At 42.5% G+C, this 144,179-nt stretch overlaps 1 protein-coding gene across 1 annotated transcript; it reads right to left on the reverse strand.

Moving 5' to 3' along the window:
- Positions 1-609: 609 nt before the first annotated feature.
- Positions 610-105,578, reverse strand: LOC143982944 (bone morphogenetic protein 8B-like). Its single transcript, XM_077482097.1, has 8 exons — positions 105,290-105,578; positions 104,496-105,200; positions 44,686-44,878; positions 42,339-42,487; positions 36,529-36,717; positions 28,599-28,678; positions 19,592-19,702; positions 610-10,569 (listed from the first exon to the last, which is right to left on the reverse strand). Exons 2-8 carry the CDS (start codon positions 104,878-104,880, stop codon positions 10,420-10,422), a joined length of 1,257 nt encoding a protein of 418 aa, XP_077338223.1. The 5' UTR covers positions 104,881-105,200; positions 105,290-105,578; the 3' UTR covers positions 610-10,419.
- Between the last annotated feature and the right edge of the window lie 38,601 nt (positions 105,579-144,179).

The raw sequence follows: 144,179 nt of genomic DNA on the forward strand, positions 1-144,179 counted from the left end.
TTTTGTTTTCCGTTGCCATTCACTGATGCATAAATTGTTAAACCCATTGGATCAGCATGGAGTCAACTAACCTTTTTAAGGGGAATATAAAGTGCAGCGATAATCCATATTATGTTTTTTTTTATATATATATATTCAAAAATTGTACAAGTATGCAAACGATAAGTATAACACATTGGCATGTAAAGTAAAATAAAGTGCTAGGTGCAAGCGGCAATAAATGAATATAAATACAATTCATTGAAATCACTAGAAAGTCCCTATATGTGAAATTGCATTATGAATAAATAACCCATGAAGGTGAAATGTAATCATAAGTGTTTAGGTAGAAATCAATGATGATATATTCAACCTCTGAAGGATAGGCCACCATCCAGTAAGAAATCACCATAGATTGTGAATCCACCACAGATGGAAAAAATCAGATACTCATACCGGACTTGGTGGACCCAATGCCAGCAGTGCAGCATCAAACAGACATGGAACTGGGAACATGATTACTTGATCACATGATCAGGAAACAACATGTGAGGTCAGCTTTTTTTCTACCTTGTCACTGGACCCAATCATGCACTCCACCATTTATAAAAAAAAAAAAAGGCCACTACATAGTGTAAAACCATCTACTATGGGTTTTATTGTAAAAGGTAGAACACTTACATCAATGATATAAACAGGTGAGATAAGGTACGTGATCACAAATACATGTAAGAAGTGCAGAAACGTGGAGCTAATTCAGTCTACCCGACTGGTTTCGTTCAATAGAACATCATCTCGGGCACTGTTGTCACTGTCAGATGTCACCATAAGAAGATTTCACCTCCCCTCTTGTTCTAATAAAAAAACCTCTAACATTTTGGCTATTCTAATATTTTCTCTTCTAGTGACAATACATCAGGGCATGTACTTCATCCAAAAAATGACCCAGATGTAACGTGTTTCAGGCGTTGTCAGAATTCTCAGGGTTTCTTTTTGTTTCCTGTTGCCATTCACTGATGCATAAAGCATTGAGCCCATTGGATCAGCATGGAGTCAACTAACCTTTTTTAAGGAATGATCATCCTACATGTTCCCTTAGTAAAGATTTATTTGATATCACTGACCCAGAACGTTTAGGAAAGTCAGAAATTCTTATCCATGTACTTTCTTGGTTGCTAGCTCAAAGTATTGAAGCTGGATGGTTAGTGGGATAGCAATGCGACTAGAATTTGCAGAATGAAAAGTCTGTAAAGGCAGCCCCCATGTTTCTTTTATGAATGGTTCTCTTTAAGCATTCCAGTAATTGAGATGCCTCTGCTTTCCTTTTAGGTTTATGTATACAGAAGTTATAGAGGTGATGTTTGGTTAGTGTATCGTATTTCAGGTAGTACAGTACTTCAATGCTTGTGCAGTGTAGAAACTCGAGCACAGTGTGTGTGTGTGTGTGTGTGTTTATGCTGCTTTGCATCTTTTTGTTACCATTTTCATGGCTAACAGGCTGTGTTCTGTATCGATTTCACCTCATGCTTCATGGGTGTTTACCCAGCGCCTGCATGAATGGCTGTTCTCAGCGGCTGAACAAGGTGACCTGCTGAACCAAGTACTTCTAAATGAGAGCATACAGTAACAGGTAGAAAAAAAAACAAGGCGTTTAAATTTCCACTTGGCAGGGCATTAAGGACGGGCCTTGTTATTCTAGCCCACTTAAACTGCAAACCTTTATAGACTCAGATCACAAACCAGAAAAAACACTGGGCCAGGTCTTCAGGATGTGAAAGCCAGCTGATGGTTGAGGAGGAATGACCCGATGACTTGTGGAAAGGAAAACATGAGGCTTGAAACAAAAAAAAATGTAAATATACACTGAAAGATAAAGAAAGCCATGTGTTTATTTTCTTCCACTTTAAACAGTAATGCTCAAACAACTATCCTGTTTATTGCTTCAAAACAGTAACAAATGGCATTGGCTATAATAAACTACAGTGTGAGACTGTGCTGCCCTAATGTTAACATGGGTGGTGTACAGTTAAATATGTGCTTACTTGACAGCTGTGGCTGAAAAAGCTGCATATGTTTTATGTTAGTGTCATAAAAGGTACACTTAGAAGTTCAGAGATCTCTGAAATAATTCACTGTTTTATGTTAAAACTCATATAATCCAAAGGTATACTTTTAAGTGGTAGCTACCTTGGTGGCCTATGTAAATACCACCCAAAATGATGCCTCGAAGTTGGACTGGAAGATGAGACTACTGCCCACTCATAATATAGAACAACGTAGACATGTGCAAAATTGGCCAGGCCCAGACTGGGTAAAAACTTCTGGTGTTGGCCTTTATATCAGGGAAAAAGTATACTGATAGAATAGAAAATCTATCAAGGCCACACTGTACGTCCACTGAAGTTTGTCTGGTGTCCTTAATTTCAGGGGTTATCCGCAGACATACAGTTTTTTTTTAAATCTTAGTGTTATTGGCTAGATCAGTTGACCATCTTCCTATGCCTATGGGTGACATAAAGCTGGATATACTCAAGCAGATCTTTTGCCAAGAATGGTAGCCAAGTGGTATGCAGTCATTCTACACTATAACTTTAATTTAGCTGAAATTCTTTTGTGGTATAGATATGGTGAAAGACTTGTTCTCCACATTATAGGGCTCTGATGCTCAACCTGCAGCCTTCGGGGCCCCTGTAGACACTAATTTTCCTATTATCCGTTATATAGTAGTGATTTCAAGCAGTCTTCTGTAATATGTCTCCAGTCTTTATGACTGTCACCTAAAGCATGTCCTTAGTCTCCAAAAACTCTTATATCATGACCGTTGTCTATGATCATCTCTTGTATTATGTCTGCAGTATCGGACCATCTCCTGAATCATATCTGCAGTATAGGACCATCTCTTGTATCATGTCTGCAGTATCGGACCATCTCTTGTATCATGTCTGCAGTCTCTTACCATCTCCTCTACCGTGTCTGCAATCTCTGATCTTGTATTATATCCACAGTATTTTTTGATCATCTCTGGTTTAATGTCCACAGTCCCTGACCATCTCCTGTATTATGTCCAGTTTCTGACCATCTCTTGTATTATGTCTACAGTCTCTAACCATTTCTTATGTGATGTCCTCAGTCTCTGGCCATCTTTTGTATCCTGTCTTCAGTCTCTGGCCATCTCGTGTATCATGTCTGCAGTCTCTGGTTATTTCTTGTATCATGTCCACAGTCTCTTATATCTTTTATCCTGTCTACAGTCTCTGGCCATGTCTTATATCCTGTCTGCAGTCTCTGATCATCTCTTGTGTCCTGTCTGCAGTCTCTGACCATCTCTTGCATGCTGTCTACAGTCTGACCATCTCTAGTATCCTGTTTCCAGTCTCTGGCCACCTCTTGTATCATGTCCGCAGTCCCCTAATATTTCTTGTATCCTGTCTGCAGTCTCTTTCCATCTCTTGTATCCCGTCTGTAGTCTCTTGCCATCTCTTATATCCTGTCTGCAGTCTCTGACCATCTCTTGTATCATGTCTGCAGTCTCTGACCATCTCTTGTATCATGTCTGCAGTGTCTGACTATATCTATTGTATCATGTCTGCAGTGTCTGACTATCTATTGTATCATGTCTGCAGTGTCTGACCATCTCTTGCATCCTGCCTGCAGTCTCTAGCCATCTTTTGCATCCTATCTGCAGTCTCTGACCATCTCTAATATCCTGGCTGCAGTCTCTGGCCACTTCTTATATCATGGCCGCAGTCTTTTAACATTTCTTGCATCCTATCTGCAGTCACTAGCCATCTCTTGTATCCTTTCTGCAGTCTCTGGCCATCTTCTGTGTCCTATCTGCAGTCTGTGATCATCTCTTGCATCCTGTATACACTCACTGACCATCTCTTGTATCCTGTCTGCAGTCCCTGATCATCTCTTGCATCCTGTCTGCAGTCTTTGGTCATCTCTTTTATCCTGTCTGCAGTCTCTGGCCATCTCTTGTATCCTGTCTGCAGTTTCTGACCATCTCTTGCATCCTATCTGCAGTCTCTGACCATCTCTAATATCCTGGCTGCAGTCTCTGGCCATCTCGAACATGCCCACAGTCTATTAACATTTCTTGTATGCTGTCTGCAGTCTCTGGCCATCTCTTGTATCCTGTCTGCAGTCTTTGGCCATCCCCTGTGTCCTGTCTGCAGTCTGTGATCATCTCTTGCATCCTGGCTACAGTCTCTGACCATCTTTTGCATCCAGTCTACAGTCTGTGACCATCTCTAGTATCCTGTCTGCAGTCTCTGGCCACCTCTTGTATCATGTCCGCAGTCCCCTAATATTTCTTGTATACTGTCTGCAGTCTCTGGTAATCTCTTGTTTCCTGTCTGCAGTCTCTGGCCATCTCTTGTTTCCTGTCTGCAGTCTCTGGCCATCTCTTGTTTCCTGTCTGCAGTCTCTTGCCATCTTTTGTATCCTGTTTGCAATCTCTGACCATCTCTTGCCTCCTGTCTGCAGTCCCTAGTCATCTCTTGTATCCTGTCTGCAGTCTCTGGCCAGCTCTTGCATGCTGTCTACAGTCTCTAACCATCTCTAGTATCCTGTCTACAGTCTCTGGCCACCTTTTGTATCATGTCTGCAGTCCCCTAATATTTATTGTATCCTGTCTGCAGTCTCTGGCCATCTCTTGTATCCTGTTTGCAGTCTCTGGCCAACTCTTTTATCCTGTTTGCAGTCTCTGATCATCTCTTGCATCCTGTCTGCAGTCCCTGACCATGTCTTGTAGTCTTTCTGCAGTCTCTGACCATATCTTGTATCCTGTCTTTGGTCTTTGACCTTCTCTTGCATTATGTTCACAGTTTCTGACCATCTCCTGTATCATGCCATTAGTCTTTGACTATATCTTGTTGTGCATCTACTGTCTCTGGCACTAAATATTCACTGAATTCTATGTGCTGCTGTTTGAAGTCAAGGGAAACACTTTAGGTCCCCTGTACCAAGAAAGATGGCCATTACTGCTATAGAGAAAACCACTAAATACTTGAATTTCCATATACAAATCTGTGTGCAAAGGAACACTTCAACCATTTTAAAGTGTTCATTATCGCATGGGTTGTAATCCTACACAGCCCAATTATCACAAGAGATCGGCAAGAGATGAGTACATCAGGTATGGATGTCTTCCTTCATCAAAATGAGAGGAAAGAACAATGAAACAAAAACATATATAAACAAATACATACCAACACTAAAAACTTGTCATATATTTATGTAGCAGTGAGTTTGCCAGATACAATGTATTTCTGAAAATAAATAATCTTATCTTACAATATACAATGTAATAAATACTTTAGTGCTAATGCCATGTAAAATACATGATATATTTGAATCTGTATCTTTTTCGATAAGAACTGGATCCAAGGACAAAATGTGTGTTAGTCCACACAATACTGATAGTTTTGGTTATTTATAGCTGTTGGTGGATTGAATTGCGCACTGACTTCTCTTATTATTTTGGCCTCTTTTTGTAGGATTGTTTATCTTGTAACAACAAGAGTATCAATAATGCAATGTTCACAATGTAATATGGCTTAAATAACCAACAGAGGAAAACCACTCCTCCCCTTTTCAATGAACATGGTATATCGGTGTAGCTGGGATATAGAGATCGCTCCACCAAAGTTTCCAGTACTCTATATGAAACCGGTGAATAATTCAACTCTCCAGCAAGTATTTTCTGATATCACTAATCATCACCAGAATTCTTTAATAATACAGAATGGTATTGTAAAGGATTTGTTCTCATTTTATTTAAAATGGGGCTAATTAATAAGTAAATCAGTACAATGTATTCAGTTAAATCCCCTTAAAGCTTAAAGTGTATTTTCACGTTTGCAGCCAAATTGGAATATCACCTACTGTACTTTTTTTATGTTGCATGCCCCTATTCATGTAGCAAATAAAAATATTAATAAATTCCAGCTCACCTTTTTAGATGATCTATTCTGGACCCTCCAGCAAAGAAAAAAATCCTAGATGGTTCTCTTTGTTTATAAGAGGCCATGAAAGCTATATTTACCATGTAATGGTTTTGCACAAAGCATCCCCGATCCTCTTATTTTTGGGTCCCCCACTGGCACCCCCCCCCCTAAATGCCCCCAACAGCAAGCCTTTACTATGAGGTCACTCAAGCAGGCTCACTCCCGAGCCACACTCCTATGAATGAACATTGTCCATTCACACACAGAGCTTGGCCCTGCCCCATCTCTCTCCTCATTGGCTCACTGGTGTGATTGACAGCAGCAGGAGCCAATGGCTCCAACTGCTGTGTGAGTCAATGAGGAAAGAGAGACTCGGGAGAGCTGCTGCTCTCAGGTACATAGCTGGGTCAAGATGGGGCTCAGGTAAGTATGGGGGGGGGCTGGGGGGAGCTGCACCCAGAAGGTATATTACCTTCATAGAATGCATGAAGGTATAAAATCTTTGGCCTTTAAAACCACTTTAACCATTTCAGCCCCGGAAGAATTTACCCCCTTCCTGACCAGAGCACTTTTTGCGATTCGGCACTGCGTCACTTTAACTGACAATTGCACGGTCGTGCATCGTGACTCCCAAACAAAATTGATGTCCTTTTTTCCCACAAATAGAGCTTTCTTTTTGGTATTTGATCACCTCTGCGGTTTTTATTTTTTGTGCTATAAACAAAAAAAGAGCGACAATTTTGAAAAAAACATATTTTTTTACACTTTGCTGTAATAAATATCCTACAAAAATATATATCAAAACATTTTTTTCCCTCAGTTTAGGCCGATACGTATTCTTCTACATGTTTTTGGTAAAAAAATCAAAATAATCGATTATTGATTGGTTTGCGCAAAAGTTATAGTGTTTACAAAATAGGGGATAGTTTTATGGCACTTTTATTAATATATATATATTTTTTTTAAATGGCTGCGATCAGTGATTTTTATCGTGATTTATCGTGATTTTTTATACAACATTATGGTGGACACATCAGACATTTTTGACACATTTTTGGGACCATTGTCATGTATACAGCAATCAGTGCTATACAAATGCACTGATTCCTGTGTAAATGACACTGGCAGTGAAGGGGTTAACCATTAGGTGGCAGTGTAGTCCCTGGGGAGTGTTTCTAACTGTGGGGAGGCATGGCTGTGTATGACACGTCACTGATCTCTGGGAGCAGAGATCAGTCACACTGTCACAAGGCAGAACAGGGAGATGCTTGTTTACATTAGCATCTCCCTGTTCTTCCTCCCCGTGAGACGATCGCAGGTATCTCCGCGGCAATCAAGTCCAAGGGACCCTCGACCCTACTCACGGAGCCTGCCGCGGGTGCACGCGTGCGCCTGCTGGCCACCTCTTAAAGGGCCACATACAGGTATGTGATTCTGCCTCTACGAGCCCTTCTGCCGATGTATATCAGCGTGAGGCAGTCGGCAAGCAGTTAACCTTTAGGTACGGTGTAGGCAGATCTTCATTATCAATTGTAACTAGATTTGAACATTGTCTGTACTACCAAAGGGTTGCAGGTGTAGAGGCTGTGCTTCTTGCATTGTAGGCTACTGAGGACAAACTGGGGACAGGCTCACTCTAACATTGTTCAAAAAAACTTGCAGTCAGCCATGACACCACCTGAAAAGCATCTAAAAGGTATGAAATATGTTTTTTTTAGGCATGCTTTGTTAATGGAAACACATAACAAAGATATTGTGGGGTTTTCCTAAATTTGATTGCAAAAGTGGAAATACAATTTAAAAACTCGCTGCTGGCTAGACTGGCTAGCAAATACACCAGAATGTTTTTTCGCCAATATCAATGTGAAAATCTTACACTGTACTCAACTACTACATTACTGACACATTCTGAACCAAAAAGAAAATGGATGCCTCTTCCCACACTTAGAATCCCCACTGATTACAAAGGAAGATATAAGGGGAGAGGAACAACTTTGTTCTCTTCAACTTGAATAAGGCAACATTGATATTGGCAAAGGAGATGGTGTGAGATGTCGTCTAGCCCAAGGCTCATTGTGCAAGCAAAATAAAACCTTAGTATATTTACTATGTTATTAACACACTACATTAAAGTTGATGCCAACTGCTTAATGCAGAGAAAAAAAAATGAGCCGTTGCGCAATTAACAAACCAGTTTTCCTTTCATACAGTGAAAAAGTGAAACAAAGAATCTGACTGCCTGTTGTGGTAACAAAGTATTTTTACTCTAGTCTATATCGATCAGCTCTTGGACATTTAGGGGTTTATTTACTAAAACTGAAGCGTGCAAAATCTGGTGCAGCTGTGCATGGTAGCCAATCAGTTTCTAGCTTCAGCTTGTTAAATTTAGCTTTGACCAAAAAAAACTGAAAGCAGATTGGTTTCTATGTAGAGCTGCAACAGATTTTTCACTTTCGAATTTTAGTAAATCAATCCCTTATGCCGCGTACACACAACCAGACTTTTCGACGGACTAGGTCCAACGTACTTTTGGCGGAGGTCCGACGAATTTCTGAACGAGCTGACTTGCGTACACACGAACTGACTTTTCGGCAGACTAGGTCTGACGGACTTCCCGACGGACTTTCAAAATGAACGGATTTTCCCTTCCGTTCATTTTGAATGTGACTCCAAGTACGACTCATGAATGTGACTCATAAGGGGCGGGGTCGCGGTGTGGCATCATCCGGTGACCCCGTCCCTTATGCCTATAAAAGTCGTTGCGTACAGTGTCCACGGCATTACAGTGGGAGAGAGCATCATGTCAACATCGGAAGAACACAAGGAGGAAGAAGAAGACGATGGCGACGATGAAGGAGAAAGCCGGGCCACCGCTAGCAAAAGAGCCGCAAAAGAGCAGAAGATAGCGGAAAGCGCTAGAAGAACCGGAAAGCGCGGAGAAGTCGGAAGAAGACCCCCCAAAGTCAGAAAAAGACCCCGGAGCTGCCTAATAAACTACTTTTGTAGTGTGTTTTTTTTATTGACACTTTTTCCCCCAGATGAATGAGTAGGAGTACGATTTACCCCATACTTATTCACATAGGGTGATGGGCTGGGACCAGATTATTAAAAGGGGCTCCCGGATTCCGATAAGACCCCCACCTGCAGACCCGACAACCAACGGCCAGGGTTGTCGAGAAGAGGCTCTTGTGCTAATCAACATGGGGACAAGGAGCTTTGGGGTGGGGGGGCCCGCAGGGCGCCCCCCTTCCCCAAAGCACCCACCCCCCATGTTGAGGGCATGTGGCCTGATATGGTTCGGGGCGGGCGCTCACTTTTCCCCACCCCCCTTTCCTGACCGGCCAGGCTGCGTGCTCGGATAAAGGTCTGGTATGGAATTTGGGGGGACCCATGCCATTTTTTCGGCATAGGGGGTTCCCCTTAAAATCCATACCAGACCTAAGGGCCTGGTGTACAGTACCCTGTAGCCGAGAACCAGCGTGATAGGATCGCGCTAGAAACCTTCTCGCTGTCAGGTGCTGTAGCTGCCCTTGCGTTGTATTTGGTCAGTCGGACCAGCATACAGACGAACGGGCTTCCCGATAGGAACTTGGTCCAGCGGACCAAGATTTAAAACATGTTCTATTTCTAGATCCGTCAAACATTTGGGAAGAAAAAGTCAGACGGAGCCCACATACGATCAAATTGTCCGACAGATTCTGGTCCGTCGGACCAAGTCTGGCGGAGAGTCCGATCATGTGTACGCAGTATTGGTGTTTAGGATAATAACCTTTTGTGGAAAGAGACCCTTTGGCTGTGTGCCCAAAGGGTTGTATTTTTTAACAATATGCAAAGTGAACAAGGCATAGTCAACTGAATGTGAGAATTGAGAAAATAGCACATTATGGCCACTGGATGGCATGGAGTATCGTAGGAAATAAGTATGCTCATCAGCGCCTTCTAGCGGCCATAATGTGGTATTTTTCCTATCCACGTACTCAATCTGCAGGCATTATAGCATGAGAACATTCGATTTTACCTGATTTGCATAGAACAAATTTACATGCAGTTTCAATAGAAGAACAGCAATGCTAATTTTAGTGTTTGCCAGTGGAGCAACAGAGATGACCTGAGGTCCCAAACTATGTCCACTATAGGCCTTATAGAAACCTAATCCTGCTGAGCTATAAGGTGTGTTGGGACAAATAATTGATACCAGAACACATTAGCTCTTTAAAATAATCATGACAATGCTACTACAGTAAATAAATGCAATTGTGCCAAGAAGGCACTGAGATTTTCTTAATTTATAGTGTAGACTTGATCATTTGTGGTTTACAAAACAAAGTTTCAGTGTTTTGTACAATCCAAGTATTTGATACGTTTAACCATTACCAACTGTAGCGTTTATAAAAAAAGATTGGCAATAATCCATCCAGTATTATGTAAGTAAATTGCATAAACCATGCTTTATCTTTCCTTAAGTGCAAATCCCCATCTTCCTTCTTGATCAGTGGCATCCGCAAGACTTAACCACCATGTTCCGATGCTTTTTTAGGATGACATTGTTGTTATTGTCATAATACAGCACTGAGGTGGCTGAGAGCTTTGTTGGAGCACAGCAAGCTTTAGGAACACTTTCTGGCTTCATAAGGTGAACCTGGCAAGAAAAATACAGGTTACTGCCAAATACTCCTTATATATTTACTATAGCTAAAATGAAACAAAGCATAAACAAATAAAGCAGATGTTGACATATTTAAGAAAAACAGACCAAATTAAACTACAAAAAAATAAATAAAATACGTATAAAAGAGTGGTTCTTCATAGCAAAGGGTTCAGTTCGGTAGTTAGAATATTTTCAGTTCATTCTTGAATGTTTTCTTTGGCAGGTTTCGTTGGTAGTTTACATTGGAGTCCTTATTACTTCTTCTTTCAAAGCATGCCTTGAGTGCTACTCTATTAAATGCCTAAGGGATGGCTGCATGTCTCTGGATCAGTGGCAGGGATGCATGCTGGCTCCTCTTTTGTTGGGTAATGACTTGATAATATGATTAGTTTACTAACTTGAGCACAGTGAGATCACCATTCTCTGTGATAAAGCTGAAATGATCTAGGATGACTTAAAATAATTACACCTATTTTCTGTAGTTATCTAATTCCCCTAACCAAAAAATTGGAAAAACGTTACTGTTGCAGCTGGTTTACTGCATTATTTTAACTCCTTTTCGTTATTGCATCTAAATGGTAACACTACTCTGTATCTAGGCAGCTGCTAAAAGTATTGCAGCGTACAGAATGTAACCAGATAAATATGAGATTAGGAGTTTTAGAGCTGTAACTACATAGGAAATTGATCCCAGGAGAATTAGGCAGGAAATTAGTATAATGCCAATGTCAGCAGCAGTAATTATCTGTTCTTGTAATAGGGTAGCTGTTGAGACAAACAAGGTCACATGAAAAAAAAGTTCACTGGACTAAAGTGGATATATTTATATCTGCAGGCATAGCTAACTGCCAACACCCCAGTGCAAATTTGCAGCATCTGAGCCTTACACCCCAGGAAAAACGTAATTTGTAGATCTAATATGAAATGTTTTAAAGCAGAACTACACCCTGAAGTGGGAAGTTCTGCTTTATTCCCATCCTCCCCCTCCTCTTCTTCTTTTGGACCTTTTTTAAGGAGGGAGGGAGTGGGTACCTGGTTTTGCTTGCTACCCACTCCTACTTCCAGTTGGATCACCTAGGCGATTCCAATGGAGGTTCTCCCTCCTGCCCACAACTTTCTGGGACATGTCACAGGTTCCAGAAGACTGCAGGACCAACCACAAAGCGCATTGTGGCTCTTGCATGTGCAGTGGTAAGCCAGTTGTGAAGCCACAGGCGCCTTCCCACAGTCAATATGCCGGTGCTCTGAAGACCAGCAAAGGACCGGTCCGGGTGAGGACAGCACTTGGATCCCTGGAGAGGTAAGTGTCCTTTTATTAAAAGTTAGCAGCTACAGTATTTTTATTTTTTTTTTCAAAGAGGGTGAAGAACCTCTTAAGTGAGTAGGCCAACATTTGCAACTAATAGTTTAGGGCAGCCTAGAATCAGTGGTCCTACTTGAAGACTCCTCTAGGGGGCTTTACTTTACACATGTTTTCAGTCTGCAGTATTGTTTGTTGACCAGAGTACTTTAAAGTACAACTACAGGCATGTTGGATAGAGCACGGGAGTGTTATAACCTGTCAGATATTTTTTGTTCACCATCTGTCCCATTGCAAAGATCTTGCCTCACTTCCTGTACCATAGCCAAACAGTAATTGGGAGGAAATCCCTGTAAATTAAGGAGATTTCTTGGAAACTCCTAGGTCACCAGAAATAGTGTCCCCATTGGAAGATTTGCCTCTATTACTTTTCTGGGGACAACCCAAAATTTGGGGTTTTCTTTTACTTTCACTTTCAATAATAATGGTAAACAGAACAAATAGAGAGGGTGAATCTCCCTAACGGGAGCACAGACAACAAAAAAAAAAATGGTAGGTGTTCTAATCCCAGTCTCCACTCTATCCAAAACTAAAAAAAATGTTTTGCCTTCCTTTAGTTATACTTTAAGGTTCTCTTTAGCTTTTGAACTTATAGCCCAACATTTTTTTTTCATTTAGAAAAGGGAATGGTTAAAACTTCATGTTTTGATTAGGAAGATTCTTATTATCTCCTGCCAAAATGTCACTGGAACAGGAAATGAGGGGAATCGCTTTAGTAGGGACAACATCAAACATTTGACGGTATCAACTCACTGGTCATGTCACAGAAGTGAAGAAAATCCTTCCCAACAGGAATAAAGATAGCAATAAAAACCTGAACTACTTTATTCTGAACCAAGCAGAAATCAACATGCAGTTGTTGTACGAGTGGGGGAAGCAATTATGCTTAGGTACCCCAGCCTCATGTGTCAGAAAAATGTTTTTCCCTTTGTAGATAGTCTGGCATTATACTATAACCTTTAAAATGTCTTTGATAGCTAGACCTAAGCTGTAATGGGTACACATTGCACTGCTTTAGAGTTTATGTGTAATTATATTTTTTTTATGTAGTGCTATCCTCTGCTTATAATGACCTTATGTTTAAAGTGGTTGTAAACGCATCATAAAATTTGAACTAAGCACATACTGTATATCTGTACTGAAGCTCTCCACCCCCTCCTCTGTACTCCTCACAGATGCAGAAGGATTTGATCACAATTGTGCTCTTTTAAATGGTTGTAGACAAGAGAAGACAGCAGATATACTTGTAAAACTTATGTAGGGAGATTTGTTTCATTTCTGTGTATCATCTGAGGCTACTGACTTCATAGGGTATATGTGAGGGTTCACATCCAATTTAATTGCTGTGGGATGAAGAGCAGAAAGAGGACCAGGGTTGTGCCAGACAAAAGACACATGAAAAAAGGTGTGTACAGTATCTCACAAAAGTGAGTACACCCCTCACATTTTAATAAATATTTTATTATATCTTTTCATGTGACAACACTGAAGAAATTAAACTTTGCTACAATGTAGTGAGTGCACAGCTTCTATAACAGTGTAAATTTGCTGTCCCCTCAAAATAACTCAACACACAGCCATTAATGTCTAAACTGCTGGCAATAAATGTGAGTACACCCCTAAGTGAAAATGGTGGCTAAGACCATACAGTTGTTTAACCGAACAGGTTCCACTGAGAACAGGCCTCGTCATGGTTGACCAAAGAAGTTAAGTGCACATGCTCAGCATCATATACAGAGGTTGTCTTTGTGAAATAGACATATGAGTGCTGCCAGCATTGCTGCAGAGGTTAAAGGGTTGTGGAGGGGATTGTCAGCGTGTCAGTGCTCAGACCATAAGCCGCACACTGCATCAAATTGGTCTGCATGGCTGTCATTCCAAAAATAAGCTGCTTCTAAAGATGATGCACAAGCAAGCCTGCAAACAGTTTGCTGAAGACAAGCAGATTAAGGACATGGATTACTGGAACCAAGATAAACTTATTTTGTTCCGATGGTGTCAAGCATGTGTGGCAGAAACCAGGTGAGGAGTACAAAGACAAGTGTGTCTTGTCTACAGTCAAGCATGGTGGTGGGGATGTCATAGTATGGGGCTGCATGAGTGCTGCCGACACTGGGGAGCTACAGTTCATTGAGGGAACCATGAATGACAACATGTACTGTGACATACTGAAGCAGAACATGATCCCCTCCCTTCAGAGACTGGGTCACAGGGCAGTATTCCAACATGATAATGACCACAAACACACCTCCAAGAGCACCACTGCCTTGCTAAAGAAGCTGAGGGTAAAGGTGATGGACTGGCCAAGCATGTCTCCAGACCTAAACCCTATTGAGCATCTGTGGGGCATCCTCAAATGGAAGGTGGAGGAGCAAAAGGTCTCTAACATCCACCAGCTCCGTGATGTCTTCATGGAGGAGTGGAAGAGGACTCCAATGGCAAACTGTGAAGCTCTGGTGAACTCAATGCCCGAGAGGATTAAGGCAGTGCTGAAAAAGAATGGTTGCCACACAAAATATTGACACTTTGGGCCCAATTTGGACATTTTCACTTTTGTTGCCAGCAGTTTAGACATTAATGGCTGTTTGTTGAAGAGACAGCAAATTTACACTGTTATACAAGCTGTACACTCACTACTTTACATTGTAGCAAAGTGTAATTTCTTCAGTGTTGTCACATGAAAAGATATAATAAAATATTTTAAAAAATGTGAGGGGTGTACTCACTTTTATGAGATACTGTATATGTAAATCTAAAAAGAGGGTAACTTAATAAACTATATATATATATATATATATATATATATATATATATATATATATATATATATATATATATATATATATATATTCAAAAAATATAATTTCCCATTAAATGCAATGGTCTACAAGAAGGGTTGGAAGAGGACTGTGATTCCACACCAAAAATTCCAGCTGTCATGTTTAGATTCCTGCCTTCTGAATAGACAAGGGCAAACTGTGAAAGGGAAACCAGGTTTTTCCTTGGTTGAAAAGGTGCAAATAATTTTATAGGGGGGTGAAGTGTGGAAAAACATTAAAGCTAGCAGCACTCTCGTTTGTATAGAAGTCTATCTCTGATACAAAATATCAGCTGTTCTATCTTTCACTTTCAGATTAACTCAGTGTAGTTTACCTTGTGAGTCTAGACAACCCTTTATAGCATTAGTAATACTTATACACCACTGGTGTGATCCTAATATAAAAGCGCCATTCATTACAGTTACAATCTTTTTTCCCAGGTACTTTGTTTTCACCTTGAAAAATGATAGCAATGATAGAAATTTGTATTTGTCTCTTCTGAATATGTGTGAGTTTCAAACTCCCTGACTGTTCTCTCTGAAATCAGTGCAGCCAGTTAAAAAAAGCTGTCATTTAGAGGCAGCTGTGTTCACAAACTACCAAGTAATACGCTATCCATGTTTACTATTGGCACCATGGAGAGAGTACCATGCTACCAGTAACCACTAGCAGTTACATTACAGGTGAATTTAAGGAAAGGAGGCTAAATAACTGAAAAAGGTGAACACATAAGTGGTAGCACGTGTGCCTGCTTGCAATAATAGGGACTGGCTACCAAGGAATAAATGCACATGCACTCCAAACCGCTGACAGGTTATTGTGTAGTCCTTTAGGGACTGGTCACCAAGAGGTTAATGCACATAAACTGCTGACTGGTCACTACGGATTAATCCATATACACTACCGACTGGTCACAGAGGGGTTAATGAACATATACTATACAGCAGTCACTAGAGGTTTAACACCCATACGCTGGATTTAGTTAACCAATGGATTTTGGTGTTGCATACCGATATCAATGACAAATGTTATAACAAAAACATTTTTATTCGAAAATATTAAAATCACCTAAAAAAAGAGGACATGATATTCATATCATTTCATACATTTAGGACATTATTACTGTTTTGTTATATTGCTAACGTCATAAATACTCTCAAATACCCTCTGTACACAAGTTTAAAGTGCCTTCACAATTAAAGTAGTAATCCGGTCAAGATCTAACTAAGCTTAAACCCTAATTCTAAGCCCTATACTAACTACCCTGTAAAGAAAAGATGCTTATACTAACCTAAGCTAAAGGCGCTCCAATCTGTTCACATGATTGGCTCCCAACACTGTTTCAGGGCAGAGGAGGGACAGCGGACAACAAATGCTGCATATTAAGTCTATGGGTGATGTCACCACCCAGGCATTTTCACCATTGTTCCTGCTGTCTCCTCTCCCCGGATGCCGGCTGCTGGGGAGATAACATGACCAGACTGGAATGCCCTTAGATTAGGTAAGTATTTACAGGGTAGTGGGTAAAGGGCTTAGGGTTGGGAGCAGGTTTAAGCTTAGGTAGGTTTTGTCTGGATTTCCACTTTAAGTAACACATTATTTTTATTGGTTGTTGTTGATTCCTGCAGTGGAATGAAGAAGATTGTTAGCACATTTCGCAGATCATAGAGCTGCTTCATCAGAAAATATAGGAAGTATTTATCAGAGAGTCCAGTCGGTCATGCTATAGACCAGAGGATAATCTCCATCATAGAAGAGACCGTAGGGGATATACAGAGGGTCCAGAAATACCAATAGTAAGCAATATAGTAAATGCCAACGCACTGCCAAACAGCCCCCAGTCAAAATAGGGACATCCTTCCATTGAATATTATAACCCATACATTGGATACCAAGTACACAGAACCAGGACACTAAGGGGTCCAAGTGCCTGTCACTAGAATAAAACATGAAAAAAGCCTTGCTATAAAAAAAGTTTAATACTTACCCATCCAGCTACCTCCACAAACATGCTCTTTGATGAACTACAACACCCAAGAAAATATTCAACATCTGATATCTCTGGTGTTAGATGCCTGATCCCCCCACATAGAAATGCAACTTATTTAAAACCCATATATCCCTACTTTACTATTGTCACCTGCCTGCCATAAATCACTATTGTGTTCTATATGACACATGAGCTGGCAGAAAGAAGCTTTGTGCATAAGTGTCAGATACTGAAGATATTTTGGGCCCAATAGCTCTTCAAGAGAGCAAAGATTGGTGACCGTTATGTATTAATCCTTTTATTTAAGCTTTTATTTTAATAACAGAGTAACTCTAAAGCTCATATTTTATACACAGGTTACTGTGGTTATTACAAACACTATGCAGACTGGTCACGAGCCATTAATGCCAATACACAGCCCTATACTGGGGGTGCCATCTCAAATGCGGCAAGGTTACTGGGAAGTGAGGTGCATTTTCTGGGGAGCAGGATACTGGAGAGAGAAATATAGTGCCTTGCGAATGTATTCGGCCCCCTTGAACTTTTCAACCTTTTGCCACATTTCAGTCTTCAAACATAAAGATATAACATTTTAATTTTTTGTGAAGAATCACCAACAAGTGGGACACAATTGTGAAGTGGAACGAAATCTATTGGATTTTTGAAACTTTTTTAACTAATAAAAAAATGAAAAGTGGGGCGTGCAAAATTATTCGGCCCCCTTGCATTAATACTTTGTAGAGCCACCTTTTGCAGCGATTACAGCTGCAAGTCGCTTGGGGTATGTCTCTATCAGTTTTGCACATCGAGAGACTGAAATTCTTGCCCATTCTTCCTTTCAAAACAGCTCGAGCTCAGTGAGGTTGGATGGAGAGCGTTTGTGAACAGCAGTTTTCAGTTCTTCCACAGATTCTCGATTGGATTCAGGTCTGGACTTTGACTTGGCCATTCTAACACCTGGATACGTTTATTTGTGAACCATTCCTTTGTAGATTTTGCTGTATGTTTGGGATCATTGTTGGAAGATAAATCTCCGTCCCAGTTTCAGGTCTTTTGCACACTCCAACAGGTTTTCATCCAGAATGGTCCTGTATTTGGCTGCATCCATCTTCCCCTCAATTTTAACCATCTTCCCTGTCCCTGCTGAAGAAAAGCAGGCCCAAACCATGATGCTGCCACCACCATGTTTGACAGTGGGGATGGTGTGTTGAGGGTGATGAGCTGTGTTGCTTTTACGCCAAACATATCGTTTTGCATTGTGGGCAAAAAGTTCGATTTTGGTTTCATCTGACCAGAGCACCTTCTTCCACATGTTTGGTGTGTCTCCCAGGTGGCTTTTGGCAAACTTTAGACGAGACTTTTTATGGATATCTTTGAGAAATGGCTTTCTTCTTGCCACTCTTCCATAAAGGCCAGATTTGTGCAGTGTACGACTGATTGTTGTCCCATGGACAGACTCTCCCACCTCAGTTGTAGTTCTCTGCAGTTCATCCAGAGTGATCATGGGCCTCTTGGCTGCATCTCTGATCAGTCTTCTTCTTGTCTGAGCTGAAAGTTTAGAGGGACGGCCAGGTCTTGGTAGATTTGCAGTGGTCTGATACTCCTTCCATTTCAAAATGATCGCTTGTACAGTGCTCCTTGGGATGTTTAAAGCTTGGGAAATCTTTTTGTATCCAAATCCGGCTTTAAACTTCTCCACAACAGTATTACGGACCTGCCTGGTGTGTTCCTTGGTCTTCATGATGCTCTCTGCGCTTTCAACAGAACCCTGAGACTATCACAGAGCAGGTGCATTTATACAGAGACTTGATTACACACAGGTGGATTCTATTTATCACCATCAGTCATTTAGGACAACATTGGATCATTCAGAGATCCTCGCTGAACTTCTGGAGTGAGTTTGCTGCACTGAAAGTAAAGGGGCCGAATAATTTTGCACGCACCACTTTTCAGTTTTTTATTTGCTAAAAAAGTTTCAATTATCCAATAGATTTCGTTCCACTTCACAATTGTGTCCCACTTGTTGGTGATTCTTCACAAAAAATTAAAATGTTATATCTTTATGTTTGAAGCCTGAAATGTGGCAAAAGGTTGAAAAGTTCAAGGGGGCCAAATACTTTCGCAAGGCACTGTATATGTGTAGTGGAGGTGAGAATATTAAAAGTCTTCTTCTAATGCCGCGTACACACGGTTGAACTGTTTGACGTACCTAGTCCGTTGAAACACATTTCAGCGGACAATCCGCTCGTGTGGGGGCTTCAGCGGACTTTTTCAGCGTGCAGTCCGGAGTGCTAAGAATTTCGGATTTTACCAAAAATCTGTCCGTCGTACTTTGGTTTCAGCGGACAATACGGTCGTCAGTATGCTAGTTCGACGGACTAAGAATGGCGCATGCCCAGAAAGGATTTACACGGCGGAAGGGTGCTTTGCTGTGTCTTGGACTTCCTATTTCTAGTCCCGTCGTACGTGCTGTACACGTCATCGCGCAAGCTTTCGACGGACTGTTTGTGTATCCGTGTGTGGTCAAGTCCGTTCAGTGGAAACTACGACGGATTGTCCGTCGGATTGTATGACGGACTAAGTACGCCATACAATCCGCTCGTGTGTACGCGGCATAATATTATATAGGTTAGGACAGACTATGTGGTGCTAAGACTATAATTAAAATACATCTGTGGCCCACAAACCTACTAAACCCGATTATACAATGTTTAAAAATGATGTCATAGATGGCTGCATCATTTGTGAGTATGCAACGTATGCAAATTTATATTTTGTACCTTAAAAATTGTATATAGCAAAGAATTTGGTCACACATGTATACTTCAGAATACTGTTTCTTACCAGAGACTGCAGGATGGCGTGATTGGTGGCATTCATACAAGAGTCAAGTGGAAATGAGCATTCTCCTTCACAATAAAATGCTGAGTACCCCTGTGGAGCAATCACCCAATCCTAGAAAACCAAAAGGTTTGACTTCATTACTCAATGTTGTTAGATACTGCTTGCTTATTTGACAGTAGAGCAGAAATCAAAGTGAATGGCTTGTAGAGATTAACATGAAATGACTGGTTCTCATAGAAGTATTTGAAAGACCCCTATTCCCTCTCTTCATACCTCCCTACTGGGCCAACCTAAGCCAACATCTAAAATTGTATCATACTAATTACATATCTCCCGCTCCAACAAGTTGGAATTATCTATATATACAGTGCTTCCGTTCTGTCCAGAATAGCTGCCTAATCTCAGTACTGCCAAAGTAAAACCCAGACAGACACGACTTTTCAATCTTCTTTTTTAGCTCTAAGCTATTTATGCTAGCGCCACCTGCCTGGCTATAGGTGCCATTCATAGAACAGTTATTACTTATACCAGCAATTTGGATGGATATTTTAGCTTTTGGTAGACTCCAGAGAACTAGCTTCTTTACAATTTCTTATGTTGGACATACATAGCGATATTAGGACATTTCTGTGCTTTAGTGCCTTAGCCTGGGCATGGCATACCTTTTATGAGTGGGTCCTAGTCCTACTTTGATGGCTTTTTTTTGTTCCATTGCTATTAAGCAGGTCCGATAAATTACAATGCAAAGTTACATGGATGAGCAACTTGCACATCATACAACTGAATTTAACAGCAGGCAATGACTCACAGAGAAATCTCTAGGATAGATGTTAGAGAGTCATCAACAGGACAGTAAGGAACAGGATGTATTTATGTACAGGTATGTATATCATCTTTGTCTGTAGGCAGCTGAGCTATAGGAAAAGAAAATGCCGCTCCAGGTGAGTGATGGAACCAAGTAGGCTGTGGAATGGACTCCTCCCAGTAGTGCTAGCCTTGGCTCACTGGCCATGCAATTTGGATAAAAGGAATGGATAACTGCACACCGAGGTAGTGATGAATCTCTTTATTGTAAAATCTGTAACATGAATAACACCACAGGACAGGCAAACAGGTGGTGACGTGGTGCAGAGTGTAGCAGGAGAAGCAGGAGGCAGCTCCCACGGCTCCAGCTTTCTGGCTGCTGGTGCAGAGTCGCTGGGCAGGGAGAAGGAGCAGGAAGATCCCCCCTCCCCTGGAGCCAAGGGAGGTGCCAGGTGGGTGCTTAGTCCTCTGCTCCATCGGATCCCAAAGGGGACTGGCAGGAGCAGCCTTTTACTTTGTCTGCAATACCCGGCGATCACCTGTAGAATAGATTCTCCCGTGGAGATTGAGATGGTGGGCGGGGCAGGCGTGTGGCTGACTCCCACAAACAATTGTGTCCTTTCTGGCTGAAAATGCACTGCACTGGACTGGGAGGAGGAGCTGAGATGGACAGCCCCAGGAATCTTCACCAGTAGCCATGAGGCGAGCAACTGAAGTTTTCCCCTGCAGGAGTTTGTTCTGTCTTTAATGCTGTAGCTCCCTAACCTGCACACAAACAGCAGGGAACTGCTCCCAGGCGTGCAACTTCATACTGCCACAGTACATATTTCCCCCAGTACATATTGTCCCCCAGTACATACTGCCCTGTCTCCAATACATACTGCCTGCCCCCAGTACATACTGCCCCCCAGTACATACTGCACTGCCCCCAGTACATACTCCACTGCCCCCAGTACATACTGCCCACAGCACATACTGTCCCCACCATATACTGCCTCACCACATACTGCCCCCAGCACATACTGCCCCTATCACATGCCCCCAGCACATACTGCCCCAGTACATCCTGCCCCCCCAGCACATACTGCTATCAGTGCATACTGCCCCATCACATGTCCCCAGCACATACTGCCCCCACCACATACTGCCATCAGCACATACTGCTCCCACTACATACTGCTATCACCACATACTGCCCTCACCACATACTACCCCCACTACATACTGCTATCAGCACATACTGCCCCCATTATTCAGCATAGTAGAATAAAGTAGAATGGCTAATGGACAGTGAAGGGGAGGGGGGGCTAGGGTGGCTATTGGGTTAGCCGGCCAGTCGGGGGAGGGGTGAGTTTTTCCGGCCAGCCGATATGGGAGAGACCTGTCATCCGCACTGCCCATCACCTTAATTCATAGTGTGCAACCCGGCTCAGTTCCGGAGCCACTGCATTGCTGAAAGGCAGCCAATGGCTGTGCAGCAATGCAGGTTTCTGAAATTCCAGCCAATGAGGCTGTAGCAATGTTTCTGCATGACCTTAGGCCTCCACTTCATGCAGTGATATGAGAAAGAGGAGAAAAATACAGAAGAGAATAAGTGAAATAATAAAAGAGGTAAGTGAGGACTCCTTATGTTATGCTACTTATGTTTTTTTCTTGCGCAGTTGCGTATAGTGTATATACTGTTTTTGTGCGTGTTTGCAAAATTAAAGTGGGCCGGTCTTGATGAATTTTTGTCCCAGTCCAGCCCTGCTAGAGCTGCAGGCAGAGACGTGGTAGCATCCATTACATATAGCAAAGTGTCATCTGCATTCAGAGAGCCCACTGATATCGCTTTCACCACCTCAGAGGAACGTAACAGTATGGCCAAGGGCTCAATGGCAAGGGCAAACAGCACCCTTCCTTCTCTGAAGCGCAAAGGTGGAGGATAGCATACCATTAGTCCATGCATGGGCTGTTGGGTTAGAATACAACAGCTGCACCCAGGATTTAAATCTGGGACCGAACCCAAACTTACTGAGGACCAGCCATAAGTACCACCACTCCACAGAGTCAAAGGCCTTCTCAATATTGAGAGAGGTCACTGCTGAGCTTGCTATAATAGTAAATAATTTGCATAAGTTTATATCTGCTTTTTCCAGGCATAAAGCTAGACTGGTCCAGATGAATCAGAGGAATAGCGTTTAAACGAGTAGTCAACACTTTAACAACACCGTGTACACACGGTTGGACATTCTGACCACAAAATCCGTCTGATTTTTTCCGACGGATTTTGTCCTAAACTGGTGTTGCATACACACGGTCGGACAAAGTTGTCGGAAATTCCGATCGTTCGGACCCTGATGACATTCGTTCATTACGACGGGACTACGTTGAGGCTAGTAGCCAATATCTTTGGTCTCGTAATTTGATTTGAGCATGCGTGGCACTTGGTCCAATCGGAATTCTCTACAATCGGAAAAAGTCTGATCTGATTTTTTTGTCGGAAAATTTGAGATCCTGCTCTCAAATTATTTCAGACGGAAAAAGTCTGATGGAGCCCACACATGGTCGGATTTTCCGACAATATAATCCGATCTGACCTTTTCCATCTGAATTTCTGACCGTGTGTACAGGGCATTAGAGTCAAATAGGTCTATATGAAGAATACAAGTCTGAATCCCTGCCCAGCTTAGGCACTACTGCAGTGATCTTGCCAGACATGGATGCAAGCTGGCAGCCTTCACACAGAGCAGTCTGCAACATTGCATGTAGTTGAGGAGCCAGGAGCCCAGATAGCAAGGATAACTTGCCACAAATTTGTTGCAGTGTCGAATTGTAAGTCTGTTAACTTGCTGCACATTTTCACTGGCAAGTTGTACACCCGTAGAGCACTTGAAGCACTAGTGCTAGAGGTGCTAGAATTTCTAGTTGACACTTTTGTAAATACTAGCTAATTTGTGTGGCAAGTCTCTAGCAAGAGCAAAGTTGCAGTGGTGAGTCTTCAGCAAGAGCAAAGTTGCAGTGGTGAGTCTTCAGCAAGAGCTCTGCAAGTCTACAGCATGATAATTAATCAAAAGTGACCCCTGTGGTGGGATCACTATTGCACAACATAACTTAACCAGACCTTGCAGCAGACTTGCAGAATGTTTGCAAAGAAAGTTGATCTGGAGTCATAATATGTGGACTAGCTGCAATTGTGAAACAAACCTTTGAAGCCTTGCAAGTCTAGCAATAGCTTAACAAGTAATTTTCTAACTTGCATCACAATTGCTTGCTATCTGGGAGGTCTCTATAGAATTTAAAAATGACAGTAGGAAGAAGACCGTCCACCCTGGGTGTTTTGCCAGATTGCGGAGAAGCTTTGGCATATTGAACCTCTTCCAAGGGTTACATTGAGCCTCCAGCTGCTGTCATGCATGAGAGGTGAGTGCTGGGAACGTGATAGAATCCAGATATGATTAAAGGCTATCTACAGTATATTGTACTTTAGAAGAATATACTGTACATTTTAATAGTGAAAAGCAAACCTTGCATTGATCAACCTAGGGTCTGTCAACAGCTGGCCCCTGACATATTTAATACCAGCAAGGAGGAGTATGTTCTTTAGAGAGCCAGGCCAGGAGTTTACCTGTTTTTTTCCCCTTGTTCAAAAACATGTTGGGTTTGATAGAGCATTAACTTTATAGAGGCTGCAACTCTGAAACATGATACCTCTCTGTTAGCCATTTTCATATCACATGGACAGTCTCCTGTATTGGGGTACTGAGATTCTAGAGCCCAAGCCTTTGCCTCCACCTCAAGTAAAGCAGAGTTAGATTTGTGGTGTACCTTACCAATATGAAGTTGATATTACCATAGACATATTCTTTAAATGCATCTCAAATACTTGGGAGGGGTTCCGTATTAGAATTAAGAAGCCAATATTCACTGATGGCTGAGGAAAGAAAGAGCTACACTCTTTTACCAGAGATCCAATAGCGAAAAAGATGCCAAATTTAATCTGAGGCAGCAGTGCCAGTACACAAGTGTGGCAACAAGGGAGCATGATCAAATATTCCCACTGAACTATGGATCTCTCCTGGCCCTTAGACAGCAAAGCAGTACTGGCATACATTAGATTAAATCAATACATGACACAGTAGCATAAGCAGTAGAATACCAGGTCAAGCTCTTAGTAGACATGTGCAGAGTAAAATATTTCATTTCAGAATTTTGTTTTCGTCCGAAAAATTATTTTATTTAGTTACTTCCGAAATTCGTTTTTATTTATTTTGTTTTTCGTTCAAAAATTGCATTCGTCCGAAAATCCACATGCATTACGGTCGAATCTGTCTTTGAAGGCTTATGGTGTCTGTCGAATGTATAAAGAAGATTCGACGGAGCTAGTATATAGCATACTTCGTGTGAACTTTAGAACCCTATTAAAGTCTATGGGACTCCAACGTTCAAAATCTAAAGTGCTAATTTTAAAGGCTAATATACAAGTTACTGTCCTAAAAAGTGTTTGGGGACCTGGGTCCTGCCCCAGGGGACATGTATCAATGCAAAAAAAAGTTTTAAAAACGGCTGTTTTTTCGGGAGCAGTGATTTTAATAATGATTAAAGTGAAACAATAAAAGTGTAATATTCCTTTAAATTTCGTAGGGGGGTGTCTATAGTATGACTGTGAAGGGGCGCATGTTTCTGGTGCTTAGAACTGTCCCTGCACAAAGTGTCATTTATGCAGGAAAAAAAGTCCTTTAAAATCATTTGCAGCTATTATGAATTGTCGGCTCCGTAATACAGAGAACACTCATTGAAAGGCATTGATAAAAAAATATTTTTTTTTTTAAAAGCGTGGGGGTCCCCCAAATTCAATTACCAGGCCCTTCAGGTCTGGTATGGATATTAAGTGGAACCCTGCGTCAAATAAAAAAAAAATTGACGGTATGGTTCTAAGCACCAGAAACATGCTCCCCTTCGCAGGCATACTATAGACACCAATCAACATCCGCCTGGAAGAAAATCACCTGGCTTTTAGGAAAAAACTCAAGACCTTCCTCTTTTAGCAGATGATCAAGGCTCGCCGCGGCGCCTAGAGGCGATTCAGTTCGCATTGTGCGCTATACAAGTATTTCATTCATTCATAGACACCCCCCAGGTACGAAATTTAAAGGAATATTACACTTTTATTGTTTCACTTTAATCATTATTAAAATCACTGCTCCCGAAAAAAACTGCCATTTTTAAAACTTTTTTTTGCATTGATACATGTCCCCTGGGGCAGGACCTGGGTCCCCAAACACTTTTTAGGACAGTAACTTGCAGAATCTTTTCTCTCTGTCAAATCTTTTTACTCTGTTGAATATTTTCTCTATATAATCTTGGACTAATAGAGGTAAGGTTAGGCACATTCGACCACAGGTTCTATAGACACAGATTGTTATTGTCAGAGTCACGTTGAATCTACTATTCTATATCGAACTGTTGTAAAAACGAAAATGAAAATAAAGCATTTATTTCTGTCGGATCTTTCGTTTTTCGGATTCTGTGCTTTCGTTATCATTTGTCAAAAATGAAAACGAAAATACCTGAAATTCGGACGAAAATGCATTCAGACAAAAACGAATGCACATGTCTAGCTCTTAGTATTGGGATGTTTCCATCACCAGACATCATGGAGATCAAATAAATCCACCCTTCAAGAAAGGGCTGAATCCTTTGTGAGGTCAGGGTTTAATTCCAAAAGTGTGAAGGACAGGGACTTATGGGCCGTACACATGATAAGATTTTCTGACAACAAATGTTGGATGTGAGCTTGTTGTCGGAAAGTCCAACCATGTGTATGCTCCATAGAACATTTGTTGTCAGAATTTCGGCCAACAAATGTTTGAGAGCAGGATCTCAAATTTTCCGACAACAAGACTTGTTTTCGGAATTTCCTAGCGTGTGTACACAATACCAACGCACAAAAGTCCACGCATGGCAGAATCAAGCAGAAGAGCCACAGTGGCTATTGAACTTAATTTTTTTCGGCTCGTCGTACGTGTTGTAAGTCACCGCATTCTTGACGTCTGGAATTTCCGACATTTGTGTGACGTGTGTATGCAAGACAGGTTTGAGCTGATATCCTTTGGAAAGAAATTCACGGATTTGTTGTCGGAAAATCCTATTGTGTGTATATAGCTTTATGAATCAGAACACTCACACCTCTGGTGTATGAGGATTGAATTTGCATGGTAGTAATGGCCCACCCAAGGTTTTTTTTTTTTGAGGTTGAGCACCTTACTACCCACAAGATGTGTTTCCTGGAAAATAAAGATATGGAGACAAATAAGTAAATACCGAGGACTGTTTGGTTTTAGCATTAAGTCCCCAGACATTCCAGGAAATAATCATTGAAGGGGACCATAGCGAAAGGTGTTAATGGGCCAACCAACTACATAGAACTAATGATATGTAGCTTGTGGCTATAGACATAAATGCCCTGCACAGCAGCAAACCATATTCAAGAGGATTGCAGGTTTAATTTTATGTATGGCATGAATGGCATTAAACTAATGATGTCAATCCAATGAATCTCAAGAATTCTTCTTGACATACAGTCAAGACATACAGACAGACATACAATTTTTTAAAGGGTAACACACCTCCCATGTGTGACCACCTTAGAGTGATAAAAAGAGAGAGTTATAAGGTGCATCCAACCGCAGCAGGATTTAAGGCACCCCCTGCCTAAGGGGAAAGTGCTATTGGACCTAGCTAACAGCAGGTCCACCTTGTGAGGTAAAAACATAGGAGAAATGGTGGTGGGAATCACGATTTTCTTTTATTGCACCAATATATAGAAGATTACACTGGAAGATTTTTTCACTGGATGAACACATAGCTAGTTTTTGCAAAATACTTCATTTTATTTCACATTAGCAGAGACTTTATTTACACTGTGGAGACATTTAGTTTTATATTGAATTGATTTTACGCATGATTTTGACTCTTATGCCATTTTTGCATGGAATGCACTTTAAATGTTTTGCACTAATTGTTGATTTATGAGGCTTGTTATTATACTATATAAGGATAATTACCTATCACTAAGAACACACAAGAATCATTTTATTTAAACCTGCACATTGTTGCTACCTTTTGAAGTAGTTGTTTGCTGCATGCAAGATGCACTTTATATGGGTAAAAAAATGATAGCTAAGGCCGCGTACACACGGGCGGATTGTCTGCCAAACTAAGTTCGTCAGACAATCCGACAGACAGTCCGTTCAACTTTTGAATGAACGGACTTGACCACACACGATGAACAGACAGTCCGCTGAAAACTTGCGCGATGACGTGTACAGCACGTACGACGGGACTAGAAAAACGACGTCCAATACACTGCAATGCAACCTTCGGCCGTGTAAACCCTTTCTGAGCATGCTCCATACTTAGTCCGTCCAACTTGCCTACACACGAGCGGACTGTCCGCTGAAACCAAGTTTGGACGGACAAAACCAAGTTTGGACGGACAAAATTACGGAAATTCCGAAAGACAAAGTCCGTCAGACTGTCCGCTGAAAAAGTCCGCTGAAGCCCACACACGAGCGGATTGTCCGCTGAAACACGGTTCAGCGGACTAAGTTGGGCAGACAATCCGCCTGTGTGTACGCGGCCTAAATCTAAATACAGGCTAAATACAAGTCTTATCCAGAGACTGCTAAAACAATTTGTTTTTGAAAGTATACCGTGTGCAGATTTGCGGGTTAGCACATCTTAATTGTGGCTGGAGTAGATGCTATGTAACCTTTTTTCATTTTTAATCTGACCAAATGATAAAAATCTTTCGGACTTTGTATCATCTAGCTTCGGGGGGCCCATACACTGCATCCTTTTTGCTAAAGATGCAATCTGTTTCAGCACTGGAAACAACTTTTGATTACTATATATGCTCATTTTGCAAAAATAAATGGTTACAGTATGTGCAGTTCTAGTTAAGTAGTACTGTTTCAGTTTATTAGAATGTCTTGCAACTGGATTTTAAATATATCTATTCAGTCCTTTCATTATGTAGATGCAAAAGTAATGTCATACGAGTTCATGTCAGCAGTGACAGGGTGGAGACAGAGGCGAAGGACTTAGGGAAAAGCATCTAAGCATCTAAGCGTCTGAAGCAGAGTCCTACACATATTAGAGTAAACCATCTATTTAAATGCATAGAGTGGGCCAGAGAAGTTTTCATAAGAGTGCAACTTACCAGCCAGCCTAAATCCCGAAAACTGACATATAGCTCATGTCGTTTGCATACTTGTCTGCCATCAGGAACATGTACATGGTCTGAAATGACATATTGTACAACATAAGGTATATTTCCAGTGGGTATGGTCATTTTAAATAATTATCTGCAGTGTCTATATTCAATGTTCACACGGAACCAACTAGCACATTCCCCCATCTCTCATTACTCCCCTGGTATTCAGCACCCTTGCCACTGAATCCTTCTCCTTGGATGTCAACGAGTCATCCACCAAACATTTGCCATTATACTCCTCTACACCAGCTTCACCTCTCTGCATTACCACCACATTCCTTGTCATCCAGGTCTCCTCAGCAATCATATACCCATAGCAGTCATCACTCCCCATGCTGCTGAATCTGTCCTGCAGCTCTAGTTACACCTTTGGCAACACCCTCCTTACAACTTTTCCACTTCATGCCCATGATGCAGCTTCTACTGCATCCTCAAGGGCCCTCCTCAAACATCTGATACTTTACTCCACCCTCTCTTTACACCCATGATACAGCTTCCTCTGTTATGGAGCCACCCTCATTTTAAGTTGTGACATCTTACTTCCAGAACCCCCAATCCCCCCCACTTGGGCTTAACACGCCTCAATGTCCCCCTCCCAGTAAACCTGCTTCTGCATCAAGGGCAATCAGAAGCAACTGTTGCTTCAATCTAACTTGGGAGTCAAACTCATGTAGCCCCCCGATGTTTAGGCAGGGTTGCTCTTAAATTTATCTGCCAAGTGATAGTTGCATTGGCCAATTGATAGGTCAATTGATTTAACCCTAATTCTGGAATTACTGCACTTCTCTCTTCTGTCGCTAGGTGGCCGGGTGACATTAGATAAGACAAGGGCATTGCAAGGACAGATTAGGAATGAATGGGGTGTCTCAGCCAATGGGCAGGGATTTTCTTTGGTCCCTTGGCCTGCTGGGAGAACCTATTTATTTGGGTGGAGACAGGTGATCAGGGTTCTGTGCCACCTGGACGGCTGTCTGGTGGACATGTGTCGTGTTGCCCCGGGCTGCTAAGCCACAGACCTGAGGCCTATCCCGGGGGCATCTGGCTGCTAGACTCTCTGAGGGCCTATCCAGAAGTAAAAGAGCAGCATAGGGTTGAGACTGCAGCTTGCAGTCCAACCAGAAGTGCCGGTTCTGCCGGTTGGAGAACCTGTCGTGGCCAGAGGTAGAGGGGAAGCTGTTGCCACTAAGGGACCATCCACCTTGTTACCAGGGAACACTGTGAGTAGCTGAAGCAAGTACCTGAGCAGTATTCTCACCAACCGGGGATGGTGAAGAATTGGGAAACTTCAGCAGATGTCAAGCCACGCTTGCAGAGCATAATTGTTTGCCGAGCTAGGGACTGAGCAGGCCAGTAGGGTGAAGCTTGAGGATTGTCTGTGAGGGCCAAGCTAGGGACCCTGCAGGGACGCAGGGGTGGTGCTTGAGGAAGATACTCAGTATGAAGTTTGGAAGAGGAGATCAGGGATCAAGAGATCCAGTGGCAGTGGATCAGTGGATCTAAATGACAGACTGGGAGCTCAGTTGAGTGAAGATCTAAAAAGGAGATTGTGGAGGAGCTGAATGAGTTCATTACAACTTTTGTTAGAAACTGTTCAACATTGTTGCCATAGGAGACAGCGTTTCTACAAATGCAGACATGGTGTCTGGCTGGGTGCCTTTCCCTGCATGGCTGTCTACGTATAGAAGTCCCAGAGTCTGCTAATTAACGTTGGAACTACTTAAGGGTGATTAGGCCCTGACTAGTTTCCTCATTGCTTTTGTCAGAGGAACGAAAGCAATGAGGAAACTAGTCAGGGCCTGATCACTCAGCAACCCATGCCATTGAATCAAGCTGTCGGCTCTAGCGGTGAAGAGGTACATCAGGAGGGAGCGACTTCACAAGTATAATTTTACTTATGCTTTTAACTTATGTTTTTATTGTAATCTATGAGGGTTATTAAATAAACATACCTTTTGGAAAATTGGATTACACTACGTGCACCCTTTTTTTCTTGCTTGTCATGGCCAACATACAAATGGAAAGATGCAGTGATCACTGATTTTAGCCACCTGACATCCACACACCTTCCCACTAATATTGGATGAAGATTCACAGAGGCTTGCTGATAACAACATACCCAGAGATATGTAATAAATCCAGTAATATCTGGTAAGTAAATTTCTTTTGCGGGATTGTCATTCAAGCATCATGGTGATGGTTAATCGTCTGGAGTAATTAATTATAATTTACCCTGAACATTTCTCTTTTGGAGTGGATTTTCCTTCATCTTTCTCACATTTTGTTTGCCTATTTTGTCAAAAGTGGACTGTGTATGAAATTTGAAAGACTTTCAGAATATATAAGCACTATTAGTGTTTAAATATTTATTTTGGACACAATTTTGTTACATTGTTTTTTTATTATAGTAGCGGCTTGGTTGATATTCTATCTTCACCGTGAGCGCTGCTGGAGAGATATAGTTGTTTGATTATTTCTCAATTTTTGTCAACTTCATGTACCTACAAATGTTAGTGTTGGACTTACTGATGGATCAATCATGGACTCTAATACCACGTACACAGGACTGTTTTACCCTGACATTTTTTTCCGAAGGAGCTGCGATGGAGTTCTGCTGAAATGGATTTGCCTACACACGATCACACCAAAGTCCGATCGTTTAGAATGCGGTGATGTACAATGCGTACAACAGGACTAGAAAAAGGAAGTTCAATAGCCAGCAGCCAATAGCTGCCCTTGCGTAATTTTTGGTTCGTCGGAACAGCATACAGATGAACGGTTTTCCCGATAGGAATTGATTCCGTCGGAAAGATTTAAAACATGTTCTATTTCTAGGTCCGTCAGAATAAAAAAAAAAAAAAAGTCAGCTGAAGTACACACACGATCTGAATATCAGATGAAATGATTCCATCTCACTTTTTCTGTCAGAAAGTTTGACCATATGTACACAGCATAAGGGTCTAGCAGTGCCATTTGTGGACTTTTACTTTACAATGATTGCTTTATGGACTTGCCTTCCAAGCTTGTATAGGAAATGATGTGTAGATGGGTATGGAACTGTTATTTGCAGAGACTACCACAGTAAAGGATCTTTATTTGTTCAATTATTTCTGTTGTTCAATGTATGAAAAGAACAGGGCTTAGGACAAAGCAGACTGAGTTAGAGAATATACAGTACATGGGTCTAACGTATGGAGTGCTATCCAGAGGAAGCTAATGTGCCAATGACTACAGTGTCTATGTCACATGCAAAGCAGCCAGTCAGCCAAGATACAGGAGACATGGCATAGGCGACAGTTATTCTGGTAATGAAGGGGGTTATGTGCTTGGCACCTTCACTAGTGGCCAGTGCCCCAGTTTTTGGGACTGGATTTGTGGCACAGAGTGCCTAGGGACCCAGCCTGAAGATGTAATGGTGCACCAGGAAGAGGAAACAAGAGGAAGCAAGCACAGGGAATGGAGAGAGTGTTTCCTGTATCCAGTAGCTACACTGGATTAGTCACTGGGAGAGAAGTGAGGGTATTGCTAGATTGGTGGAGACCTGTACAGGCTCTGCGGTACCAGTCCCTAAATACTGCACACCTAACATAGAGTGTGTCTGGAGTGTTTAAGCATTAAGAATGTAATAAATTCAGGCACGGATTACAAAGAGTTAACCGTGAGGGTTGTTGCCAGCTTCTACGTCTGGAGTTGTGCCTTAATGCTGATTTCACATGACCGCAAATTCCTGCCTAGAATTTAGGCACTAGGGAGTGCAGTTTATTCGTTTTCCCACTAGGGCGCCTCAAGTCCTGCCCACATGGGGGTTGGTGACATGAAAGTATTAGGGGCTACTGCACTAAAGGGGGTTGGGATATGTGGGTGCTGCGGAAATTACATAGAAATGTTGAAGGTCGTGACAGGGGCTTAGAATGTCAGGGGGGGGGTGGCATGTGCAATCTAAAACGGGAGATCAGTGATGGGAGAAATATGGGTGCACAGTGGCATGGGTTGGGGGGCATTTGGTAGGGGGAGGCATTATCAGAAGGGTGTTGAGAAAAGGTATGCAGGTGACATGGCAGTGGTGGGGATGGTAGGAAGGAATGTGGAGTGCAGACAGAAGCTGAGGGACATGGCAATAGCTTATCAGGGAGACTATGTGCAGGCTAAAACATGGGGAGCTCACTGGTGGGAGAAATGTGAATCAATATGGTGTGGCCGAATGGGGTATGAGGGTGTTGGGTACAGGCATCTGGATGACAGATGAGTTCAGGTACAGAGCAGGGTAACAAAGGTGTGGTCCTGAGCTAAGTAGCTGCTGTTAAGGAGTGCAGTATGTGGTGTTTGTGGTGACCTCCCCCTTTCTCAACAGATAGTGGGATTCATTGGTGTGGAAGGATGCAGTGACTTACAGGTGCTAGGAGTATGGAGTACCACATGGGTGCTGTGCACCAGCTCCATCTCCCTGCATTACCACCGCATCCCTTGTCATCCGGCTCTCCTCTATACCAACGTAAATCATCAGTCCCCATGCTGCTGCATCTCTTCTGGAGCTTCCATATACACCTTCTGCAACACCCCATTTTTAACACCCTCCTTCCAACTCTTCTGCTACCAGCTACCCTCCCTTACCGCTACATGCCCGTGATAGAGCTTCCCCTACATCCTCAGGGGCCCACCTCAAACACCTGATACTCCACTTCTCTCAGTACCACACCTCTTCTTGCACCCATGATATAGCTTCCCCTGTTATGGAGCTACCCCTATGTTAACTTGCGACATCTCACTTCCAGAACCCCCAATCCTTCACTTGTACTTGATGCGCCTATGTCCCCCTCCCAGTAAACCTACTGCTGCATCCAGGTCAATGACAAGCAACTGTTGCCTCAATCTAAACATACCAAACCTTCTTTTCTACAAAATCATCATTGTTTTACATTAAAGAAAAACATTTTAAAATGTATTAGGTGTGCGTATCTAAACTAAAAAGTGAAGTGAACTGAAAGTAGCATTCAAATATAGTATAAGTATACTTTAGCTACATAAAAGAAGTTTATACTGAAGTGATCGACAATAAATAAACACTGGAGTAAAAACAGTTTATCAAGTCACACACACCCAGATTGCATTGTAAAGATTTTTGTAAACGGGTTTATACTTGTAAGCAATTTTTGTATATTTATGTTACTTTTTGCTTGGATCTTGGATGTACAGTTATTTATATTGCTTTAGTTATCAAAACATGCCCCACAGTTCCTCACTCTAACTCAAGGCATGATTTATCAAGCCTCATTGAAAAATAAACACCACACATAAACAAAAATGATAATCTCTAATTTTTTGTATGTTGCAAAAGGGGTTTGTGTGGTATAAAAGAAAGTATTATGAATATATATTTTGAAGTACGTTTAAATATAATATTTTTTACATGGAATTAGATTAAATGACCAAGTCTATTCTGATATCAATGTCCTGTAGTCTCTTTTACAGCAGCACTTACCCAGGAAGAGGGGAGGGAGGGTTAGAAACCTGAGCCAGAAAGGAGAGTTCTGTTGCTTTGTATACTGCTCCCTATGAAGAGTTTGAACATAATTACAGAAGGGAGAGAGGTGGTCAGCTCAGTAGTCTGCTATGTTTTCTTCATCATCGTCATAGGTTGATGACTAATGCCCGGTACACACGACCAGACTTTCCAGCAGACTAGGTCCGCCGGGATCAGTCCGTAGGACAATCTGATCGTGTGTGGGCTAATCCGAACGTTTAAAATAAATAAATAAATCAGACGGACCTAGAAATAGCACAATAGACTCAATTCCGACACACTAAAAATCGGGGAAAACCGCTCGTCTGTATGCTAGTCCGATGGAGCAAATACAACGCAAGAGTAGCCATTGGCTACTGGCTATTGAACTTCCTTGTTTAGTCCCGTTTACGTCATCACGTTCAAAACGAACGGACTTTCAAACAGACTTAGTCCAATTGTTTGTGGCCAAGTCCGTTCTTTCGGAAAGTCCGTCGGAACTCCTTTGGGAAGACCGCCGGACCTAGTCTGCTGGAAAGTCCGGTCATGTGTATGCAGCAAAAGTGGTATTGTTTAACTCCGTTGGAGAAAACTGAGGTCACCGACCTGGCTATGCTGTATGGCAGGTTTCCAATTTCACAAGGCTGTGACTGTGATTTATGTTATGATGGAAGAATTACCTACACCCACTATAACTGGGGGTGGGTGTGGCCCTATCAGAAGGGGTGGGGCCTTTTTTATTACACTGACATTTTTACATTTAACAAAACAACAAGAGAAAGAACAACAAGGCACCCACAGTTCCTAATTTTCCTGAAGTTGGCAATACAATGTTACGTCATGATGGTTCAGTTCAACCTAGTTTCATAATATACTACTGAGAGTTCATCGTTGGACCAAACTTTGTGGAAAACAAGTGTAACAAAAAATAGAGTAATAGCAAATGGGGGTGAAATAGAAGTAAAAGGGGAATTGTACACTTTCAAATGTCTTTGTTGTTTTAACTAGGTATTGGTGTTACATATAGTTGCAACAACAAAAAGACAAAACAATACAGTATGATCCAGGGGAAAAAATATTTATTCCGGATCCCCAAAAAGGCAATACGATATTCCTTGGGTCAACTGGATGTCATTTTTATTCCCTGTACTGTTTGTTTGCCTTACCTTGTAAGGATGGGCTCACGTGTTGTGGCTGGAGTATCATGGCTGATTGTTTCCCCTAAGTCCATGTATTGCTTCAGCTAGCTTGTCCATATGCTCCACAGAAACAAAACAACTTCCTGTCCAAGGTCATACAGCATCTAATGCATGTTCCATCATTCCCTCTGTGTTGGCTTACAAATGTAGGTGTGCTAATGTGATGAAACGCATCCTCTCCAAACTGAAAGTGAGCTCTTTGTGTCTGTGAATGCTCTGTCTGTGTCTGTGTCAGATCTGATAATGATGCAGCTCTTACCTGCAGCTCTTACCTGTACCAGCACTAGACTGAGAAACCTAGGGATATGAAGTTTCTTTATAGGAAGTGTGAGGTCTTATACGATAGACACTGCATGCCTTATGTTTCAATACAAACTGCTGACACTGGAATGTGAAACTGTACTCTACTTCAGGCTGTACGTACAGTGCAACAAATGACACCATGAAATTACATTATAAATGCACATCCTATGAGAGTAAATACAGAAGGTGCAGGCAGGATTTTTTTACTGTCACTCAATTAACATGATACTAAAATCTGGTTTAAAAATCCTATTCAAATATGTCTTAACCGCAAAAATACAGTCTATTGCTCTCAGTCCCCTCCAAATCCCTTTTTATAAACGAATGTGATTCAACTACCTGTTAGAGGGTTCTTCATGGTTCCACTGTAAGTAGGAACATAATCACCCTCTCTTCGTCCCTCCTGAGATTGGTTGGAGATTTGTAGAGTGCATAGAACAGTGCACATTATTTCAGCTAACATGTACTGCTTATTTCAAACAAACAGAAGTGACACAGACATGGAGAGGTTCAAGAGCTAATGGAGGACGTTACAAGGAAACAGAAAAACACAGAAAGGAAACCGTTTCATAAAAAATAGATTACAGGTCTATTACGTCATTTTTTTTTTTTTTTGGATAATAAGGTTATCATTTAGTGTCACTTTAATTTTATGATTCTCCATGTACAGATCAAATGTACATGTATATGTAAAATTAAAAATAAGTCACATTCCACTTAGTTACTAATTTGCTTAATCTATTCGCTCATCATTAATTGTGTATTTTCACAGGTATGGCCCCTATGACTAATGTGCAATGTTTTTATACCAATTATGGTGGGGCTGTGATATGACACATGACATACTACCACTACCATTCCCTTCCCCTGTTCTTACCAAATACACCAGGAAGTTTATTGGGATGTGGTAAGTCACTGTGCTTCTTACGTTTCTTCAGCTGCTTAACTGCCCTTGTTGATCTGATCTGATTTTTGTTTGCCTGGAAAAATGTAACCATAAATGGTTGTTTGGAGCGTGGTGCACGTCTTCCCAAGATGCCTGCCAGACTTGGATCAATGCTCTGCCCTGTTATGTAAAAAAAAAAAAAAAAAAAAAAAACATCTTTATTACCAATATAATCCTAATTACTTTCAATTGATGCATTGTGAAAGAAATGACTAAGCATTGAAATAAGCTCCAGTGGCTGGAGTTTTCAGAACTGCTCTTCACAGCTTTGCCAACAGCTGATTTGTAGGAGTTCCATAAATGGAGATCACAGATATGCTATCTTACCAGACAATTGAAAGGGTTTACACTTCTTTTCTGAAATTGTAATATCCTTTCTGCGTATTGTTTAGTTTATTTGTTGGTTCTGTCTCTCTGCCATCACTACGATACATGTGTTGGAACACACTGAGAAGCCCATGTTAAGAAAAAGAAGTGAGACATGTGGGCACTCACTTATTACTATTAAAAAAAGTGTCCGCTGACCACACTACACTACTTTTTTTTCTTTCCATGCAGTAGCATTCCCCCACCAGCATCATACATGGTTGCTTTCCTTGTTCACCCTCTCAGTCTTCTGTTCTTCTGCACTTTGTTCTTTATATTTTGTGCACATACTCTTTTCACTTTTTTTCCACACTCACTTTGAAATTGTACTGTAGCGCTGTTTCTCTCTAAGTGCTTATGTCAATATATGGACTGTTTTGTATACTTTTTATTATTTAAGATTTACATATTAATTATTTATTCAATTCCACAGTTGCACTAATCGCATATATATTTGACACATTACACTTCAAGTAGACTTAAAGACATTAAAAAATTAAAATACTGTTCATCCTCCTCCCTTTCTCTGCATCTAAAAAAATTGCAGTTTTTTTTTTTTTCAGGTAGTGGGTACCCTATTTCACAGGTGCCCACTTCCACTTCCTCGAACCTCGCTTAAAGCGGAGTTCCACCCAAAAATAGAACTTTTGCTTTAAGTGATTCTCACATTCTCACACATTCTCACTGTGGTCGCCCAGCTGTGGCTTGACAGCCATATTTGGTATGTCATTTTTTGGGGGGGGGATACCCTCTTTTTAGAGGCATCCAGCTCCCATTTCCTTCCGGAGGTTCCACGAAAGTAGAATGAAGTTCACCTCTCCCCCCTCCCTCCCTGCAATCTTCTGACATGTCAGAGGTCCCAGAAGATTGCCTGGCCATTCACACATTTGCAGCGCGGCTTGCATGTGCGCAGTGTGTGCCCGGATGTGAAGCCACAGCCAGGTTGCCGACAGTAAGAATGCCGGCTCGTGGAGAGGAGGGGGAGAGGAGTGGGGCTCCACACGCCCACTGTGGGACAGGTGAGTGTCTGACTATTAAAAGTCAGCAGTTACACTTTTTGTAGCTGCTGACTTTTTAATTTTATTTTTATTTTTTTGGCGGAATTCTGTTTTAAGCGAAGTTATTATTGTTATACAGGATTTATATAGCGCCAACAGTTTGTCCAGCGCTTTACAATATAAAAGGAGACAATATAGCAACAATACAATTCAATACAAGATAGTTAGGCGGGCCCTACTCCTGCAAGCTTACAATCTAATAGGGAGGGGCTGGTGAAACAAAAGTTAGTAACTGTGAGGGATAAACTGATGAGGGAAGTAGAAGATTTGTTTGTTAGCTGAACACAATATAGACCTCCCTGAAGAGATGAGTTATCAGGGATCGTCTAAAAGTGGGCAGAAGGAGATAACTGGACAGATTGGAGTAGTGATTTCTAGAGGATGGGAGAGGCTCTTGAGAAGTCTTGGAGAGATGGGAGGTGGAGACGAGGGCGCTAGAGAGCAGGAGGTCTTTGGAGGAGCGGAGAAGGAGAGGATGGTTTGAGTGATATTTGGTGATAAGATTGGTGATGTAGCTCGAGGAAAACATGTAAATGGCTTTGTATGTTATTGTTAGTGTTTTAAACTTTATTTGTTGGGCAATGAGAAGCCAGTGGAGGGATTGGCAGAGAGGAGTGGTGGACACTGAATGGTTGATAAGATGGATGAGTCTGGCAGCAGAATTCATTCTAGACTAAAGAGGGGATAGCTTGCTGAGAGGTAGGCGAATGAGCAGAGAGTTACAATAGTCAAAGCGATAACAAGGGATTGGATTTGGGGATGAAAGGACAGGTCGGAGTCCAGGATTACACCTAGCATCCTGGCATGAGGGGAGGGACTGATGGTTGTATTATTGATCTTGATAGAGAAGTTTGGGGTGGGGGCACGGGCCCGAGGTTGACATGTCACATGTCCCAGGAGGCTACGGGACCAGTCTTACAGCACAGTTAGATCTCATACATGTGTAGGCAGGTTCATTCTTTTTTCTCACCAGCAGGTGGCACTCACCACAGCGGCACTGCTGTTGGAGAGGTAGTCAGGAGGAACAAGGTTCCTCTATGGTTTCCTCTGCCTGACCCAAGATGGCTGCTTGAGTCACATGGGGCAGTAGCATCCAATCAGATAGCTCCCCCATGTGACTCAAGCAGCCATCTTGGGTCAGGCAGAGGCTATATAAGGCAAGTAGACAGAGTACGGACAAATACCCTGCCAGTGAGGAACAGTAACAGCGCTAGGAAGAGGTTCCTGATGAGGAGGGTAAGCATAGGGTCACATATCTTCTGGACATTCTCCTGACTGGGACCTAACCAGGATGCATTCAGTACCTTCTCAAAAGAGGCTGTCATTCCAGCTGGAATCTGTTTCTGCCCCACTGCTGAACTGCAAGTGAGCCTGGCTGGGTGGCCTTCCCCCCCGGGTGTGTTCTGAACTGTTGCCTGTGTTAATTATTGTCCTTGCATCACGCTTTACCCCACCTACACTTCTGCAGTAGGGGGCCACCTGTAAGACATCAGGAAGTGGCAGCTGGTTTCCACATCTAAGATGGCGCTACAGGAAATTCTAAGACCAGTGAAGAATCAACTCAAATGAAAACAACACTGAACTCCTGTGCTAAAAAATAAAAGCCCATTAACACTATATGCAGTTTACTGCATTTTTCCTCATGGAAAAACATAGGGAACTGCAATGACATACAAAAAAAAAATGTTTTCTGTGCATCATGTTCAGACCAGAACAAAGGTGTTCTACTGCACTCCAGAGCTGTGTGATATTATGCAACATGTTTGCATAATATTGCACCACTCTGGATGGCTCCACGTGTCAATGCACCGCAAGCACAGTGCACTTGTGTCACTTTATAGGCTTCAAACAAAGTTCAGTCAAAATAAAAAAAAAGTGAGCTGTGTGGTGTGATAAAATGTACATCACACTGCCTCCTACGTCATGGCACTGATGCCCAAAATACTGTGCAGGCAGCAGCATTTTGGGCAGCTGGCTTGTGTGAATGGGCTCTAAGCCCTTGTACACACGGTCGGACATTTCGATGGAAAATGTCCGATCGGATCGCGTTGTCGGAGAAACCAACTGTGTGTGGGCTTCATCTGACTTTTTCCGTCGGAATGTCCGACCAACAAAGTTTCAGAGCTGGATATAAAAAATTTCCGGCAACATGATCCGATCGGACTTTGTCCGATCGTTTGTAGAGAATTCCGATCGGACAAAGTGCCACGCATGCTCAGATCAAATTTCTACACCAAAGCTATTGGCTACTAGCCTGAACGTAGTCCCGTCGTAACTAAATAACATCATCACGTTACGAACGATCGGATTTTCCGACAACTTTGTCTGCAACACCAGTTTCGTACAAAATCTGTCGGAAAAAATCCAACGGATTTTGTTATCAGAATGTCCGACCGTGTGTGCAAGGGCTAACTGTTTGCTCAAAATCAGCAACTGACATTTATTTTTTCAAAACAGGACTGAAGTACTTCTTTAACTTCTGTAGTTTGTTGTAGCATGCTAACATTTGTCTGGATTTACCCTGCTGGGTGAATGAATTTCCCTAATGAGGGTGTAGTACTCTCTAGGTTGCTAGAGGATGTCAATTGGGATTTTGGCAGAGTAGGTAAATTTAGGTAGTACTAGCTGATAGCTAGACCTGTTTGTTTTCATCTGGGGTGGAAGTGACTCAGGGTAGAGGTGGTGACTCACAGGCAGCATCACTGAGACTTCCCACTTCTTTCTAGAATATTCTAGTGGCTTCTAGAAAGGAAAGAAGAGAAGAGAGGTGGAGCTGTCTGGGGTGTTTTGGGGATTCCTGACCAATCCCCAACTTGGATTTGCAGGGGGCAGGCCTCCTTAAATAACTGGGGTCAGCCCAGCTGGAGGAGGAGTTGTTCGGGTGGAAGCTGGAAATGGAGTGATAGGCTGTTGGAGCTCCCCAGTCTGGGGGGGTGGGGGGGGTGACCTTGGGCCTGGGCTCAGGTGCTGATGGGACTCTCTTACAACATATGGAGGTGTCTTGATCTGGCGGGACAGGAGCAAGAAGAGGACAGTGGGAGAGAGCACTGTCAGGCAAGTCTCCAGGGAGGAACAACAGGTAGCAGCCAGGAGCCGACCCAACTGGTAATCGCTGCAGCACCCATTTTATGAGCCATACATACCAGGAACGTGTGTGATAGGAATATTGATCATTCTGTCTAAGCCCTTGTACACACGGTCGGAGATTCCAACGGAATGTGTCCTATTGGCCCGTTTTGTTGGATAATCTGACTGTGTGTGGTCTCCATCGGACTGTTTCCGTTGGCATATCCAACGGACCAAGTTTTCCAACTTGTCCGTAAAATTTTCCGACAAAATGCTCCGATCGGACATACTCCGATCATGTGTAGCCTACTCCGACGGACAAAGTGCCATGCATGCTCAGATCAAATTCCTAAACCAAAGCTATTGACTACTAGCCTGAAAGTAGTCCCGTCGTAACTAAATAATGCCATCACGTTATGTACAATCGGATTTTCCGACAACTTTGTCTGACCGTGTGTATGCAACAGTTTCGGACAAAATCCGTCAGACAAAATCCAACGGATTTGGTTGTCAGAATGTCCGACCGTGTGTACAAGGGCTAAGAGTGACTGGAAATCGTGTGTCTGGTTGGGCGGGGTGACAGGTGGACTACAATACTCAGCAGCCACCTAGTCACCCCTTGCCAACCCCTTCCCCGAATCTCCCCCTGCAGCTATTTAAAAAAAATCCCTACTTCATTTTAGCTGCCTTTTTGTCATTCTGTTGTCATGAGTTATTCCACTTGTTGTCTGCAGCATTCAGTGCATTGACACGTTTATCCTAAGTGGGTGTCATAGGGTCAGCTTAGGCTGAAGGGGCTAAATTCAACCCAGAAGTGGGTAAGTAAGCAGCAGATGGCAGCAATATAGTGTGATCAAGGTGAGTGGTGCAAAAAAAAAAAAATCTTTTTGAAAATTAGGGTGGTGGGGAAAATATATTTAAAAGTGCAGTTATTTCAGATGAGTTACAGGCGTTGCAGTAATAATGTATTATTACCTGCAATAATCTCTAGATTGATAGATATTTTTTAAGGAAAAAATGTGTACGGTAAGTCAATTGCCTTCCAGCTGTGCACGCCTACATTAAAAAATACTCAAATATTGTGTTGGGTTGAGATATACTAAGAAAATGATAAATCTTTCAAAGTATGGCAAATGCAAGAATGTCAAAAACAAAATAGATTGAGCCCACAGGATTGGTGCCCAGATGAACATGTGCTATGACAGCTTACATATCACAGGCCAAATAGCCATTGGTGTGGCTGTGTCTCACCCTCATTATTCTCCACATAAAGACGTAGTCCTGCATTATACTTGGCATTAAGCAACCAGTGATTACTAGCAGCTGTGACATCGAAAACCAACCAGCCTTCATCCCCGGCCTGTATGCTCTCATGGTCCAGTAAATTTAATTCAGGCTGCCTAGAGAAGAGAGTGACAAAATTATGGATTTTATGGATCACTCTTCATTAAATGTAACAAACAAAGACAATCCTAAAGTTCATGTATAGCTAAAAAGATAATATGTAGTTTTGAATATAGTAAGAAGGATTAGAAGTGAACATCTGTCAGGTTTTTAACTTCTTGACTCCGGGCGCACGTATATATCCGCATGGCACTCGGTGGCATACAGTGACTTGAAGAAGTATTCATACCCCTTGAAATTTTCCACATTTTGTTCATGTTACAGCCAAAAGTGTATATGTATTTCATTGGGATTTTATGTGATAGACCAACACAAAGTGGCATATAATTGTGAAATAGAAGGAAAATGATAACTGGTTTTCAAAGTTTTTTACAAATAAATATGTAAAAAATGTGGCGTGCATTTGTATTCAGCCCCCTGACTCAATATTTTGTAGAACCACCTTTTGCTTGTTGAAAGAATAAGAAGTCCTGTTTGCAGTTTGCAAGAGGCCATGTGGGGAACACAGCAAACATTTGGAAGAAGGTGTTCTGGTCAGATGAGACAAAAATGTAACATGTTGGCCTAAAAGCAAACCACTATGTGTGGTAGAAAACTAACACTGCATATCACCCTGAACACACCACCCCCACTTTTGGTTGTGACATGACAAAATGTGGAAAATTTCAATGGGGTATGAATACTTTTTCAAGGCACTGTATATGCGGCCCTGTGAAAACCACTTACCATGCATACTTGTGATCAGTAGCTTTCCAATCACATCTGTGAGAGCAACCACAGTGGTCACATGACCCCAATGCCCACCTCTGCCTCCTAGCTTTTAGAACGCTTAAAGGGCAGAGAGGCAGGAGGCATGAAGGAGTTAATGTTATCTACATTCCTGCTTGGTAGATTCTCCCTTTCTATTTGTCCTGGTGACCTACTCCAAAGCTTTACAGTTATTACCAAAATAAGAGGTGCAGATGAATCTTGCATCAAGGACACTGGTCACTGTTCCAGTGACAACTGTCTGAAAGGGGTCTTTCACTCACTTTGCAGAGTTTTTTTTTAACTTTTTTTACTTCCTGTTGCCTCTGGAACAGAAAGTGAAGAAAAATCTCCCCAACAGGGCCCAAAATAAGCTGAAAAGACTTTTAGCACTTTTCTGCTCTATTCAAGATAAAAAAAAAAATGTTTTGGCTATACACCATCAGCAATAACTTTATGACTGCCCACCTAATAATGAGTAAGTCCTTCTTTTCCTGCCAAAACAGCCTTGACCCGTTGAGGCATGGACGCCACTAGACCTTCAAACATATTCTGTGGTATCTGGCAGCAGTCGAAGATTCTTTAAGTCCTATAAGTTGTGAGGTGGGGCCTCCATGGATTGGACATATTTATCCAGCACAGTCCATAGATTCTCCAGTGGATTGAGATCTGTAGAATTTGGAGGCCAATCAACACCTTAAACTGGTTGGTATGTTCCTCAAACTATTCATTTTTGCAGTGTGGCAGGGTGCATTATCCTGCTGAAGAGACCACGTCTGTCAGCTGGGCATACCATTTCCATGAAGAGGTGAACTTGCTCAGGAACAATGCTTAGGTAGGTGGTATGTGCCAAGTAACATCCACATGAATGGCAGGACGCAAGGTTTCCTAGCAGAACATTTCCCAAAGCATCACACTGTCTGTGCCGGCTTGCCTTCTCATACTGGTGCCTTGTTTTTCCCTACTAAGCAACGCACATGCATCTAGCCGTCCACATGATGTAAAAGAATATGTGAAAAATCAGACCAGGCCACCTTCTTCCATTGCTATGTTGTCCAGTTCTTATGCTCATGTGTAGGTGCTTTTGGCTGTGGACACGGGTCAGCATGGACACCCTGATCGATCTGCAGCTACACATCTCTATACGCAACTAACTGTGATGACCATTATTTTCTGCTTTTAACACATTAACTTCAGGGGCAACATGTTTGCTTAATATATCCCACCTACTTATATATTTCATTGTAACAAGATAATCAGTGTTATTCACCTAACCAATCAGTGGTCATAAAGTTATGACAGATCTGTGTATATATGCTTTAACTCCTAAAACATTCCATCAAACACAGGTGTCATGCAACCTCACTATTTCCAAGCAGTTTCTAAATTGACAAATTTCTATGAGGACACTATCACAGTTAAGATCACTCATTAATAAATTGCATACCGATGTGCATGGTCTCGGTGAATCTCATAAACACTGATGTGAAGTGTTCTGTTGAAATGCCGTGAGAAGCTACGAGTCTTGAAAAGGCGAAACTCAGCTGCAGTAACAGTTTCTCCAGTAGGAACCTGTGTCATGTCAAACTTGAACTCTTTCCAGTATGGCTTTTGATGGAAGATATCTCTATCGTGTTCAACTGTAACAATATAAGAGTATGTAAGTATAAATCAATCTGTCTCAAATCTGTTCCCAAAAGCTGCTGCTATTGTAAAATTTCTCTCTACCAGGTAGGAGCACAGCTGCATAAATAAGTCTTTGCAAAAAACAACAATTATCTTACCAGTGAGGTAGAGCAATGATTCTCAACTGTAGCTTTCAAGTACCCTTGCAGGGTAAGTGTGTAGGATTTTCTTTTTGCGGAAACAGCTATAGTAATTTTTGATCCATTTATACAACTCAGAAAAAAATCTCAAAAGCATTGCTTGTTGTATTTACTTGCAGCACCCCCATTGTATATATAGCATGAATAGGTCATGTAAATTTAGTTAAGCTTCACTGCAGTCAGTGGAGCCAGGATTAATTGGGGTCATGTACAGTTCAGCTGGCAGGCTCTGAGGGCTAAGCCTCTGTCGCCTCCCCCTGGCTTCTGGAAGTCTCTAGAAAGTTCCAGAATTTAGTGGGCAGAGGGACAGAGATAGAAGCCTAAATATTTATGGAAGCTTTACAAATCCCTGGATGAGGACAGCCCTGAAGGGTGGAGAGTTGGCCCATATATGCTTAGGCGCATGGCCATGTGAAGACGGGAATCCAGGATCCAGAAGCCTGGAGGGCACCCCTGTTCTGCCTCCAGGCAGAAGGTGCCAGAGAGAGAGGGAGACAGTGTGCTGAGGGAAAGGGGGTAAGAAGCTGAGAGGAACCCTCACTCCCTTCAGTCTCATCTCGCCTGATCGAGACACCTTGGCAAGCAAGTGGGACCAGAAAAGCAGGAGGCCTGGGCAGAAGTCACCATCTATGCTGCAGGACATTAAAGTGGTTGTAAACCCTTACAACCAACTTTGACCTACAGGTAATCCTAGATTAAGGCTTACCTGTAGGTCCAAGAAATATCTCCTAAACGTACACGGTTTAGGAGATATTTTCCGAAAGACAGGCACCGCTGTCTATGGCGCATGCGCCGTAGACAGCGGCGCGCAGGCGCACTGAGCGTGCCATGGTCAACGGCGGTATGCCGCAAGTGGCGGCTCCCGTGCGCATGTGCGGGAGTGACGTCATCGCGGCTTCAGTGAATGACAGCGGCGGAGCAGCGAGACGCACAGAGAAGATGGATGCGCCGGACTACAGGGAACAGCGGTGACTTCGCTGGCTCCTGTGTCAGGTAAGTGACACATAATGGACTACTATGCGATGCATAGTAGTCCATTATGCTTTACCTTTGCAGGGAATGAAAGAGGAAGTAAACTCATCAGGGTTTACTTCCTCTTTAATGGACTGAGTGAGTAACCTCTGCCTGTTTCACCACTCAAAGCCTTCAGGAGAAAGGCAGCCAGGGACAATACCCAGCTAGCCATTTGGGAGGGACAGCTACTGCCAACCTTCAACCCCTGTTTGGGATAATCTTGTGCCAGTACTGGGATAAGTATTGGAAGTGCTTTGCAAGTCTGTTTCTCCTGGGAACACAGTCTGGAGTTTTATGTTAAGAAGTCAGTATAGCCACAGTTGTCCTCAAAGCTTTTCTACGCTTTTTAGTCCCCAAAGCCTTCAAGGAAGATTGCAGCCAAAAGCAATATTCAGCTAGCTTTCAGAGGTACGACATATTGTTATCTTCCACCCTTGCTTGGGGAATTCTCAGTTGAAAACAAGGTACACTGCCATTTTGCAGGCAAGATTAAAGTACCTAGATTCAAGTTGGGACTTGTGGCTAGCCAGGATGTACATTTATTCCAGAGGGAGTACAGTCTGGAATTTTTGCTAGAAATCTGTGATCATTCAAGTTGTCCTCAAAGTTCTACATTGACCAATTTCTGAGCATCCCATAACCATTCCAACCCCATCCAAGTTATTTACCCCAATAAATAGCAAAAACAAAGCCCTTGGACTAGTTTTCTTAATACAGGTGCCTGCTGAAAATGCATGTTGCCTGGCTGCGCAGGCAAAGGGGGACCCAAAATCCAGCGGCTCCTGACGAGGTAGCGCTTCATACTTAAAGAGACCCTGTCAGCTTTCACATTCTACATTCTACATTACACAAAATACCAGGTCTCTGAGCTTACAGGGAGTAAAGATGTCATCCCCTCTCCCCCTCTGTTATATGACCATACTAGACCTTGCAACTGGCCACTATACCCATACCCAGAAGCAGTGGGTAATTTGAGGAGATTGGGAATAAAGATGGAGAAGCACAGAAGCCCCATGAATATGACTATAAATAGATCGGGTGCATTTGACAGTCAGTGAAGAGGTGATATGTTGCCTCCTCACTGCCTGCTTTACCCTGTAAAATGTTGATCCAGCTTGCCACAACTGTGTGCATTGTTGCAGGGTGGTCGTGGCAAGGCCCATTCACAACATGTTCGGTGGCAGTACCATGCACCAAATGTGGTATAATGTTTAATTTTTTCTGCAGCATGTGTGCAGCCCTGAGTGGCTGCATTTCTGTGTTTAGGTGGACAGTCGAGGGCAGGAAAAACCATGACTCAATTGCCTGCTTTTATGCCCATTTGAACGAGCCCTTAGTCTCCCTTATAATAGCTTAAGCAGGTATGCAAACCTGGGAACACATGCAAAAAGATGTCACTACCAGCCTTCTCGAGAGGTATATCAAATCAGAAATAACATTCTTGGAAATGTGTGTAATCATATTAGTCTTAACATTTCAATGAAAGTAATTTGAATATTCTACCCAACATGGTGGAACACATTTCTAATGATGTGTTTTGTCATTTCAAGGCCTGGATCACATGAGAAGTTGATGTCACCATCTAGGTGAAGAAACTGGATGCCTAGCAGCCCTAGGGTTGCCAGTTCCAATCCCAACCTAGTGAGTGCTGCTGACACCTAACACATTCCCATATATATGTGGAACCTTTAAATAACAAATTATATCATATATACCTCATAAAGAGGAAACAAAGGAGATTATTTAAGTTGGAAACCCAAATCAAGGTATTGAAAGAGAGGATAGAACTACATAATGACACTGCAAAATTTGTAAAACTAACAGGTGAATTAAATAAAAGTATGCAGAAAAAGGATCAAGAGTATAAAAGCAATAAAAAGAAAAAGTACCAAAAAGTTATGGGAGATTATCAAAGAAAGCAAGTGTTCAGATAGCAAACAACATTGGAAAATAAAATGAATATAATGTACAGGATTATGCACATTATTCCAATAGGGAATATAGAGAAGAATATTACAGACCACCACAGGGCCAATTTAGGAGACCATCTTGCTTCTCCGATTATGGAAAATATAGACCGTAACAGCTATAAAATAGACAGTATCATAATGGAGGTTATCAGCAGGACAGGGCACCATGGAATAGAGGAAGCCCCAATAGAAATTACCAGCAAGGGACACAACAACAAGAGGGCACATATAACAACAGAGGACCCATGTAGGGAACACAATTTGGGGCAACATTTATATACCTCCAAGCCACAAAGACCAAAAACCACTGTTTAATGCTTATCATATTACAGTGCAAAATAGATATACACCAATAAAGGATGATACACAATACCCAGGGGAGGGGTATACTGACGTCACGACACTGGGAACTGGAAGGAGAGTATATCGACATACACAACAGAGCTATTGTGTTTCAGTGTCAAGGACACAGGCATCATTTTAACATTGCAGGAATGGTATGTTGCACTGTAAGCACCTAACTAATGTTAGTAGCTTGTATGATGATTTAATAAAACGCCTTTTATTTTAAAACGTTATAGGTACTATTGTGCTCCCTCTCTCCCTTTTTATTATGGATATGGCTGGCACTGGTATGCTGTGAGGAAACCTACACAGAGGCACTAAGGAGGAAGAAGGAGGACCTGAGAAATGCATCTTGGAAGGACTAAAAGCAATATTTGACCTAACTTAGTTGTGGGGTCACAAGCTATCAGGTCAGAGTACACCTGATAGTGGGGGAGCACGAGTGATTTGTATAACACCACCCAAAAGTGGAACTTCCGCTTTAAGGACTCCTGACCCCCTGACATGTCACATTTGGTATATAATTTTTTTTGGGGGGGGGGGAGCGGTTACCTAGTTTTGACAGGTACCCAGGTACCCATGTACCCATCTCCCACTTCTGCTGTCGAGTGGAAGTTCTCCTCTCCTCCTCCCTCCCTGCAATCTTCTGGGACACATCACAGGTCCTAGAAGATTGCCTGGCCATTCAGGACGCACTGAGTGACTCGCGCATGTGCAGTGTGCCCCCAACTGTGAAGCCGCAAGCTGTCACATCCGGGTGCCCGAACTAGTGAGGCCGGAACTGCTGAGAGTCGGGAGAGAGAGAACCGAGGCTTCAGAGGCGGCCACATCGCTGAATCGTGGGACAGGTTAGTGCGTATTTATTAAAAGCCAGCTGCTACACTTTTTGTAGCTGCTGACTTTTAATAAACACAGAAACGACTGGAACTCCGCTTTAAGGAAAAATATTGCAGGAGAAGAAGTCACTGCTTGAAAGACTATATTTGTTTTGTTTTGAAAGTTTGTGTATTTTTTTTTTGCACAATTGTATTTATGTTTGATCACACAATTGGATCACATGGTGATCATTGAGGACTGGATATTAATATTTCACTATTTTTCACTGGTATACAATTTATATTGTGATCAAGGTTACCTGGACACGGAATATTTTTCTTATATTAATTTAGCACACTTGAATTGAAAATTTGTTGATTTGAGTTTGCGGTTTCTCCTTGTACCTGTGTGGGATCCTCCCAAACTCCAAAGACATGTTGGTAGGTTAACTGTCCCCTGTCTAAATTGTCTCTAGTATGTGTATAAGGGCAGGAACTCATAAAAATGTACATAATACAGTATCAATAAAGTGCTGTGTAAATTGATGGTTCTATATATGTACCTGTAGAATCTAATTTTCTAACAGGGTATAGCCTTTTAAATAGGCATCTTTTTTATTCACCAAGATTTTTGATGGCATACGTCTACAACGTGCATTTTTTAGCTGCTGCCTTTTGAGAAACTCTGCTGGTATGATGTGGTGCCCTGCTCTAATACAGCACTTAGGAAGCAGAGGCAAGCAAGACACATAACAGAACATTCTTTGTATTGGAGAAATGAGCTTGTGTATTGAATCTCGGGCAGGAAACAAGAAAAGGATTTAGCCCAGCTTAACCTCTAAACTGAGGTATGTGCTCTTTTTTTTTCTCTCTGAAAATTTTATACATAGTATACAGTATATTTATTTATATGATTTATAAACCTATATGTCATATCTTCTATATGAATTCTCCAAATAACTGTAAAACAGTCAGTTGTTGAACATAAATCATTGGATCTGTTTTACTAAAATGTGAGGGGAGGCTGGGCCACCATTAGAACACATGGGGCCCCATAAAGCCTGCCAGTCCCTCTCTTTAAATACCTTATTGCGCTTGTACAGTAATCTAGGGCTGAAATGACTAATCGATGAATCGACCACTAATCGATTATGAAATTAATTGATTACTATTTTCATAATCGATTAATCGGCCAGTAACAAAATGGGGTTAAAGATAATGAGTCTGATGATATTTACTAGATTGACCCTTTAAAAGTATATCTCTACTGTAATAGTATATACACTATATCTCCTCTAATAGTTTATACTGTATATCCCCTCTAATAGTATATGCAGTATATATCTCCTCTAATAGTATATACATTATATCTCTCCTCTAATAGCATACAGTATATAGCCTCTAATAGTATATACAGTACATCGCTTCTAATAGTATATACAGTATATCTCTCCTCTAATAGTATATAGCCTCTAATAGTACCAGTATCAGGGGCGTACCTAGAGCATTTGGCACCCGGGGCGGATCCTATGCCTGGCACCCCCCCACCCACCTTAAAATGTAAAAACACCTCACTTTGCCCCCTGCATCCTTCAATATCTTTTTGTCACTACTTTGTACCCCAACTCTCCACAACTGCACCTCTGGACCCCTTTACATTACACAGCACCCTGCACCTCTGCATCCCTTTACATTACACAGCCCCTCACAGCTCTGGACCCCCTGCATGTTACACAGACCCCCTACAGTACAGACCCCCCATCTTCAGTGTAGACCCCACCAAATAAGAGGACTACATATCCCAGCATGCAAGGCTGCAATGCATTACAGAGGAGGGCTACAAGTCCCAGCATGCACTGTACTACAGAGGAGGGCCACAAATCCCAGCATGCAAGGCAGCACTGCACTATAGAGGACTACAAGTCCCAGCATGCAAGGCTGCACTGCATTACCAAGGAGGACCACAAGTCCCAGCATGCAAGGCTACTCTGCACTATAGAGGACGACAGGTCCCAGCATGCAAGGCTGCACTGCACTATAGATGACTACGTGTCCCAGAATGCAAGGCCTCCACTGGATTACAGAGGAGGACCACAGGTCCCAGCATGCAAGGCTACTCTGCACTATAGAGGGCCACAGGTTCCAGCATGCAAGGCTGCACTGCACTATAGAAGGGGACTACAAGTCCCAGTATGCAAGGCTGCACTGCATTACAGAGGAGTACTACAAGTCCCAGCATGCACTGTACTACTGAGGAGGACCACACCTCCCAGCATGTAAGGCTGCACTGCACTACAGAAGAGGACTACAAGTCCCAGCATGCAGAGCTGCACTGCGCTACAGAAGAGGACTACAAGTCCCAGCAAGCAAAGCTGCACTGCATTACAGAGGACTACAAGTCCCAGCATGCAAGGTTGCACTGTACTATAGAGGAGGCCTACAAGTCCCAGCAAGCAAAGCTGCACTGTACTACAGTGGAGGCCTACAAGTCCCAGCATGCAAGGCTGCACTGTACTACAGAGGAGGCCTACAAGTCCCAGCATGCAAGGCTGCACTATGGAGGACTACAAGTCCAAGCATACAAAGCTGCTATGCTCAGCAGAGGAGAACTGTAAGCCCACACAGCCCGGTATGTTGGGACTTGTAGTCCTCCTCAGATGCTGTGCATGGAGGAGGAGGGGGAGGCGGTTTCACTCTGCTCGGCTGTGAGTGACAGCCGCTGCCCGAGACTGATCAGAACGGCGCGACGCAACCGCAGAGAGAAGGGGATTATTGCGCCGGGTCCTGGATCACTGCCGGCAGATGTGACTCCACTCGGGTGCTGCTTGCACCTCCCCCTGCAATGCCGCCCGCAGCTCTCTCTCTGTGGTCAGTCTAACCCGCGGCGCTGTCTCCTCTTCAGTCAGAGGGGGAGGGCGCTGGCCTGGCACCCCCCCAGGGTGTGGCACCCAGGGCGGCCCGCACCCCCCGCCCCACACTTAGTACGCCACTGACCAGTATATACAGTAGCTCTCTCCTCTAATAGTATATAATATCTAATAGTATATACAGTATGTATCCCCTCTAATATATATATATTGTGGATTAGATATTTTGCTCCCTAACCATATAGTTGGTTATTTATATTTTCTACTGCATAGAGATATTTAAGAATAAATTGCCTTTTTTTTTAACTTTACATATTAACTAAATTATATACCACACTTTTTTTTTTTAAGGTTATTAAGCGATTATTAGATTGATTAATCAAAACAATAATCAGCCAACTAATCGATTATGAAAATAATCCTTAGTTGCAGCCCTACAGTAATCCCCCCCCCCCCCCAGCCGTGGCTCAAAGTAATAAAAAAAAAAAAAAAACTATAGAGAAGGGACTATTTACTAATTTTTGGGATCAGGTGGGGTAAGTCTCTGTGCTGCATTTCCCAACATTTAAGTTACAGTTTCGGCTTACTCCAGCAAATTGATATAGAAGAAGAGGCCAGAACTTTAATTTAATTCCCAAAAGCCATGGCATGGAGGAGTATTCGGCCTGTTCGCAAAAATTAGCAAATAGCCCTTTCTCTGTCCCCTGCTATTAAACTGGTGGAGCCCTGGGAACTTTTTTTTAAGTCTCTGGGAGCCATGGCCTATGAGATTACTGTGCATGCGTCCATGGGTATTTAAAAAGTTCCCTCTATGCCATTAGGCCCCCTGCTGAACTGAGACGCCCGAGCCACTCCCCCCCATACCTCCACATCAATAATCTTTAATCCTGTGAGGGATAATAATGTATAGTTGCTGGACCTCTCATCAAGGGTGTTGACCTGCGTATTTGTTTCAAGTCAGTGACACAAAAAGTATTATAGCCAGGGGATCAGCTTAACAACCAGGCAATTAGCATTTTCAGAAAGAGCAGATCAGCACTTGCAATCTCCATAAGAGGATAGGCATTAATGCCCACATGCAACACATGTACATCCATGGATGGCTGCGATTTCTGTGCTGAGAGCGAGCTTACTGCACACTGCTAGCGCAGCGACCAAGCTGTTTTACACAACTCTTGGTGTCTAGTCACGATTGGCAGTCAGAGGGACAGGCTCTCGGTCATGTGACCAGCCAATGACAGCCAATCATAGTGCTCACGTGATTGGAAAGTATGTCCCACTCCTGGAAGTAAAGGCCCATTGAAAGGGATGCCAGGGCTGTATGGGAAGAAGTTAAGGGCCTATTTAAACTTGTCAGTTTTGATGCAGCAAAACTCTTGCATTTTGCTGCACGAAAATACATGTCAAGTAGAAATCCCACTTTTTCCCATGTGACTGCTTCACATCTATGCAATGCAATTTATCATGGAAGACAAGTTCAAACTCTATTGGCCCATCCACACCTACACGTGTGTAGGTGTCAACCTAGGCTGCATGCACACAGAACAGTTTAAATCTTTTCAACTGAATTCTGGTTAATACAAGTGCCAGACTAGTTATGCTGCATATCTTTTAAAATGCCCTTGTGGCAGAGACTACACAGAAGGTGAAGGATCATTTTGCTAGACACTAGTCAATTAGCTACAAACTTACACGGCTACCTGTTCCTTGACCTTTTTGTAGAGTGTTCCCATTCATTTTTCCAACCTAAAAAGGCTGAAGGTTTTTTACCTTCATACATTCTATGTATTAGGGTAAAAATCCTTCAGTGTGCAACTCCTCCCTTAGCCCTCCCTAATACTTACCTAAGACTGATCCCAATCCAGCAATGTGCACAAGACTCGAGGCTCTCCTTCCTGGTCTCTCCCTCCTGAATGGCTGAGATGCATCAGCAAGAGCCATTGGCTCCCCTTGCTGCCAACCAAAGCCAGTAGGGTGGGAGCAGGGAGTGAGGCTGGGCCACGCTCTCTGTGTCTTATGTGTCTCTGTGTGTGTTTCTGCACTGAGAGGTAGGGCATTTCTGGGATTTTATCTCCTTTTCTCATTTGTTTTATATTGTGGAATTGGATACAAAAAGAATTGGGTACTAAAATGTGTGGTTCCTATATAGAGTGAGGGGAAAAAAGTATTCGATGATCCCTCTCAGGAGGGATTTTGTCCCACTCCTCTTTGCAGATTCTCTCCAAGTCATTAAGGTTTCGAGGCTGACGTTTGGTAACTTGAACCTTCAGCTCCCTCCACATATTTTCTATAGGATTAAGGTCTGGAGACTAGCTAGGCCATTCCTGGACCTTAATGTGCTTCTTCTTGAGCCACTGCTTTGTTGCCTTGGCCGTGTTTTTTGGGTCATTGTCATGCTGAAATACCCATCCATGACCCATTTTCAATGCCCTGACTAAGGGAAGGTTCTCACCCAAGATTTGACAGTACATGGTCCCATCCATGGTCCCTTTGATGTAGTGAAGTTGTCCCATCCCCTTAGCAGAAAAACACCCTCAAAGCATAATGTTTCCATCTTCATGTTTGATGGAGGGATTGGTGTTCTTGGGGTCATAGGCAGCATTCCTCCTCCTCCAAACACGGCGAGTTGAGTTGATGCCAAAGAGCTTGATTTTGGTCTCATCCAACCACAACACTTTCACCCAGTTCCCCTCTGAATCATTCGGAGGTTCATTAGCAGACTTCAGATGGACCATGCGGGTGCTGCAGGATTTCAGTTCTTCACAGTGTAGTGTGTTACCAGTTGTTTTCTTGGTGACTATGGTCCCAGCTGCCTTGTGATCATAGACAAGATTCTCCCGTGTAGTTCTAGGCTGATTCCTCACCATTCTCATGATCATTGAAACTCCACGAGGTGAGATCTTGCATGGAGCCCCAGACCGAGAAAGATTGACAATTGTTTTGTGTTTCTTCCATTTTAAAATTATCGCACCAACTGTGTGTCACTATGCATGGTGATGATGGTCTTGTAGCCCATTCCAACCTTGTGTAGGTCTACAATCTTGTTCCTGCCATCCTTGGACAGCTCTTTGGTCTTGGCCATGGTGGAGAGATTGGAATCTGATTGATTGCTTCTGTGGACAGGTGTCTTTTATACAGGTAACAAGCTGAGATTAGGAGCACTCCCTTTAAGAGAGTGCTCCTACACCCAGCTTGTTACCTATATAGAAGACACCAGGGAGCCAGAAATCTTGCTGATTTATAGGGGATTAAATACTTATTTCACTCATTAAAATGCAAATAAACTTATAACTTTTTTGAAATGTGCTTTTCTAGATATTTTTGTTGTTCTTCTGTCTCTCACTGTTAAAATAAACCTACCATTAAAATGATAGACTGATACATTTTTTTTGTTAGTGGGCAAACGTACAAAATCAGCAGGGGATCAAATACTTTTTTCCCTCACTGTACATATAGTTGTGCAAATAAGTTTACATACCCTGGCAGAATTTATGATTTCTTGGCCATTTTTCAGAGAATATTAATGATAACACAAAAACTTTTCTTTCTCTCATGGTTAGTGTTTGTCTGAAGCCATTTATTATCAATTAACTGTGTTTACTCTTTTTAAATCATAATGACAGCAGAAACTACCCAAATTACCCTGATCAAAAGTTTACATACCCCATTTCTTAATACTGTGTATTGCCCCCTTTAACATCAATGATGCTTGAAGTCTTTTGTGGATGAGGCCCTTTATCTTCTCAGATGGTAAATCTGCCCATCTCTTGGCAAAAAAAGCCTCCAGTTCCTGTAAATTCTTGGGCTGTCTTGAATGAACTGTATGTTTGAGATCTCCCCAGAGTGGTTCAATGACTTTGAGGTCAGCAGACTGAGATGGCCACTCCAGAACCTTCACTTTATTCTGCTGTAGCCAATGACAGGTCGACTTGGCCTTGTGCTTTTGTTTATTGTCATGTTAGAATGTCCAAGTATGTCCCATGCGCAGCTTTCTGGCTGATAAATGCAAATGATCCTCCAGTATTTTTTTGATAACATACTACATTCATCTTGCCATCAATTTTGACCAAATTTCCTGTGCCTTTGTAGCTTCAGCGATCCACCTCCGTGTTTCACAGTAGGAATGGTGTACCTTTCTTTATAGGCCTTGTTGACTCTTCTCCAAATGTAGCATTTATGGTTGTGGCCAAAAAGCTAAATTTTGGTCTCATCACTCTAAATGACTTTGTGCCAGAAGGTTTGAAACTTGTCTCTGTGCTGTTTGGCGTATTGTAAGTGGATACTTTAAGGCATTTGCATAGTAATGGCTTTCTTCTGGCCACTCGACCATGCGGCCCATCTTTCTTCAAGTGCTTGCTCATTGTGCATCTTGAAACAGCCGCACTATATGTTTTCAGAGAGTCTTGTATTTCAGCTGAAGTTATTTGTGGGTTTTTCTTATGCATCCCAAACAATTTTCCTGGCAGTTGTGGCTGAAATTTTAGTTGGTCTACCTGACCATAGTTTGGTTTCAACAGAACCCCTCATTTTCCAATTCTTGATTAGAATTTGAACACTGCTTATTGGCATTCTCAGTTCCTTGGATATGTTTTTATATCCCTTTCCTGTTTTATACAGTTCAACTACCTTTTCCCGCAGATCCTTTGACAATTCTTTTGCTTTCCCCATGACTCAGAATCCAGAAATGTCAGTGCAGCACTAGATGAAAGATGCAAGGGTCTGTCAGGAGTCCAGAAACTCATTGATCTTTTATACACACACACACACACACACTAATTACAAGCAAACAGATCACAGGGGAGGATGGTTACCTTTAATAGCCATTAAAACACCTTTGTGTCAACTTGTGTGCATGTTATCAGGCCAGGTAGTTCCTGTTGTGATTATGATTTAAAAAGTGTAAACACAGTTGATGGATGATAAATGGCTTCAGCCAAACAGTAACCATGAGTGAAAGAAACGTTTTTGTGTTATCATTCATATTCTCTGAAAAATGGCGAAGAAATCATAAATTCTGCCAGGGTATGTAAACTTATGAGCACAACTGTATATTGTAAAAGATGTTACTTTGTTAATCCAGTGTTGCTAATCTAAGGAAGGGCAGATCTTGCCCGAAAGCTTGTATTCATATGGAACACTGTTATTGATATCCTCCTTAATAAATCTACCAAGTACTGCAACCATGGACTTTTCCTTACTATATACTGCATATTGCCTCTCTATGTAAAAATGATTTTTGCTAGCCAAAATAACCTTTTTATCTGTTCGTGTCTTGCTGTCATTCTGCTGTTTTTCAGAGTTTTTTGCAGTAATGTTGGCGTAAGAGGGTATTCTGCCCACATGTCATTGTCTGGGTAAAGTTTGAAAAATAATTGCAATACAATTATTATGTTTTCAAAATGTAATCACAAACGCATGACAAAAATAAATTAGCACTGCGCACTGTAAAATCACCCACAGACAAACAAAGGCTCATACGGATGTGAAGGCTCTGGCATGGCTTTGTTAAATGGGACAGCTGTACGGTGACAGGATGGAAGTGATTATGTTGTACACTGCTTTTTAATCTTCTGTGACAAACCATTACATTTTAACATTTAGCAGTATATAAATAGAGCTTTTTAATTTCCAAGTTTACCGTACGTACAATCCGTGCTTTCTGATGTATGTCCCAGTTTACAAATGTTTGGTTATTAGTAATGTAGAGTGGTGGCTCTGCCGTTTTCAGCTATGAAATGTGAATAGAACTAAACTGGGACAAATTATGGTAATATGTGGAACCTAAACAGGAGCTCCAAATGTATGTAAAGCCCGCAGGGTATTTCCTCTCTTGTGAATAAGGTAATTAGTTTACTTTTGAGATCTCTTTATGTGGTTTTAATATAGTCATCTTGCCAAATATTTACATATGGAGTAACTAGCTGCAAATATGAGTAGGAAGAATCCAGAAGGAAAATCGCCTTATTCAATAACAAGCTGTTATTCCTAAAGCAATCGTTCACCCATTACGTCTGGTTACGCCACTCTCCTTATTCCACAGTTAGATAAGCTTATCACTATTTTGAAGGGTTTCTGCAGACCAGCACTTTCTGTTTTCTCATCTAGGTGAGAATGACGTACATGGACATGTTTTACATAGACATCTCAGGAGGCATAGGAAGGCCTATGTCATTCTTGCATGGCAAGATTGAAGGAAGTGCTTTTTATTCTAGTTTTATTGATGGACACATGCACCATATGTGTGCCGATGGCAGAGACCTGTGCCCATCATGCACTCAGACAGCACAGGCAACGAGGTGCCAGATATCAGAGGTGTTTGCATTCACGCTGGAAACCTCTCACGTGTGTTCTCCAAGTCTCCCCTGGTTCTTAAGAACGTGGCAGTGATCTTCGGCAAACCTGTGCATGCATGGGATATTCAAAGATAGTGGTGTAGAAGAGGAGTGACTGAAGTTCCTCTTTAGCCCCTTTATGACCAGCCAACACTTATGTGCGACAGCAAACAGGCGATTATGCAACATTGTACCCAAATGAAATTTATATAATTTTTTTCACACAAATAGATCTTTCTTTTGGTGGAATTTGATCACCACTGGATTTTCTTTTTTTATTATATAATTCAATGATGTACATGTTATGATTGTGACTGCACATGCACTGTGGCGGGTCGGCAAGTGATTAATACCCACACGCCATACATAAGCATCGCTGGGTGTCCAATGTTTATGTGCTGAGGACTGAACTGTCAAACACAGCTCTTGGTCCAAGCAAAAAATCATTAGCCTGTAGGACCAGCTTCCAAATATTTATAAGAAAGAAACGTCCATCTGAATTACCTGAAAAAGATGAGTAAATGATGCCCTGAATGATGGTTGGGGGAATTTACTAAAACTGGAGAGTGCAAAATCTGGTGCAGCTGTGAATTGTAGCCAATCAGCTTCTAACTTCAGCTTATTCATTTGACAAAAAAAAGGGAAGCTGATTGGTTTCTAAGCAGAGCTACACCAGATTTTGCTCTCTCCATTTTTAATAAATGAACCCCATCGGCTTCCTAACACTGAAATATAGCTATGTAAATGACCAAGGCTTTGTAGCCGAAATGTGTAAGCCATTGTATATCTGTACTCCACCTGCAGCAATAAATACAATTGCTTTGGAAAATGTGTTGCCGGCTATACATCTCGATTCTATGCAGCTTCCAATCATGTGCTCTCTGTGATAGTTGTCACATGATTGCTCATCCTTTTGTTTTTAGTTTTAGATAGAGTATGGATAGTTCCTAGCTTCTGATTGGTTTTCATTGCTGTCTGTTTCCCCTTTGGGAAGATATCCCTTATATCACAGAAAGTGAGACGAAATCTCCCTGAAGTAATGGAAAATCCCACCTCTGATGTTTGTCATTAGAACAGTTGTCCTCATTGATAGTTTACCTCACTTTCCCTGCAGAAATCTACCATTTACCATGAAATGTTCACCTAATTTTTGTCCCAGTGACAACGGTCCACATTAACAAATGATGTATGTGTACCTACAGCAATGACAAACTGACAAACCTTATACCCCTTTTTTTGCTATATCAACAAGAGGAAGCAGACTTTGGTTGGAGTTCTGCAATAAGTGTTTTAAGTCAGAGCAATATCACATCGCATCAGTCATGTAGTTTAGTGGAATTTGTAGCCTCTACAAGACTTGCACCATCAGTTCCTGCTCTAATAACTTGTTCATAACTTGTTCATATCCAAGCAGATTAGCATAGTGGTGCATTACATAATAGGTACATTCAAGAAATAGACTATTTTATTCAATGACTCATTTCAGATCTTTGCAGTTACATGAAGTGGGCTGTGACTTTGCAACAGCGTGGATGTCTTTTACAAAGAGGGCTTGTAACTGAACTCTGAAAACTCATCTACTTCATCTATGGTTTTCAGTGCTCTGCTTTTTCATTGTTCTGCAGTCTACATCTACCTGTACCTTATCGGGCAGAATGCTAATATAATTAGAATGTAATACATTTTCTACACCTGTAATACAGGTTTTCTTTATTCTAATGGAAAGAATAATGCATTTACAATACTTTGGGATGTCTAGTTTGTCTATTTTTTTCTATTCCTTTTCAATGCCATGCTCTTGTTGAGTCAGAGAAAGGCAGTAGTGGCCTGTTAGTAAGAATTTATGTTGGCAAAAGTTATGATCATATAGCCTAAGGACATGCATTTTTTTAGCGGCATTACCCACAAAGGTTAAGTAGTGTTTTTAACCTCTGCTCGAACCTCTGGTCAGCACTACCTGAATAGTATTCTTATTCTAAACCTGTGTTCTTCTGTATATGAGGTATGTGGTTGAACATAGGTGAACCAGAGTAGATAGGTGCTATTAGAGGAGGTGGGTCAATGCTGCCCATACACAGCAACTTTCTAGGTATGTTTGACAACAAAAATATCAAACAGACCAAGACAGGATCGACAAGTTATATATTAACCACTTCAGCACGGACCATTTGGCTGCCTAAAGACCAGAGGACTTTTTACAATTTGGCACTGCACTGCTTTAACTGGTAATTGCGAGGTCATGCAATGTTGTACCCAAACAAAATTTGCGTCCTTTTTTCCCACAAATAGAGCTTTCTTTTTATGGCATTTGATTGCCTCTGCGATTTTTATATCTTTTGCAATATAAACGGAAAATTAAAAAAAAAATTATTCTCTTTGATTTTCGTTTTCTTTTTCTATTCTTGTATATTACAGTGTTTGTATTGTTGTATTGCACATCCCCTGAAGAAGCAAATAGCGAAACATATTGGGCTAGTGTGCAATAGATATTCTTTCACATCCATCCGTGATCCTTAAAGATCATCTATGTAAACCATTGTAAAGTTTTTTGCATTATTTCTTTTGTACAACTATTTTAATCCTGATTGTAATAAAATTGTATTAAAAAAAAGAAAAAAAAATCTTTTCTATATCATTATTTTGCACCGTTAAAATCCCTCTTTCCTGACGCATCATGGCAGCACACACACTGGCTTGTGACTCCGCCTCCACAACCTGATAGGACTGGTTAGCTATAAGATTTGAAGAGGAGTCCACCGTTGCATTCTCCTTTTTTTTCCTCACCTGAATGGGACATCACGCTTGCGATCGGTTAGCAATGGAGCCCCTTACCGCACTACCACAGCTAGGTTCAGCCTCTCCTACCTGGAAGCCCCTGTCCGTACGGTCTCTAAATGAGCTATAACGCAGGGGGCCCCACTCTGGTGGTCTCAGGGGCAAGACAACAAAATCAACATAACAGACCTTTAAAAGACAAAAACCTTAAAAGGTTTTAATAGTTTGCAGCGGTCTCCCCCCTATCTGTTTTGGTTCCCACTTACTTCCCAGGCATGCCCCCCTTTCTGCTTATTTTTCGTTTTTCTCTTTTCTTCCTTTTTTTCCCTTTCCTTTCGCTCTGGGCACGCTGAGCCCTGTAGTTCCACAGCGCTGTGACCTCTCCATCATGGCGGCCGTGTTCGGACGCTCGGCGCTCAGGAAGTGACGTTTTCCCCTTGCCCTCTGCATTTGCCAGCATCCAAGAAGGCGCAGGGCGGCGCGGCCGGCCAGTGCGCATGCGCGGCGGTGACGTCACTCCTCCGGCGACGGCGGGCTATTTAAAAACTGACTTTTTCGTTTTGAAGTGCTGCTTGTGCTTTCTACAACATCTACCATCCTGATCTCTGCACACAGCCTGCTGCCTTGCAAGACAAGTCCTCCTGATCTTTGGTAAGCCCTTTTTCTATCATCTTTATGTACTTTACCATTTATTTCTGTGTCAGCACCTTCTGCCCATACTCTGCATTGGCTCTTACACTGAAAACCTCTGGTCACAGGTGTACTCTATTCTTCCCTATGGAGACCGCTGCCCTAGTAGACCATCCCAGAACTACAAGGTAAGGGGACGTATGGATTGGTAAGTAGTGAAGAGGAGAAAAAGAGAGCACTGCCAATTAATACCTTTCATTTTGGTAGCTCTGGCAGGTCATCGGGGTCATCCCAATCTAAAAGAAAGGAACGTTCCCCCTCAAGACACTCTCACTCTCGGCGTAGTCGGTCAAGGTCTTCCCGTCATCGCAGAGAAGTGTCATCCTCACACCGAGAGGAGCACCATACCCGTCCTGTGGTTAATACCTGCTGGGTCTGTGGAGCGCAAGCATTACCTAGTAAGCTTGTTTGCCAAATCTGTCTGGAGGAAGCAACTCGAGACAAGGAAGCTGACGCTAGAGAAGCTTCCAATATTATAAGAGACTCGGTTAAAGAAACAATCTTGCAGGTGACAGCATATGATCCAATCAGATCATCTAACTCAGCCTCAACTTCACACACCCCTCAGGATCCAGATGACTCCCCAGAGGATGAGGAACCCCTGGCCCCTACAGTTTTCGACTTTGCATTAATAAACCCATTTGCGAAATCAGTTAAGGAGGCGATCGGTTGGGAGGAAGAGAGAGACGTCCCACCTAAGTTACGGAAATATTTCCCTAACCTAAAAAAAGACCCTGAGGTCTTCCCCTTTATTGAAGAGCTAGAGGAGCTCATAAAAGATGAATGACAAAACCAGAAAAGAAGTCCGGCTTGAATAACAGATTAGCAAAGCTCTATCCCCTAAAAGAGCCAGCAGTGAACCCTCTTATCTCCGCTCCCGTGGTAGACTCCTCACTGATGCGTTTAGCGCGCCATGTAACCCTACCAATAGAAGACGCCGTAACCTTTAAGGATGTGATGGATCGCAAGATCGACCTCGACCTTAAGAAAGCCTATTCAGCAGCGGGGGGGGGGGGGCCTGTAGGCCAGCAATTGCTTTAGCAGCGGTCGGTAGAGCCATCACCTCCTGGACGTCTGGCGTTGAAAAATTAATTGTAGAAGCAGCAGACCAAGACAAGATTATTTCAGCACTGCAGGAACTCAGCCTTGCGGGTGATTTCGTAGCAGAGGCGGCGGTGGATGTTATACGGTCCTCAGCAAGAGCGATGCTAGCCTCAGTAACTTCCAGAAGAGCTCTCTGGCTAAAACCTTGGGTTGCTGACGCAACTTCCAAATCCAGCTGGTGTAAGATCCCTTATGATGGCACTAACCTTTTTGGTTCAAAATTAGATTCCGCAATATCAAAGGTCACGGGGGGAAAATCGGGTCTAATACCGTCGGACAGAAGATCCAAACAACAGAAAAATCCGCCCTTCAGACGACATTTGCCAGAAAGGTACCGGGACGTAAGATCTTATAGACCCGGGAAAGAATTAGACGGAATTGGCGAAGCACACAACCCTCTTTTGTGAGAATCCAAAAATCAAAGACAACCGTTCCGGGAGACCAACAAAAATCTTTTTGATGCCACGCATGCCCAGCCCGCAATAGTAGGTGCGAGGCTGAGGCTATTTGCCCAAGTATGGATAGACAAAATAAAGGAACCCTGGACGATATCCACCGTTCAACAAGGTCACAGGTGGAAGTTCAAACGAAAACCACCAAAAAAACACTACAGACCTACCAAACTACCTTTTTCGCGCCTGAAACGAAAGCTTTTGGTCAGATACATTATGGAGTTGCTCCAAAAACAAGCAATCATAGAAGTTCCACAGGAGCAGAGAGGAGAGGGTTTTTACTCTCCCCTTTTCTTGGTGTTAAAGAAAACAGGAGACCTGAGGCCTGTGTTGGACTTAAAAAAGTTAAACCAAATGATTCTAGTCGAATCGTTCAGGATGGAGAGTCTCCAATCAATATTACTAACAATAGGAGAGAAAGATTGGATGCTCTCGGTCGATTTGTCCGACGCTTATCTACACATTCCAGTGCATCAAACCTTTCAAAAGTACCTGCGCTTTGCGATAGGCAGGCAACACTTTCAATTCAAAAGCCTCCCATTCGGGATATCGAGGGCACCCAGGACCTTCACAAAGGTGTTACTTCCGGTTATAGCACTATTGAGAGAGAGGGGTCTAAGAGTCCTACACTATCTCGACGATATTCTTCTTCTAGCAGACAATCGAGAAACACTTCTACGACATCGTTCAATTCTGATTTCCACACTCCAGCAATTCGGGTGGATAGTGAATTGGAGGAAGAGCAGCCTGGTCCCAGTACAGAAAATGGTCTTCCTAGGAACCGAATTGGACACCAGATCCAACACAGTAGGGCTTCCCCAGGAAAAACTTTATCCTCTTATCCGCAAAGTAAAAAAGCTACTGTCAGTAGACCACCTGTCTGCAAGAAAATGCTTAAGCGTTCTGGGCTCAATGTCATCAACCTTTCTAATGGTTCAGTGGTCCCAATGGAACTCGAGGGTATTCCAGAATTCGTTCCTAAAACAATGGAACGGGGTGTCAATGTCACAACAAATAACAATCACCAGGACAGTCAAGGAGTCAGTACGATGGTGGACTCAAACCAGCAATTTAGCACGCCGTCGTCCTATCGTTCATCCATAGACCGGGGAGAACAGGGCCGCTGGCCCTTCTGTCCACAAGGGATAGTCTCAAACGTTCTGGAACTCAGGGCTGCATGGCAAGCACTTCTAACTTTCAGTCCCCTTCTTTCAGGGAAGAGTGTCCTCCTGCGCATGGACAATACAGTGGCTGTGAATTATGTCCACAGGCAAGGGGGCACCAGAAGCAAGGTCCTAATGCAGGAGGTTCGACCTATAATCGAGTGGGCTCAAGTCTACCTGACGGATTTGAAGGCAGTATACGTACCCGCAATTCACAACCAACTCGCGGACGACCTAAGTCGAATATTTATTTCAAACAACGAGTGGTCTCTCAGTCACAAGGCCTTTACTCTTCTGACACGCAAATGGGGCGTTCCCGATATGGATCTGGCAGCAACTCCAGCGAACCGCAAATGTACTCGCTTCTTAGCAAGGACCGCCTATCCAGCAGCAACAGGGATCGACTGTCTCCACCATCCTTGGGAATTTCGCCTAGGTTACATATTCCCTCCGGTGCCCCTGATAGCCAGGTTTCTGGCCAGACTGAGGAGTTCGTCTTCCACAGTAATAGCAGTGTTGCCCTTCTGGCCCAGAAGACCATGGTTTCCGACCATCCTGCAATTGAACACAGAGGAGCCTCTCCCACTTCCGCTGTTCCCAGACTTGCTCTCACAAGGGAAATTCCTACACCCGTTACCAGAGCGATTACACCTGACGGCTTGGAAACTGAAAGGGAAAGGTTGCTAGATCAGGGTTGCTCATTAAGAGTAATATCCACCTTACAACAAGCAAGGAAGAAATCGACAAACAACATATATAATAAGATTTGGAAGAAATTTTCCGCAATAGCCCAACTACAGTCCTGGAACCCCCTTTTCTCCATCAGTCTCTCAGGTGTTAGAATTTCTACAACTAGGTCTAGAGAAAGGATTAAGGTCAAGCACCTTAAAAGTTCACGTCTCTGCCATATCCGCAATGACAGGAATCAAGTGGGCTTTAAACCCCCTCATCATTCAGTTTCAGAAGGCATGCCTAAAAATAAGGCCTCCCAGAAAACCAACTTTTCCGACCTGGGACCTGTCGATCGTTCTGGAAGCTTTAACAAAAGAGCCTTTCTCGCCAGGGGGATCAGTATCCCTATGGGATTAAAACTATCATTTCTAGTTGCAATCACATCGGCCAAGAGGGTCTCCGAGCTGCAAGCTCTATTAATCAAAGAACCACACCTAGTTTTTTTCCCAGACAGGGTCGTACTCAGACCTTCGGAACAGTTCGTGCCAAAGGTAGAATCTAGCTTCCACTTTAATCCGGAGATCAATCTTCCTGTTTTTCTCAACACAGATGGAAATCCGCACCCTCTGGACGTGAAGTCTGCAATATCTGCCTACCTGGAGGCTACCGCTCCATTCAGGAAGTCAGAAAACCTCCTGGTCATTCCGCATGGCGCCAAAAAAGGTCAAGCGGCTTCTTCAAGGACAATATCTTCATGGTTGATTAACCACTTCAATACAGGGCACTTTCACCCCCTTCCTTCCCAGCCCAATTTTCAGCTTTCAGCGCTCTAGCGCTTTCAGTGACAATTGCGCGGTCATGCTACACTGTACCCAAATGAAATTGTTATTTTGTTCGCACAAATAGAGCTTTATTTTGGTGGTATTTATTCACGACTCCGTTTTTTTTTTTTTGCGATATAAGCGCAAAAAAAGCGGAAATTTGGGAAAAAAACAATATTTTCTTTTTTCTATTTGAAAAGAAATCCAATAAAATCAAATTTTGTCATAAATTTAAGCCAAAATGTATTCTGCTACATGTTTTTGGTAAAAAAAATTTCGTTAAGTGTATAATAATTGGTTTGTGTGATCACGGACATATGTACGCAAATGATCATGTACATATGTGTGCAGGTGATCACGTACATATGTGTGCAGATAATCATTGGGACATGTGATTTTAGTGGGACATATGTGGGGGACATGTTTTTATTATTAGGGACATGTGTTTTTATTATTTGGGGACATGTATGTTTTGGGGACATGTGTGTTTTGGGGACATATGTGGGGACTGTGTTTGTACTGTGTGGTGTGTTGTGTGTTTACACTACACTGATGATCAGTGAGTAAAAAGCTGTAAAAAGCAGCCCATACTCACTGATCATCAGCCGGCTGCAGCGTTCTGCTCTCCTCTCCTCAGTGGTGACTTCCGTGTGAGGAGAGGAGAGCCGATTGCCTAGCAACCGGCTGTTTGTTTACATCACATGACGGCCGTGATTGGACACGGCTGTCATGTGATCAGGAGGGCCAATCACAGAGCCCTCCTGCCGATCTGAGATGTGCCGTGTCCGGGTGACACGAGCACATCGGGATCGCGCCGCTGCGCGGGCGCGCGCGCGATCCCGCTACTCCTGAATGACGTTCCTGAACGTCCTATCAGGATTAGACGGCTCCCACCCGGCCGTATATATATATTGGCCGGGTGGGAAGTGGTTAAAGTCATCAAGAAAGCATATCTAGTTCAACATCTTCCAATACCGGAAAACCTGAAAGCGCATTCAACGAGGGCGATGGCGGCCTCATGGGCAGCGTACAGTAGAGTATCACCAGAGACTATTTGCAAGGCAGCAACTTGGTCATCAAAAACCACATTCATGTCACACTATAGAATAGACCCGGCTCAATTAACTACGGTTGAGTTTGGGAGATCAATTATTCAATCAAATTCATCCATATCTTGTACCTGAGTAAATAAAAAACTTCTGAAAGGCACCCTCCCATGTAGCGAGTTATTTCCCAGTGTGTGTGCTGCCATGATGCGTCAGGAAAACGGAAAATTGTATACTCACCTTTCCGTAATTTTCCTTTCCTGACGCATCCCATGGCAGCACACAGATCCCACCCCTCTAAGGTGATAGTTACTGAGAATGCAACGGTGGACTCCTCTTCAAATCTTATAGCTAACCAGTCCTATCAGGTTGTGGAGGCAGAGTCACAACCCAGTGTGTGTGCTGCCATGGGATGCGTCAGGAAAGGAAAATTACGGAAAGGTGAGTATACAATTTTCCGTTTTTCAATCTCTCCTTACTACATTTTTCAAATTTGGGATGAGGTGCCAACCTTAATGGGTGTTTTTCTTGTAGCCGGACTAAACTGAATCTCTTAAAAAAAAAAAAAGATATTTTCTACTTTTTGTTATAAGAAAAATCCAATAAACTAAATTTTCGGCATAAATGTAGGGCAAAATGTATTCAGCCACATGTCTTTGGTAAAAAAAAAGTCAATAAGCGTATATTTATTGGTTTGCGCAAAAGTTATAGCGTCTACAAACTAGGGTACATTTTCTGGAATTTACACAGCTTTTAGTTTATGACTGCCTCTCATCTCATTTCTTGAGGTGCTAAAATGACAGGGCAGTACAAACAAAATGCTGGTCTCGGCCACGCCCCCCACTTCTGCGGTTTTTATTCGTTGCAATTTAAACTAAAAAAGACAGAAAATCTAAAATAAACAAAAAACATGTATTTTCTACTTTTTGCTATATAAAAATACAATAAACTCAATTTTAGTCATAAATTTCAGCCACATGTCTTGGGTAAAAAAAATTCAATAAGCTTATATTTATTGGCTTGTGCAAAAGTTATAGCATCTTAAAAAGCAGTCTAGAGGCTAATTAGCAACTAGGGTTGCTTTTACATGAAAGCTGACCACTGGCTGAAAAGAATGATACCAATATGATACCTAAACCCGTAAGCATCATTCTGGTATAACCACTCAAAGTCCAGCAACATACCAGTACGTTGCTGGTCCTTGTTGGGCATATATTGTAATCTTTTTTTTTCATGCAGCCTGTGGGCTGAATGAAAAAAAAGAGATTGATCGGTGGGTATGCCCACCATTAGAATACCTCCCCTCATCCACCCACTTCTAATGATGGGCATACATGCACCATTTTGTTTTTAACTGTGGTGGTGAAATCACCTCCTACAGCAATGGAGTCACGGCTTTATGTATCGTGGGAGAAAACGCTGTTGCTGTCAAGATAGGTAAATCTGCTCTGCAACTGAATGGCATACCTGCTAAGCAAATGATGGTTAACAATAAAACAAAGTAACATTACAGCATAACAGTAAGACATACTGTTCCTGCAAAGCAAATATACAAAAAAATAGTAAAAAAAAAAACATTTTTTAACGCAATCTGTGCCTAAAATATATTTATGGTCGGAGCCTTCCGCTCTAAGAGATATGAAAGAACACATAAACACGTCACAAGACTAACAACATAAAATAGACCTGAATTGTGCCCTTGGTCTGTTGTAAGGTAAGCCCTGGTGAGCAGTGCGGTGAGCCCTGGTCTGCTGGGCGATATGCCAAGAGAAGGCCGCAAAAGACTTGGTTTAGGGAGGTAATTATTAATTTATGTACAACAAGACACTACAGGGCAAAGTTGCTGAAGGCTCATGACATTTCCACTTGTGGATTGGAGATGTATCGAGTAAAGCAGGTGGATTCCCGCCTGCCCATCTTTGATCATGTGGACTGGGACCCCGTTTCGTGAGGCTGCTGATGCTGCTCCAATGCGAAAGAATGTCCAAGAAAATGGCCAGGGTCCCGGCCTAATTAGTCTAAAAGGAACCTAACGTGACTAATGAACTGGTTGCTGCCTGAGGTACTAATCGGGAACGGTAGTAATGGGCTGTCCTGCGAGGGATCAAACAGATGGGCCAAAAAATTGATCTAGGATGGACACGGGCACCAGGTTTTGAGAGTTTGGAAAGGTTTGATGTCAACCCCTGGACCAAACTATTGTGTTTTGGACACCCTGGGGAGCAAGATGAAGTAAGTCTGATGGCGTGTGAGGTGGCGTCTACGTAACACTTTACAACTGGGATGGTGACAGTATTCACTGGGGCATAAGAAGCTGCAGAAAGCCAGGTAGATGGCTGCTTGAACGACCAGGCTGAATTTAACCAAAGGGGAATGTGACAGGATGAAAGACACATCTCGGAATATGGCACTGGTGACGGGTAGCCGTTTGATACTGATTTGGGGTCATTGCCTGTAAATACCACACAACATGGTCTTGACCGTATGGGCGGCAAACAAGACGGTTTGTTAGGATCTCATAAGGGGATGAAATACTGGATGTCAGCTGAGTAGAGTCTAAGGTATTGTGTGACAAAGCCAACTGTGTGTGGTGGTATGATATGAAGACCAGGATGTGATGGAGAACTCTTGGTATTGCTCTGGGGTTTGAGGCTAGTAACCTGACATAGAACCTCTAGGCTGCACGGTAGGCCTTCAGGGTGTTGTGAGATAATGAAAGATTAATAAGGCAAGTAGCGTCGTGAAAGTGTTGTTTTGAATCCGAGGTTAGCTACGACCAGTGTGGGATAAGAGACATGGTCGGGTCGGTTCCAGGTTCCTGCAAAAATAACGAAGCAAAGTTAATGGGTAGTGCATTGGCCAGATTATTGCGTTTGTCTGGGATGTGGACGCATAGGACGTTAGATTGGTGCTGTGGGGATAGTGGCACCAGCCTGCGCAGGAAGGCCACGATGGCCAGCCACTAGGACCTCCTTTATTTATAATACTGGCTGTGGCTTGGTTGTCTGTGGCGAACGTCACTGTTTGTCCTGCCCAGTTGTTGTACCAGACTTGAGCTGCTGCGACAATGGGGTAGAGGTCTAACAAAGAGGAGGACTAACTGAACCCAGGAATCAAGAGGATTTCTGACGGCCATGGCCCTATAAACCCAAGTTGGCCAAAAATTGAGGCGAGGACCTGTGGAGGCTGTGGTGACCATGACTACCTGAGATTAAGAGAGAGATGCTGAGGGAATAAACATTGGCATGCCATTCCAATTTGTGAGAAATTCGACTCCCATGGGCAGATCTGCTATAGCTGGCACATCTTAATTTAAGGATTTAGTCAGGGTCTTGTACCTGGGAGAGAAACACTAAAAGGTGGGAGATAAAGGATCACCTTGAGTCTGGCTGCTGCCTTGGCTGAAAATGAGCGATGATATTCAAAGGATGGGTACCCTGCATACTAGTGACCTGCTGCATGCAGATACGGGTCCAATTCTACCCTCCTGTTGGGGTTGCTCTGCCTAGCATGTCTCTGACTGTCCCCAAGGCCAGCACAAACTCTGTGACAGTGAGCTTGCGATTAAGTAAAGGGTCTCTGGCCTTCAGGATGACAGAGACATCTCCCCGCGAATAGGCGAAGTTGTGTACTGCTATGAGGAGGGATGCTAAGTTAACGTCGTTGTCATCCAAGATGTCCTGCTAGGACAAGGTGTGCAGGGAAGACAGTGGTGCAGAAGTTGGGTGTACCTGTAAGTGAAGGTACGGGAATGACGGTGGTGACTGGAGCTGGTAGGGGCACGGCTGGGAGTACCTCCAGGGCTGTCACTCTGCTTGGATTTCGGCAACTGCTGTTGACAGTGTGGTTACCCAGGAGTGCAGCTGAGTAGTTGCAAAGAAGATAGACTGAAGTGGTACCTGGAAGGGCTGCCACTGGCGGTGGAAACAGTAGCCTAAAAGCTTGATTTCCTGGCTGCGGCAGGGTAGGATTTACTCCGTTCTGCTATGAGTTTTTTTTTTTTCAAGCTCTTGTGAGACTGTAAACCGCCGCTTGCTGAGCCCGCAAAGGGTGATGGCAGGGCTGAGGCAAAGTCTTCACTGTCTACCTGCGACATGGCGTCAACTAAAAGCAAGGGGGGGGGGGGGTGCGTATGTTTGAGGTAAGTTGCAAAAGAAGGAGGGGATAGTTGTGTTTGGGTAGATAAGCAGAAAGGCGGAAGGAAAACAAGAAGAACAGGACAAGGAACGACAGCCATAGTGACAGTTGGTTTGCGCTCGAGCGCTGTTGAGTGTGACTTTAGAAAACTCAAAAGAATGCATGACAACCGAAGTGAGCCAGGAGGTGACTGGCTAGGTAACCGATAGCTCGGGTGTCAGTCTGTGCTCGGCACAGACTAATGAACCAGAGCGCCCCAGGGCGGACTGGGGTGGGTAGCAGAAGTCTGGTATACTAAGTAGGAATGTTGCGATCTGTAGTTAATTGACGTGGGTTCGGTCTACTAATGCTTGCACTGCCAGCAAGTATGGAGATTAGGCGACCTTGTCTGCGTATTGAAGGCTTGTGCTTCGAAAACAGAGTGAAGTGCACAGAAGTATGTGACAGTTGCTAACGCCTCAGGAGCAGGTCAAATTCTGTATGTGAAGTAAAAATATGTAGTGAAAGAGTGTTTAAGAGAAAGGGGGAATCCCATTGAACTACACACCTGACTTTATGCACTAGTTGTGAAGTCGACTGGTTGGGGTCGAGAACTGAGTTGACCGGGAGCCTGTAGTAAGGTGACATGAGGATTTCGTTTTGACAAGGGGGATTGCAAAGAGCTGTTTGGGGCAAAGTTGGCCCCCTGGTGAAGATGCAAGCCCTCCACAATGGGGGTTTTTTTTTTTTTTGGGAGATACTGTCCAAACCTGGTGCAGGGTGGACTAACTGGTGTTCTAACTGGCCTAAAAAGGGGAAAGCGACAGAGAAAATGATGTTGCTACTGGAGACAATGAGCGGCAGTTTGAGCCACTTGCTGAAATGCTTGCAGCGATTGCAAGGAAGCGGCCTTATTTGAATTATAAATATTGAATTATGAGGTGAGAATGAATGAATGAGGTGAACAGCTGTGTTGCTACTGGAGATGAGTGGCCGTATTAAGCCATTGCAGAGATGCTTGCAGCGATTGCAAGAAAGCAGCTTTATTTGAATCTATAAATTTAATTATAAGTGTGTAGGAATGAGGAGAGCAGCCGTGTTGCTACTGGAGATGAGTGGCCGTATTGAGCCATTGCATCGATGCTTGCAGCGATTGCAAGGAAGCAGCTTTATTTTAAAGGTGAAAGCAATGTTTTGTGGAATTATAAGTGTGTAGGTATGAGGTGAACAGCAGTGTTGCTACTGGAGACGATTGGCAGTTTTGAGCCAAATGCAGTAAGACTTGCAGCGAGTGCAAGAACGCAGCTTTGTTGAAAGGCAAAAGAAAAGGTTATAGAGGAAATGTGATTATGTAGGAATGACCGTGCGCAATACTGAGCAAATTGGTGGAGAGAATTGTGTATGATCATGTATGGATAGACTGAAAAGGTCAAATGTAAGTACTGCTGAATTCGTACAGTCAATGTGACTAGTTTGAACTGGGTTATAGCTATGGAATAGTCTGCAAAAAATTTGACTCATTTGAGTCGGTGATGCAACAGGATTCGGCTTGGTTGTTAGAGTTGCGTTTGGCAAGGACTGGAATCGTTGCGCCGATGCTGCGACTAGACTCGAATCCTCCGTAGATGCGACTGAGAGGCTCGTATATGGGATCCGACCGTATCGCTGAGGATATGGCTGGGTTCGGATTGATTGAATTGTGATGGTGGTTGAAGGGGCTGGTGATTGTCAATGATCCGAAACATAGAAGTGAAGTTGCGACTAGATTCGAATCGGCCGTAGATGCGAGGTGACTACAGGGCTTGTATGACAGATCTGCCCGTATTGCCGATAATATGGCTGGGTTTGAATCGACTAAATGGTGATGGCGGTTGAAGGGGCTTGTGATTGCCGAGGATCCGAAACATAGAAGCGAAGTTGCGACTAGATTCGAATCAGCCGTAGATGCGAGGTGAGTAAGGGGCTTGAATGTTGGATTTGACCGCATCGACCGTGAAGTGAACGGCTCGAGTAAACCCGCATTGGGTAGAAAGTATGAAATACATGAAAGATGACATAGAAAGACTTACGGTGGCGTAAGTGCGACTTTTGCAAAACGAACACGATAACGTAACTATTAGAGTTTAGATGAGCGGTAACAACAAAGTCCTACCTGCAACAGCGAGTGTGTAGCGGTCCGAGCGTGGGACAATCAATGAAGATATACAACCGATCTCAAAAGGTACAACTACGTGGACACGCAGTGAGTTGGCAGAGTCAGCCTCTGCAATGCATTTGACACGAATCAGCTTAAAAATGTATGAGATGAATCTGATATGAATTGGCAGTAAGGAGTATCTGATACGAATGGGTTGTAGAGTGTATGCCATTCCTTACTGTGAAACCAAACACCCATCAACCACCCATCCCCCCAGGCCAGTCAAGTGCAGGAAAGACATCAGGTGGGTTTAATTACACCTCAATCAGCCACAGAAACCCATACAAACAATACCTGTTTATCTCAAAAAAGGATGAGAACAGTGAATTTTATAACCAGTGAAGCTTATGGCGAGTGATATTGGAGAACGACCGACAGCGACTCGGAGGCTTGGATCTATGAATGAATCGTATGTTTTGTAGAAGGAATTTACGAATGTACTATGCCTGTGCCGAAAGATGTCGGGACACGAGTGTCAACAACTCAGAGGTAGGTTTTGCGAAAGGGGTGCAGGATAGTAAGCATGATAAGCCGCAAGTTTGCACATGATATGAAAAGATTCGGATACTACTTATCTGCGACCATGAGCGGGAACCGCCGACGAAGACCACGAATGAAGAAGCCGAAGTGCACTGCGATTGGACGCACAGATAGTCGACCGTGAGGGAGCTGAGAAGAGTCAGCCCCTTGATGTGCAGTACCTTGCACTGGAACCAACACAGACCGTTGTGGGTGGTCTGATTAAATACCCTCCAGGCTCCTCCCATAATTACGGGCCACCATACTGGCCCTCTTATATATGCCAAAGCATGGGGGCATCTGCCCCAAAAGTTAGGAGCAAATCGCTCCTCCACCCCTGCTGCCCCCATATATGCTCTTTTTTTTAACTGTGGTGGTGAAATCACCTTCTACAGCGCTGGAGTCATGGCTTTATGTATCGTGGGAGCAAACGCTGTTGCTGTCAAGACAAATAAATCCTCCCTGCAAATGAATGACGTACCCGCTAAGCAAATGATGGTTAACAATAAAACACAGTAAACAATAAATTATAAAAAAATACATACCTGAAAAGCAAACATGATAAAACATAATAACAATAAAACATTGCAGAATAGAATACAGTAAAAAGAACAGAACAATAGGAAGACAACTATTTTTTTTTTTTTTTTAGATATTTTTTTTTCCATTTTTTTTTACTTTTATTTGTAACTGTAACTGTTTTTTTTTTTAATTTACATAATCTTTATTTATTTTCATATAAAAAATTTTTTTTTTCCATTAACAAACTTAATACAATTAAGTACACAAGTAACTGTAACTGTAATGGTTCGGTTCCAGGTTCGGGTCTCTCAAAATGTGATGGCATCTTGGGAGACCCTTGTGAAAGTGTGTCCTATTCTGTGCAGTGCTGTACCCTATGCTAAACTAGTGTATGGTAGCGTTCAAAACATTTACCAATGCAAAGACCAGGATTGTCAGGACAGGAGGGACAATAATAGCGGGTGTCACGCTTAATTTCCGTGCTTGCTACAGACATGACATCTTCTTTGGGGGCTCGTTGGGTAGGGGTACTAGGGAGGACATACAGAAAATTCCTCTCATGCAGCCGGCCTGCTGCATTTGGATTGGAAAGGTGAGGTGGAGCACCGTCTGGATACAGAAGGGCTCTGAGGATCTCTTCCTGGAATTTAAAGAAGGATCCAGTCCGTCCTGAAGCTCTGTATAGCACGTGAGCGTTCAGCAAAGCCAACTGAAATAAATAAATAGGCACTTTTTTTGTGCCAGCGTCTGGCCTTACGGGCACCTAGATATGGCACCAACAACTGGTCGCTGAGGTCCACCCCTCCCATATTTTGGTTATATTCATGAACACACCAGTTGCCGTAGGTATTTGGACCGTTGTGTCTGCGTGAAGGGAGGACAGAACAAAAAAATTCTTATTATCCCTCCACTTCACAGCAAGCAAATTATTACACTTCAAGCAGGCTCTCTCCCCCAGCCTAAGATGGGAATCTACAAGCCTCTTGGGTAAGCTTTTGGCGATTAGATCACCGCATGCACCAATCTTGGGGCCCGATTAGACATTTTCCCTCCCCGATGTCATGTGACTCGTTAGTGTTGCAAGGTCCCAGGTGTGAATAAGGAGCAGGTGTTAAATGTGGTGTTATAGCTCTCACTTTCTCATACTGGTCATTGGAAGTTCAACATGGCACCTCATGGCACCTCATAGCAAAGAACTCTCTGAGGACCTGAAAAACAGATTTGTTGCTCTACATAAAGATGGCCTAGGCTATGGGAAGATTGGAAAGACCCTGAAACTGAGCTGCAGCATGGTGGCCAAGACCATACAGCGGTTTAACAGGACAGGTTCCACTCAGAACAGGCCTCGCCGTGGTCCACCAAAGAAGTTGAGTGCACATGCTCAGTGTCATATCCAGAGGTTGTCTTTGGGAAATAGACATATTAGGGCTGCCAGCATTTCTGCAGAGGTTGAAGGGCTGGGGGGTTAGCCTGTCAGTGCTCAGACCATACGCCGCACACTGCATCTAATTGGTCTTGATAGCTGTTGTCCGTTTCTTGTGCATCATCTTCTAAAGCTGATGCACAAGAAAGCCTGAAAATAGTTTGCTGAAGACAAGCAGACTAAGGATATCGATTACTGGAACCATGTCCTGTGGTCTGATGAGACCAAGATAAACTTATTTGGTTCAGATTGTATCAAGTGTGTGTGGTGGCAACCAGGTGAGGAGTACAAAGACTAGTGTGTCTTGCCTACAGTCAAGCATGGTGGTGGGACTGTCATGGCCTGGGGCTTCATGAGTGCTGCCGTCACTGGGGAGCTACAATGAATTGAGGGAACCATGAATGCCAACATGTACTGTGGCATACTGAAGCCAAGCATGATCCACTCCCTTTGGAGACTGGGCCGCAGGGCAGTATTTCAACATGATAAAGACCCCAAACAAAATTAAGATTAATAAAACTAAATGTAAAAAATAAATAAAAAATAAAAATAATAATACATATAAATGACAAGTAAAAATAATTAATAAAAATAATTCCCAAAAAGGAAGTATTAAATAAATTCTGAAAAAGAAAATGATCAATAGAGATTTAGGCTCTGTTTCCACTACTGCACGTTGCTGTATGACTTGACACATGTGAAGTTGCATGACAAGTCAAAATCCATGTATTTAAATGGTCCCGTTCTAGTTGGTGTGACTCAAGTCGCAGCGACTCAGAAAAGGTTTTTGTACCTATTTTTTCCGACTTCGGTTCGACTTGTTCTCCCATGATTCTCACCAGTTGCATGACATTGAATAAAAAAAAAAGGGGGGGGGGGTAATAAGTAATTGGAAGCCATGTGGAAATGGACAGATGGTGCCCAATGCATAATGTCTCTCTCTCTCTCTCTCTCTCTATATATATATATATATATATATATATATATATATATATATATATATATATATATATACACACTATAATTCCCTCAGTATGTAACCTATGGGTGTTCACCAGAGCCTCTAGTGGTGAGGATGGATGACGCTGCAACTGGCTCCAAGTCGCATCCCCCAGGGTCACTCAGCTCATGCTCATGGTAGGCTACTAAAGTATAATGAGGAAGCAGCAGTCCAGGACAACAAGGGATAGTCAGGAGATAAGCCAAAGGTCGGGGCAACTTACAGACAAGGATAGACAGAGGGATAGTCAAAGAACAAGCCAAGATTGGTAAACAGAAATAGACGTAGAGCATATGGCAAGAAGCACACAGAGAACCAAACACACAATATCACTCGGCAAGGCAGGCTTGGAGAACACGGTGTTAAGTTGTGGTTCCTGTTGAGGTTAGAGTGGAGCCACGCTGAGGGAAGATTACTTAACCATGCAGGTGTGAGAGTGCAGGCCCTAAGGCTGATACACAGACCAGAGTAACGCAGACAAACAGGGCATGAAAGTATTACTGCAGATTCATCACAGTCTCCACATCCACCAGTTGGCCGAACTGGATGATCAGTTTTCTGTATGATGTGCATGTGCACTTAGTAGAAGGAGGTATCCTGAGAACATAGGTGTGGGCTTATTGGGGGCTATAATTTAATATAACCCCATTAGAAAGTTTTTAAAATATACTAACCTGTCTTCTTTGCTTCATGAAGAGTAGAGAGGCCCCTAGGAATCCCTTCTATTATCGATTAGGCGTGTATAATATATTATTTTTTGTGGCAGCGCCGTGAGCCCTATACAATACTTTTAAAATTCTACATCCAAACAAACAAGCTGGATAGAGGAACCCCCCGACCAGGACGCTGTATTCTGACAGCAAGACTCTCCACTGTCAGAATACACTACTCAGCAGCTGTAGCCACTGATCAAGAAAAGTTGTCCAACATTCCCATTGGACAGAGCTTGATCTAACAATCAACTTTTCTGTCAAACAGGAATGGCCACACACAGATTGAAATTCCTGCAGTCCTTGCTGAACCAGCTGAATTTCAATCCATCTTTATGGTCTGAAAGATACAGTTATCTTTCAAAGTTTCAGAAACCAACTAATATATATATAAAATACTAGATTACTTTATTATTGTCTTATTTAATATTAGTAATCAATATGTAGTGGCCATAACCCTTTGCAGGTCGGCCTTAACTTTTGAGCTTACTGGTTACCTCCGCTTGGCTTGTTCTTCCACGTCTAGGGGTTCCCAGGGTTGATACCCAACAACCTTGGACACTGACACCAATAAAGTCCATTTGAAAGGTTTTTATATGCAGGGGTAAGGTCCAACAAACACAGTCTTGTATAGGAACAGAGGGCACGGGTGAAAGAACTCAGGCACCTTGAACTGCAAATATAACAAAGTACCACCCAGAGAGTAGCCACTCGCAACGGGTAACTTCAGGGCTGAACAAATCTCTAGCCAGAGATTATGGCAATCAGCGCTTTGACTCAGAACTTGTGAAATCTCTGACCTTGAACAAGTTGTAACTGAAAGTGAACAGGAACCTTTTTCCTCAGTGCCTGGAACGTTCTCTGTCTCCTTGACAGTACTGGAAAAAGCATGGATTCGTCAATGTCCTTCACAGCTCAGTAACCAGGCACTTCCTAGGATGCCAGCTTGTTGGCTCTCCTCCGAAGAGTTCTCCCACGGTCACTTGCACGAGCTACGGTGCCCCTCCAAGCTGAGAGCACACCCGGACGCCTTGAATCCTCCCTCAGTTACTGCACCTCGGACCAGCCGGTTCCGAGACTCGGGAACAGACGGATCCCTACCCCATACCAGGCGGGTCTATTGGGGTTAACCAACCGAAGCATGTTGCAGAGCGACAAACGCTGCCGTGACCGGGACCCCTCGCGGGGCTACCCCTGTCCAGAATCAGGAATAGACCGCTAGGGCCTCACGAATGAACCACCCAGAACACACGACCTCAACATCTTAAGTACTCTTCCCCAGACTCCTCAGCGGGGCCCGGCACACCCACTGATTGGCTCTGAGGAAGCTGATACCCAAAATGTCCAACCAGGCTTGGTTCTGGCCTGTCATGTGCATCTCACCGTACTCATGACCAGGCAGAACTCTAACACAGCCCAGCCAAACTGATGTCAAAGTTAACCTACACAATTAACCCTCAAAACCCCATTACCGTTCTGAGGCAAAAACTAAATTTACACATGAATGACACTTTGTCCAAATTGTCACCGCTACAAATAATAAAACAAACATACATAAATTTAAAAAATGAAATATTATCCAGCATAAAACTTTTTTTTATCAGAATTACTTGATTTACTTAGTTAATATTTGTTCAGAATAAATATAATTTAATTTGTAGTGCTGATGTTGATCAACCTGTATTTTTCCACGTATTACCATGGAAAATGGTCTTATCTTTTGAATGTGTGATGGATTGAGAAATGTAAATACCTTCTTTTCTAAAGCTTTACTGTGCTAGATCAGATAATTAATTAATTTAAGCGTTATAAATGAATAGAATGGTTAAATAATTATGTGGCCCCTTTGAGTGTAATTTTTATTTTTTGTTTTGACCTTCTTCCCTGCAGTAACATATGACCAAAAAAAACAGATGAATCTGATCTCTATAATATAAAAAAAAACAAAAACCATAATTAGGAATGATTATTCAAAGATGTGGGTACACTCATGATGCCTAGTTGTGCCAAGCCACTGCTCTTTATATAAACAGATGAAACATCACAAATAAGTGAGTACACAGTGAGCAGGCATCCTGCCCCAGGAGGCAAATGATTCATGGGTTTAAAGGTTTGTAACAATGTCACTTTAGTTTGAACATCTGTGCTTCGCTCATAGGCAGACACTGTGGGACATGCTGAGTTTATAATAAGAATAAACCTCCAAGAGGAATATTTATTAGAACGACTTGTTAACACTATACACAGTGACATGCAGACAACTGGAAATGTATTGTATTTTTTTAAGACCTATTCCCATTATTATGTTGTGTTCCTTCATTTATGAGGTCAATTGAATGGGAACCGTACCACAACACATGAAAATCAATGGCAATGGATGTTGCTGTATGTTTTCACAAGGCAACTCTAGGCAACAAATTAAAAACACTGTAACTTAAGTTAATTGCTAATTGTATAATAAGAAATATTGGAGCTGTACTAAAGGCAGAAAGCTATCTTCACTTACTTTACCCTGTCTGATATAAACCTAATACAGCTAGAATTAGGTTTTTCATAGTATTTATGGAGGGAACTGCAGTCTACTAGCAAATGATAATAAAATGATGCTACAAGCTCCTTCTACTCCAGCATGTTTGGTTGAGGTAGACTTGGAAACCAAGCAATGCTGAAGCCAGAGGATGCATCAATTTACATTTCATGGGGACAGATGAAACTTATAACTTTTTTGGTCTAATTTATAAACTTCTATTACAAAATGTAATATTGTATTTAACTACTAAAAGTGTTTTGATGCATTAACCAGTTGCCGACCGGCTCACGCCGATATATGTTGGCAAATTGGCATTGGTGCACAAAACCCGCACGTAACTCGCTGCCGCTCCCGCCCGCGGCGATTGGATTCGTTGCAGAACCGATCAGTCTTCAAGTCCAGGCCAATGATTTCTGGACCTGCTGATCGGTTCTGGTGAATGAAAATGCTTCTCCTGCCTGTAAGTGTAAACACAGGCAGGGGAAGTTATGTCATCTCCCTCTCTGGAATTCTTTTCCGTTCCAGAGAGAGGAGAGAGGACGTCTTACCATGAGTTGCACCAACACCACACAGACACAGTACACTTAGGCACACATGTCACCCCCCTATCACCCCCCCGATCTCCCCACCAGTTGACCCCTTCACTCCCTGTCACTGTGTCACCAATTGCAGTTTTCAGATTTTTTCAATGATCACTGCATTGGTGTCACTTGTGACTCTAATCAGTGTTAGGGCAGTTAGTGGTGTAGGCCCAGGTAGGTCTAGGATACCCCCTTAAGCCCCTTTAATAAACGTTTAACCCCGTGATCGCCCCCAGTTAACCCTTTCACCCCCTGTCTCAGTGTCACTAATCTTTTTTTGGATCGCCGTATTAGTGTCACAGGCGATGCTAGTTAGCCAGTTAGTTGATTGGTTTTACCGTCAGGTTTTTATAGTGTCAGGGCACCATATATTACCTAATAAAGGTTTAACCCCCTGATCACCCAGTGGGTGACATCAGTTTTAGCATCAGTTAGGGTCTGCGTCACCCCAGATTAGTGCCAGTAGCGTTAAAACCCACGTACGCACCATACACCTCTCTTAGTGGTATAGTGTCTGAACGGATCAATATCTTTGATCTGATCAGATCTATAATAGCGCCCCCAGTAGTCTAGGGTTTTAACCCCTGATTGCACCCTAGTTAACCCTTTCACCCCAGTGTCACCAATGACCTCCATATTAGTGTCACAGGTGACGCTGGTTAGTTATTTTTGTTATAGCGTCAGGGCACCATATATTACCTAATAAAGGTTTAACCCCCCTGATCACCCAGCAGGTGACATCAGTTCAATATCTTTGATCTGATCAGATCTATAATAGCGCCCCCAGTAGTTTAGGGTTCCCAAAAACGCAGCGTTAGCGGGATCAACCCAGATACCTGTTAGCCCCTCTGCCCAGCCCAGCCCACCCAACTGCAGTATCAATCGATTACTGTCACTTACAAAACACAAAACACATAACTGCAGCGTTCGCAGACAGGCCTGATCCCTGTGAATGCTAACAGTTTTTTTGGTAGCAATTGAAGCAGTCGCTGACAATCAGGTGCTCTTTTTTCCTGTGAGTTTCACTAGTTGTAACAGTAATATTAGAGGCCACAATGTCCAATCGAAGGTACACTAGTGAAGAGGCCTACACGTTTCTGAGCATGACAGATGAGAGTGAAGAGGAGTGAAGAGGAGTCACCCATCTGTCAGATACAGGCTCAGAATATGATCCCGTAGACAGCTGGGAGCCCACCACTTCTGCAGCACCCGTACTTCCCCCATTCACTGGCCAACCCGGAATTCAGGTGGAATTTTACGTCACTTGATTTTTATTCGCTGTTTTTCATGGAAGATCTCTATAGATCTATTGTGGACCAAAAACGGTGCATGTATGCCCATCATTAGAAGTGGGTGGATGCAGGGCGGTATACTAATGGTGGGCATACCCACTGAAAAAGAACATTACAAAATATGCCCCACAAGGACCAGCAACGTACTGATATGTTGCTGGACTTTGAGTGGTTATACCAGAATGATACCTGCAGGTTTAGGTATTACCTTGGTATCGTTCTTTTCAGCCAGCGGTCAGCTTTCATTTAAAAGCAATCCTAGTGGCTAATTAGCTGCTAGACTACTTTTACAAGCAGTCGGAGGTAACAACCCCCCTCCCGTCGTCTTCCTTGGTTTTCTTGGGCTCTCCTGTCCCACCGGGGAACCTGATAATGCAGCTGCTGGCTCTGCCAGCTGACCATAGAGCTGATTGAAGATCAAAATGGCTCCAATCATCTCTATGGCCTAAGAAACCGTAAGCTATGAGCATTACATGACTTTGGTTTCACCGGATATAAACAGTGCCATTGGGAAAGCATCTTATCACACCAGTCTTGGTGTGGTCAGATGCTTTGAGGGCAGAGGAGAGATCTAGAGTCTAATAGACCCATTTAAAAAAAAAAAAAAAGAATACCTGTCACTACCTATTGCTGTCATAGGGCATATTTACATTCTCTGTGATAATAATAAAAAAAATTAAAGGAACGGTGTAAAAAAAAGCAAATAAATAATAAATAAATAAATAAAGCACCTGTACCCCCATGCTCGTGCACAAATGCAAACACAAGCGTCGGTCTCGTTCCATATGTAAACACCAATTGCACCATGCATGTGAGGTATCACTGTGAACATCAGATCGAGGGCAATAAATTTAGCATTAGACCTCCGCTGTAAATCTAAAGTGGTAACCTGTAAAGGCTTTTAAAGACTTTAAAAAATGTATGTAGTTTGTCGCCACTGAGTGGTTGTGCACAATGTTAAAGCATGTTCTGTTTGGTATCTGTGTGCTTGGCATTGGATCATCTTTTATATTTAATCAAACATTTGGGCAATATAGAGTGTTTTAGTGCATTAAAATTCCCAAAAGTGTTTTTTTCCTAAAAAATTGCATTTGAAAATTCGCTACGGAAATACTATGTAAAAAAAAATTGCAACACACTTCTTTTGGGGGGGGGGGGGGGGGGTTTACTGCCCTGCCATTTTAATAGTCATAAATTAAAAGCTGTGTAAATTCCAGAAAATGTGCCCTAGTTTGTAGACGCTATAACTTTTGCACAAACCAATAAATATACGCTTATTGATTTTTTTTTACCCAAGACATGTGGCTGAAATTTATGACTAAAATTGAGTTTATTGTATTTTTTATAGCAAAAAGTAGAAAATAAATGTTTTTTGTTTATTTTAGATTTTCTGTCTTTTTTCGTTTAAATTGCAACGAATAAAAACCGCAGAAGTGATCAAATACCACCAAAAGAAAGCTCTATTTGTGAAAAAAAGGACGCAAATTTTGTTTAGGTACAGCATTGCATGACCGCGCAATTACCAGTTAAAGCAGTGCAGTGTCAAATTCTAAAAAGTGCTCTAGTCAGGAAGGGGGTAAATCCTTCTAGGGCTGAACTGGTTAAAGCCTGTAAAATATTGCATTTTTCACGAGCTCCGTGAGTGTGATCATGGGTCCCGCGGACTCGATGTCCGTGGGGATGCCCATGATCATCTCACAGAGAGGAAGAACGGAGAAATGCTAATGTAAACAAGCGTTTCCCCGTTCTGCCTAGTGACACTGACACTGATCACAGCTCCCTGTATTTGGGAGCGGTGATGAGTGTTGTGTCACACACAGCCTCTCCCCCCCCAGTTAGAATCACTCCCTAGGACACACTTAACCCCTACAGCACCACCTAGTTGTTAACCCCTTCCCTGTCAGTCACATTTACACAATAATCAGTGCATTTTTAATTGCACTGATCGCTGTATAAATGTGAATGGTCCCAAAAATACTGGAATTTTAGTAGTTCCACGCATTTCTAAAGAATAAATGTGTGGATATAGCCATAATGGGTGTATTAGGTATTTTATAAGACAAATGCATTGCCCTTTTCTAAATACGTAAAAAAAGCTGTCATTTTTTTCTAAATACACTTGTATTGAAGATGTAAAGCATATCTGCCGATGTTTTAGACATCAGAAAAATACATTGGAATGGCACATTCTTTTCATACACATTAGTCCATGTTTGCTAAACTATTATTGAAAAATTCCTTTTTTAAGCCAATCACTATGATCACAGGGTACAAAAACTTTTCAAACATTCAGAATACATTGTTTTTTTTCCACCGTATTTTAAATAAGTAACAATAATCATTAAGATCTAAAAATCAACGGAAGTGGGACATGATATTATTCAATGCCTAGAAAGATCCTCACAAAGCCAAAACACATGACAAATAAAATGAGGTCTACTGTTTAGTTGCAAATCAAAGTAACCCATACGGGCACTTATTGTGCCACCCTCAGGGCGATGATAATATGAAGGGAATTTACTAAGATTGTAGCAGACAGAATCTGGAGTAGATGTACATGGCAACCCATTGGCTTCTAGCTTCCATTTTCAAAGCTTAAAGTGATTTAAAAAGGAGTAAAAAAAACAAAAAACAAACGTGGTAATCATGGGGGTTGCTGAACACGGACGTTTTTTTTTCCTTAATAAAGAGAATGTTTTAAGGTAAAAAAAAAGTTCTGCCTTTATAACCACTTTATTTTTTTAACTAAAATCTCTTATCCTTTACAGGCAAGGAATCTGCAATTTTATCCTCCATTTGCTCTTAAATTGCCAAATTGATTCTGCACATGTGATCATTTATGACACCATTCATTTGATGAATTGATAGTGCAGTTGGGAGCACAAGCAAATGTGATAGTTATCATACATGGCATGCTTTGACTGTAACTGTTTTGGGAAATAGTTAAATTGATGGGTTTATTTCCACTTTAACTGAATAAGATGAAGATAGAAGCTGACTGGTTACCATGTACAGTGGCTCCAGAATCTGTCTGCTCCAGTTTTAGTAAATTCCTCCCTATGTATTTTCCTTACCTAGGTGCTTATTCAGACAAGTGGGGGAAAAATATTCTTTAGAAGAAGATATAATCGGGGCATACTTCAATTCTCCTTTATCAAGAAAGGTAGCCACCACTTCTTTGCAAGTTTGCAATCTTTTATTTTTTCATGTGTGGGCAGAGTCACTCGCCCTGCACGTGGGAGTACCTTTCTCACTGAGCACGCTCATCAATGCCCGGGACAGGACAGGGACTGCGGTCATGTGAGAATGAAACATTATGGCGGTTTCAGTGCCATCCTAAAACAGGAGGTATGCTACCAAAACCTGAAGAAAACCAATGCAGCCACCATATTGAAGCACTTGCATGTTGCTATATAATACAATTTTATTCTTGGGTTTAGATACACTTTAAGACCTAGCAAAGCTTGAAAAGCAATATAGCTCAACTATACAGAAGTTTATTTCAGGTGAGCATTTTTGCCGTATGTGCAAAGAACAGCAGGGGTATATCCAGAGGTCCAGATGTTAAAATAGAATGGTGTTTCCCTAGTTCTGCTCAAGGCATATATGTGTGTGCCAAACATGAATATTAGAGGCCGCTGGGAAATAGAGAGCAACAAAGCTTCCCATTGTCACACTTTGTTCCAACTTTAATGTTTATTGTTTAATGATCCTGCTACACTGTATTTTGCCTCCCACACAATGTCAGCAAAATAGATTTTCACTGAAATGTGGTCCAGTTTTTATTGTAAGCTTACTTTGTAGGCTTTTGCTTACTATAAATGACACATCATCTGTAATTACTAGTCCCAGCTTTCTTTCTTTCAGACACTAAATTAAAAGGTACTCTGGAGTGATGAACCACATCATATGTAAGACGTCCAAAAATAAGTGCAAGAAATGGATTGAGCATTCTGCCAGGATATGCAGACCATAAATATAACTGATTTATATAGATTAGCAAGTGGTGCTTGCACAATTTCAGAGATAAACGATGGCATCCCTGTCTTCATAAAGTTTTATCTATTCTGTTGAAAATAGCTATAAATCTACAAACTGATGAGCAAAACCATCCAAGAACTTAACTAGGGCCATCTGACAAAAAATAAATATTACCCCTGCCATCGCAAGCAACCCAGTACCCCAACTCAGTAATATCTTAATCTGAAGTCCTGCAATCTTCCTCCCCATCTGTTCTTGTAGTGACAAGTCAACAGAAGCCATTCTTTTTGTTGTACTTCAACTGGTCTTTTTGACACCTCTCTTCTCAAAACCATAACACCTGCTAGGTAATCAGTGCAAGCCCCAAGGTCCACATCTTCAGAAGGTGATGTGACTGCTGCTGAAGTTACCCATCCATAAACATTCCAGTTCTGGAGAATGAAGGACAGGGAAGCCGGCTGTCGCAAGACTACAGATTAAGGTGAGTGTTGTGGCTTTCGCAAAACATACTTTGAATACACCTACCAATTGCTTGTGAGAGCTCTGAACATCAGTCAGCTCACATATATAAAGGCCTGTGGGCACCTGAGACTTATAAGCGACGTGAGCACTGGCTAACAAGTGCTCACGGGCAGTGGTGTATTTAGGTTTTGTGCTGCCCTAGGCCTGACTAAACCCATACATCCCTAATTTAAATATGACCCACCCCTTCTTGTCTAGGTCACACTCCTTTCAGCTTAAGTCCCGCCCTGTCACCTGTAAACCACACCGCTTCCGTTTTAGGCTCTATCTTTTCATATTAGAGCTCCACCTCTTCCTCTCTCTACATTAAAAGTGGCTACCAAGTATAGCCTCATTAGTACCCATAAATGCAGCCTCACCAGTACCCATCAATGTAGCCTCACCGGGACCCATCAATACAACCTCACCAGTGCCCATCAATGCAGTCTCACTGGTGCCCATTAAAGCAGCCTCACCAGTGCCCATTAATGTAGCTTCACCAGTGCCCATAAATGCAGCCTCACCGCTGCCCATCAATGTAGCCTCACTGGTGCCCATCAATGCAGCCTCACCAGTGCCTATCAATGCAGTCTCATCAGTGCCCATCGGTGCAGCCTCATCAGTGCCCATCAGCGCAGCCTCACCAGTGCCCATCAGCACAGCCTCACCAGTGCCCATCAATGCAGCCTCACCAGTGCCCATCAATGCAGCCTCTCCAGTGCCCATCAGAGCAGTCTCGCCAGTACCCATCAACACAGCCACACCAGTGCCCATCAGCGCAGCCTCATCAGTGCCCATCAATGCAGCCACATCAGTGCCCATCAATGCCTCCTCATCAGTTCCCATCAATGCAGTCTCATCTGTGCCCATCAATGTAGCATATCAGTGCTACCTTATCAGTGCAGCTTAAGAGTGCCACCTAATCAGTGGCAATCAGTGCAGCCTTAAAATTTTTAATGAGTTTGCATTGATTTCAGCATGCATGAAGCACTTTGCACATGCTGAAATCAATACAAACTTATTAAACAGTCCACATTCAGTGAAAGTCATTAATATACAGGTCATGATATTGCAATCATGTGATTCATACTATAAACTCATTAAACAGTCTACCTTTAGACTCCTTTCACACTGAGGCATTTTTCAGGTGCTTTTGGGCTAAAAATAGCGCCTGTAAAGCGCCTGAAAAATGGCTCCACTGCAGTCTTAGCCCTTGTACACACGGTCGGAGATTCCGACAACCAAATCCGTCAGAGTAATTCCGACTGATTAATTCCGGGAAAGAGGTCCGGAAGTGATGTTGCATACACGCGGTCAGACTAAGTTGTCGGAAAATCCGATTGTACATAACGTGATGAAGTTATTTCGTTACGACGGGACTACGTTCAGGCTAGTAGCCAATAGCTTTGGTCTAGGAATTTGATCTGAGCATGCGTGGCACTTTGTCCGTCGGAGTAGGCTACACATGATTGGAGTATGTCCGATCGGAGCATTTTGTCGGAAAATTTTACCGGCAAGTTGGAAAAGTTGGTCCGTTGGATATGCCGATGGAAACAGTCTGATGGAGACCACACACAGTCGGAATATCCGACAAAACGGTCCGATAGGACACATTCCTTCAGAATCTCCGACCGTGTTTACAAAGGCTTAGTGTGAAAGCCCAATTGCTTCCACACTGAGGCAATGCACTGGCATGATGTTAAAAAATACTCCTTCAAGCAGCATCTTTGGAGCGGTGAGGGAGTGCTGTATACACCTCTCCTAAACCGCTCCTGCCCATTGAAATGAATGGGCAGTACCGCCGAACCGCCGGCAAAAGACCTCTTTGCAGGTTGTTTTAACCCTTTTTCGGCTGCTAGTGGGGGTTAAAAGTGCCCCGCTAGCACCCGAAAAACACTGAAACAACGACGGCAAGTGCCACTAAAAATAGCGGCAGTTTACCACCGACGCCCCAATGTGAAAGGGATCTTAGTGAAAGTTCATGTACTGCAAAGTTTGCAGTGCATGAACTTTCACTGAAGGTGGAGTGTTTAATGAGTTTGTAGCATGGATTACTTTATTGCAACATCATGATCTGTATATTCATTTCCATATTGAGCACAGATTGGCTGCTTGGCACATGCACCCAAGCATTCCAACCTATATGTGCTGCCCTCTTCCAAAAAGGAGTTAAGTTCACTCTGCCTTACCTGGCAATACTCCGCTTTTCAGATCCTGCAGGCGATCCCAAAACCTTTTCTCATCTAGAAGAAGCTAAGCAGTACCTTCAAGCCTATCTCCATATTACAATGGATACCTCTGCACCCCCTACCCCCCAGGGCCGTCTTTAACCACTTTCAGACCGGACCATTTTGCTGGTAAATGACCAGAGGTCTTTTTACACTTTGGCACTGCGCTGCTTTAACTGGTAATTGCGCGGTCATGCAATGTTGTACCCAAACAAAATTTGCGTCCTTTTCTTCCCACAAATAGAGCTTTCTTTTGATGGTATTTGATTGCCTCTGCGATTTTTATTTTTTGCGATATAAACGTAAAAAGACCGCAAATTTTGAAAAAAAATGATATTTTCTACTTTTTGTTATTAGAAAAATCCAATAAACTCAATTTTAGTCATACATTTAGGCCAAAATGTATTCAGCCACATGTCTTTGGTAAAAAAAAAGTAAATAATTGTATATTTATTGGTTTGCGCAAAAGTTGTCACATCTACAAACTAAGGTACGTTTTCTGGAATTTACGCAGCTTTTAGTTTACGACTGCCTATCTCATTTCTTGAGGTGCTAAAATGGCAGGGCAGTACAAAACCCCCCCAAATGACCCCATTTTGGAAAGTAGACCCCCTAAGGAAATTGATAAGAGGCATGTTGAGCCCATTGAATATTTTATTTTTTTGCCTCAAGCGATTGAATAATGACAAAAAAAAAATTTTTTTTTTTTTTTTACACAAAGTTGTCACTAAATGATATATTGCTCACACATGCTATGGGCGTATGTGAAATGACACCCCAAAATAAATTCTGCTGCTTCTCCTGAGTACGGGGATACCACATATGTGGGACTTTTTGGGAGCCTAGCCGCGTACGGGGCCCCGAAAACCAAGCACCGCCTTCAGGCTTTCTAAGGGCGTAAATTTTTGAGTTCACTTCTCACTACCTATTACAGTTTTGAAGGCCATAAAATGCCAAGATGGCACAAAACACCCACAAATGACCCCATTTTAGAAAGTAGACACCCCAAGCTATTTGCTGAGAGGCATGTTGAGTCCATGGAATATTTTATATTTTGCCACAAGTTGCGGGAAAATTACAAACTTTTTTTTTTTTTTCACAAAGTTGTCACTAAATGATATATTGCTCACGCATGCCATGGGCATATCTGAAATGACACCCCAAAATAAATTCTGCTGCTTCTCCTGAGTACGGGGATACCACATATGTGGGACTTTTTGGGAGCCTAGCCGCGTACGGGGCCCCGAAAACCAAGCACCGCCTTCAGGCTTTCTAAGGGCGTTACAGTTTTGAAGGCCATAAAATGCCAAGATGGCACAAACCCCCCCCAAATGACCCCATTTTGGAAAGTAGACACCCCTAAATTTAGGGGTACACTAGTGAGACTAGGTAATAAATGGCGGGTGCCCTGAAACTATAAAAAAATAACTAACCAACCAGCGTCACCTGTAACAGTTATATGGTGATCACTGGTGAAAGGGTTAACTAGGGGGCAATCAGGGGGCTTTATGCGGTAGTATATGGGGGTCCCTGGCGCTATAAAAAGCTGCGGCGAACCTAAATACCTACCTGCCTAACTAGCGTCACCTGTGACACTAATACAGCGATCAGAAAAACGATCGCTTATTAGGCTGGGTTCACACTGGAGCGATGCGGGAATGCCACGAATGCGCGGCGGGTTCCCGCATCGCATGCCTCCCGGCGGCAGTTCACACTGCCCTATGCGAACTGCTGGGAGTGTCAGTGAAATGTTACTGACACCCCCAGATCAGTTCGCATATCGCAGTGCGATCTGCAAACTCGGATCGCATGGTGTGAACACCCATGCGATCCGATTCTGCTGCGGGCCAAAAAAAGGGTCCCGTGCGAATTTGCGGCGGGTGCGGCGAATGGCTGAACTCGAATCGCACAGAGATCGGATGTGATTTGCACTGCAGTGCGGTGCGAATCACATCCGTTCTCAAACCGCTGCAATGTGAACCCAGCCTTAGTGACACTGGCGACGGGGGGTGATCACGGGGTTAAACCTTTATTGGGGGGGTTAGGGGGGTACCTTAGAACTAAAGGGGGCTAACCCTAACTGCCCTAACAGTTATTAGTCACAAATGACACCCGCCGGGTGATCAGGGGGTTAAACCTTTATTAGGTAATAAATGGCGGGTGCCCTGAAACTATAAAAAAATAACTAACCAACCAGCGTCACCTGTAACAGTTATATGGTGATCACAGGTGAAAGGGTTAACTAGGGGGCAATCAGGGGGCTTTATGCGGTAGTATATGGGGGTCCCTGGCGCTATAAAAAGCTGCGGCGAACCTAAATACCTACCTGCCTAACTAGCGTCACCTGTGACACTAATACGGCGATCAGAAAAATGATCGCTTATTAGGCTGGGTTCACACTGGAGCGATGCGGAAACGCCGCGAATCCGCGGCGGGTTCCCGCATCGCATGCCTCCCGGCGGCAGTTCACACTGCCCTATGCGAACTGCTGGGAGTGTCAGTGAAATGTTACTGACACCCCCAGATCAGTTCGCATATCGCAGTGCGATCTGCAAACTCGGATCGCATGGTGTGAACACCCATGCGATCCGATTCTGCTGCGGACCAAAAAAAGGGTCCCGTGCGAATTTGCGGCGGGTGCGGCGGGTGTGGCGGGTGCGGCGAATGGCTGAACTCGAATCGCACAGAGATCGGATGTGATTTGCACTGCAGTGCGGTGCGAATCACATTCGTTCTCATAAACCGCTGCAATGTGAACCCAGCCTTAGTGACACTGGCGACGGGGGGTGATCACGGGGTTAAACCTTTATTGGGGGGGGTTAGGGGGGCACATTAGAACTAAAGGGGGCTAACTCTAACTGCCCTAACAGTTATTACAGTCACAAATGACACCAATGCAAAAAAAAAAAATAAATGACATTGGTGTCACTGTGACTGGGGGGCAGGGGTAATTGGGGGGGTGATCGGGGGGTAAAGGGGGGGTGTGAGTGTGCCTGGCATGTTCTACTGTGTGTGTAGAGTGTTGGTGCAACTCACCGATCCGCTCTCCTCCGTGTCGGAACGAAAAATACCGACACGGAGGAGAGAATACATCACTTCCTCTCCTGTGTTTACATTACAGGAGAGGAAGTGATGTCACCGGGGATTTCCATTCGTCGAGAGCGATCGCGAGGGGGTGGCCATGAATGAATGGCCGCCCCCTCATCCCGGATCGCTCTCGAAGGAATGCCGACCGCCGCAGGCACCGGGGGGGGGCCCGATCGGGCCCCCCACCCGCGGGCAGGCAGGGACTTATATATACGCCCATATGCCTGCCCGTGCCATTCTGCCGACGTATATCGTCGTGCGGCGGTCGGCAAGTGGTTAAGGCAGGGCAAAAGGGGCAGATGCCCTGGGCCCTGTCATTGTTGTGGGGCCCAAAGCAGCTGCCTCATACTTGCCAACTATCCCAGTGTAAATTTCCTTGTCCCTCGAAGTTTTAGTCCTGTGCTATGTCCCGATATCTCAGTGTGAAGTGATGGTACTAATGCTGCCCAGCTCTGCCCTATTGTTGTGTACAGATGACTCACCTGCAGATCCTCTGTTTACATGTAAATAACCGGCATTCATATGTAAATAGTGGTGGCATTACTAAGTAAATAGATTCGGCCGGCAGCATTGATATTTAAATAAAGGTGGCATTCATATGTGTATCATGCTCCCCTGCAGTGAGGAGATGATGTGCTGTAACCTCTAGCAACCAATCAGTGAGCAGTATTACTTTACAGTAATCTCTAGCAGCCAATTAACAAGCAGAAATAATTTGCTGTAACCTCTAGCAACTAATCAGTGAGCCATAATGTGTGCTGTAACCTCTAGCAACTAATCAGTGAGCCGTAATGTGTGCTGTAACCTCTAGCAACTAATCAGTGAGCCGTAATGTGTGCTGTAACCTCTAGCAACCAGTCATTAAGCAGTAATGATATATAAATGAAAGGTACTAATGCGCTCCACCTAAGTATTGATAAATGTGTAAGAAAAGTCAAAAAAAATATTTATATAGTCAAATATGTATAAATGTGTGGAAGCAGCCAGCAAAAAAATAGTGATCTCTACACCAAAGGAATAATATGTAAAATAAATAAATTGCGGCGCTACCTAAAAATTTTTTTTTAAAAATACACTAAAATATCAAAACACGTATAGTGCAAAAGTGAATCCACCTCACTACAGTGATAAATGTGCAATATTGAACAATAAATTAAGTTGCATCTAATAAAATAATAAATGTGCATAAATAATCAAAAAATCATGCGTGTAATAATAACAGAGTACAAACTGCAAAAAAATGCTGAATGAAATGTGCAAACAATGCAATAATCAATAGTGCTCCTCAAATGAAGTCCATGCAACTGATTGGTGAGCATATAACAAAGTCCATGCACAAAATATAAAGTGACTTCCAAATGCGTGACTGTCCACCGACTCACTTCAGTGCCAAGCTTGTGCACCACCAGTTTCCCCCAGCCTCTCACCTCAAATACCTAGTATACAGGCACTGTAGGTAAGTAAATGCTAATCCATCCTTATCCGTCCAGCCAATAGTATGCCACTGTACACATACGATTTATCCTTTCCCAGATTCTTCAGATAGATCCCATTACAGTAGGTGGTACATAAAGCATGGAAAAAAGACAGGGGGGGCTCTCATGTGTAGTAATCAATATCAACGATTTAATAGATAAAAATCTCCACTTACATAAAAGCAGAAGACAGCGAATATCGTAACACAACCCGGACTTCCGGTCTCGGCCGCGACCGGAAGTTATGAGTGCAACACCACAGCTCCTTCCCTCGATATTCGCTGTCTTCTGCTTTTATGTAAGTGGAGATTTTTATCTATTAAATCGTTGATATTGATTACTACACATGAGAGCCCCCTCTGTCTTTTTTCCATGCTTTATGTACCACCTACTGTAATGGGATCTATCTGAAGAATCTGGGAAAGGATAAATCGTATGTGTACAGTGGCATACTATTGGCTGGACGGATAAGGATGGATTAGCATTTGCTTACATACAGTGCCTGTATACTAGGTATTTGAGGTGAGAGGCTGGGGGAAACTGGTGGTGCACAAGCTTGGCACTGAAGTGAGTCGGTGGACAGTCACGCATTTGGAAGTCACTTTATATTTTGTGCATGGACTTTGTTATATGCTCACCAATCAGTTGCATGGACTTCATTTGAGGAGCACTATTGATTATTGCATTGTTTGCACATTTCATTCAGCATTTTTTTGCAGTTTGTACTCTGTTATTATTACACGCATGATTTTTTGATTATTTATGCACATTTATTATTTTATTAGATGCAACTTAATTTATTGTTCAATATTGCACATTTATCACTGTAGTGAGGTGGATTCACTTTTGCACTATACGTGTTTTGATATTTTAGTGTATTTAAAAAAAATTTTTTTAGGTAGCGCCGCAATTTATTTATTTTACAAGCAGTAATGATATGCTGTAACCACTGGCAACCAATCGCAATTGCTGCCTGATCTGATAAAGTAAACTGATTTTAAAGAGGAGGGCCGTTTAAAAAAAAAAAAAAAGTAAAAGTCAGCAGCTGCAAACACTGTAGCTGCTGACTTTAATAAGCACACTTACCTGTCCAGGGCGCCCGCGATGTCGGCCGCCCGAGGCTTCACTGCCCGTTTCCTACTGTGCGAGTCGCACAGCGCTTTGTGAATGGGGCGCGCTGTGTTCTGGGACACACAGTTCCCAGAACACAGTGCGACCCATTACCCAGAAGACGCCGCACGGAGGAGAGAAGATAGAAGATCTCCACGGAGGAGGAAGAGGCAGATTAGGACGATGTGCCTAGCAACAGGCATTTCTGGTAAGTTAAAAAAAAATGTATTTGATATTTCTTTGGGGAGTCCTCTTGCCTCTACCCAGATTACCCAGTTTAAACTACCGACCCACTACTTACTATACATCCATCAGGAAACTAGCTTTATGGCCAGCATGTGTCCCAAGAGAAATTTACACTTCAAAACATCTTTACTGGACACATTTTTGAAACGGAACAATATTTCTGATCTTTATAAGCCTTTGACTGCTTTCTTCATGGCATCCATCAACTCTTCCACCTCCCCCACTTGGAACAAAGATTTACAATTCCCGGACGCTATTAACACCATCCTATCGGGCTATATAACCATGTGTGTTTTTATAACGAATTAATTTTGGTGGGAGCAACAGTAGAAAATTCTTCATTGGGCTTATATCCCTCACCTAACTCTAAAGACCTCCCAGACCGCTCCAAGTGCTGTTATGAAGTATATCCAAGGCTTCACTTTTGCACAGACTTTGGTTCTGCCCTTATATTTTATCCTACTGAAATCGTATGGAACTTTTTGCAGCTACAATTACTGGACTTAGCCCCCACAACAACATATTCCTTCTACTGTTCAGTTCAGCCAGGAAGGCAATCCTCAAAAAGTGGACTTCCTCTATCCCCCCCTACCATCAAAGACTTAAAATCCGACTTACTGAACATCCTCAGGATAGAAAACATGGACTTGCTCTTCGTCAACCATCGAAAGTCCCATCCATTCTGACACAAATGGGCCCCATTCATAGACAAAGTGCTCTCTCCGACAGGTAGGCCCTAACAGATCTAACACACAACATTAAGCACCACCAGATGCCTTAGTACCCCTCAAGTCTGTTCTAAGACCACATTGCTGTCTAACCATCCCCATCGCCGGCTTGATCAAATGGCCCCACCCAATAACCCGCATCCCATGCTTCCCAGACACTCTTCTGGACAGTACAGCAATGATAATATTACTGGCGGGCCTTTATTTAGATCTTTACAGGCCACAAATCATACAGCTCTGCTAAGTTTTCTTGTCTGCAGGTAGGTTTTCATGTTGGCAACATATCTAGGTTACCTACCCAAGTTAAGTGATAGCCCATTGGTAGTTATATCGGCCAGGGTTCACACTTTCCCCCTCCTCACCATCTGATCTGTTATTCTCCCGCTCTATAATCTGTACCATTTATTGACTTGTTAATTTGTCTGCTATGTTGCTATTCAGAGAAACGCAATCAATTTAATAAAAAAAATATATATATATTTAATTGACAAGTCAATGGAGAGATCTGATTGCCATATCATCCACTTTGCAGTTTTCATCATTCCTTATTGCAGCTCAAACAAAATCTCTAGCATATGATATTACAAATGTCCCTTTTCTCTCTCCAGCTGTTGTTTCAGTATGGCTTTCCAGTTTTGTTGCATGCAGTAGGCCAGGAAGAATGTGGGTGGGTGAATTGTGGTTACCTGTTCTTTAGAGGAGCAACCAAAGTCACCACAAGAAAATTATATGTTGAGCATGCCAAGAGATGTTGCTAGTGTTTCTATTTTGCATAAAAGACACAGGTAAATATAACACACACACACACACACACACACATATATATATATATATATATATATATATATATATTTGTTTGTTTATGTGTATGTATATTTCCCTGAAAGGGTGTTACAATGCTTTTCTTTTTTTTAAGATTGCTATAATATGACATTGCAGAAACACTTAAACTATGGATGCACATTTGGTCTGGGTTCACACTGGTACGCTAACATACACATTATAACGCACGTTACATCACACATTAACATGGGTTGCATTAAGGTGGCTTATTCATTTTGAATGGGGTGTCAATGCACCAGAACGCTGCCAAAACTGCACCTGATCCTTTTCTGGGACACAACACATGACATTGGATTGCCTCACTGTGAAGTGCCATTCAAGATGAAACACGTATTACCGCAATGTAATAGTGTGATCCACTTTAAAGTGAATCTAACATGAAGCAAAATGTAATTAAGCTGAAAGCAGATACACCCTGACACATGTACCACACACTAGTTCTGTTGCAATAAAGATAAACCTACTCACTGAGTCAATTTATGCAACATGCGTACATATTATTCTCTTTTTATTACATACAGTTGAAGCCAGACCTATGTATTTGTTTTTACAACTTTGATAATATTAGTATGTGAGAGTAGGACCAAAATTCAGGGTGAAGGGATAAAACACTAAAGCTAGCCAAAGACATAAGGTAGTGGTCAAAAGTCATGACTGCCTAAATATGCATGATCATTTTGATTTTACATGCATGGATATGCATTAAACTTCCCTGGCTTTGGCTTTATTTCAGGGAGATCATATAAATCGACTGGGAAAATGCATTTGATTTCCCATGCTGAGATTAGCCAACTATTCCCAATCTGAAATTATGAGCGTAGTTAAAAGGAGCGCCCAGTATCCAATTAGAAGTGGAACACAGGTAAATCTGTAGATGTTTTATTGAAAGTTGTTAAGCATGATAAAACTAACGCGTTTTGGGGGAACAAAGACTCCCCCTTCTTCTGGGGTGACAGAGAAAAAAAAATGAAAATGTACAGGAAATAATATATATAACATGATATACATATATTGAAATAAAGGCTAAGAGGATAAAAATTGTTTACATGTCATATACAGTATGTCGACACATTGTATACAAGGGTAAAGCTGTATTTGAAAAACAAACAGTATACCTTTTTAAAAAATGAATATAAACTTATAAAATGACTTCAAGGGAAGCACAATCTTAAAATGGATAAAAAAAAGTGTCCTCCATTCAAGGGATCCTGGGGGGTAGGAAAAGAGTGGGTATTGGGACAGTGGAGGGGGGGGGGAGTGAGTGGGTATTGGGAGAGGGGAATGTAGATGGAGGGAGGGTGAATTGTTGGGAAAAGGGGGAGGCACAGGGGCAGGGGGAAAGGGAGTTGGAATGGGAGGTATTTGATGAGGGGGGGTGCAAGATTTGGCTGGGGGGAGGTGACAGAATGTACTGGGTTGTCCATCTACTCGGCACCGGATGGGTATATGAGAGATGGGTAGGGACTTGGGAGGGACTGAAGGAATGGTTCCGTTGGAGACATGGATGGGTGGAAGGGGCTGATGGGAAGTTGGCATGGAAGTCAGAGGAATCTTCGGGGGGAAAAACGATGGGTAGTATGCGGCGGGGATGGGGAGAGAGCGAAGAATGTGTGACAGCTGGCGGCGGATGGAAAGAAAGGGATAGCTGGAGGAAAAGGGGGAAAACAGGGGTCCGTGGTAACAGCAGTCTGAAATTAGTCATCCATTCAATTTGAATGAGCTTTAAAGAAAGCATACAGTACATGCAGCAATTTTTCCTGAATCACAACAGTGTTGTGGAGCGCTTCACCACATGTGCATCAGGGCTTTATTGCCTTCAAAATCAATTGCATCACAACACAATAACACATGTGTGTGTTGCAGTAATGCTTGTGATTTGTTCCTAATATTCCATCACACTTTTGTGTAGCATGAACAAGCGCTCCAGCTCGTGGTTTTGTTGCGCAATTTGCATGTGATTTTGCATGTCGAGCCCATTCACTTATATGCCTTTGTTGCCCGAAAAGAAGCTTGTGCAAGCTTCACGAGATTTGGAAAGGCACATTTTGCTGTCATTGCTTTGTGATCTTGTCACGCAACAATTGTGGCAGAATCAAATCTTGTTGGGGTGCTGTTAAAGTATAATGACACCCAAATGCGTTTTTCGCGTTGTGCAGTGATCAGCACGTGTTGTGCGTGATCATCACATGATTTGGAATAGTAGGCAGAATTGCATCGATTCAGACTACGAAAGTGTGAATGGAGCCTAAATGAAGAAGTATGTGATGTTTATGAAGGAGTCAGTTATAAGTCACTGAAGAAGACTAAAAGAAAGGTTCAAAGTGGGTAAAATATATGTCTTTGTGCATATAAAACCTAAATATTGAAGGAGGTGGATAGCTAGTTTTAGGGTTCTCACTGACAGATGTGTTGTTTCCCCAGCAGTAGACCTTCCTTTAATGAGCGTGCTCCTAATCTCAGCTCATTACCTGTATAGAATACACCTGGGAGCCAGAAATCTTGCTGATTGATAGGGGATCAAATACTTATTTCACTCATTAAAATTCAAATCAATTTATAACTTTTCTGAAATGCGTTTTTCTGGGTATTTTTGTTGTTATTCTGTCTCTCACTGTTAAAATAAACCTACTATTAAAAATATACTGATCGTTTCTTTGTCAGTGGGAAAACATAAAAAATCAGCAGGGGATCAAATATTTTTTTTCCTTTAGGCTGGGTTCACACTATTGCGAATTCGCAATAACAGGAGATTTTGACTGGCTCTCTATGGAGCCGGTTCATATATCTCCGCAGCGGGTCCGGTGCAATTTGCACATAAACACTGTGCGTCTTTTCATCCATTTCAGGTCTGAATTCAGGCTGAAACGATAAACCTGGATGCACTGGACCCCATGCGGCTCATAGGTGAACCCAGCCTAACTATATATAATATTGCATGTATGCTACTATTTTTCTGTCTGTATGTAAGTTCAGGAGGCTTTTTTTCTTTATGTTGATTCTTCTTTAAATAACATTAGTTTAAAGTACTTGATGTGATTGTAGCCGTATTAGTATTGCTTGGACCTTGAAGAAGGGACATACCCTGAAAGTTTGTCCTGAAAATTTTTATGTTAGTGCAAATAAAAAAGTATCACGGACAGTACTCAATTTTCATTAGTTTAAAGTACATTTCCATTGTTTTGATAGTTTCTTTGGGCCAAGCTGGCTCAAATGACTTCCATTACAGAATGATGCTGCTACTGGGTAGCATTAGCTACTACATACAGTAAGCCCCCGTACACACGGTCGGACATTCCGACAACAAAATCTGTCGGATTTTTTCAGATGGATTTTGTCCGAAACTGGTGTTGCATACACGCGGTCGGACAAAGTTGTTGGAAAATCCTATCGTTCAGAACGTGATGACGTTCGTTCTTTACGACAGAACTATGTTGAAGCTAGCAGCCAATAGCTTTGGTCTCATAATTTGAGCTGAGCATGCATGGCACTTTGTCCGATCGGAATTCTCTACAAACGATCGGAAAAAGTCTGAATCAGATTTTGTTGTCAGAAAATTTGAGGTCCTGATAGAGCCCACACACGATCAGATTTTCCGACAATATAATCCAATCGGACCTTTTCCGTCAGAATTTTCGACCGTGTGTGCGGGGGCTAAGGCTTTGAATCAGAGAAAGTGCTGTATTTATTGATAAATATACAAGGTTTCTCCAGTATAGCAGAGGATCACTAAACCTGATTCACTTTATACCCAGCAGCAGATGGGAAGTAGTACATAAAGCCCCGTTTACTGCATGTAGCTATTACAGTCTATTACAGCACATCCAGTGACTACATTGCTCTGTATCCAAAACAGCTTGCCCAACACAAACATTTTAAAGTGACATTAAATATGGAATTCTAATGGCACGTAACATACAGTATAGGTGCATCTATTGAAATGCAAACCACTAATACCTGAGGGATATTTCCAGTGGTACATCACCATAAGTACAAAAATTCTACATAGTTAAAAATGTTTAAACTTGATCATTAAAACAAGTACAACTAAAAGACTGATGACTAATTTATTACAATGACAATATATAACATACGGTAAATGTCCATTCAACCTAATGTTACTTCCAATGGAATCAGTTGGTACATCACCCTATGTACCAGATCACAAACTAACATTCAGGACATCTATCAAAATTGTCTTATTGTTTGCAGTAGCTGTCTGTCTCTTTGATTTCTCACATAAGTTAGGGTCAGATTGATTTTCTTTTGAAATTTGCCAATAAATTAGCCACTAAACCTATCTACATGTGCTTATAAAGGCACCTTAGCACTTTTAAGTTCTGAGGAAGCCGATATGTTGAATTTCACTTCTAAATAAGTACAGTACTTGCAATTGTGGAGCAAAGGAGAAAATAGGTGTACAGTCATTATTTGGCTTCTTGATCAAGCAAAACCTCAACTGTCAATTTCAGGCAAATTGCACATGATTTGATGGGCTACGTATTAATGAATGTCCTTCAATGAGAACAAAAAAAGTCGGGGTAAAGGTATATAATTTCTTTCAGAATAGTTAAACTGGAAAGGATTTATAAATGTATTGACTAGATTGGGCACCATCATTTGAGATCATTAGGGGTCATGTGGATTGTGTTGTGTCTGTGCCCACCCCCAACACTGACAGTTATGACACCCTATGAGAAGACTATACTTTTTTTTCCGGGTGACATTTAGACGGAGCAAAAATCATTAACATCAAAAAGTCAGAGTGACTATAGAACTGCTAATCTGCATACTTGTTCTAGATCAGAGACTCAGAAATGATTGAAGTCCCCTTGGATCAGCATGCAGATAACTAGCATTTTCAAAAGCTTAGTAGTGACAGCTTACATATTTTCACGTACAAGTTTTTTTTTTTTTCTAGACACAACTTTTTATTTTTAGACCGTAATTTAGACAGTGAATACTAGGTTTTGTTTCTGATAATATCAGTAGAGCTGTCCAGCATCTCCTAACTACAAGACAATTTTACACTGCAGGGAGATGTATTGTCCCACATTGCCTCGTTGTGTTAATTGCCCCATAATCTGCTCACCAAGAAAATAAATCTTATACTGTATAAGGCAATTATAATCATACTAAAATAAGTATAAATTCATATTTGTATGTTTTTAAAGCAAATAATATATAACATGCAAATGGTAATTAAAATACAAAAACAAAGTGGCTTTAGACACAGAAAAATTCAAAATAATACACTTTTCAGGTCAATCAACGTGATATCTTGTGTTTCTGTGGTTAAAAAAAAAAAAAATCAATAAACATCTATTTTACTATTACCAGATAAAAAAATTAAAAAGAAACCAAACTGGTATACTGCAAATACATAAACACAATACAAGCATACCCCACTTTTAAGTACACAATGGGGTTTATTTATTAAAGCCGGAAAGTGCAAAATCAGGATCACTTCTGCATAGAAACCAATGAGCTTCTAACTCCAGCTTGTTCAATTAAGCTTTGGTAATAAAACCTGGAAGATGATTGGTTTCTGTGCAGAAGTGAGCCTGATTTAGCATTTTCGAGCTTTAATAAATAAACCCCATTGTGTACTTAAAAGTGGGGTATGTCTGTAGGGTTGATTTACTAAAGGCTAGTCACGTTGCAAAGTGTATGTACACTTAGTAAATAAGGGGAAACTGTATTCAATTCTAATACCCAATCATACCCAAATGAGTTTAGACTTTTAAAGAAAATCTGAATATCTTTTTCATTATCAAAAAAATACATTCTACTCATGTTAAAAATAAAACTGTTATTAGGCTATTCTTAAAAGGACTTTTCTTGGCTGTATTTTTCTTTAGGCTGGGTTCACACTATTGTGGGTTTCCCTGCATCCAACTCGCATAGTTGTAGATTGTGACCGGCTCTCTATGGAGCCGGTTCACATGCCTCCAGAACGGACCCGGTGCAAATTCTACAGGAGCCTTGTACTTCAAAATTCAGGCTGAAATTGGACCTGAACTGGCGAATAGGGATGCAACAGACCCCTGCTGTGAGCCACTCCATGCTCTAGTGTAAACCCAGCCTTAGGTTAACAGGAGAGCATTTACTGTTGTACACCTTTGACCCTGAGTCAGCTGATAGCAGAGCAGAGTTGGGCCAGGCTCAGGTAGGATCCTGTCAATATTATTGGGATCCACCCAACTGCCTGATAGTGGGCTCTGCTTTCTGCACCTGTCCCCTCCCCATTCTAGTGCTCCAGTGAGTGCTTAAAGAGCCAAACAGAGGGTAGTGACTGGCAGTTACTGTTCACCGCTGCAAGCAGACAGAGAACTGATGATCAGCAGCCATGTGATTGCTCAGCTCTTGGTCTTAATGCTCATGTGGGACAACTGCAGTGTCATGATGAGGCTGTAGCATTGAGGTGAATATGTATAGTGTTTTTTTAGTAAACCCAAACTCCTCCTTTAATCTTGTCCAGAAATTGTATTACTCTTTTCAAATTTTGGTGCCCACAAATTGTAACACTATGGGGATTATTTACTAAAGGAAAATCCTTCGCACTGCACTGAAAGTACACTTGGAAGTAAAGTTAATGTAGATCCAAGGGGGACATGCAAGGAAAATAAAAAACAGAATTTTAGCCTGCACATGATTGGATAACAAAAATCAGCAGAGCTTCCCCTCATTTCAGATCTGCCCCTTAGATTTAGAGCAACCTCACTTCCAAGCGCACTTGCAGTGCAAAGTGGATTTGCCTTTCATAAATAACCCCCTATATGTAAATGTGTCCTTTTTACACCTTAATAAATAATAATTAATCATCAACTGATAGTTATATTGAAAAAAAATATTATTAGTTCTAATGTTAATGTTATCATTGTTTGCTGCTTTTTTAATCTCAAACACCTCAGTCTGTGGCCTTCATTGGTTATTTTTAACTGTATACAGTCCATAGAAGCCATAGATTATTATAGTTTTATTATATGTCTTATACAGTCTTCTATAGCTATATGCTGTATTAAACAACCATACATACTGTCAACTATTAGGGTATAATATGCTGAAAAATTAAGGAAGTGGCACTTGTATTAGAATATTTGCACATAGGCCATGGCCTAGGGTAGCAGGACTGGCAGAGAAGGAAACCCACTCATACGTCTCTGCTGTTTTACACATTCCCTCGTATTATAAAAAGCTGCAGACTGCAATCCTGCCTGAAAGTGCACCTTGACTGGTCCCCACTATTGATGTCCCTGCACCGTTTGATATTTTGGTTATAACAGTTCTCAAAGTACTCATAGTCCACACACTATAGGTTTGTACATCTGGAATCAAATGAACAGAATAATATACTGTTTTCCTACTATTTCATGTGTAGGTTCTAGCTGTACTGACCCAGAATGGGCAAACTATCTTTTATCACCAGCCTCTAAACTCTAGTCAGTTGATTGGAATAAGAGGGGCAACACAGGACAGAAGACCTAGGTGGGTAATAAATATAAATTCAACCCTGTATATTAATAACCTCTACATCAGTTAAATCACGGCCACAGCGGGAAGGTCTGCACACAAAAAAAAGTGAACCAAAGTGTATGGAAAGTACTGTGCATTTGTTTCCTGTAGTACAGTTCTTACCAATGTATCTTTAAGCTTTCTACAGGAAAGTTTAATGCCTGTGCCTCCTCTGTAGGGATGAATGATACCACATCATACCACAAATGCATGTAAAGTGAACCAGTTGTGAGAGATATATGGCAGCTATCAATGCTGACCTTTGTTCTTGAAAATGCTCATTGACTGGCTGACTCATTGGCATTAATTGTTTCTGAATCACTAACCTAGAATTAGTTTGCAGAAGTTCTGAAGTCACTGATTTTACTGGCATGTTTGTTCCAGATCAGTGACCAGAAAACCTGAAAGTTAGAAACAAGTAAGTAGATTGTATTTTTAGAAGGAGGTTAGCAGTGAAAAGTCTTCATATCTCTCTTTATGGTGGTTTCCTTTAACTGCACTTTAATACATGTACTGAACAAAGAATCAGAAAGTTTGTTCATTCTTGTAAAAAAAAATATAGAAAATGAATGGTAAAATTCATTAGAAATAACTATTCTAAATATGATTATTATACATTATAGCACAAGGGGAAAAAATCCCAAACTCAGGTGAAAAATCATATTGAAAATGGAAATTTTAAGCACAACAGAATGAATATGCCCCCTGAAATATATTGTTTTGAATAGGGGAACAAATATAGTATATAATATAGTATATCTTACCCATATTCACAAAACTCATGACGGTGTCCGCTTCACTGATTACCGCTCCCAAGGGAGGGCTTTGGGTGCTTAAAGTGGTAAAGAGTGCTCGTGATACTCCTTGCGTTCCATCTTCCTCTTCCTCACTGCACATAGCATGGTAGAGGTCCAGCATGAACAGAGGTGCTGAAGATGGGAACTGACCGCCACTTGCAGGTCTGGGTCTCCCAGGCAGCCCCAGAATGGAGAGGATCTCCTTCTGCATCTCACGCTTTTCTCGGCCGCTTAGCTTCCTCTGAATAAAACTCGATCGGAGGTGATTCTTCACAAAGCTTCCATTGGTGAAATGCCAGAAGAATCCAACAATACAAATCACAGTCCAAATTTTTTGTAAAGTGTTAGACATCTTCCCAATTAGATCTCAACTCTTCAAAAGTCTCCAGATTAGAAAATAATAGACAATATTGCAAAAAATAAAAAAAATAATAATAATAAAAAAAAAATAGAGAAATGCTTCTTGATAATCTTATTTTCCTGTCCTCAAAATCATATATAATGCACAATGCGTGTGGACCATCAGTTTCTCAAATACCTTCCATTCTAATTTTCAGTGTTTTAATTCCAAATAAAGTTAGTGTGCTGTTTAATCCGTAACACAAATTGCTGCTTTTGATTGCCTAGGGAATCAAAGTAAATATCCCAAGCAGATGGAAGCACTAAAGACAACTGAAAAGTTGAAATTTATATTACATACAAGTCAACGAATACAAGTACTTCTCAAAGACAGCAAAACTGCCTGGATAAATCATGCTTACCACAGAAAAAAAATGTATTCCACAGGGATAGATGTAGCTGCAGATCGGAGTTCAGCTTCCCAAAGTGATAGCTAGTTCTTATACACCTCCCGCCTGCCTCTTCAGACTGGAGATCTTCCCCCTGCACTCTGCTCTAGAGGTCTCCTCTCCAACGCTCCTTCCTTGGCAAATTAGATTATAGGTGTTCACTTGTATCAAACCACTGTGCACTGAGCGACTTCTGTGTTTCATAAAAAACATTGAATTTATCCTCAGAGCAGCTGAAGTTGCTGTTTGTAATGCTGAAAAGCGCGTTAGAATTAAACGTGAGGTCTAAAGATAAAATAGGAGAAAAAAAAACAGTTTACCCCCTGTGGGATTGTATGTCATGTTGTTTCATGTTTTGTTCTGTAAAAAAATGATTAGGTATATGTTTGTAACTTATTGATAACATACATTTAAATGAGATCTATGGTCACCGCATACACTTTGATTTTTATAACATCAAAAATAACAAACTAATTTCTAATAACGAAAAAAAAAAAAATAGCTCTTTTTAACAATCCAATAAAAGCTTACTTAAATATTCTTCCATGCTTCAAGTTTTTCCTGTCTCCTGGTCATCTCTTTCCACAACTTCCTGGATTCCCTCCATGCATTGCAGCTTCTCCTCTGCTGTTTACTTTGCATTTTTAAATATTACATATCCCATGGTACCTTTGCTACCGGTGTTTCGTCAGAATCGTCGACCCATCGGATTAGGTAACGCATTCTGTCAGCTGCGCATGTATCCACCGCTACCAGCTTTACAAATCGGACAGAATACCTGCAGTCAAAAGAAGGCAGCGGACAACTTACTACACTCATCTATGTATTGAATTACACAGTAATTTTAGCAATAAAGCGATCGTATATATAAATAAATATAGTATATTGACATCTGTGGTGCTGTTTGGATGTTTCATTTTGAAAGGATAAAGATTTAGCGCTGAGCAGTGCGGGGTGTACCAACATGGCCTCCGCCACCTACCTACTGCTAGCATCCAGCTTCTTTTAAAATGTTACATGAAAACAGCATCACAGATGTGAACATACTATATTTATTTATATACGCTCACTTCATTGGTAAAATTACTCTGAAATTCAAGATGTTGCTGGGTGTAATAAAATGTCCGCTGCCGCCTTCTTCTGACTGCAGGTGTTCTGTCAGATTAGCGAACCTGGTAGCGGTGGAACACATGTGCAGATGACAGAACGTCACTTCCGTTACCTAATCTGACAGGTTGCCGATTCTGATGAAACATCTGCAACCAGTGATTCCTGTTCTGACTCCACCTCCTGAAACTCCTCCTCTCAACACGGCAGCAGTTCAGAAGGCAGGCTCTGTGAAATGTGTGGCACAGCAATACTTACTCACAGGGCGTAGTAAATATACCTTATAAGGAAGTAAATGTGTCGTTATAAACTTCAGGATTATTTAGATTAATAGTAGTAGGCTAGAAATAATTTAAAAAATATATATTTTTTGCGCTTCATAGTTAGTAAGATTGAATAAAGACACCAGTCCATCCTGAGTGAGTGTGTACAATTGTCCCTATCCCTGTACATTGCACACTCTCATCGGTCCCTACCTTCAAGGAGCCCACAATCCAAGGTCCCCATTCATATACTAGGGCCAATTTACCTACCTGCATTTCTATGGATTGTGGGAGGAAACCGGAGTGCCTGGAGGAAACCCACACAGGCACAGGGAGAACACGCAAACTCCAGGCAGGTAGTGTCCTGGTTTGGATTTGAACCAAACGACCCTTCTTACTGCTAGGTGAGAGTGCTAACCACTACACCACTGTGCCGTGCTAAAAGAGATTTCTGTCATAAAAGTAAAAGAAGCAGCCAGCAACTCCATAACATCAAGCGTATTTATTTTCAAGCCTTCACAGTGAGTACAGTCAGCAGCAGACTAGTTTTGGGGATAAGCCTTGTTCACAGTACTCTTGAGTGACACCTCAGCTTGGACAACCTGACTGCAAACTTCCAAAGTAAAACTTTGTTTCCCACTGTTCTGAGCCATATAATCTTTGATCAAATTTCTGTCGGAAAATTTAGCTTAAAGTAGAACTATAGGCAACACTTTTTTTTCATTTAGAGCAAGGGAGAGTTATAACCCCTGAAAGTTTTTTTTTTCGCCATCTGTGTCCCTTTGCAGAGATTTCCCTTCACTTCCTGTCCCATTCCCTGCAAATTAAGGGAATCTCTTGGGGACCCCCAGATCACGGGAACTAATGTCCCTACTTGAAGGCTCCCCCTCTATTACTTTGCTGGGGAAAACCCACAATTTTGGATTTTCTTTTACTTTCATTTTAATGATAATGGTAAACAGGACAAATAGAGAGGGTGAGTCTCCCTAATGCCCCATACACACGGTCGGAAATTCTGACGGAAAAAGTCAGATCGGATTATGTTGTCGGGAAATCCGATTGTGTGTGGGCTCTATCGGAGAGCTGGATTTAAAATTTTCTGACAGCAAAATCCGATCAGACTTTTTCCAATCGTGTGTACAGAATTCCGACACACAAAGTGCCACGCATGCTCAGAAAAAAATTGGAGACGAAAGCTATTGGCTACTGGCCTCTACATAGTCCCATCGTATGTTACCAACGTCACCTCGTTCCGAACGATCAGATTTTCCGGCAACTTTGTGCGACCGTGTGTATGCAAGACTAGTTTCGGCCAAAATCCATCTGAAAAAATCAGACGGATTTTGTGTTCGGAATGTCCGACCGTGTGTATGGGGCATAATGGAGACATCCTTGGCGATAAAAACTGAGAAACGTTCTAATCCCTCTCCACTCAATCCAAAACTAAAAAAACATTTGGCCTTTAGTTATACTTTAAAGAGTACATAAGGGCAAAACCTTTTTTTTTTTTTTTAAATAGAGTCGAGAGGGTTTAGAACACTGGTCTGGTTTATTTGTTTGTAGCCCTGTTAGCCCTTGTACACACGGTCGGAGAATCCGTCGGAATGTGTCCTATCGGACCGCGTCATCGGATAATCCAAATGTGTGTGGTATGCATCAGACTGATTCCGTCCGAATATCCGTCGGACTCAATTTTCCAACATGTTGGAAATATTTCCCGACCAACTGGTTCAATCGGACATACTCCGATCATGTGTAGCGAATTTTGATCGGACCAAGTGCCACGCATGCTCAGATCAAATTCCTACATCAAAGCTATTGGCTACTAGCCTGAATGTAGTCCCATCGTAACGAAATTACGTCATCACGTTCTGAAAGATCAGATTTTTCGTCAACTTAGTCCGACCGCGTGTATGCAACAGTTTCGGACACAATCCGTCGGACTAAATCCGACGGACAAAATCCGACGGATTTGGTTGGCAGAATCTCCGACCGTGTGTACAGGGGCTTAGAAAGATTGCTCTCTGTTTGTTCTGTTTACCATTATTACCAAGAGTGAAAGTAAAAGAAAATCCCAAATTTAGAGTTTTCACCAGAACAGGAACAGAGGGGAATCCTACAATGAGGGGACACTAGTTCTGGTGACTAACAGAGATTCCCTTACTTTAGAGGGATTTCCTCTCACTTCCTGTTTTGGCTATGGGACAGGACGTGAAAGCAAATCTCCTCCCAGTGAGACACAGATGGCAAAAAACCTGACCAGGGTTGTAACCCTCCCTTAGTCTATCCAACGCGAAAAAAAAATGGCCTGCCTAGTTCTACTTTAACAAATCTGCTACAAATTGCTCCCCTGGTGTGCTATTGTGTTCTGAAAGAGGGACTGCCCCCTGCCAGAACACTCAGGTCAGCGCTCTTAGCCATTGGCTGAGAGCGCTGATCAGGATATGGTCAACTGCTGGGTTTCTGGCTTCTGTCAGACCGGCTGATGTCACCCAACATCTAGTCCATGAGTACTAGGCTTTATCTAAACCACTGTCCATCCCTGGAATCTTCACTGTCTTGTAGAAGGAAGCCACCAATAAAATGTGTCGGATGTCTGCGTAACCTATCATGCATTCTGGTTCCCGCTGATTATGTCAGTACAAGACACAGTAGTAATGTAGGGCAGGGGCGGACTGACAACTCATGGGGCCCCCGGGCAATAGGAGATTATGGGGCCCCCAGGCAATCAGAGATTATGGGGCCACACAGTATACACACACACACGGTATACAATCGCACAGGTTACACATACATGTACACACAGTATACACAGATATGTTTTTATTGGCTGAAGGTACTGGAGAGGTGGGGCAGCTATAATCTCTGGATTTTTAGATCAAAAGGATGTCGGTAAGGGACATTTCAGAGAAAGATGTAAAAAAAACACAGATTTTTACATACTGTCCCTGGTTTTACTGAGGCTGGCAAACCTGATGCGGCCCCCTAGTGGCCCAGGGCCCTTGGGCAGTGCCCGAGTGACTGAATGGTCAGTCCGCCCCTGACGTAGGGTCAATAGCTAGAACCACATGTGAGGATGTGGAAAGTGAAGGTTCTGTTGGTGACTTTGCTGTGCAAGACATCGAAAATGTAAAGAACAGATAGCCGGACAGGTAACTACCAACAGTTTTCTTTTGTAGGATGTGCTTTATTTTTAGAACAGTAAAGCCCCATACACACTATCAGTTTTTCTGCTAAGTTTTTCCTTCAGATTTACCAAAACCATATAATATGAGGTCAAACCTTAGGAATTTCAATGTATATGCAATCAGGCAGCCTCTTGCACTACATGGTTTTGGTAAACCTGAAGGAAAAACTCAGCAGAAAAACTGATAGTGTGTATGGGGCTTTTAAAAGATCTTCTTTAAAGTGGAGCTGTGCTGCCCAGGTAAAAGCTGGCCATACACCTATAGATTATCTGCAGATTTTCTATGGTTAGATGGAAAGAGTACAACAGATTTCTCCATGTTCGCTAAACTGTGTGGATGGAGGAATCTTCCTACTTTTTCCATCTCACCATAGAAAATCTGCAGATAATCTATAGGTGTATGACCAGCTTAAGATTTTATTGCATATGAGACTCTGATATGATACCTCTTCTGCAATTATAACTCCTCTTCTGTCTGCCAGCAATATTTCTTATATATTGTGAAAGCACACTGAGCCCTGCATGTGCAAAAAAAAAAAAAAAAGGAACTGAAGCTTGTAATGCAATTTATTTTCATTATCATTAAACTCCAGGTAACTGAAATACATACAGTATATAACAGCATTTTAACCACTTCAGCCCCGGAAGGATTTACCCCTTTAGTGACCAAAGCACTTTTTGCTTTTTGGCACTGCATCGTTTTAACTGACAATTGTGCGGTCGTGCGATGTTACACCAAAACAAAATTGATGTCCTTTTTTTCCCACAAATAGAGCTTTTTTTGGGTGGTATTTGATCACCTCTGTGGTTTTTTATTTTTTGCGCTATAAACAAAAAAGAGCGCCAATTTTGAAAAAAAAAAAGCAATATTTTTAACTTTTTGCTATAATAAATATCCCCAAAAAAATATAAAAAAAGACACATTTTTTTCTCAGTTTAGGCCGATTTTTGGTAAGAAAAAATGCATTAAGCATTTGATTGGTTTGCGCAAAAGTTATAGCGTCTACAAAATAAGGGATAGATTGATGGCATTTTTATTATTCTTTTTTTTTATTAGTAATGGTGGCGAGCTGCGATTTTTATCGTGACTGCAACATGGCAGTGGACACATTGGACACTTTTGACACTATTTTGGGACCATTGTCATTTATACAGCAATCAGTGCTATAAAAATGCAGTGATTACTGTGTAAATTATACTGGGAAGGGGTTAAACACTAGGGAGCGATCAAGGGGTTAAGAGTGTCCTAGGGAGTGATTCTCACTGTAGGGAGGATGGGCTTACCACAACATGACAGAGATTACTGCTCCCGATGACAGGGATCTCTGTCATGTTGCTAGGCAGAACAGGGAAATGCCTTGTTTACATAGGAATCTCCCCATTCTGCTGCTCCGTGACACGATCACGGGACACCGGCGGACATCGAGTCTGTGGAACTCTCGGGCACGGTCACGCAGTACGCGGCGCGCGCGCCCACTAGCCTGGAAATTAGCCTGGAAATTAAAGGGGATGTACCTGTACGTCCATTTGCCAACCACTGCCATTGTGCCGACGTTTATTGGCGTGCGGCGGTAGGCAAGTGATATTAAACCCAAAACACCAAATTTAATACATTGCAGCTTACCAATCATTACATGTGGTGGCTGCATTTGTTTTCTTTTTTAGGCTTTTTTCCTCTCTGTTTTCACCTGGTGATCTGGCCAGTAACACACCTTCTGTATTAGAGTGCCCAACTCTGGATGAAGGCGCACAGGTGGCACCTTTGGACAGCAGCAGTCAGTCTTGGGAGAGGTGAGTGAAGATGTACAGTACAAGCAGATTTAAATACACTAACAATTTTAAGTGAATTCACACCCCAGGTAATACTTTATACGCAGTTACAGCAAACAGTTTTGTTCCTTTTGGGATAAAGTTTTTATATAATGTAGCACCCTCCTAGGTAGGTGGTAGAAGAGAGTATCATTTTTCAGTGTTTCTGCTTACCAGGAAGACTACCAGATACATTTAGAGTGCTCTCTGCCTACCAGGGAGCAGGGATCCATTGGTAGGGTCTTCTCACGGTGCTCAGGTGCTGCTCATGTTATCTGAATGATTCATACTGGTCCAATAGGGTGGGGCATATTGGACAGTGGGAGGAAACCTGACAAATGAGAGCACAGGCATAACTACAGCCCTGGCCATTAGCAGAGGAAAGTGTCTCAGTGCATGCTGGGTCACTGTATATATGCCAAGGGCACATGTGCTTGGGGTCTTCGGCTGGAGAGTGGGGTCCCAGGGGGAGGAGGCGCCTACACTTTCTCTGCACAGGCTGCCATGCGGCCTCAGGTGGTTAACCTTGGGGCCTAAAATTGAGTGAAGCTGCAACCCAGATGTCCTGCAGAGCTGAGTAGAAGGGAGACACGCCAGAAAGGATCTATTTCTGCCTACATTGAGTACAGATCCGTGTCATGGGGCCTGTTCTGTGAGGGCCATCCCTTCAGCTAGTAGAGTCAGTGGATGGGGGTCAGCCAAAGAGGATGCTAGTGAGTGTCCTGAAGATAGGACAGTTTCATCAAGTCTGCTGCCAAAGCAAGCAAAGGACTTATTTTTTCCATACAAGTGTTGTATGGCCTAGCAAAGAATCTGCTACCACAGTTAACCTGGTGAGGCCAAGTGAGAGTAGTCCTCATCTGTATATAGTTCCAGTAGGAGTATCCCACTATTCCCTTCTCCCATCCAAGTTCCAACAATAAATACAGAAAAAAACACAAACGCCAGGATTGATTATTGGAAATGAGCGGTTGAGAGTATAGTTGGTGTCGTAAAAACTCCTAGTAACTGGCTGCAAGATAATAAGGGGAAGGCCAAGGGAAGTCTACACACAGCAATCCCTATGGGATGCGGTGCTACAATAAATAAAATCTGATTATTGTAAGGGCCTCTGTCAGTAGTGGTTTACCTCATCTGTGTATAACTGAATCATTTTTCTGGAGAACTTGTTCATTTGAAAAACAGACTTACTGACTGTATCACTGGATGAAAATGGTAAAAAGAAAGCCTAAAAAGAAAATACACGTAGCCTTCACATCTAAGAATTGGTAAGCTGCAATATAATAAATGTGTACTTTAAATTCAATATCACTTTAACCACTTCAATACAGGGCAATTTCACCCCCCTCTTGCCCAAGCCAATTTTCAGCTTTCAGCACTGTAACATTTTGAATGACAATTGCGCGGTCATGCAACACTGTACCCAAATGAAATTTTGATCATTTTTTCACACAAAGCAAACTTTCTTTTAGTGGTATTTGATCACCTCTGTAATGTTTTTTTTTAATTTTTTATTTTTTTGAGCTATAAACAAAAAAAGACCAACAATTTTGAAAAAAAACACTAAAGGCAACTCCACTTTGCCCTACAAGTGCACTTGAAAGTAAAGTCGCTGTAGATCTGAGGGGGACATGCAAGGAAAATAAAATAAATAACGCCCAATATTTTTTACTTTTTGCTATAATAAATATCCCATTTTAAAAAAAATAGGCCGATATGTATTCTTGTACATATTTTTGGTAAACAAAATCACAATAAGCGTATATTGATTGATTTGTTATAGTTATAGCGCCTACAAAATAGGTTATTGATTTATGGCATTTTTATTATTATTATTTTTAAGATATAAGAGATTATTTCCAGCCATTAATGTGAGAGACCCCATGTTCTTGTGTTCTCAAGCACCAAGTGTTTCACTTAAAGAAGATTGCGAGGGCCAAATTAGGTCAAGCCAACCAGCCATTCCATAATTAAAATTTTTTTTGAGGGCAGCCCCTACATCAGGGATATGCAATTAGCGGACCTCCAGCTGTTGCAGAACTACAAGTCCCATGAGGCATAGCAAGACTCTGACAGCCACAAGCATGACATTCAGAGGCAGAGGCATGTTGGAACTTTTTTAGTTTTGCAACAGCTGGAGGTCCGCTAATTGCATATCCCTGCCCTACATCAATGTGCTGCTACCTTTTCCTTGGTTAGTGTGGTATTCATTTTTTTTTTTTTTCAATAAAGCATGGTGGTGAGTTTGGAGAGAGATATTTTTTATTTTTGTGCCAACAAAAGCAATATGATTGTGGGGATTGAGGCTTTTCACTGTCAATGTTTTTCATCTACTATACCCAGCAAGTGGATTTTGGGATCAAGGAAAATAACTACTTGTGATACCCTGTTGATTGTATACAAAACCTCACTCTCGTTAACACCCTTTATATACAGTTATATTCACATGTTAACTACTGTTTTAAACTGGTCAAAGATTTGAATTTTTATCCATCTATGGGCAGGCTGGTTGTACAGAAGTCAGTCTCTCAATCGACTTCTGTATTACCAGCCTGCCTATTTTTTTCACCTTCCGGCAACACTGATCATTGATTTTTTCAGCAGGGAAGGCTCCGCACAGCAGGATACAATAGCACAGCATTCAATGTGGATGGGGGAGTCAAATCTGGTTGAACTATACTTTTTTTTAATAATGTTCAGCCTTCTTTACTCTCTCCTAACAACTGTGAGCTATTACACCCTGTTGATGGAAATTTCTTTGGCCACGCTGATTCTTGCACATTTTTTGAAACATTCTCGCAAGCACTATGCTGAATTCCTACAATCAAAAGAGGGTATGGTTTGTTGTCTGGCTGTCTTCCCATGTATACATGTCTGTTTATGATTAAAAAACAATTTAGCTTGGGGTATTTCCAGAGCATATGAAGTAGATTGCCTGGCCTTACCCACATTTAGGGCAGTCAGTGTGTCTCAACTTCCCCATTAAAACTTTTTTCTTGTGTAGGGTAAAAATACAGTTTTCATGTTTTAATTAGATATAAATGTGTAATTTATATGTTCTTGAGGTTCAGATTTGTTCAGATCACTGGACTAACCTCGCATGGTTAGTACAGCAGCTCCCAACCAAAGCCGTTAGCTTTTTTTTGGTGCAACCCATGGGGTTGCACCAAAAAAACTGTAGTGTGTACCAGGCTTAAGTCTCGCATCAGTAAAAACAAGTACATGCATTTGGGGATAGGAATTTGAAAAATAGAGACTACAGTTTACAGAAAGATTTGCATTAGGAAGCAGTGCTATACCGCCTGAAATTGCAAATGTACACTATTAGCCAAAGAGCCAAAAAAAACCTTTAGGTCCAATTGTCGGGCTGGTCGTTCTCTAAGCAATTTTCTTTACCAGAGTGGGACCCGACGTAGACCTGAACTACACAAGGCCTTAAAACAGAACTAGATTCTCATCATTTACATATGTATTTATTGCAGAATGTTTAAGAAAAAATGTACAATAATGCAAATATGCAAATTGTTTTCCAAGCAGTTGTATGTGTATGGCACGAATTCCGACACAGCAGAAGATACATTTTAATGCACCTTCAATATATGGCCCCTTTGTGCTTTCCTAATATGGGCTAAAATGTTAAACTATTTAAAAGAGTTCTATGGTCACAGCATTGTGTTTCATTATATAACATTAGCATTGCAATAACAATACAAACAATATTTATTTTTGACATTCCAATAAAATATTACTGGAAAAATCTCCTTTTATGTTGTGAGTTCTGCCTGTCTGCTGGCCATCTTTTCCCACAACTTTCTGGATTCCCTGCATGCTTTGCAGCTTCTCCTCTACTGTTTACTGTCATTTTCTAAGGACTAAATATCCCATGGTACTTTGCTGTAGTTCAGAAAGCAGGCTCTGTCAAATATGTAACATAGCATTGCATATTCACTTGACATTTAGGGCAAAGTGACAGCCAGCCCCAACCTATTTTCAAAAGATGCATCACAACCCCACTCATTCCTATAGAGGAGCCAAATTTTGTTGGACGGCTGGAAAATAACTTACCTAAATTGGGCCACATCTCACATGACATGGACAGACGTGACATTTTGTTGAAATATGGAGAAACATACTCATGTTTCACACAGCAGGCTGTACTAAAGTGGGTGGATCATTTCACAGTGTACAAGTACTTTCCTTTAGCATAAAGTGTTTATGCCAAAGGCACACTCTGTGTCCCAACCTCTGATAACAGGACACATGAAGAATTAAGCAAAAAAAATATTTGAAATAATTGGTTAAAAGAGAAGTATGGGATTTTTTGGGGGGGGGGATCATACTTACCTAGGTGGATGCAGCATTGGTCCGATGCCACATCTGTTTCCCGTCGGCTCTAAGTACTAATCGATCAAACACCGCCATGAGCAGAGAGCCAATGACTCTGCTCTGCCCCCCCCCCCCACACACTCAAGGGAGCACTGGGCTGTGGAGGCGGTGGAAGCGGCTGGCTCAGGCTTTCCGTGGCTCACTGAGAGGCTGAGCTCCAGGCATGGTTATGATCTTTCCCGCGCCTGGACTGACTCTGTGATGTCAGCCAACAGCAGGCTTCAAGAAGGGGAATTTATGCTTAATGCAGATTAGTGCTTATTGTTTTTGTGGGGGGGATTTTTGCTGACACATATTGCTCATACATCTTGGGGGGGGGCACAGTTTGTAATATTTGCCCTGGGCTCTAGATGACCTTGCTGCCAGGTCATAGTTAAATTACAGGAGGGTAAGGGGTCAATGGCCGGAAGGAGCAGCCAGTGAGACTGCTCTAATGTGTCAATTTCAATGGCACCAGCTACTTGGATATTGAAGAACATTCTCCTTTTCATGGAAGTTCGTCTTCTAATGCTTTAAAAAAATAAAAAATAAAAAAAAGGTGCCATCTATATCCTGATGCCAGCCCTGCAGCTACCGTGCGTAAAAGGCTTCAGCCGAAATATCATTAACTGTCAGGACATTTGTTTTTAATATCTGCACAATGCTTTCATTTTATTACAGAAAGCGGCCCTGTGCTCCCTATAATGAAATGCAGGTTTTGGTTTACTGAACTCAGTCTGATCCAACCCTGAAGTACGTTGGAGCCTTCTCATTAGCACAACATCAACAAACACATGGAAGCAGGGCTTATAGGTACTCTAATATCAGACCTTAAAAGTGATTTTTATCTGAGTTCTGTCTAGTACAAGGATATACTTACATGTATATAGCACAGGAAACTTTCTCTTGCTTCTGTCCTAGATGCTTGTATGCCATTCTGTGAAAGGATTACCACACATAAATAAGACTGAGAAGAAATAAAGCGATTAGATTTCATTCACACGAAAGTAGCTTTCCTCTGCACATAGAAGAATGTTTAAGGAATTAGCAAAAAAAAGGTATTTTGTTTTCTTACCTTATTTTTCCTCTTTAATATCTGTGTTTTTACATGAAGTAATATTAGATTACTTATATCTTTACATACACTTTTTTGTGACTACATCAGGTAATACTTGTTTCCTGCGAAACAATATTTCCAAATTTCTTTTAACTCCATGTACAATGCAAATATTCAAGTTACACCCAGACGCATAAAGTCATTAATTATGCGAGCTGCACCTTTTTCTAACATTTTAACTTGTTTCATTAATGCAGGTATATGCTGCCTAACAGACCCAAAAGCATCGCTTTTAAAGGCTAACTAAGTGGTTTCTATGCATATGTCAAAAGGCTTGATGTATCAAGTGTCAGAAAATGAGGTGGTATTCCCACTTGTAATTATTGTTCAGCATTGCTTTGGAAGTATCCATCTGCATGTTACAAAAGACCGGCCAGCTACAAACAGACTTTTGGAGAAATTTAGTCTGAATTTGGCATAGCTTCATCTCTCAACCTCTCTTTGAGTGATATCTGATGGCCTGGTCTGTCTGATGGAACCCTTGAGTTGCAGGATAATTGACACAAGGGATTTAAGGCAGTGGAAAGTGACACCACTTCCCAAAGTGGGTGACCTGTAGGACCCTGTCTGTATTAATGTGCGGTGGGAGGGCATTCATCTGCTCAGAAACTAGTCTTTACACTTGGTGTCATTCCTACACTGCTTCCACTTGTGAACGGACTGGGAGAGATTACCACTTTATATCAACCTCTCAGGACAGGATACAGGTCACCTTTAGCTGCATCTCTTGAAACCCAGAGGAAGCTATAACAGCGAATCGTGTCGGGATTGAGGCATTCCTCCCCTCCTTGCTTCATGATATATGTGATGGTGTTTACTGTGTATGTCATATGGGGGGGCTCTTCTCTCAGGGTTTGCACTAGCTAATAGGATGTGCTCAAGTTTTGTATGTGTTTAATTTTATGTATAACTTTTTAGAGGATGATTACTCCATAGTAATTATTTGAATAGATTTGTAATAAAAAAATATGTTTTTATATACATGATGTGGTGAATTATTCTGAATGAAGGTCTCAACACCTAGCAAAGTCCTGTTTTTCTCTTTCTAAAAAGTTTTTCTTCAGCGTGGCATAGTAATCAATACTTGATTAACTGGTAAAACTGGTAAAGAAAAAGATCACATGTGACGCTGAGCAATTCTAACAAGTTATACTTAATCTAGTTCATTTTCAGTCAAGTCCTGAGCTAAACAAGAACAATGAGCTGTAATTGTAGGGCTGCCCACTGACATAACAAGAGATATTTTCATGTCTATTTAACTGCTAAAAAAGGAAATTATCCCCTACCCAATCAAACCAGGTCATTATACCAAGGGTAGATACTGGTATACACAGAACAAGAGATCTATGAAAGTGATAATATCTTGTATGGCCTTCAAAATCTGGACTTCTAGAGGGTCTCTAAAAATGGGATCACCTCTAAAAACTGCAGGTGGGTGCCAATGGGCCCAGGACTGTTTTGTACCACTAGTTCCCTAACATGATGGGTGTGAGTAATTGGGGTTTGGGAATTTTGTGATTCTTGCATGCCCTTTTTAAGGGTTTTCAATGACGCCAGTGACAACATAGGGACTTCAAGTAATCAACAACCTTTTTACAATATTCTGCAGTGAATGACTGAGCCAATCACAACATGGGACCTAGAGTGTGATCATTTCCAGAAACCCTGCACTTCAATCAAATAAGAAAATAGATTCATGCACTCATTGGGTTGGAGGCATCAAAGCAGTTATTTGAGCATGCTTTATTTCTCCATGTTCTACCAAATGAGAGGTTTAACAATGCAGAAAATACATTTTAGGGAATGATGGGAGGTTGTTTTTATAAAAAAAAAAAATTCAGGTAATTGTTTAGTTTATTGTGATTGTTCATTTGGATGAAGAGTGGCATGGGATAGTATCTATCTTCTCAAAGGCAACTAAGTTGTAGATAAACCCCCAGAGTGGTTCCTCAACTCCTTGGAGTAAAACTGGTATAGAAACTAAAGACCGTCAATGAGATGGAAGGGCACTGTAAAAATGTTAGCAGCACTACTTCTGTAATGGGAAGGAAATAGTGCTCCACAAGGAAAATAGCCATTTTTTCACCAAATTGTATTGTATTTTCTAAAATGCTAATATGGCACTCATATCTAAAATTTTCCTAATTATGGTCAGATCGGACAATGATCTTATTCCTGCCTTACTTCTCCTCTTTTTCTTTTTTTTTTTTTAATAAAAGACTGTTCAACAGCCAGACTGTGTATGCACAGCCTGTGCCACCTGAAATTTAAATAAGGTACTTTCGACTCCATACACACAGTCTGTTTTTAAATGTGTGCATCTCCCTCTTGCTGAAATATTGACTAAAAGTGTAAAATTAAACACCTGCACAGGAAAAAGGTGACATATCAAATCCACTTTTCTTTGGCTTTTGTGGTGCAGAGTGTCATTATCCTGCTAACGAGCCAAGCTCTCCAAGTCTCATTAGAAGATGCTACAGCGCAGTGTTGGGAGCATCTTCTCAGTAAGATTTGGGCTAATCTACATTACAAAGATCTTGCCGAAAGTAGGATGATGTCACCTTTGTCTAAGAGCCAAGGGCAAAACCTGAAGGGAAAGTTTAACAATTTTTAATGCATTTAATCATTAATTTAATAAGGAGGAGGAGGTAACATTTGTAACATTTAAAAGTGGACATTGCATTTTAGGTGCATGGTCCGCTTTAAAGTGATTGTAAACAACGACATTGTAAAACAACCCATTCATTTAAGATTGAAATTAAAGGCAAAACATTTGTGTAAAGATATATAAAACATTACAAATACATTTTCCCCCCCATTTTCTTTGCAAGTTATCACATTCTCTCTGTTCTCAGCTACATAAGAGCTGGGGGGGGGGGGGGAGAGAGAAACAGCAATACACAGAGTTTCCCAGTGATAGGCTGTGCAAGGGTTGGGGGGGGGGGGGGGGGGTGTTCAGGACAAGTCCGATTATTGGAGGAAAGCAGGCTGAGTTCCCAGCATAGTTAGAGAGCTGGCCACATTCAGTTCCTCTGCTTAGTATGGTCAGTTTTTAATAGGACAGCAGAGGGACTGGCAGTAGCCCCAGGGATTTCACACAAAGGAAGCAATACAAAGAGAACAGGATATCATACAAGTACATGGTGCAGCAGGCACATATCAAGAACATGAAATGCTGGGGTAACAAATACTTTAGGTTTTTTTGTTTTTCACTCATTGGGTGTGAAAACTGCAACAGGGAAATCTCAGGTGTTACCAGTACAGAGGTTAAAATGTTTCACACATTTTGAAATTATAGACAAAATTTGTCTTTGCTGAATCTAGATCTTGTAGTGCTGTCACACACTATAGTATCTGACTATCTGTCATAAACATTTACAGTACCTATTACGATTATTTGGTATGGTATCTGATATCATTATCAAAAGTAGAATTTACTCAGCCAAAAGGACAATTTACATTTCCTAATAATTCTTAAAACATATGCAAATATAATTAGTAAAAAGTTTTAACTGAGAAAGGAAGGCATCTCTGTTTAGACGTATTAATGTTAATGGTGGAGATCATATATTTCCTACAGGCAGAGCACCATCTGATGGCTGAAGAAGAGAAACACAGCCCATTAACTCAAAAGGAAAGGTAGGGAAGTTTCATACATTTAGGATATAATTAAAACTGCTCACAATGACACACTGTCAAGCAGTCATACAAGCATGCTGATTTTCATAATTATACATACATATACATGTATAATTATACATGCACCGTTAGAGCCATATGGGTCCCAAAAATTAGTAAATATTTTAGGAGAACATTTTTTTCTTCTAAATCACAGTTGGTTTTTCTAAGGTAAAAAATGAAAAATTCATGCTTCCTGGAGTTCTTCTAATACACAGCATTCTATCTATCTATCTATCTATCTATCTATCTATCTATCTATCTATCTATCTATCTATCTATCTATCTATCTATCTATCTCTATCTATCTATCTATAATATATAGATAGTATATCTTAATTATATTTTAATATACTTAATGAAGTCAACCATAAATGATGATATACAGTACATAACATAAACAGTAGCACTTAGCGAAGGTGACCCGAATAAGTATCCAAGGACACGTGTATACATGGGATGAAAGTTTAAAGATGTTGCAAAATATTGATTGTTGTTTCAGTGTGGTTTCAAATGTATTTTCTTGATCATACATCACGGGACACAGGAGCTTCATTACATAGTGGGTTATATAGGCACCTCTGGTGATTGGACACTGGTTAACTCCCAATTAAGGAGAATTCCTCCCCTATATAACCCCTCCCATATGGGAGGCACCTCAGTTTTTTCGCCAGTGTCTATGGTGGTTGGTCACGTAAAACATGTGCTCTGAAGAAAGCTCTGTGCAGGTCCCTGTGGGGGCCTAAGGGCTACAACAAACTGGATCCATATCTCGGGCCGATATTTTGACTCCCAAGATGGTATGGTACCCGGGCCTCGTCATCCGAAGAAACGAGGTTTTGCCTGTAAGTCCTCTCCTATTGGAAGACTGGGCTCTGGGAAAACCAGACTTGGTGTACTATTTACATAGTGGCATGAAAGTTTCTGTCAGAGTCTTTTACAAGGTCCAGGTAGGAGGTTCTTCTGAGAAGGAACCCCAAAAAAACCTGAAGGTTGGCACAACTGTGCCCGCCGTGATGGGTGAAGGCTGGAATCTGTCTGTTCTCAGCAATTCCTGCGGCGAGGACAGGTAAGGGAAGTTAATCCTATATAAATGTATATTATGGATTTCTTCATTGAGTAGTTGTATGTCTTACCTGGTTTCCACCACTAGAGGGAGTAAGAGCAGCCTGATGCATACTTACATGCCTTTCAGATACACACGCTCAGTGTAGCCTGGTTCTCCCAGATGACTCACGTCTCCACTGCAATCCCTGCCACAATAAAGGTAATACAGGGGTCCCACGTAGTCTGGGGGTCCCGCACAGCTCCGATGGTGGTCCCCTTACCCCCTGGACATCCGGTGGTCCTCGTGCACATGCACTAAGCGTGCTCCCGTGCTAATGGAGGGGGGGGAGTGTGGTTGCGAGCTGTGCACGTTGGTGTGCACGGCGTTGTACTGCGCAGGCGCCAGGCGGCAATTTAAAAAAGCCCAGAGCGCCAGGGGGCTGTAAGTGGAGACACAGGAGCTGTGGGTAGTAAGCATCCCAAGGGATTGGATCCAGGCAAACCTAAGACACCTACTCAGCAACAAGTTTTGCAGTTTAAGCATATATATTTATTGTGAGACTTTGAGCACAACAGTGATTGCACTTTGTACTAGTACCTCTGCTTTGTAGCTTAGGACTATGTCTCCTCGTAAGAGGGTCTCAGGGGGAGGTAACAAAGGCACTGGTAAATCACCGCCTAGGTCTAGGGGTTTTAAAAACGCCTGTAGGTTACCATCCCCCCCTGCAAGACTGGAGCCAGCGTCACAGGATGAGTCAGTGCCCCTGTCAGGTTTTGCAGCCTCTCCTAATGTCTCAGCCCCGGTATATGTCACTGAGGACTCCCTTAGGGCTGCATTGGATGGTTTTGAAGGGAGAATCATGAATTTTATTTCAGCTTCCCTGAAAGATAGCAGGAAAAGGGGTAGATCCCCTCCCTCTGCTGAGATTCCTCTCTCAGATGACACTTCTGACAATGAGGAGAGATCCCTATCTTGAGATATCATGAGCAGTCGGATGAATCAGAGGAAGAGGAGAGAGTCCCCTCCTCCCAGGTGCTCAGAAAACAGGTGCAGTATTATACTGAATTGGTGCGTACCACATTCAGAATGCCTGCTGTTGAGGTCGCTACGTCCTCTGTTTCTTCCCTGGGAATCAGGAAAATCCCACAGACTGCCTTTTCCTTTCCAATTCATCCCTTAATGGATAAATTGTTGTATGAGGATTGGGGACATCCCGATAAACTGTTTGCTCCTCCTAAAAGGTTTTCTATGCTTTATCCTCTGGAGGAAAGTTTCGCCAAGAAATGGGGGGTCCCATCTGTCGATGAGGCTGTTTCTTGCGTGAATAGAAACCTGACCTGTCCTTTGGATAATGCTCAGGTATTTAAGGATCCAACTGATAAGAAGCTGGAAACCTTATTGAAAGCCTCCTTTTCCATGACTGACTCAGTAGTGCAACCTACAGATGCAGCCGTGGGGTTGTGCAGTTCCTCAAGGAACAAGTTAAGCAGATGCTTGGCCTCATTCCCAGTGAGGAAGTGGAGAACTATGCAGAAATACCTCAAATTTGGTGTTTTATGATTGATGCGATTTTGGATTCTGTCCAACAAGCATCTCGTTTGTCTCTCCTTTTGGTACACATGCGAAGGGCCCTATGGCTAAAAAATTGGGCAGCTGAGCTATCATGCAAGAAGCATTTGATTGGGTTCCAGTTTAAGAGGGAACGTTTATTTGGAGAAGAATTAGACAAGTTCGTCCAAAGAATTTCAGGGGGTAAATCTACTCTCCTTCCAATCAAAAGGAGCAAACGTCCATCATTTAGGCGTTCTCTCTCTCCCGGAGCATCAAGCTCTAAGCAGTGGTGACGGCCTTCCCAACCTCCCCCTACAGGAAAGGCTCAAGGCCGGGCCCATGGGCAGGAAAAGACTTGGGGGCGAAAGCCTGCCAAGAAGAGCCCAAAAGCTTCCTTGTGAAGGGGCGCCCACGCTCGGCCGAGTGGGGGGAAGTCTCCTGCAGTTTGCAGAAGCCTGGCGGGAAGAGATCCGGGACAAGTGGGTAGTCTCCTCTGTATCTCTGGGCTACAAGCTAGAGTTTCAGGAGATTCCACATTCTCACTTTCTAAGGTCAAGGATCCCCAGGGATCCAGTAAAGCAAAGACCGCTATTCCTGGCCTTAGATCACTTACTATCCCAGGGGGTGATAGTGGAAGTGGATCGCTTCACCGTTCCAAAGCCAAATGGAGGTGTCAGACCTATCCTGGATCTGAAGGATCTGAACTGGTTTTTACGCATCCGGTCCTTCTGAATGCAGTCAATACGCGCTGTGGTCTCCTCCCTGAAAGGGGGAGAGTTTATGGCATCAATAGATATCAAGGATGCATATCTTCATGTGCCAATATTTTCCGCACACCAAAAGTATCTAAGGTTCGTGGTAGAGCGGCGCCATTTTCAATTTGTGGCTTTGCCGTTCGGGCTCGCTACGGCTCCTCGAGTCATCGCAAAGATTCTAGACCCTCTCTTGGCAAACCTAAGAGCTCAGGGTATAGCCGTCATGGTGTATCTAGACGATTTGCTTCTCATAGAGAAAACAGTAGCGCTCCTGAACCACAGTGTTACCAGAACACTAGACCTCCTGGAACGCCTAGGTTGGATTATAAACCTAGAAAAATCGTCCCTACAGCCTGCTACCAGGTTGGAGTACATGGGTATGGTCATCGACACCGCTCAAGGCGGGGTGTTTCTACCAAGGCCAAAAGCCTTGGCCATTGGGGGTCTGGTGCGCCTAATTCTGGGTAGAAGATCTTCCCCATTTGGTTGTGCATGAGACTGTTAGGGAAAATGGTCGCCTTCTTCGAGGCATCCTTCGAGGCCTCTGCAAAGATGCATCCTTGCGGCGTGGAACAGGAAGCCCCAGGCCTTGGATCTTCCTATGTGTCTGTCCCCAGGGACACGCAAGAGTCTCGTTTGGTGGTTACAAACCGAGAATTTGCTAAAGGGCAAAACTTTTCTTCCTCTTTCATGGAAGATTATTACGACAGATGCCAGCCTAGCGGGCTGGGGAGCAGTGTTGGAGTAGACGTGCTCGCAGGGAAAATGGTCTGCGATCGAGAAGCTATTGCCCATAAATGTCTTGGAAATCTGGGCAGTTTATATGGCTCTCATAAAGTGATCTTACAGACTACGGGGTCTCCCTGTTCGGGTTCAGTCCGAAAATGCCACAGCAGTGGCCTATATCAATCACCAGGGTGGTACCAGGAGGCTGGTTGCACAAAAAGAGGTGAATCGCAAACTTGCCTGGGCAGAAAGGCATGTTTCATCCCTTTCGGCAGTCCTCATTCCAGGAGTGGAAAATTGGCAGGCGGATTTTCTGAGCCGACAGCAGTTGTGCCCAGGAGAATGGGCTCTGCACCGTGACGTGTTTTCAGAACATATGTCACAGGTGGGGTACTCCAGACGTAGATCTGTTTGCCTCCAGGTTCAACAGAAAGCTGGACAAATTCGTGTCAAGGACAAGAGATGTTCTTGCTCAGGGGTCGGATGCTCTGACAGTTCCCTGGGATCGGTACAATCTAATTTATGCCTTTCCCCCGTGCCCGCTTTTGTCACGGTTCCTGGGAAGAATCAAGAGGGAAACAAAGTCAGTGCTTTTGGTAGCCCCGGCTTGGCCCAGACGACCTTGGTACGCAGAGATAATTAAGTTGGCAGTTGGCAGGCCATGGATCCTTCCTCTCCGGCCAGATCTGCTCTCACAGGGTCCAATTTACCATCCTGCTTTACGCAGTCTGAATTTGACTGGTTGGCTGCTGAGACCCACATTCTGAGGGATCATGGGCTTTCGGGGCCAGTCCTTTTTACTCTGGTCAATGCCAGAAAGCCGGCCTCCAGGCTTATTTACTACAAGATCTGGAAGGCATATGTTTCCTGGTGTGAACTCAGGGAATGGCATCCTAGTAAGTATGTCATTAGCAGGATCTTGGCCTTTCTCCAGTCAGGCCTAGAAATGAATTTGGCCGTAAGCACTATCAAGGTGCAGATTTCGGCCTTGTCAGTGTTTTTTCAGAAGCCACTTGCATCACATTCCCTGGTGCGGGCTTTCATCCAGGGGGCCATGCGGATAAGACCGCCAGTCAAACCTCCGGTATGCCCATGGGGTCTGAATTTGGTTCTCTCAGCTTTGCAGGGGCAACCATTTGAACCTTTGCATCTGGCTTCATTAGTCCTTTTTGACTAAAAAATTGGTTTTCTTGGTAGCCATTTCCTCGGCTAGGAGAGTGTCAGAGCTAGCAGCTCTCTCCAGCAAGGAACCGTATCTAATTATTCATAAGGACCGGGTGGTAATGCGTCCCAACAGGTCCTTTCTGCCTAAGGTGGTTTCGGGATTCCATTTGAATCAAGATGTAATCCTACCATCCTTTTTTCCGGACCCACAGTCCGCACAAGAAGAGTCTTTGCACACTTTGGATGTGGTAAGGGCAATCAGTATCTATCTTCAGGCAACTGCTCAGATAAGGAAAACTGATTTCTTATTTATTTTGCCGGAAGGCCCTAGGAAGGGCCAGGCGGCATCAAAATCCACTCTCTCAAGGTGGATTAGACAGATTATTTCTCAGGCCTATAGTGTTAAAGGGAAGATCCCTCCTTTCCAAGTGAAAGCGCACTCTACTAGGGCTGTAAGTGCTTCTTGGGCAGTGCATCACCAGGCCTCCCTGGCCCAGATCTGTAAGGCTGCATCTTGGTCATCAGTCAACACATTCACCAGATTCTATCAGGTGGATGTCAGAGGGCAAGAGGATATCGCCTTTGGGCGCAGTGTACTGCAGGCTGCAGTTTAGGTCCTCCGGTCCATGGCGGTCTATTATTATGATCTGTGTCTCCCTCCCCTCAATCTGAGCATTGCTATGGGACATCCCACTATGTAATGAAGCTCCTGTGTCCCGTGATGTATGATCAAGAAAATAGGATTTTTATATACAGCTTACCTGTAAAATCCTTTTCTTGAGAGTACATCACGGGACACAGGGCTCCCGCCCCTCTTGGGTTTTACGTGGTTTCCTATTGCTTGCTACAAAACTGAGGTGCCTCCCATATGGGAGGGGTTATATAGGGGAGGAATTCTCCTTAATTGGGGGTTAACCAGTGTCCAATTACCAGAGGTGCCTATATAACCCACTATGTAATGAAGCTCCTGTGTCCCGTGATGTACTCTCAAGAAAAGAATTTTACAGGTAAGCTGTATATAAAAATCCTATTTTTAACAACTTTGCAAGAGCAGTAGAAGCTGATAAAGAAAAATATACACTATATTACCAAAAATATTGGGTAGCCTACCTTTACACGCACATGAACTTTAATGGCATCTTGGTCTTAGGCTGTAGGGTTCAATATTGAGTTGGCCCACCCTTTGCAGGTATAACAGCTTCAACTCTTCTAGGAAGGCTGTCCACAAGGTTTAGGAGTGTGTCTATGGGAATGTTTGACCATTCTTCCAGGGAAAGAGTCCTTGTGAACCTGGGTGGACAGTATCTTGAGTTAAGTATGACCTGGTGTTTCAGAGGTTACAACTTTAAAACCTGTAAAGGTTTGGCTCAAAAGTGTCTCCACTGTTTTTATAGCATGGTAATTTAGGTGGTGTTGAGGGGTTTTGTGGGGCACTTTGTGGCTGAATGTGATGGTAACCTTAAAGTTCCAGAGAAATAATTGTTATTCCATTACACATCATAACCCACAATCCCAGGGCCTATGCTAGAACTAAGGAACGGGCATACAGTATTTTTCAGTAGGTCACAGGCATCTGTATGCTTTGTAGGGCATGTATGAGCTCTGTCTTACTAAAAGGTCTGTATTTGCAGGATACATGCACACTTTTCTTGGGTTCTGGGATGCTCTGGAGCCTTAATCAATACTGCTACTGTTATCATAAGAATATGGGAGCTGCCATTGCCTGTTTGGTTTTCAAAGTGAAATGTTCAGAGTTAAGCTTTGGTGCTTTACTCCACAGAAAACGGGTGCCACATTTGCATATGGCGGAGGCTACAAGGTTGGATTTATATCAAAACAAACAATTTTTTTGAGCAGGGAGATCGTAATGGTAGTTTCCTGGCCACGATGGGTAAACATGAACAACCGAGCATTCCAATATCGGAAATACGCACTGCTTCTGGAGACATGGTCCCTTCACAGTCTAAAATTCTGGAGACTTTTCAGCAATTTTATCAGACACTGTATATATCTCAGTTGAGCCCTGATTTTTAGCCAACAGAATTGGTGTCTTGGCTGGATTCAGTTGCACAGCATGGTTAATGGATAATGTGAGGGAGACACTAGTACAATCAATAACATTGGAGGAGGTCCTCTTGTTCAACGGTTAGTTTCCATTGGGGAAGTCACGGGGGCCGGACGGCCTTCCTATTGAATCTTATAAGGGTAACGGGGGGCTTTTAGCTCCTGTACTGGCTTCTCTTTACTCTGATTGTCTGAAAGGAAGGAGCCTTACCAGAATCAATGAGTCATGCACATATAGTTTTAATCTCCATGCATCCAAAAGAGCCATCTTCTTGTTCTTCATATAGGCCCATTGCTCTATTGAATGTAGATTTTAAGATTTTGACAAAACTCATCTCTAGGCGACTGCAATCATTGCTGCCGAATATTATTGATTCAGATCAGACAGGGTTCATGTCTGGTAGTGCTACAGATATGAATTTAAGGAGATTATATAGTAATATTCATGCTTCACATCTTACTATGGGTTCTAGGGTTATTGCCTCCCTAGATATAGAGAAGGCTTTTGATACTTTGGAGTGGCCCTTTTTGTGGGAGGTACTCTGCAGAATGGGCTTTCCAACTGTATTTATAAAATGGTTGCAGGTCTTATATAGAAATCCAACAGCTGCAGTGAAGATGGGGGAGGATTGTCAACAGTTTTTTCATTGTTTAGGGGAATTCGGCCGGGCTGCCTTCTCTCTCCGACCCTCTTTGCTATTGCTATGAAACTTGTGGCGGAGGCTTTACGCACCTCCCCCAATATTAAGGGATTGCAGATTGGTTGTTTGGAGGAGAGGGTAGCCTTATATGTAGACTACCTTTTATTATTTTTAAATGATGCTGGACCCTCTCTCCAAGGGGCTTTGAAGATATTGGACTCTTTTTCAATAGTCACAGGGTTGAAAGTAAATTGGTGCAAGTCCTTGTTGTTTTCAATAGATAGGGAGGCCCGTAGTATGGCTTTGAATAATATTCCACTTCAGTGGGTGGAGAATTTCAAATATAAGGAGTTGTAATATCCCGCCAAGCTTTGAAATTGAAGGAATGGAAATCTCTGCCATTGTCTTTATTAGGACGCATTAATCTTCTAAAAATGAAAATCATACCCAAATTTATGTATTTATATAGACACTCTCCTCAGTGGCTTCCTATGTCCTTTTTACAAAATTAAGCACACTTTCATTTTTTTTTTATGGGGATCAAAGAATCCCAGGTACAAGTTAACTACTCTGAAGCACCCTTGTGAACAGGGAGGATTAGCCTTCACGAATCAATATAGATACTTTTTAACCACTCAGTTGGTTACGGCGCATGGTGGCTGAATCCTGATATATATACTGTATATATATATAACTCCTCTACTAGATTGGAAGCGGCAGTAGTAGACTCTGTGGATGCCCTGAAGGCTCTTTTATTTAGGGGCCGTAGGGAACCATATCAGCTGACCCCTTCAATGTTTATCATTATTGGAGCTTGGGAGGCTGTTCTTAGATGTGAGTATTATCCTAAGGGTGCCTTTTCTCTAAGTGCTCCTTTATGGTTTAATCCTACTCTTCCTCATTTTTTTAAAGCACCAGAGCCTATTGCATGGATCAAGTATAATATTAAACTACTTTCTCAAGTGTTTACTGATCGGAAACTATCTACCTTCTCTATACTTACTTTGACTTTAATATCCCAAGCTCCTACTTATTTATATATTTCCAGCTTCTTTATGCCTTTCATGCACAGTTTCCGGGATAGTTTAATGTTTAGACAATCCACTTTAGAACTAGTACTTAGGTCTGAGTGTCAGGATAAGCCCACCTCAAGATTGTATTCTCATATTATATTCATTTCTGTCCAGCCATTAGAGGCTCTCAGAGCTAGGTGGGTGCGAGATATATCAGATTTAGATATGGAGGATTGGAGGGTTATGTGGGATCACCCTCTGCAATCTTAATATCCTTAAGAGATCATATGATTCAATATAAATTGGTACATAGAGCATATATTACACCACATAGACTTAAAAAGATAAAAGATAAATCCTGTGTGTTCTTCGGAGTGTTGGCGGTGTGGCGCTAATCAGGGGGATTTCACACATATTTTGTGGACTTGTCCATATATAGTTATCTTTTGGGTGGAAGTGGTGGATTTATTGAACGCTATCACTTCTGTTCCCTTACCGGTTTCAATGTCTGTCTGTCTACTGGGCATCGTAGAAAGTATTCTTCCCATAGTGTCCAAGTGAGTTTTCTTTAATATAACATTATTTTACACAAGAAAAGTTATTGCGCTGCATTGGAAGAAACCTCATCCCACCTAAGCTTTCATATTGGAAACAATTGGTAAAAAATAATCTTCCATTGTATAGAGATACTTACATGAATAGGGGCTGTCCTAGTAAGTATGATAAAGTGTGGACAAAGTGGCTGGACAAACCGTATACAGCAGGGATATGCAATTAGCAGACCTCCAGCTGTTGCAAAACTACAAGTCCCATCATGCCTCTGCCTCTGGGTGTCATGCTTGTGGCTGTCAGAGTCTTGCTATGCCTCATGGGACTTGTAGTTCTGCAACAGCTGGAGGTCCACAAATTGCATAACCCCGGTATGCAGCACCGAATGCCCATGGGGGCCATTGTTTATAATAGGTATGCTCCTATATGAGAAATGTCGGGGGTCATTGGGGAAAGTAGCAACAAATTTTTACTTTAAAAATCATTTGTTCTCCTTTTTTTTTTTTTTTTCTCTTTGTAGATGAATAATTGATATACTGGATTTTGAAATTGTATTATATACTTATATACTTTTGGTTCAGTGTGTATAATGTCTTGTTTTGTTTTGTTTGTTAGGAAATTTAATAAAAAGATTTAATAAAAAAAAGAAAGATGTTGGACTGTTGCACTTGCTTTTATTGAGTCACGATAAAGGGCAGTACATATTGCCTCAGCAAGGTCTCTTGTTGTTTTCAGCATAAAGAGGTGTTTTAGCTGCCTGTGCTCAACAAAGCACAAAATAATATGAGTCATTGTACTATGCTATGCTATGTGGGCATCTTTTTTTCATATATATTTTCTACTGGTGATGTTTTATTATTACGGAGACTGAGTAAACGGGCACATGGAGGAATGAGCAAGAAAATAACTGATGAACATTATTGTGATTAGTATAAATATGTTTGACTTTCTATTAAATTAGGGCTTAAAACAATTTAGTTACCCTTCTTGCTGAGCGGTAAGTGGGATCACTTATGATTCTTTTGAGCTATACAATGTTTGTAGGATTGTGGTAGCAGTTTTTGGTTGCATTTTAGTGCAGTTACAGTTATGTCATTCCTGGTTGCCAAAACTCTTCTGGAGCGGCAGATACCCAATCTACCTTCATTCAAATAAATGGGCTGCTGTGCCTGTGCAAATGTGGGCTGCCAACCCACATCCATGTGAACCAGGCCTAAAGTGGTAGGTAAGTCATTTACAAATAAAAACACTGAAGTGAAAATGGCTGCAATGTAAAGGGGTGTTGGGATGTGATAAGGGGTACTGTTATGTGTAAAGGGGTACTATGACTTGTAAATGGCTACAATGTAAAGGGGTGCTGTGATGTGGAAATAGCTGCAATGTAAAGGAGCACTATGACATGAAAATGGCTGCAATATAAAGGGGCGCTATGACATGGAAATGGCTGCAATGTAAAGGGGCACTATGACGTGAAAATGGCTGCAATGTAAAGAAGCGCTATAACGTGGAAATGGCTGTAATGTAAAGGAGCACTATGACATGGAAATGGCTGCAATGTAAAGGGGCACTATGAAATGGAAATGGCTGCAATGTAAAGGGGCGATATGATGTGGAAATGGCTGCTTGTAAAGGGGCACTATGATGTGAAAATGGCTGCAATGTAAAGGGGCACTTTGACATGGAAATGGCTGCACTGTAAAGGGGCGCTGTGATTTGATAACAGATACTGTGATGTGTAAAAGGGCGCTATGACGTGAAAATGGCTGCAATGTAATTAGGCGCTGTGATTTGATAACAGATACTGTGATGTGTAAAAGGGCGTTATGACATGAAAATGGCTGCAATGTAAAGGGGCAATATGATGTGGAAATGGCTGCAATGTAATGGGGCACTGTGATGTGGTAAGGGGTACTGTGATGTGTAAAGGGACACTATAATGTGGAAATGGCTGCAATGTAAAGGGGCATTATGATGTAGAAATGGCTGCAATGTAATGGGGCACTGTGATGTGAAAAGGGGTACTGTGATGTGTAAAGGGGCTCTATGATGTGGAAATGGCTGCAATATAAAGGGGCACTATGACATTGAAATTGCTGTTTTTTTTCTAGATAATTCTATGTGTGTGTATAAATATATTTAAAAAAATGTTTTTTTATAGAACAGAATGGGACTCTAATTGTGTCTCTGTGGAGTATGAAAAAAACAAAAAAAAACTGATTTATACAAAAGTAAACAGGTTTTATAAACCACTTAAGATCCGCGCTATAGCCAAATGACGGCTACAGCGCGGATCTCCTTTTCCGGGACGACGTCAATAGACGTAGTCCCGTGTACGAGCGGCGCGGTGCGCTCTGTGATCGGCGAGTCCATGAGACTCGCCTGATCACCGATCCGTGCAAGGGGTCAGCCAATGACAGCTGATCATGTGATATAACGGAGCCGGTAATCGGCTATTATTCCTCCTCGCGCTGACAAAGTTTAAAATACATTACAGTCTTTAGTGATTTTGAAATCAGGGATGTGCTGGTTCCCAACAGGTTTATACAAAGAGTGGCATATGCGTTTTGCGGTTAAAACCGCTTTGTCAGGGTATTGAGAATAGCACAGATGAAAGCGTCATATAAATTCTACAAAGAAAACATTAATTAATATATCATACATCATGTGTTTAATGTAAATACGTAATGATGCAAATGGCATAGAGGTGTTGACTAATGGTCTATTTGTGTGTGTGTTTTTTTTTTTAGATGTTGAGGTGAAGAGCAAAATTGCATGGGGGGATGGGGGGGGGGGCAAGAAAATGTTTGCCCAGGGTCCAATCCATATTAACCACCTCAATACAGTGCAGTTATACCCCCTTCCTGACCAGACCAATTTTCAGCTTTCAGCGCTCTCACAGGTTGAATGACAATTACTCAGTCATCCAACACTGTATCCATATGAAACTTGTGTCCTTTTTTCCACACAAATAGAGCTTTCTTTTAGTGGTATTTAATCACTAGTGGGTTTTTTATTTTTTGTGCTATAAATAAAATAAAACGTAAATTTTGTGAAAAAAATGCCTTTTTCTTTGTTTCTGTCATAAATTTTTGCTAATTAGTAATTTTTCTTCATAAATTTTGGAGAAAAATTATACTGCTACATATCTTTGGTAAAAATAACCCACATTAGTATATATTATTTGGTCTTTGTGAAAGTTATAGAGTCTACAAACTATGGTGCCAATCACTGAAAATTGATCACTTCTAATCAGGCCTTCAGTACATCAGGTGTACCTCATTTCTTGAGACACTAACAAGTCAGGAAAGTACAAATAACCCCCAAATGACCCCTTTTTACAAAGTATTCATCCCAAGGTATTAAGTAAGTAGCATGGTGAGTTTTTTTAACCAGTTGCCGACCGCCGCACGCCGATGTACGTCGGTAGAATGGCACGGGCAGGCATAAGGACATACATGTACGTCCCTTGCCTCCCGCGGGTCGGGGGCCCGATCGGGCCCCCGCCCGGTGCCTGCGGCGGTCGGTATTCGTTCGGGAGCGATCCCGGACGAGGGGACGGCCATTCATTCATGGCCACCCCCTCGCGATCGCTCCCGACGAATAGAAATCCCCGGTGACATCACTTCCTCTCCTGTAATGTAAACACAGGAGAGGAAGTGATGTATTCTCTCCTCCGTGTCGGTATTTTTCGTTCCGACACGGAGGAGAGCGGATCGGTGAGTTGCACCAACACTCTACACACACAGTAGAACATGCCAGGCACACTCACACCCCCCCTTTACCCCCCGATCACCCCCCCAATTACCCCTGCCCCCCAGTCACAGTGACACCAATGTCATTTTTTTTTTTTTTTTTTTTTTTTTTTTTTGCATTGGTGTCATTTGTGACTGTAATAACTGTTAGGGCAGTTAGAGTTAGCCCCCTTTAGTTCTAATGTACCCCCCTAACCCCCCCAATAAAGGTTTAACCCCGTGATCACCCCCCGTCGCCAGTGTCACTAAGGCTGGGTTCACATTGCAGCGGTTTATGAGAACGAATGTGATTCGCACCGCACTGCAGTGCAAATCACATCCGATCTCTGTGCGATTCGAGTTCAGCCATTCGCCGCACCCGCCACACCCGCCGCACCCGCCGCAAATTCGCACGGGACCCTTTTTTTGGCCCGCAGCAGAATCGGATCGCATGGGTGTTCACACCATGCGATCCGAGTTTGCAGATCGCACTGCGATATGCGAACTGATCTGGGGGTGTCAGTAACATTTCACTGACACTCCCAGCAGTTCGCATAGGGCAGTGTGAACTGCCGCCGGGAGGCATGCGATGCGGGAACCCGCCGCGGATTCGCGGCGTTTCCGCATCGCTCCAGTGTGAACCCAGCCTAATAAGTGATCATTTTTCTGATCGCCGTATTAGTGTCACAGGTGACGCTAGTTAGGCAGGTAGGTATTTAGGTTCGCCGCAGCTTTTTATAGCGCCAGGGACCCCCATATACTACCGCATAAAGCCCCCTGATTGCCCCCTAGTTAACCCTTTCACCAGTGATCACCATATAACTGTTACAGGTGACGCTGGTTGGTTAGTTATTTTTTTATAGTTTCAGGGCACCCGCCATTTATTACCTAATAAAGGTTTAACCCCCTGATCACCCGGCGGGTGTCATTTGTGACTAATAACTGTTAGGGCAGTTAGGGTTAGCCCCCTTTAGTTCTAAGGTACCCCCCTAACCCCCCCAATAAAGGTTTAACCCCGTGATCACCCCCCGTCGCCAGTGTCACTAAGGCTGGGTTCACATTGCAGCGGTTTATGAGAACGGATGTGATTCGCACCGCACTGCAGTGCAAATCACATCCGATCTCTGTGCGATTCGAGTTCAGCCATTCGCCGCACCCGCCGCACCCGCCGCAAATTCGCACGGGACCCTTTTTTTGGCCCGCAGCAGAATCGGATCGCATGGGTGTTCACACCATGCGATCCGAGTTTGCAGATCGCACTGCGATATGCGAACTGATCTGGGGGTGTCAGTAACATTTCACTGACACTCCCAGCAGTTCGCATAGGGCAGTGTGAACTGCCGCCGGGAGGCATGCGATGCGGGAACCCGCCGCGCATTCGTGGCGTTCCCGCATCGCTCCAGTGTGAACCCAGCCTAATAAGCGATCGTTTTTCTGATCGCTGTATTAGTGTCACAGGTGACGCTAGTTAGGCAGGTAGGTATTTAGGTTCGCTGCAGCTTTTTATAGCGCCAGGGACCCCCATATACTACCGCATAAAGCCCCCTAATTGCCCCCTAGTTAACCCTTTCACCAGTGATCACCATATAACTGTTACAGGTGACGCTGGTTGGTTAGTTATTTTTTTATAGTTTCAGGGCACCCGCCATTTATTACCTAGTCTCACTAGTGTACCCCTAAATTTAGGGGTGTCTACTTTCCAAAATGGGGTCATTTGGGGGGGGTTTGTGCCATCTTGGCATTTTATGGCCTTCAAAACTGTAACGCCCTTAGAAAGCCTGAAGGCGGTGCTTGGTTTTCGGGGCCCAGTACGCGGCTAGGCTCCGAAAAAGTCCCACATATGTGGTATCCCCATACTCAGGAGAAGTAGCAGAATTTATTTTGGGGTGTCATTTCACATATGCCCATGGCATGCGTGAGCAATATATCATTTAGTGACAACTTTGTGAAAAAAAATAAAAAAAATAAAAAGTTTGTAATTTTCCCGCAACTTGTGGCAAAATATAAAATATTCCATGGACTCAACATGCCTCTCAGCAAATAGCTTGGGGTGTCTACTTTCTAAAATTGGGTCATTTGTGGGGGTTTTGTGCCATCTTGGCATTTTATGGCCTTCAAAACTGTAATAGGTAGTGAGAAGTGAACTCAAAAATTTACGCCCTTAGAAAGCCTGAAGGCGGTGCTTGGTTTTCGGGGCCCCGTACGCGGCTAGGCTCCCAAAAAGTCCCACATATGTGGTATCCCCGTACTCAGGAGAAGCAGCAGAATTTTTTTTGGGGTGTCATTTCACATATGCCCATGACATGCATGAGCAATATATCATTTAGTGACAACTTTGTTAAAAAAAAAAAAAAAAAAAAAAGTTTGTAATTTTCCCGCAACTTGTGGCAAAATATAAAATATTCCATGAACTCAACATGCCTCTCAGCAAATAGCTTGGGGTGTCTACTTTCTAAAATGGGGTCATTTGTGGGGGTTTTGTGCCATCTTGGCATTTTATGGCCTTCAAAACTGTAATAGGTAGTGAGAAGTGAACTCAAAAATTTACGCCCTTAGAAAGCCTGAAGGCGGTGCTTGGTTTTCGGGGCCCCGTACGCGGCTAGGCTCCCAAAAAGTCCCACATATGTGGTATCTCCATACTCAGGAGAAGCAGCAGAATTTATTTTGGGGTGTCATTTCACATACGCCCATAGCATGTGTGAGCAATATATCATTTAGTGACAACTTTGTGTAAAAAAAAAAAAAAATTTTTTTTTTGTCATTATTCAATCGCTTGAGGCAAAAAAATAAAATATTCAATGGGCTCAACATGCCTCTTATCAATTTCCTTAGGGGGTCTACTTTCCAAAATGGGGTCATTTGGGGGGGTTTTGTACTGCCCTGCCATTTTAGCACCTCAAGAAATGAGATAGGCAGTCGTAAACTAAAAGCTGCGTAAATTCCAGAAAACGTACCTTAGTTTGTAGATGTGACAACTTTTGCGCAAACCAATAAATATACAATTATTGACTTTTTTTTTACCAAAGACATGTGGCTGAATACATTTTGGCCTAAATGTATGACTAAAATTGAGTTTATTGGATTTTTCTAATAACAAAAAGTAGAAAATATCATTTTTTTTCAAAATTTGCGGTCTTTTTACGTTTATATCGCAAAAAATAAAAATCGCAGAGGCAATCAAATACCATCAAAAGAAAGCTCTATTTGTGGGAAGAAAAGGACGGAAATTTTGATTGGGTACAACATTGCATGACCGCGCAATTACCAGTTAAAGCAGCGCAGTGCCAAAGTGTAAAAAGACCTCTGGTCATTTACCAGCAAAATGGTCCGGTCTGAAAGTGGTTAAGTTGTAATTTTTTCCCACAATTCTTTGCAAAATGAAGATTTTTTTTTTTTTTTTTACTAAATTGTCATATTATCAGGTTATTTCTCACACACAACATATGCATACAACAAATTACACCCCAAAATACATTCTGCTACTCTTCCCGAGTACGGCGCTACCACATGTGTGAGACTTTTACACAGCCTGGCCACATACAGAGCACCAACATTGATGTAGTACCTTCAGACGTTCTATGAGCAAAAATTACGCATCTCATTTCTCAACCACCTATTACACTTTTGAAGGCCCTGGAGTACCAGGACAATGGAATTTCCCATAAAATGACCCCATTTTGGAAAGCAAACACCCCAACGTATAATCTGTGAGGCATAATGAGTCTTTTGAATGGTTAATTTTTTTCCAGAAGTTTTTGGAATATGTGGAAAAAAATTTAAACGCATTTTTTTTACACAAAATTGTCAATTTATAAGATATTTCTAACACATAGCATGTATATAGCAAAAATTACACCCCAAAATACATTCTGCTACTCCTCCCGAGTATGGCGATACTACATGTGTAGGACTTTTAGACAGCCTGGCCACATAGAGAGGCCGAACATTGAAGTAGTACGTTCAGGCGTTCTAGGAGCATAAATGACACATCTCATTTCATTCCTACCCATCACACTTTTGAAGGTCCTGGACCACCAGGACAGTGAAATTACCCACAAAATGACCCCATTTTGGAAAGCAAACACCCCAACGTATATTTTATGAGACATGGGCTGCAAATAGGTACTCGGGTACTCTTATGGGCTGGAGATAGGTACTCGGGTACTCTGATGGCCTGGTGACAGGTACTCTGGTACTCTGATGGCCTGGTGACAGGTACTCGGGTACTCTGATGGCCTGGTGACAGGTACTCGGGTACTCTGATGGCCTGGTGACAGGTACTCGGGTACTCTGATGGCCTGGTGACAAGTACTTAGGTACTCTGATGGTTTGGTGACTGGTATTTGGGTACTCTGAAGGGCGGTGACAGGTACTCATATGGACTGTGACAGGTACTCGGGTACTCAGATGAACTGTGACAGGTACTCGGGTACTCAGATGAACTGTGACAGGTACTCGGGTACACAGATGGACTGTGACAGGTACTCGGGTACTCAGATGGGCTGTGACAGGTACTCGGGTACTCAGATGGGCTGTGACAGGTACTCGGGTACCCTGATGGACTGTGACAGGTACTCGGGTACCCTGATGGACTGTGACAGGTACTCGGTACCCTGATGGACTGTGACAGATACTCGGGTACCCTGATGGACTGTGACAGGTACTCGGGTACTCAGATGGGCTGTGACAGGTACTCGGGTACCCTGATGGACTGTGACAGGTACTCGGTACTCTAATGGACTGTGACAGGTACTCGGTACTCTAATGGACTGTGACAGGTACTCGGGTACCCTGATGGACTGTGACAGGTACTCGGGTACTCAGATAGACTGTGACAGATACTCGGGTACCCTGATGGACTGTGACAGGTACTCGGTACCCTGATGGACTGTGACAGGTACTCAGTACTCTAATGGACTGTGACAGGTACTCGGGTACCCTGATGGACCGTGACAGGTACTCGGGTACCCTGATGGACCGTGACAGGTACTCGGGTACCCTGATGGACCGTGACAGGTACTCGGGTACCCTGATGGGCCGTGACAGGTACTCGGGTACCCTGATGGGCCGTGACAGGTACTCGAGTGTGCCGTGACAGGTACTCGGGTACTCTGGTGTGCCATGACAGGTACTCGGGTACTCTGGTGTGCCGTGACAGGTACTCGGGTACTCTGATGTGCCGTGACAGGTACTCGGGTACTCTGATGGGCTGGGACAGGTACTCGGGTACTCTGATGGGCTGGGACAGGTACTCGGGTACTCTGATGGGCTGGGACAGGTACTCGGGTACTCTGATAGGCTGGGACAGGTACTCAAATACTCTGATGGACTGTGACAGGTACTCTGATGGACTGTGATTGACAGGTACTATGAGGGGTGGTGACAGGTCCTCTTTATTGGGGGGGGGGCAAGCAGGCAATCAGTGTGATTGGTGTACACTAGGCGGTAACGAGATGTTACCGCAGTCTCCTCCTCACACACGATCGGTGTGTGAGGAGGAGAACAACCCGGTAACATCTCGTTACCGCGGTTTGTTTACATTTTAGTGATCGGCTGTGAAATGATCACAGCCGATCACGTGGGTAAACAGCCGGCCAATGGCTGTTTACCAGCGTCGGGGACAAGCAGTGTTCCCGGGGGAACACGCCGCCACCGACGTGCACGAGCAGCGCGCTTACGATCACGCGCATGCGCCGTGCACAGTCGGGGTGTGACCATCTGTGATCGGCAACAGGGATGCACGCACACGATCGCGCGCATTCCCTGTTTAAACGGGAGGCCGTCATATGACGGCCTCCCGCCACAATAGGTGCGCCGCCTGGCCGTCATTTGACAGCCGGCGGTCGGCATCTAGTTAAAGACTGCCCTGTCACACATGACAAATTGTTTTTTTTAATGCATTCTTTATTTAAGATTTTCCAACATGTACAAGAAAATTATCATTTCAGATAGAAAAGCAATAAAAGGTCCAATACAATGTTATCATCAACTGTCTTAGGCCGCGTACACACGCGGGGACTGTTCGCTCAACTTTGTCCGTCAAACAGTTTCAGCAAACAGTCCGCTCAAAATTAGCATGGACGGACTTGCCCACACACGACGAACGAACAGTTTGCTGAAACCGTGCGCGATGACGTGAACGGCACGTACGACGGGACGGAAAATACGACGTCCTATACACTGCATTACAACTTTCGGCGTATAAATCCTTTCTGAGCATGCGCGGAACTTAGTTTGACGAACAAGCCTACACACGAGGGGAATGTTCGCTGAAACCAAGTTTCAGCGGACAGTTTTTCGGAATTTCCGAAAAACTTTGTTCAGCAGACTGTTCGCTGAAACTGTCCGCTGAAAGCCCACACACGGGCGGACTGTCCGCCGAAACACTGTTCAGCGGACAAAGTTGGGCGAACAGTCCCCGCGTGTGTACGCGGCCTTACTGTTAGTGAACTCAGTGGGGTAAGTGCATACTACAACATAGAATACTAGATAGCAATCACAGCTGGAATTCTGATGATACTAGCGGTATGCCCTCTGGACACGTCTATAGGCCTTTTTGAGAGAGGTGTTGATATACCCTCATTCTAAGAGGTGTATCCAAAAGGATATCCACCTCTTTTTGAAAAAGTGCATCATCTGAGCAATTTTGCCTGGCCCTCAAGTATTGACTATAAGGCATAGAGGCCAAGAGAGGCTTATGCCGCGTACACACGGGCAGACTGTATGGCCTACTTAGTCCGCCGAAACACATTTCAGCGGACAGTCCGCTCGTGTGTGGGCTTCAGCTGACTTTTTCAGCGTGCAGTCCGGCGTACTAAGTATTTCGGATTTTTCGAAATACTGTCCGTCGTACTCGCATTTCGGCGGACAATCCGCCCGTGTGTATGCCAGTCCGCCGTACTTTTGAAATGAGCGGACTTTCCTCCGTGTGTGTGGGCGAGTCCGTTCATTTCAAAAGTAGGGCGGATAGTATGGCGGACTTAGTACGCCGTATTAGTCCGCTCAAAAAGTGGTGTGTGTGGTCAAGTCCGTTCATTCGAAAGTATGACCGACTGTCCGTCGGATTGTATGACGGACTAAGTAGGCCATACAGTCCGCCCGTGTGTACGCGGCTTTAGGGTGAAAACTGGTGGTGCATAGGATACATTTGCCTGCTGTTGGTTTCCAAAAGAGTATTCTAAATAGTTGGCCACCCATGCCTTTCTGGATTTTAACATCCAAGAAGGTAATGTCAGATTTACTGAATGACATGGTAATTTTAAGATTAAAGTAATTTATGTTGGTGGATGCCAAAACTTGATTTGGCAGTGCCATGCCAAAATGTGGTCTGCAAATACTGAGAAGTTATCATCCATTAACAATGTGTGCTCCCACTCCCACAGGAATAGGTTTGTATAAGAGGGGGCACAACAGGTCCCCATAGCCACCCTCTGCACTTGGAGGAAGTGGGAGCCATTGAATGTAAACACATTGTGCCTCAAAATAAAGTCAAGGGAAAGGAGAATTAATTAATTGAACTGCTGTTCCCTTTGGCTTCTCTTCGACAAAACCTGGCGTATTGCCAAGAGGCCCTTGTCATGATTCCGAATGTATTTGCAAACCAATTTGAGAAAAGTAGCCACATTGCTATTAGTTAGGGGAAGGGAATTGGTCTGTCTTCTTTTTTAGCGTACTAATTGAGACATTATTTATTACCAGTTGGCCAGCTTAAACATGTATTACAACATATGCAAACCAAGAATCCTGGCTTTTATATAAAAGTTTGGAAGTAAAATGTGATGTTGCATGGCAGCGTGCAGAGGGTTAATTTAGAAATCTCATAGTAAAGCATATCTCCAACCAAAAAAAAAAGAATATAGCAATTGCAAGAGAAAGAAACTGCAGTTTCTGCAAATTCCAGTCCAGAGCTGCCCCCATAGTACTTATTCTCCGCATTTAACTGTCCTCAGTCTTTCAGGTTGAATGACAGTCAGCATCATTAAACCCATTTTCTCTGAACCCAGGCTGCAATAGTTCACTCCAGTCTGTAAATGGATGGGGAAGGAGAAGAAGCACAGTTATCAGTTCATCTTTCTGTCACTCTGCTGTCTCCCCTATCAGCAGCCTCCTTGCACAACAGCACACCTAATTGGTTCCTTGTACTGCTTCTTCCTCTTTCATTCTGAGCTCTGCTATACAGGGACTATGAGAGGCTGATACCAGGTCCTATTTAGATACTTGCACTGCTAACATTTAAAAATACATTTGTAAAATTACATTTGTACATTTGTAAAAATACAATGTTGTATTAATGAATACAGAGCAGCCTTAATTTGTATATGCCTAGATTTCAGCTCTTGGGCTAGGTTTAGAAGTGCAGCAATGTTGCCATGCTTCTGAAAAGTGATCCATTTTCTGATCACTTTCAAAGGCAATTGGCAGGTGGTGTATAAAATTAGATAAATGCGTAACCTAAAAAAACGTATGTGATACAAAATATATAAATCTAGAAACAAATTAACCATAAGCCCAAAATATGTGCTCTTGAAAGTGAAAGGTGATTCACAAGACACGGTGCTTTACAAGGTGCTCTTTCCCACATACAATATACGACTCTTTCAAGAGCACTTCTTATTGGACCTTTTCATGGACCTTTTTTCATTATATTTTTTATCCCATTTTTTGGACTTATGGTAATTTGTTTTCAGATTGATATTTGGGCTTTATAAGCGGTAGCATCTTCAAGTACAGTATATATAATTTTTGGCATTAGGGTAAGCGCAAAGTATATTTATTGCAAATAATTGAAAGGTGGTAAGGAGACAATGTGACACCTTCTCACCTCCTGTTTTAAAATTCGCACCACCATTCCGCAACAATGTGCATTGAACATTGTTACAGCGCGTGCCCATTCATTTGGGGTGCTGCCTGCCATTTTTTGCCACCTGTGAACATCCCATTGCCTTTACAGCTCAAAGAGGGGAGTTTGGGGGCAGTAAATACATGAGGTTGAGCCCCCCTTACCAACTGTAAGTCTAAACAAGCCTTTGTAGCAGTGGTGGCTGGTCCATAAGGGGCGCAGGGGTGCCACCCCCCAAAGTACCCAAGGTTAGTTTGCCAAATAGGAAAAATAATCTTAGATCGATTTATTTTTAAATAACTGATGACTAACATTTTTTAACATCTTATACCCTGTACACACGGTCGGACATTCCGACAACAAAATCCGTCAGATTTTTTCTGATGGATTTTGGCCTAAACTTATCTTGCATACACACGATCGCACAAAGTTGTCGGAAAATCCAATCTTTCAGAAGGTGGTGACGTAAACCACGTACGACTGGACTATAAGGCTATAAGGAGGGCAGTAGCCAATTGCTTTTGTCTTGTAATTTATCATAAGCATGTGTGGCACTATGTCCTTCGGAATTGTCTACACACTATCGCAATTTAAACGATCAGATTTTGTTATCAGAAAATTTTAGATCCAGCTCTCAAACTTTGTGTGTCGGAAATTCCGATGGAAAAAGTCTGATGGAGCCCACACACAATCGTATTTTCCGACAACACGATCCGATCGCACATTTTCCGTTGGAAAGTCCGACCATGTGTACAGGGCATAAAAGTTAAAAAATGTTTGTCATATTATCATTTATTTAAAAATAAATCGATCTACGTGTGTGCACTGTGTGGGGGGCGCTGGACTAATGGGTGTCTATTAGGGCTGTCAGTTTTTGACAAGCATGTGATTAGAGCCTGAGACTCTAATTGGCTTGTTTTAGGTTGTCCTCGGGGCGCAGTACACTGCACCCTGAATCCTTCCACTTTTGATTTTAGTGAATCAATATTCACCATTGTGTCACTTCTGGGTTCCGGCTTCTTGTCCCAGCCAATCAGGAGGCAGTTTTCTTCCAGCTACAGTATATTATGTATTCCTACACCAGATGAATACAAGTGTAAACCTTTCTCATCGTTAATATAAAGAGTTAATATCAGCACTTTTGTTACAGCTCATTAATTAAAACAAACATAATAATACTGCATATGACACAGGCATTCACTCAGCAGTTTCAGCAACAAGGTAATAAACTAGCTAAACCGCACAAATAAGTTTGC

Source organism: Lithobates pipiens, unplaced genomic scaffold (assembly GCF_037356315.1).
Source record: "Lithobates pipiens isolate NorthernLeopardFrog02 unplaced genomic scaffold, aLitPip1_a1.2 Scaffold_16, whole genome shotgun sequence".
Classification (NCBI taxonomy): Eukaryota; Metazoa; Chordata; class Amphibia; order Anura; family Ranidae; genus Lithobates; species Lithobates pipiens.

What these genes read in the sequence shown, in the direction of transcription:
- LOC143982944 (XM_077482097.1), bottom strand. Translation starts at nt 104,880, where the DNA reads ATGTCTAACACTTTACAAAAAATTTGGACTGTGATTTGTATTGTTGGA. An exon ending in CATGAGTTTTGTGAATATGG is followed by an intron (nt 44,879 to 104,495) that starts GTAAGATATACT and finishes ATATTGTTACAG; the next exon opens with TTGAACACGATAGAGATATC. An exon ending in TTCGGGATTTAGGCTGGCTG is followed by an intron (nt 19,703 to 28,598) that starts GTAAGTTGCACT and finishes TTGGTTTTCTAG; the next exon opens with GATTGGGTGATTGCTCCACA.